At 37.5% G+C, this 144179-nt stretch overlaps 3 protein-coding genes across 4 annotated transcripts; 1 reads left to right on the plus strand and 2 right to left on the minus strand.

Moving 5' to 3' along the window:
* Positions 1-14737: 14737 nt before the first annotated feature.
* On the minus strand, positions 14738-39637 carry SELENOT (selenoprotein T). Its single transcript, XM_061193550.1, has 6 exons — positions 39405-39637; positions 20912-21022; positions 20207-20333; positions 18298-18385; positions 16043-16196; positions 14738-15486 (listed from the first exon to the last, which is right to left on the minus strand). Exons 1-5 carry the CDS (start codon positions 39539-39541, stop codon positions 16072-16074), a joined length of 588 nt encoding a protein of 195 aa, XP_061049533.1. The 5' UTR covers positions 39542-39637; the 3' UTR covers positions 14738-15486; positions 16043-16071.
* Positions 39638-40488: 851 nt separating this feature from the next.
* Positions 40489-80885, minus strand: EIF2A (eukaryotic translation initiation factor 2A). 2 transcript variants are annotated; one of them, XM_061194559.1, is made up of 14 exons: positions 80767-80881; positions 71399-71468; positions 66455-66529; positions 63487-63605; positions 62251-62350; positions 61809-61891; positions 58661-58734; positions 58373-58517; positions 58054-58170; positions 54521-55092; positions 50183-50296; positions 45014-45142; positions 44141-44206; positions 43135-43518 (listed from the first exon to the last, which is right to left on the minus strand). In XM_061194559.1, the coding sequence occupies exons 1-14, from the start codon at positions 80816-80818 to the stop codon at positions 43453-43455; spliced, it is 1782 nt and encodes a 593-aa protein (XP_061050542.1). In that variant the 5' UTR covers positions 80819-80881; the 3' UTR covers positions 43135-43452. The 2 variants fall into 2 exon arrangements, with proteins under 2 accessions (XP_061050543.1, XP_061050542.1); XM_061194560.1 differs by lacking the exons at positions 43135-43518; positions 44141-44206; positions 45014-45142 and adding an exon at positions 40489-40678 and having other exon boundaries at positions 80767-80885.
* A 236-nt stretch (positions 80886-81121) lies between these two features.
* Positions 81122-83276, plus strand: SERP1 (stress associated endoplasmic reticulum protein 1). The gene is made up of 3 exons (XM_061194561.1): positions 81122-81590; positions 81881-81956; positions 83126-83276. The coding sequence occupies exons 1-3, from the start codon at positions 81507-81509 to the stop codon at positions 83164-83166; spliced, it is 201 nt and encodes a 66-aa protein (XP_061050544.1). The 5' UTR covers positions 81122-81506; the 3' UTR covers positions 83167-83276.
* Positions 83277-144179: the final 60903 nt, after the last annotated feature.

A 144179-nucleotide genomic window follows, 5' to 3' on the forward strand; every position in this document is an offset into this window, starting at 1 on the left:
ACTTTTATTTTTCTTTTGTTCATGCATATTTTACATTTTATGTGTACCATTTTGAACAGATAAAATGATCATCTTTGAGAAGATACATATATGCACTTCAATGTAACTGATGAGTAAAGAAATGAAAACTTTCTGCTTCAGGTAAAGGTGGCAGCAAAGCATGTCAGCAAAGCCTTGGGGAACTGAGATGTAAGAGCACATCCAGCGTATGGGCCTCCGCGCAGTTCTAATAGTGTGTGAGCAATATACACCAAAGTGCGTTTCATTGGTAGCTTTTCCTGCTAATAAAAGTCACACCAGGGAATTCCCTGGCGGTCCAGTGGTTGCAACTCCGCGCTTTCACTGCCGAGAGGTCCGATAATAAATAAAATTAATTTAAAAAAACAGATTATAGTTAGGTCACATAATTAGACTAAAAATTAACAGGAACTGGAGGCTGATATCAGAGTGAATGGTTTAATTATTGCTATGACAAGCTATATTGATAAGTACTGACAACAGCAAAAGTAACTTTGTACTATACATATTTGTCTCTCTTTCACAGAGAATGGAAAGTGCAGTGCACATACAAAACACATCCACGTAATTTCCATAAGCACACTTTTTTTTGCAGCGTTTATTAGTTATCAGTCCTAATACAGATGAAGTTGTGAAGTATGAATCAACTTCTGCTTCATTAAACTACGAAGACAAGGTTTAAAATAAATTACCTTCTAGTGAATGGTCCTTGGCCCTCCAGAAGGAAACGAAGCAATCCATCTAGAGCAGTGATCTTCACTTTTCCATTCTCAAGCCCTTAAAAAAATTTTTTAATGCATGTTCTCCCTTGTACATTTTTCAGCTGACATCTATGATTCATCACAAGTTTAAGCAGTTGCAAAGAATCTAATTTCCAATGTATTATAAATCTTGACATTTTGAAATAAAACATTACTTTCTGAAATGAATCCAATGGAATCTAAATACCATAGCAATATGATACCCATCATTATCCATTAAAAATATATGAATTTATTTTATTTATTTATTTATTTATTTTTGGCTGCATTGGGTCTTTGTTGCTGCGCGCAGGCTTTCTCTAGTTGCGGCAAGTGGAGGCTACTCTTCGTTGCGGTGCGTGGGCTTCTCATTGTGGTGGCCTCTGTTGTTGCAGAGCACAGGCTCTAGGCGCGCGGGTTTCAGCAGTTGTGGCTCGCGGGCTCTAGAGCACAGGCTCAGTAGTGTTGCTCCGCGGCACGTGGAATCTTCCTAGACCAGGGCTCAAACCCGTGTCCCCTGCATTGGCAGGCAGATTCTTAACCACTGCGCCACCAGAAGTCCCTGAACTAACTCTTAACATCATTCTTTTTTTTTTCTTTTTGAACTTACACTTTCACCCTACTTCCTTCAAAGAAGTTTATTGGACTGTGATATATTTTTATGCCTGAAGACCTACTACTGATCATCTGCTCATACTTCTTGACTGCAAAAGTACATATTTATTTTAAAAAATTTTAAACTTCACTTCCTATGATCTTAAGGCTGTAAGTGTTCAAAAAAATTATTTTGATTGAGTTAACATTACAATTACTAGTAGCACATAATTGATCAAAACAACATGACAAATTTTAATAAATTGAAAGTAAAATGTTAGTGGAAATTTATGACTCACTCTTTTAAAATTTGATTTAAAGCAAAGAATTGCAAACCCCTTGACAGTGATCTTCAAACTGGCGGCTGTCAATTAATACACAGGCCCCAACCACTAGGACCTAAGGTGACAGAAAATTCTTCCTCCCAACAGTGTTTGTGCGTGTATGTGTAATAGTATCTGTTTCGTGACCAAGAACCATCTCCATTTTGCACCTCATATGGTGGGGAAACCGGACAAAGTATATTTGGGGTGTCAATTCTGCCCTGGATATTCAGCTAAAGCTGATCCCCTGGAGAACCCTTCACCCCTGGGTGTCCTCATATCCCCAGTTTAAAGATCACTATTCTCGTCACTTCAGTATATATTTAAAAATTTTCACGTAAGTGAAAAAACCACAACATACATATATATATACATACATATAAAATATACATATATACTTTATATTTATATATACACATAAAATATACACATATATTTTATATTTATATATACACATATATTTTATATTTATATACACACACACACACACACACACACACACACCCCCCTCAGATGGCTGGTTCCACCATCTGATTCTAAATTTAAGTTGGTCTAGGATGGAGATGGGCTTCAGTAGTTTTTTAAAGCTCCCCAGCTGATTCTAAAGTGCAGCTGAGGTTGATAATGACTGGATTAGGGCTAAAAGAAGGGAGAAAAAAAAATTCCCGAAAGCATCATAATCAGCACAGACTCCTGCCTACACTCAGCAGGGCCTGCTTTTTTTTGTTGTTTTTTCCTTTTGTACTGGAAGGAAAAACTATCACCTCCACCATGGAAGAACTCTGGGAATTCGGGGACAGGGAAGGGGTTCTTCCCTGTAAAGCATACTGTCTCATGCAGAGATCAAACTGACAGTATTTAGACTCAAAGGAAACATGCTTTTTTTTTTTTAAAACCAAATTGTTACAAGAAATTCAATGCATCCATTTTAAGTGTAGTGTCCTTATCTTCTGTATTGGAGGGCTTCCTCTTCCTCTGTAAGCAATGTGTCTTGTTTTCCTCCTGCTGCTTTATAAGGTTTTTCTCTTTATTATTGGTTTTCAGCAGATAGAAAAACAACAGAAAAAAAAAAATCAATAAACCAAAAGCTGTTTCCTTGAAAATATCAACAAAATTGACAAGCCTTTAGTTAGAATGGCCAAGGGAAAAAAGAGAAAAGTCTCAGATTACCTAAAACAGGAACAAAAGAGGAGACACGAAACTTACAGATATGAAAAGGATTATAAAGGAATACTATGGACTATGCTAACAAAATAGATAACTTAAATGAAATGCACACATTCCCAGGAATACACGAAATACTGAAACTGATATAAGAAGAAATGGAAAATATGACTTGGCCTATAAGAGATCAAATTAGTAATTTCTAAATTTCCACAAAGCCGAGGCCCAGATGGCTTCACTAGTGAATTTTACCAAACATCCAGAAAAGAATTGATAGAAATTCTTCACAAATTGTTCTGAAAAACAGAAGAGGAGTGGACACTTCCCAACACATTCTATGAGGCCAGTATTACCCTGATACCAAATCAAAGATAGCACAAGAAACTAAAGATCTATATTGCTTATGAATATTGATGCAAAAATTCTCAATATAATACTAGCAAACCAAACCTAGTAACATATAAAAAAGATTATACACCACACCATGGCCAAATGAAATTTATCCTAGGAATATGAGGTTGGTTTGACATCTGGAAATCAATTAATATAACAGACAATAGTGTAGAATAAGGGGGGAGGGAGACACATGATGGTTTAAATAAATGCAGAAAAAGCAGGGAACTTCCTCACTCTGATAAAGGACATCTATGAAAACTTCACAGCTTTAAGTAACATCATACTTAATGGTGAAAGACTGGATGCTTTCCACCAAAATCAAGAACATGCAAGGATGTCTGCTCTGGCCACTCCTGCTTAGCACTGTACGAGAGGTTCTCATCAGGACAAGAGAAAGAAATAAAAGGCATCCAGATCTGAAAGAAAAGAAGTAAAACCATCTCTATTTGCAGATGGAATGATCTTACACACAGAAAACCCTAAGCAATCGACACACACACGCAAATATTAGAACCAATAAACGAGTTCAGCAAAGTTACAGAATACAGGATTAATGTACAAAAATAAATTGTATTTCTACACACTAGCAATGAACATTCTAAGAATGAAATTAAGAAAACAATTCCATTTATGATACCATCAATAAAATATCTGGGTACAATTTTAACAAAAGAATTCAAGACGTGTACACTGAAAACTACAAAAACATTGTTGAAAAAAATTAAGACCTAAATAAATGGAATGACACCCATGTTCTCAGATCAGAAGACTTGATATTGTTGAGATGACAATACTCTTCAAACTGATTTAACATAATCTACAGATTAACATAATCTCTATCAAAATCCTGGCTAGTTTTTTTGCAGAAACTGACAAGTTGATCCTAAAGCTCATATGGAAATGCAAGGGACCCAGAATAGCCCAGATGATCTTGAAAAGGAAGAACAAAGTTGGAAGACTCATCAAACCCTATTTCAAAACATACTATAAAGCTACAGTAATCAAGATAGTGCCCTAATGGTATAAGGCTAGACAATGGAATAGAATTGAGAATGGTCAATGGATTTTGACAAGGTGACAACACAATTCAATGAGGAAACAAGTCTTTTCAACAAATGTAGTCCATATGCAAAAAATGAACTTGGAACCCTCCTTAAACCATATACAAAAATTAATGCAAAATGGATCAAAGACCCAACTGTAAGAACTAAAACTATAAAACTCTTACAAAAAAAAATAGGCAAAAATCTTGATGACCTTGAATTAGGCAATGGTTTTTCAGATATGATGCCCAAAGCAAAAGTAACAACAAAAAAAGATAAACTGAACTTCACCAATATTAAAAATTTTTGTGCTTCGAAGGACACGGTTAAGTAAAAAAGACAACCCACAAAAAAAAGAAAACCTGCAAATCATGTATCTGATAGAAGTGTAGAATGCAGAATATATAAAGAACTCTTATAACTTAGTAAGTAACAACCCAATTAAAAATGGGCAAAAGATCTGAATAGACATTTCTTCAAGTAAGATATACAATGGCCAATAAGCACATGAAAATATGCTCAACATCATTAGTTATCAAAATTTCAGATAAAACCACAATGAAATACCACTTCACAGACACTAGGATGGCTATAATCAAAAAGTCAGATAAAATAACAAGTGTTGGTGAAGATGTAGATAAATTGGAACACTGCTGGTGAGAATGTAAACTGGCGTAGCCACTTTGGATTTTTCTCTTTCTTCAGTTTACTTTCTTTTGCTATGTCTTCAAGTTCATTGATCTTTTTCATCAGTGTCTAATCTTCTTTTAAGCCCCTCCAGGGAATTATTCATATAAGATATTGTATGGTTTCATTGCTAGAAGTTCCATTTGGTTCCGTTTTTATATCTCCAATTTCTCTTATCATTGTATTCATGTTTCTCTTTAAATATCTGAGCCTATGTATAAACACTATTTTAAAATCTTTGTCTGCTAATCCTATTGTTAGTCATTTCTGGGTGTTTTCTATTTATTGGTTTTTCTGCTATGGTTCACATTTTCCTGCTTCTTTCTATGTATAGTAAATTTTTAATGGATTGACATTGCAAATTCTGCACTGGGGAGTGTTGAATTTTGTTGATTCCTTCAAAAGGTGTAAGACGGTTCAGTGAGGCAGTTTGGTTACTTTTGGATCATGTTGAACCTTTCAAGGCTTGTTATTAAATTCATGAGTGTGAGTTTAAGATACTCTTTACTCTGGGCAGTTTAGCCCTACTGCCAAGATGTGACCCTTCTGAGGTCTCTACTGAATGCCCTAAATGTTAACTCTCCATTCTGGCAGCTCAGAACATGAATGTTTCCCAGCCCTTTTGAGCTCAGGTAATTGTTCAGCTTGCCAACTCCCCATTCTTTGCCCAGCCTTATGAGGTTTCAGCAATACACTCAAGGAAACTCCTACGGAGACTTTTGTGGCCATTTCTTTGCATAGCTCCTTCTTCTATGGCCGTCTGTCCTACAAATTCTAGCCCCCTCCATGAACTCCAATCTGCCTCAACTTAGTAACATAACTGTGCTTTGATGGGGATCCCCCTTCTCTGCATCTTAGCCTGGAAAGTGCCTTTGTTATGAACTTAACTGTCTTCCCCCAAAATTCATATGTTTAAGCCCTAACCCTCAGTGTGACTATACATCAGAGATAGGGCCTTCAGGGAGGTAAAGTTAAACAAATTCATAAATGTAGAGCCCCAATCCTATAGGCTTGGTGTCCTTATAAGAGACAACAGATTTCTCTCTCCACATAGGCAGAGAAGAAAGGTCACATGAGGACATAGTGAGAAGACAGCTACCTATAAGCCTCACCAGAAACCAACCCTGATAGCACCTTGATTATTTCTTTCTAGTCTCCAGAACTGTGAGAACATAAATTCCTGTTGCTCAAGCCACCCAGTCTGTGGGATTTTGTTATGGCAGCCCGAGCTAAGATAGCCTCCCAAGAGAAAGCCTGAAAGAGGTGGTTGTATATGGTTCATTGCTATTTTCCTTTCTCTTGGGGATCAGAGTCCTGCACTGCCTGGTGTCCAACTTCTGAAAGTAGTTGTTTCACAAATTTCATCTACTTCTAGTTATCTATTCAGGAAGGTTAGTTAGGTCTCAGTTACTCCATCATGGCCAGAAGCACGAATGCCCTTGCAACATGTTTTTTTATCTTTTAACTAAATGATTTTCAGAAATTTCAAGATGGAGAGGTACAACCCCATCATGAGTGACCCTTGAGAAATCTTCAGTCACTGTCCACTATTCTCCAGAGAAAAACAAGTGTATTATGCCATCTTGACTGCTGAGGGAGTGAGGATCCTATATATATCTGGCAGCTCAGTATAGGCCAATCAAGATTTCAGATTTCAGCAAGACAAGACTTTTAGGTCCTACTCATATTTGTAGTGACATGGAGTTCTCATTCAGTCCAAGAAAATGATCAGTTTAATATCCATCATACAACTTTCCTTAGAGTAAGAAAAATTAATCCCCTACAGAAATATCTAGCTGTGTCCTTCCTGAAATCAATACTCACAGGACATACAGAGTACTGCCCCTGGAGACTGAAGCCAAGATTATGTCCTGGACTGGATCACAAAGGGCAAAGATGGATTCACAAAAAAATATAATAATCACAGTAATCCACTAGACACTTTAATTACAGTGAATTTCATCCTCTCAGGGCAAAAAGGGAGGCTCCTTAGTCAATAAGCAGAAAATAGATACAAAGAGAAGTTTAAATGATACCCAAGGGTTAAAAGTTAAATTGTAAACATGAGACTTTAGATTTAAGGAGGATAATTCTAAGGGAATGTAAATTTTATCATGAACCCAAACCTTAAAGTAAAAGAAAACTCCCGAATATAAAGGGACTAGGACCACAGAAGCCGACACTGATTTTTAATTGAATAAATCAGTGTGTGTGTGTGTGTGCACGCACGTGTGTGTTATCTCCAAGGTCAAAAATGTCTGAAGAGATGCTATGAGGATGCCAGAATAATATTTTTGTTGGAGCCTCTGCCTCCCCTCCATTGCAGCCCCCCATGTCCTCTCCACAGCCAAATCCCCTCAAAGCCCACATCTGATCCTACTACTCACCTGCACAAAAACCTTCCTTGGCTATCATCCATAGAATGCAGCCCAATTCCTCAGCTATCAGTGCCCTCAATCATCTTTCCCCAACCTACCTTTCCAGCCTGTTTCCCACCACATCACCCACCCCTCTTTCACCCGCCCCCTCCCAGACACTTCTCCTCTATGGTCCTTCCCTTACAGGAATTATCACAAAGACCCTGGGTCCCTGTGTTCTTTTCCATCTCTAAAATGCTGTTTGTTCCTCTGTGCCTTCCCAACCCCCCTCCCCCATTTATCAAAAATTCTACATTCAAGGGCTTAGAGCCAATGCCCCACCCTCTGCTTCTGTAGCCTGCTTTGTTAGGCTTCTTTTATGAGGTCTTATTATGTTGTGCTGTGTTTAACTAAACTATAAGCTCCCTGAATGCAGCAATTGTATTAGACGTCTTCACAATTGTTATCCTCCACATTACCTGGCACAAAGAAACCCCTCAAAACATGCAGGGCTTTCCTGGTGGCGCAGTGGTTAAGAATCGCCCGCCAATGCAGGGGACATGGGTTCGAGCCCTGGTCCGGGAAGATCCCACATGCCGCAGAGCAACTAAGCCCGTGCGCCACAACTACTGAGCCCACAAGCCACAACTACTGGAGCCCACGTGCCACAACTACTAAAGCCCGCGCACCTAGAGCCTGTGCTCTGCCACAAGAGAAGCCACTGCAATGAGAAGCCGCAAGGAAGAGTAGCCCCCGCTCGCCACAACTAGAGAAAGCCCGCACACAGCAATGAAGACCCAACAGTCATAAATAAATAAATAAATAAATTAATTAATTAATTAATTAATTAAAAAAACATGCTTGTAAGAAGCTAAATGGAAACATTATTCTGAAGTTGGAATATTCCAAGAACACGACTGACTTTCAAGTTGTGGATCTGCTTGTCCCTCGGTGCAGACTCCAAAGCTATTTTTCCCCCCTCAGTCAGCCTAAGGAAAGGTGGAAGCCTGGAGAATTTAAACACACGTTATTTTAATTGTTGAAGCCATTGCTGGACTCTACCAGTCTGGAATGTTAATCATCTTTTACCATCCAACTCATTAATACAAACGTCTCAAGGGAAAAAATTATTCCTACGCCAGTGCCACTTTTTTTTTTTAAGTTATTTATTTCAAAGTTGCTTCTGATCATGTAGCTTCACTTTCCCACACAAGTTCCAAGAAAATAGGAATTTCCCTAGGAAACACTGTGAAGCCTCTTCTGTATCCTTCTGTGCTCTGCTTTGACCCACTACAAACCTCAAGCCCTCAAAGTTCTTCTCTCCTTTCCCTAATCAAAAACAGAAAGGATTTAATAAGAGCCATTTCTCTTTGTTGGCCTGTTATATTTGACAGTCTTTCCCACAAAAATATTTGTCACCTTCAATTTAGCTTTTTATTTCATTATTGGAATGAAAGGCTTCCTCTGTTGAAGTAATTTGAAATTTAAATATGGAAAAACTACTCAGGGGGGCAAAGGAGACCCTTTGAAACTACATCAGGCCTCCTTAATAGCAAATCCTTTCAGGCCTGGTTAGAAAAGAGCCGCCCTCTCCTACCCCCGGAGGCTGATCACTTTTTCCGCCCCCCTTCCCCGCCAGGTCCCAGCTAAAGGCTATGGTTCCCAGGCTCCATTCCAGGACCCTCTCTGCATGAGCATGTGTTGGTCCACTGGTCTCTGTCTCTCAGTCTTTTTCTTCTCCTTTCCCACCACCCTCCTCCAACTCTCCTAACCCAGGGTTCTCAACTGCTGCCCTACTGACATTTTGGACCAGATTATCCTTTGTTGTAGCAAGCTGTCTTGGACACTGTGGGATGCTTCACAACATCTCTGGCTCTACCAGCTATATGCCAGGAGCAACACACCCCACCCTCCCAGGAGTGACAGTCAAAAATGTCTCATCACCAGGTAGAGAATGGACTTAAGGACACAGGGAGGGAGAAGGGTAAACTGGGAAGAAGTGAGAGAGTAACACTGACACATATACACTACCAATCATAAAATAGATAGCTAGTGGGAAGCAGCTGCATAGCACAGGGAGATCAGCTCAGTGCTTTGCGACCACCTAGAGGGGTGGGATAGGGAGGGTGGGAGGGAGACACAAGAGGGAGGAGATATGGGGATATACGTATGCATATAGCTGATTCACTTTGTTATACAGCAGAAACTAACACAACATTGTAAAGCAATTATACTACAATAACGATGTTTTTAAAAAAATAAAATAAAGCAAATAAAACAGAGGCTTAAAAAAAAAAGTCTCATCACCAGTGTCCACTAGAGAGTAAAACCCCCAGCTGCGAACCACTGCCTTAACCAAATCCATTCATTCATCCATCCATCCACTCATTCATAGGCAACATTTATAAAACCACCATTGTAGCCTTCCTCAAGACTTCCAGAGGCTTATGTTATCAGCATGTCTGTCATTACTTTACTCTGGACAGTATTTAGTTTTTTGGTATTGTAACTCTCTTTAACATTTTAAAACTCACAGTCATGCTTCTCACATTATCTTCCCACATGCATCTTCTGGATACAAATTTCCTGGAACACATCCTCTTCGGTTATTGTAATAATTCTTAAGTGCAAAGCTTTAGTGCAGATTATATATAAACTTTATGTACATTTAAAGGAAATGACTGTAATGTAGATCACTCCACGTTTCCTAAGATGGTGTGTACAAACAAGCATACTCACACACCCACACCAAGAATAATAAGCAATGGAGCAGGGGTTACACACAGTCTCAGGAGGAACGGTTTCCTGGAATATGAATTTTGCTTGAAGATTTAGGGAGTTATTAAGTACAATAAAACAAAATTTTTATGTTAAAAGCAACATGAACAATTTGGAGCGAATTTCTTGCATGAATTTTAAAATAAGTATTTGGCAAAATTGTATCTTGCAAAGGGTCACATCAAGCCGTAGTCCCAGGCAGACCTGTGCTTCAGCACAAACGTTAAGAAGCCCTACTTTAGTGGAACTTGCCTTCTCTTCTTCTGGGGTACCCTGCACTCTGTCACCTTTTATTTTCAGTTTAGTTGAAGCGAAAAATTCCACACCATAGCTAAAGTAAAAGTAAATAAACAGTTGTGAAGTGAAACTGAGATTAAATTTTTAAGTTTGCTTTGTTACTGGTCTCTTCTCTTCCCACCAGGAGTAATTTCTGACGAAGATCTCTTTGCTTTTCTCCTCCTTCCCCAAGCCCCACCAACAGTATACAGTTTTGTTTTCCTTTCATTTTAGCATTGCCACAAGCTACAGAAATCAGGGCAAGATACTTAACTCCTAGTCTTTTCTTTAGAATTCTGAAGTAAATCTCAAAAATCTTTTGCAACACCAAATTTCCATAGTTCTGTATAATATAGAATTTTACTAGCAGAATCACACTGATAACTTACCTATTGTTTAAATACATTATATATTTTAATACCTTAAAAATAGTGTCTCATCACAAGAGCCTATGGACTATTAAAAGATGAAATGCAGCAGCATTTTCTAATACATTAAAAAAAAATATTTAGGAGGAAATGTCATCAGTACACTTCCCTGCAAACAGACCTGCTCTTAGCAACTCAAGAATAAACAAGAACGGTAATTGTTTTTTCCTCTAGTAAGAGTTGCTAGTACACAGAGTAAATGAGTATAGCCAGTGGCCCCAGGGAGTACTGGTAGCAACCTGCCTGCCAGGTTCTAACACTTTACTAACCAAGCCAAGCGACCCAGTGCTGGCTCCATCCACTCCAGAAAATTTCCAAATAGCTAAGCACTTGGTCTCAGCAGCTTATAACCACAAAGCCATAAACTTGTCTTAAACAGTTATGATCCTGAATAGGAAGGAGGTTGGGTGGAGGGAGTAAAGTCAATAATTAGAGAAAAGGAAGAACTAACATGACAAAATTATTTGTGGATATCAAGTGAGAAACAGAATCCAAAGATACGAATGTAACCCAAGTTACACCAAAGTGCTTTCTAGGACTTTATCAATGTTCTCATTCCTCTCCCATCCTCCCCAGCCCCCCACAATCCTCTCCCCAATTGTGGTGGAGGCTCATGGAGAAATGAGGCCAACTTTACCTTGGATTTTTCAGTTAAGTGAAAGTAAATCCTTTACTTTTGGGGGGCTTAATTAAGTTCAGATTGGATTTCCCCAGTGATATAAAGAATTCTATTATGGTTACTAAAATAAAACTAAAAGTATGCATTTTCCCTACTGAGAACAGTAAGAATTTAAATAATTTGTCTGACATGAAAATCAAGATCAGTTGTCATTATAAAGATTAATGCAGGCATGTTGCCCACTTTGAGAAAACCTGGCAATTCAAATCAGTTATTTTATACTCAAAGATTTAACATTTCCTTTTAAAATACCCACCCCAAAAGTTTTAACATACTAACCCAACAAAGGATAACAAATACGTTGCACTGATAAAACAGATTAATTGGGACAATTAAGTCCTCAATTTGTTTTCTTGGAAACAATCTCCCTCTCATCTCATTCTGTTTCTTCTTTTGGGTTCTCATTTCACTGAATTTCTTGTTGTTATTAAGTCATTCCATAAATGTGAAGCAAATATGCAAAATTTTCTTCTGTTCCATGAGCTGCATTTCCTTCCAGATTGTCCTGAGTCTTTTGTACTCTGACCTATGATGGTACAGGGCTCCTCAGTGTGGACCTCAAACTGACAGCATCAGCATTATCTGGAAGCTGGGCTAAAGTGCAAATTATATGGATCCCTCTCAGACCAAATGAATCAGAACCTCCAGGGATGGGATCCAGTAATTTATCCTAATGATTCTTAGGCACACTAAAGTTTTAAAACAACTACTGTTACACGTTTGCCTAGATATCATGTTTCTTTTCATTTTGCTCATGCTTAACAAAGGCAAGAGAAGACATTCTACAAGCCTTGACAAAGAATGGGTGACTTAACACTCTTCCCACTGTACATGAGACCAATTTCTATTTTTCTTCAAGATACAGTTCAGATCTGGGTCTGCTTCTATTTGCTTTTTTAAGCCTAGGGAAAAGGAGCCTGGAACTGTGAAGGAAAAGGCTCAGCTGGATTTAACAAAAATATCTGAACTTTTGCTTTCTCTTCTGAGATTGTTTAACTGTCTGTATCAGTCAAGAGAAGTCCTCATTTCATTTCTCTCCAGATTTTGGGATGCTAGTATGACTTTCTCAGCGATTCTGGAGGCTGGGGGTAAAGAAGGTCAATAATGTAAACTGCTCCTCTTTGCTCCACCCCAGCACAGAACATACCACAGAACTGTTGAAATTTCAGGTAACACTGAAGCACACGAAACTGGACCATAAGGCTCAAGAAGTAGTTTAAGGTCCCAGAGTGGTAACACTGGGAGGGCCAGACTGGGAGGGGGAGAGGGGGGTGTAGCACTGGTTAAGAAACCATTAGAAAACATTACTTGATGACAACAATTTTTACAACATAAAATTTCCTAAATACAGTTATCATATAAAGTGCTCTAGCAGAGATTCAGTTCTAGAAAGGAGGGGTTCCTTTCATATCAGCTTAATAAAAGTTTATTTTCACAATGCTTTAAAGATAAGCCCCCAGACTTTACAATTCCTCATGTTTCTCTCAAAAAAGATTTTTTTAAGTCTTAGTATGAAATATTAAATCATGCTTTAAAATTCTGTAGGCTATTTCTTTTTAATCTAAATTAGTTAAAATCATGACAACAAAATGCCAACCTATCAAGGTCCCCAGCTAATAACATTTAAAATAAGAATCATCATTAGGATCCTGTTATGTTTTGATAGTGGTAAAGGTTGATCAACTGCTGCCACTGATCTTAGTGCCATAAGTTAATAATGAATTTATATTCTGAAAGCATATGTGTCTTGCACATTTTGATGCTGAGGTATAAAGCCATGTTTTGCCAATATTTTTTTATTAATCTAACATGTAATCTCTTCCACAATAGCAACTATGGTTAAAAACCCCAATAACATTAGCCAACCTGCTGTCATGTTCTATGGTCTTCTAATTAACAGAGTACATAAACATTTATAAACTACACATCCACACTAATTTGTAAGCAACTATGTAATAAATTTTGAAATGTTAGGAATATAATAAAGCCACATTCTAAATAGCTTTCTAACTTTCCCTTTTTTCATGTTTTTCTTTTTTACATTCCCACTTCCCACTAATTTTTTCACTAGACTCTATTAAAGCTTAGATTTAAATATGGCCAAACATAAAATAATATTGAAATGGGTGTGAACAAAATAGTTGAGTTTTATCAATGACCAAGCCACTTAAAGCTATTCTCCAAAGGACAAGTTATTCACCCAAGGCAAACATGGAAAAAGTTAGAATTAAATCTTAAATTCTTCATGGTTGGCCTGTCAGATACATGGGAATATCCAAGACAAGTCTGGAAGGTCTAAATGTCGAAAGGTGTAACTGTCACTGGTGGAATGTCTGTCACTGAAGAAAGACCCTACACACTCAGCAGTGTGTTCAACTTGCAGAAGGAAGTTTGGGCTGGTACAAATCAAGTTAACAAAGTTTTAAGCCCTAGTCAAAGATAACAAAATGTTATTACACCTGAATAACAATCTCTAAGTAACCTCTAGCTTAAATTGTATTGACTCTTGCCACTGTACGATCTTAGGTCAACAGTTCTGCAGCCTTAATCAAAAGGATAAGGCGTTTAATCAATTTTCTGCAGTGAATTATTAGGCTAACTTCTTTTCAGCTAGAGACTACAGTATGCTCCACCTTGAGGCTGTCACAATCACGATAATTACCGGACATGCATTTCAACAAATATTCACTGACAAATGAAGTATAAGATTGTGCTAAGTGTTTGGTGGACTCAATATTGAATTATCTCATTACTTTTCCATAAATCCCTTTACTTCCACTAACAAATCCAGACCTACCATTTTTATTCCTACAGTGAAGATGAAGTACGTTATGACTGTTGCTATATGACTATTTTTCTACATTATGGTCCTATTTCTGCTAAATTACTCTTATAGTCTTTATCAATTTAAGCTTTTTAAAAAAAACTACCTTTTAGAACTCTGGAAAGATATTAAATTCACTGAATAAAAAACTTTTCAATTTTGTTCCTCAAATATAATAAAATTCTGATATGATGTTAGACAAGTTAAATTATTAGACAAGTGATCTAATAATCTAACATTAATATTAATGTTTTAAAGAGGTTCAACTAACCTTTCTTTAGTGAGGCAAGTTTCAATTATCCTAAAAATGGTAAATGACCTATTACTTGTGTGTGAATATGAAGTGTGTCCCGTAGCAAATTTTCTGTGAGTCAAAAACAAAACTTTGCAGACAACTGTTAAATATAATGTCAATAGGTACGCTGGGCAATAAACTCAAACTTTTTATTTAACTTACTTCTGCTTAGTTTTTTATTGAGTTAAGTATAAAGGCCCAGTTAATCAACTCATTAAATTGGTCAAGGCAGGACACTTGAACTACATTAACAGGATTTAAAAAGTGGTTGGTCTTTTAGTAGTTCTCTGGTAATCACACACGCACACACACACATACACAAATTGGTAGAGTACTCTGGATATAGGATTTCCCCCCATAATCTTATATAATGTGCTGTTCACAATCTGCAGTATTTTGAAAACTCTATAAATTGGACATGACCAAATTAGAGATGTCTGATAAACTCTTATAAAGTATTTGGGAACTTCAGCTCTAGTCCCAAAAGGATCAATTTTAAACTATAAAAAAGGAAAATTCATATAAAATCACAACAGACTTAACAGACATCTTTGAAAAAAAAATCAAATTGCAACTCAATTTTCTACTTTTTCAAATATGACCGAGAAGAAAGAAGTGCAAGTAGTAATGTCTGCATTTTTTTTTAAAAACTATTAACCAAGTGGACTTGGGGAAGAAAAAAAAACCTATACAGTATTATTGCACTCCACGAATGTGCAGAATTCCAAAATGTGCCAGCACTGAAAAACTGCCTTGCATTGAGGTTTTCCAAGAGGTACAACGAGCCTGCCAAGAAAGCATCTGGTCTGTACTAACAGCTTGCTGTCTTCAGTACAGGCCTTCATAATGTCAGTCACGCTGCTCTTGCAAAAATCCCTTAATGTCTGAAAGACACACAGAAGAAAGAATATTTTGTTTCAAAATTCACTCTTGTAAAATCCACTCATTGATCAGAAAAGAACTGAGAACATCTCTGCTAAAAAAAATTAACTAACTTTCACCTCTCTGTGTTCACCACATTTGCTTATAAATTTTCTATCTTGAGCATGTGAAAAGAATTTGCATAGTTTTAGGAACTAGTTATTTGAAGGTAAGGAGAGGGTATATATGTACAGTATATGCATAGTATATGAATTCTGGCCATTAGAAGTTCACAGTCAAAAAAATGATGTTACAGGCCCAATGATTAAGCCTTAAACATAAAATTAATAGTACAACCTTACTTTATTTTAGCAGATCCAAATTCTCTTGGTCATTTACAAATTTTAATGAAGAAGACAACCATCTGTTAAATCTTAAGTTGCAAACTCAATTGACAATATATGCAATATCTATTATTATATATATCTATATCTATTATGCTAATATATGAAATATCTTGCTGATTCATGACAATTAACTGATACCTATACATAGTTACTGTATTTTTAAACTACTTACAAAAGAGTTTTCAGTGCTGATAGGTGGGGCTATGATCGATGGTGTGGGATTGAATCCATATGCACATTGAGCTTCATTTCATTGTCAAGAATTTGAACAAGCTGTTGCATGGATGGAAGGTGACCAGATTCCAGCTTAGACCACACAGGTACATCTATAAAAATAAATGGTACCACCCCTTCCAAATTAAAGATGATTCTATAATAGACATTCATTCTATAAATATGTATTGTCTATGCACACAGCTGGAGATAGAATTCAGCTTCTTGCTTTCATGGAGTTTACATTCTAGTAGGGGAAATATAAGAAGAACTATATAAATAGCTACAAAATCACATTTGTATACTAAAAATTAAAACTAGAAGATGCTATGAGAGGGACATAGGAGAGGCTGGGAAGGAGCCTTTGTACTTACTATTATTAAGAGAGAGATTATTAAAATTGGGAGATATTATTAAATGTGAAAGCTGAAATATAGAAGAGTGGTACAAGGGAGGCTGGAAAGGTTGGCAGGGATTAGATCAGGGATCAAGAAACTATAAAGTAAGCATTTTCAGCTCAAGAAGATGTATAGTCTGTCCCAGCTATTTAACATTCACTGTAGCCTGAAAGCAGTAACAGGCAATAGATAAATGAATGGGCATGGCTGTGTTCCAATAAAACTTTATTCACCAATCAGGTAGCAGAGGACATGGTCCACAGGGCTATGGTTTGCCCATGCCTAGGCTACATCATTCAGGGCCTTTTGTCCATGTTAAATGTTCTGGTCTTCATCTTGAGAACAAAATAAAGCCATTTAATAAATTTGAGGGAGTGAAGCAACAAGATGAAATGTGCATTAAAAAAATTTTCTTTTAAATGACTCAAGTGTTGGAGCAGGTGTCGGCAAATTTTTCTGTAAGAAGCCAGATAGTATATATTTTAGGCTTTATATACCAAGAGGCAAAATCAAGGATACCATATAGGTACTTATAAAACCAGGGAGATATATTTCCACAAATTTTTCAATGATGAAACTCAAAACTCTAGGTATGAATACTGAAGTCTGAATGTCATGCAATTTCCACATCACAAAGTATTTTTGATTTTTTTAACCATTAAAAAATATAAGCGGGAATTCCCTGGCGGTCCAGTGGTTAGGACTTGGTGCTTTCACTGCTGGAGCCCAGGTTCAATCCCTGGTCTGGGAACTAAGATCCAGAAAGCTGCGTGGCTTGGCCAAAAAAAAAAAAAAAAAAAGGTAGGAGCCACCCAGCAACATGGATGTACCTAGAGATTATCGTACTAAGTGAAGTAAGCCAGACAGAGAAAGACAAATATCATATGATATCGCTTATATGTGGAATCTTTAAAAAAAAAAAAAAAGACACAAATGAACTTATTTCCAAAACAGAAAGAGACTCACAGACACAGAAAACAAACTTATGGTTACCAAAGGGGGAAGGGGGGTGGGAAGAAGAATAAATTAGGAGGCTGGGATTAACATATACATACTGCTTTCTATAAAATAAATAACCAACAAGGACCTACTATACAGCACAGGGAACTATACTCAATATTATGTAATAACCTATAAGGGAAAAGAACCTGAAAAGAATCTGAATCACTGTGCTGTATACCTGAAACCTACATGATATTATAAATAAACTATACTTGAATAAAAAAAATTTTAATATAAAGAAATTTTAAAATTGTAAAGCCATTGTTAGCTCATAGGCCATATTTGCCAACCTCTGGTTTGGAGAATATGTTAGAGGGTAGCAAGATAACTGTGGCTTGGATTAGGGTGGTTAGCAATGAAGATGAATAGAAGCAAATTTTTGAAAACTGTAAATAGTAGAATTGAGAAAAATTGGTAATCCATTAGATATGGAGAGTAAGGGAGAAACCTAGGATGTTATCCTAGGTTTCTGACATAGGCAACTGGGTAGAATGATAATGGTGCCCTTAAATAAGTGAGAACTGTCAGGGAAGGAGCAAACTGGAGTATAAAAGAATTGCAGGAAGCTGAAGTAATCAACAGTTTGGGAGTAAGTAATGTTCAGGATTCCTGGCTATAACACCTAGAAGAGAGGTCTAGAGCTCTCCAGAGCTATACATTTAAGGGTCATCATATCGATGTTATTCTAAAGCCATGGGAGTAGGTGAGGACCATGTAAAAAGATAATTTAGCATGTTATGAAAAATGGAAAAGCCTGATGCTTATTATAAATCATTTAACATTTATCACAGAATGCAAACTATTCAGAACCTACCATTCAAAGTTATCTCAAATGCACCTGTTGACATACACTGGTTCTCAATCATGTTGCTCAAGAAAAAGACCATCATACATGCATAAACCTAAAAGAAAATACAATTAAGTACAATAGGTAAAGTCATTTTCAAATCAAAACAACATGACAAATTAAGTAAGCTTTTAGTCTCATTTTTATTTGGTAATTGCTCTTTTTAAATCTACTTTAAGTTTCTATACAAATTATTACTGCTACTCCATAAATTCAGATAGTGTACACAGAAAACTGCAACATTAATTCAAAGCTCTACACATTCTGAAGAAATTACATATGTTATTCCTAATGTAAAGATAAAATTTCTAGAAATCTCATAATAGCCTTAATAAGTTAAACAAAAGAATACCAGCATAAGAAGGGTTCATTTTAGAATTTTTATAATATAATGTATGGACTCACAAGAGACTAGTGATGCAATGATCAGCAACTCCATGTATTCAACCCAACCTGTCCGTGTTCCAAACAAATCATTTTAAGTCTAACTAAAAAAAAGTAGGTTAGAAAGCACTAGCATATTAAGTTACATTCATTCACCTTTTGAAGGCAAATCTATACTGTCCCAAAAGATCAGAGGCTCCTATTGAACAGAAAAGTTTCAATTTAACAAAATCACCTGACTAAAAGCAGGATGTAGTGAGAATGTCAATTCACAGCCAGCTGTTTCAGAAAAATAAACCAAAATGCCTATAGCAGATGAGAAGGAGATTTCCCCTAACCCCACTTGAGCTAGGTGGGCTTTGATTTCATAGAAGTTATCCTAGCATTTGGGCACAAAGTCTACTTTCATGAGAACAATACACAAGTAAGTGTCACGAAAGCTACAGCCTTCAAGTATCCTCTTCATTGTCAGTAGATTGACAATGTTATAAGTCTAAAGAAGTAAAATGCACTAAAGACAATTTAGAATCAACAGAATTAACAAATATAGCACAAAACATTATCAGTAAGTACTTAATTTCTAATTCTTAGTCCTATGTAAATCAATATTTTGTTAATAACAGAGTAGAGACACATCTCAGTTAGAGGTAGCACCTGCGGATGTTTATGTTAAGAAGCCTTGCCTGTGACTGGAAATAAGTGATTCCCTAAGAAAAAGAAGTACAGCTATGTTAGGAGTTGGCTAAAGGTAGTCTCGGCCTAGAACTAAAGGATAAGACCAGACAGAGGACTCCAAAAGAGAATACTAATTAGAAGGAAACCTAAGCAATCTCATTCAAGAGAGAAATTATTCCCATTTCTCACAGTAGAAAGGTAGACCCTCCAGAAAATATTTTCAGTAAAACAGATGAGAGATCTGGAAAGAGTGTATGCTGCAGCAAGACCCTACAAAGAATAAAAGAAATAGCACAAGATTCTTATGTACATTTATATTGATTGTTTCAGGTAATCTGCTTTAGATTACCCATGAACAGAAAAGTCAAAGAACAAATAATAGAAACAGAGAATTCTGATAAGAATAAATTGGTGGAAATCCCATTTTTAACATGAATAAACCTATTACCCATATTAGTTGGTATAAAAGGCCTACATTATGTATGTATTATGTTTTACTGTATGGTTTGGCCCAACTTATATAATCAAAATCAGGTATTAAATTATTTTGTGCCCAGATTCTACTAAAGTAACACCTCTCTATCCTTCGAATAATAAAAAGGTAAGACCTAATCATTCTTAATGTATAAATATGGAGACTAAGGCTAAAGGACGTTAAGTGCTTTGCCCAGAAATAAAAAGTAGTTTAAATTGAAATAGCACATGTAAATAGCAAAAAGTACTTAAAAAAAAAAAAGAAAAAGAAAAAGAAAAATCTATTAAAATGTCTCACTGACAACTAAGAACCTACAGCTACCAAAGCTATTACATTACATACCTTGTTTTCTTGGCCCCACTGCCAGATGCTAGGCGCTTGCATGCCAAAGAAAGCAAAAGGATCCTTGCCAACAATTATTAAGCCTATTAACACTAGCTTGAAGACTGACAGGAAAGATGCTATGTGTCTATTAAAAGAAAAGAAGGAAATTCATCAGAAACTGCAATTTCTCATCTACTTCAAAATTTCTTTAACTCCAGTCTATGTGTATAGACATTTTCTAAACACCAAATCTAAAAATTGCCAATTATACTAGGAAAAAACTAGTAACTAAATTTTATTGTGCAGTTTTAAAACAAAAATGTTTAACATCTTTTGAATCAATCAAAAATTAATTTATAAAACTATAGAGCATTGGCCTTTAAAAATACTATTTTAACAGTACAGAATTTTGTACCACTGACTTTCTATAAAAATGTAGGAGTTCTTGATCTATGGCCACAATAAAAATTACATAAGAAAACACATCTTTAGAAGGGTTGCCATCTCTGAAATGATCTTCCTCTATTCCTTGTTACAGAAAAATTCTTCCATATTTGGATCAAATAAACTTGCTATTTATAAAACTGTTCTCTGTAAATTATAACCAACTAAGAAATTATAATAACCAAGGAAAGTTAACTGAACCAATTCACAAAAGTTTATTTACAAATGTGAAAGAATTCACTTAAAAAATTCCTTTATAAACTACAGAAATTTACTTACCTATATATTGGTTGAGGGAGGTAATTCTCTCCTTCAATGCGGATGTCTGGGTACCGCTGGCTAATAACCCGCATGTACTCCTCAAACACCCGCCTATAACCTCAGGAAACACTGCAGAAAAATGAAAGTGCTTCCATTAAGTGGTTTAGAACATGACTAGATTTATTTTGTAGTTATACAAAGCCTAAAAATTATTACCAAGATTAAAAATGTTTCTCAAGAACAGTCACAAACTAATAATGATTGATGCTGGCTGGATACATGAACTTTTTTCATAAATTTCACATATTTAAGTGATCTTCCCTTCAAGTAAATCCTTCTATTAGAACATTAAACTTTATAGACTTGGGTTACTGTTGGAAAGAAGCAAATACCTGTTCAGAGAATTCACCATATTCTGAGCTCTCAAATCATTTTGCCTTTTTTTCTGTTTTTGTTGTTGGTATCAACAACTGTATAAACACTGAAATGAAAACATCTCTTATTTATCTGAAATACGGACTTTCAAAATTTGGGCACAGGAAGCTTAAAAAAATACCAAGGCATGAGACATGACACCCTGTTTCTTATTCCCACTCTACCCTTAACTAGGCAAACATGCCTGCTCAATCACAATAAAAGAAACTTTAAAAATTCTTAGATCCTTTCTGACTCTAAGATTTGATTCTATTTTGCAACAGAAAACAAAGATTGGGAAGATACTTTTCAGCAATATGACAGTAATCCATGTCATTACTCCAGAAATTAAGTCAACAGCATCCCATCACCTTCATTAAAATCTCCAAATAACTAGGCTGTGGATATATAATATTTATTGCCCCAGCAAGAAAAGGGAGATACTCCACCAGAATGAATATACAGGGGTAAAAAAGTACACTGAAAACCTTAATAAGACATTGATGAAAGAAACTGAAGACACAAATAAATGAAAACATATCTCATGTTCGTGGATTAGAAGAATTTATATTTTTAAAATGTCCATGCTACCCAAAGCAATTTACAGATTCAATGCGATCCATATCAAAATTGCAATGACATTATTCACAGAAATAGAACAAACAATCCTAAAACGTGTATAAAACCAGAAAAGATGCCAAACAGCCAAAGCAATCTTGAGAAAGAAGAACAAAGCTGGAGGCACCATGCTTCCTTATTTCAAACTATATTACAAAGCTACAGTAATCAAAACAGTATGTATGGTAGTTGCATAAAGACAGACACACAGATCAATTAGACAGAAACCAGAATTAAACCCACACATACATGATCAATTAATTTTTAACAAAGAAGCCAAGAATATACAATGGGAAAAGGATAGTGTCTTTAATAAATGGTGTTGGGAAAACTGGACATGCGAAGAATGAAACTGGACCACTATCTTACACCATACACAAAAATCAACCCAAAACAGATTGAAGAGTTGAACAGAAGACCTGAAACCATAAAACTCCTAGAAGAAAACATAGGGAGTAAGCTCCTTGGGTCCTGACAATGATTTTTTTTTGGACTTGACACCAAAAGCAAAGGCATCAAAAGCAAAAATAAACAAGTGGGACTATGACAAACTAAAAAGCTTCTGCACATCAAAGGAAACCATCAACAAAATGAAAGGAAGGGCAACCTACACAATGAGAGAAAATACTTGCAAATATAACCTCTGATAAGGGGTTAGTATATAAAATATGTAAGAAACTCATACAACTCAATAGCCAAAAAATTAATAATCTAATTAAAAAATGAGAAAAGGGGGGAATTCCCTGGCGGTGCAGTGGTTAGGACTCGGTGCTCTCAACTGCAGGGGCCTGGGTTCAATCCCCAGTTGGGGAACTAAGATCCTGCAAGCTGGGTGCATCCAAAAAAAAAGGCAAGGGAAGTTGAACAGACATTTCCACAAAGATGACATACAAATGGCCAACAGGTAGATGAAAAGGTGCTCAACATCCCTAATCAACAAGGAAATGCGAATCAAAACCACAATGAGTTATCATCTCATACCTGTTAAGATGTCTATCATCAAAAACACAATATAAAGCAATGAAGGTACCACTTGGTAGGAGGGAGCAGAATCAGTAATTGATAGTAGGGTGAAACCCGAGATGCCAACTTTGTCAATCGTACAATCATCAAGGAAAAAAATACCACAATCATCAAGGAAAAAAATATTGACCACCACCACGACCAACTCAAGGGATCAGCAACAAGTTTATATCTGATAGGGAGAACCAGTCCAAATATTAGTAGATCTCAATGTAAGAAAACTCACTTTTCAAAAAAAAAAAAGAGAGAAATTCACCACTCCTTCTTTACAAGTAATACTTCTTTTACATTTAGAATGAAAATTTCACAAAAGATTAAGTCCCTAAAAAGTATGAAATTTTTGCAAAGGGAGACAAGTCTCTATTAACTAAATACTTAAAAGAACTTAATCTCCAGACACCTTATCTTTCCTAAACATTCACCTTATCCAATATTTTTTTTTTTTTAATTTATTTTATTTTATTTATTTATTTTTGGCTGCTTTGGGTCTTCGTTGCTGCACGCGGGCTTTCTCTAGTTGCGGCGAGCGGGGGCTACTCTTCGTTGCGGTGCACGGGCTTCTCATTGCGGTGGCCTCTCTTGTTGTGGAGCACGGGCTCTAGGCACGTGGGCTCAGTAGTTGTGGCACACAGGCTCAGCAGTCGTGGCACACAGGCTTAGTTGCTCCACGGCATGTGGGATCTTCCTGGACCAGGGCTCAAACCCGTGTCCCCTGCACTGGCAGGCGGATTATTAACCACTGCGCCACCAGGGAAGTCCTATCCAATATTTTATTATTACTGTTGTCAGATTCACAACTGCTTTCAATATAAGAAAATTTTAATGTTCTTTTGTTTTGAAGATACTACCAAAAAAAATGTAAAGCACTTATATGCCTAACTACCTTGAAACCAAGAAATGCCACCTGATTTCAATGCCTAAGTTTGCATCGGTGTTTACAATGGAGTTGATGATCTAAAATGATAGTATCTAACTTTTAATGCATTATTTGAGAGCTGGAGACTTACTTGAGTTGAAATTTCCTTGAGTTGAAATTTCCTTTTTTATAGATGAAGGGGAAAAAATTGAAACCCAGAGAGATCAAGTGACTACACATATGGTCCCTGCCCTTAGTCAGGGCTGAGACCAGAACACAGACTTTGTGATTTGAGATCCTAGGCCCTTTCCATTAAACCTCAAGAAAAGTTAGATGATGTAAGAGCTAACCTTCCCTGTGTCCACAAAGCCACAATCAAGTACCCATAAAGGAGCAGGTATCTCTTGAGGTTCTTCCATGATGAAGATACAGATTCTCCCTCTGGGTGAACTGAGCCTGTGGGCCCCAACAGTCCTCATATTTGCTCTGGGAGTTCCAACCCTTCGTAAAGGAAAGTATGTCTATATGCAGGCAACACTATAGGTCAGAGTCCTCCTAGTCACCCAGTTTTCTGGCTATTATGCTCAAAAGCCCAACTCTATCCTCGGTTCTTCAGGTCTCAACTCTTCAGTTAAGTCACAAATCTTTGTATCAAACTTCAAATAGAATCAACCCATAATCTTGAAATATAAAAAGGACTTTAAACCTGTAACTTTCTTCAAATTTCCAGTTATAAAATGATAAAGTTGTGGGGATGTATAATGTACAGCATGGTGACTGTAATTAATAATACTGTATTTCATATTTGAAAGTAGCTAGGAGAGCAGATCTTGAAAGTTCTCATCACAAGAAAAAAAATAATGTAACTACGTATGGTGACAGACGTTAACTGGACTTACCGTGGTGATCGTTCTGCAATATATACAAATATCAAGTCACTACACTGTACACCTGAAACTAATGTGTTATACCTCAAAACAAAAAAACTGTACATTTCTTATTTCTGAAAAATGAAGTAGTTTACAAGACTGACACAACCTATTTTTAGGCAAGTTTACTTATGCATTAGTAAACTTTCCTCCCTGTATTTGCTCTGAGACTTGTGAAGAAAAAACAAGTAACTTTTTCCCTATGTAATAATTTTCCCCAAACGTTCAAATTGTTTTGAAATAGCCATCTCTACTGCTGACAGATGTTTTCCAAAATAAAACATACCTACTGTTTATCAAGGTGGGCAAAATGTTAAATTAAAGGCACAAATGGTAAGGAGCCAGTAATCATTCCATCTCTACCACCACACCCAGCTCTTTCAACTTTTCACTCTTTCTGGGTCAGTGAGTAAAACTATATAACTCATAGTATACCTTCAATGAATAAATACGTGAACATGCTAAAAATATGTTGTAGCTGCTGCCTATTTCTTCTGCCCCTGGACCAAAGGCCCTTAAGAAGTAAATTAAACTGTGAAAAGAAATCTTAATTTAAGTCCTAATCACTTTGCAAATCTCCTTCTTGCAATACAAAAATATCTTACTATCTTACTATGGAGTCAACTTTTGCAGTTGTTCAATTTAAAATATTTTACACAATACTTTTCTAAGATTAATTTTCTAAAAGAAAGAACTTGCATACAAATTAGATCACCTTTCTGTAATGAACAGAAAGGAAATTTAGGCAACTTGTCCATGCTATTTCAAATAGATTCTGTGCTTTTTTAAGTCCATCAAGTTTCAGTCTAATTCATGGTGCCAACCATCCCACTTTTCCTTTTCTATACTAACATCTGCCCCTAATTGTAGTCAAATGCCTACTTATATCAACTTGAGTCTGTCACAAACCCCAACCTCTCCTATCTCCTTATTAAAGGAAAATGGGGCAAAATCTCAGATATTTACTGTTATGAATTAAATACTTGTGATTTCTATTTTTCGCATCTCTTGAACTCACCTTCCCCTTTTATTTACAATAACCTCCCCTCCAATTATCTTCCCACCCACACATAGGATTGGATCCTGTTTATACAATAAGACCCAACCCCTTGCCAATATCTAATGTTCCAGAAATGCAAACCTGTCACGGAAGGCTTGAGTTTCCTCCCTAAAAATGAAGAACTGGGATTTAAAAAAGTAACTATCTCCAGACAGGTGAACATTTAATCAGAGCTGTTGTAGGTAGAGGAGAGTGGTAATCTTTCAAAAGTACTGAGGAGGACTTCCCTGGTGGCACAGTGGTTGAGAACCCGCCTGCCAATGCAGGGGACACAGGTTCGATCCCTGGCCCGGGAAGATCCTACATGCCGCAGAGCAACTAAGCCCATGTACCACAACTACTGAGCCCACGAGTTGCAACTACTGAGCCCACGTGCTCTACAGCCCATGTGCCACAACAAGAGAAGCCACTGCAATGAGAAGCCCACAAACCTCAATGAAGAATAGCCCCCGCGTGCCGCAACTAGAGAGAGCCCGTGTGCAGCAATGAAGACCCAGTGCAGCCATAAATAAATAAATAAATAAAATTTTTAAATAGTAGGGGGAAAAAAAAGACTGAGGAGAGGAGATAAATCAATCTTTAAAGAGAAAAAGAAAAATGAAATATATTTTACTGAGAGGAATACAGATGTGAGCCACAGCAAGAGTGTATGAAGTCCTCTCAGACCTTTCAGTTTTCTATTTCAGGCCATCTTCAGGCACTGCTGCATTCCTGCCTTTGGATTCTATACTATTCTTTTAGTAGTTTTAAACAGATTTCCAAATGTGTTGTATAAAGCAGTTCAAAACTGGTTTCTCTACTTGCATTCTAAGAATTTCAACTAATATTTCTCCCATGCTGTATGCAGAAAATCAGGAAGGTATTTTTACCATGCTTTCTAACTGTCAACAGCATTGACCAGTCCAACAGTTCACTGATCACTGAACACTGGGTTTTTAGATGTAATCTTTATTTCTCCTTGCTCTGTTTAGTAGAAGCAGTAATAGACATTTGTCTGGTGCATTACCTGCTCTGTTTTAAGCAATGAAATCTGAACAAGGGGCTCTATAAACCATACAAGAAACAAGATATTCAGGGGTGAAGACTAACCTGATAAATGCTTTTTTAAAAAATTACAAACAAGAGTGCTCACACAATGTTCACATCAGCACTATTTACAACAGCCAAGGCATGGAAGCAACCTAAATGTTCATCAACAGATGAATGGATAAAGAAGATGTGGTACAGATATACAGTGGAATATTACTCAGCCATAGAGAAGAATGAAATAATGCCATTTGCAGCAACATGGATGGACCTAGAGATTATCATACTAAGTGAATAAGCCAACGACAAATAGCATATATCACTTATATGTGGAATCTAAAAAAGATACAAATGAACTTATGTACAAAACAGAAATAGACCCACAGACATAGAAAACAAACTTATGGTTACCGCAGGGGTGGGGGGAGGGATAAATTAGGAATTTGGGATTAACAAATACCCACTACTATATATAAAATAGGTAAAAGACAAGGACCTATTGTATAGCACAGGGAACTATATTCAGTATCTTGTAATAACCTATAATGGAAAAGAATCTAAAAAACTAATTGAATCACTTTGCTGTACACCTGAAACACTGTAAATCAACTATACTACACTTCAATTAAAAAAAAAGCACTCATGCACTTTGAATGAAGATCAAAATGTAGATCAGAACTTGCTCAGCGTTTTGTTTTGTTTTAATTGGGGTATAGTTGCTTTACAATGTTATGTTAGTTTCTGCTGTACAAGGAAGTGAATCAGCTATACGTATACATATATCCCCTCCCTCTTGGACCTCCCTCCCGCCCCCCATCCTACCCGCCATTCTACCCATCTAGGTCATCACAGAGCACCAAGCTGAGCTCCCTGCGCTCATATAGCAGGTTCCCACTAGCTATGTTTTACACATGATAGTGTATATATGTCAATCCCAATCTCCCACTTCATTCTCCCCCTCCCCCTTGTCCACACGTTTGTTCTCTACATCTGTCTCTATTCCTGCCCTGCAAATAGGTTCATCTGTACTACTTTTTAAAGTTCCATATATACGCATTAGCATACGGTATTTGTTTTTCTCTTTCTGACTTACTTCACTCTGTATCACAGACCCTAGCGTTTTTAAAAGTTGAAAAACAGCACTAGACAGGTATGAGCTTATCAGGTTTAAGAACTGTATTACATGAAATCAAGTGATTTCCCTTCCAGCTGCCTCACTCTAGGAGCACCGCAGTGGCCACCATAGTAAAAACGCATACAAATACAAAATATGCCTAACATGGCTTCTAAGATTCCAGGCTTCCTGGGACTTCCCTGGCGGTCCAGTGGTTAAGACTCTGCATTACCACTGCAGGGAGCTCGGTTCGATCCCTGGTCAGGGAACTAAGATCCCACATACCATGTGGTACAGCCAAAATTTAAAAAAAAAAAAAAAAAAAAAAAAAATTTCAGGCTTCCTTAGAGTTTTTTCCAAAGATTTGATAAACCTAAAATTCAATTAATGATGTTTTTATTCTCTTCCTTCTTTGTGTCTTATTCTTGAGGTCACTAGTTTCTAGTTTTCCTATACCTTTGGCATAACATTTCAGGAAATCTTTTGCTGCAGACTATTCCACAAAGAATTTATAAATTGTGTAAATTCCTCAGCTCTTTGTGGGGAAGGAATTTTATCTCTTTACTCTGGAAAGCACGTCTCATCAACAGATTTATAAGGTATGGCAGCCACTCAGTAAAAGTGACTTGATAAAAGCATTCAATAAATGGTGACCTACCTGCATTTTGCAGGAATTTTTGTCTCATCTTAAAATATTTCATATATGACTTGATGCTTCTGTTAGAGGAAACACTGACTGAAACCGCCCGCCCTGGCCAGGCAAAGACAGTAACAATGTGCATGAGTTATTTTACGACAAGAGATCCTGGTAAGGAACACGGAACTAACAAGCCACCACCAAAGGGAAGAATTCGGGAAAGGTCAAAAAGAGAGAGGAGATGCCACATGTCCACATGTCCTACCAACCTCCCAGAATGCTCCTCGCTGGAATCCATCTTGGCTGAGCAGTTGCGCGCGCCACCAGGAAGGACCCTGAGTCTGAATGATTGGCCAGAGACAAGCCGGAAACTAACCCCATCACCATAAAACCCAAGACTGCGAGCCACGTGGCAGAGCAGTCCTCCTGGATTCCCTTACCCTCCTGTTCTACGCCCAGGCGCCCCTTCCCAATAAAGTCTCTTGCTTTGTCAGCACGTGTGTCTCCTCGGACAATTCATTTCCAAGTGTTAGACAAGAGCCCACTTTCGGGAAGGGGTCCCCCTTCCTATAACACTTTTATTCTTTTCAATACATTTTTAAAAATTAAGATATAATTCACACACCATAAAATTCATCCTCGGTGCATTTTTATAAGTTGTTAGAGAGACTGATAAAAAAAAATACATTGTGTTCTATGCTAATTCAATGGCAAAACTAGATATGTCTCTTGCCTGCTTTACTGCTTTCCTGTTTGTCTTATACTTTTACCTGTTGGTTGTAAACTGACTTCAGACATTAGAATAAACTCGATTAAAAAACCCAGGGATCTAAGAAAGAAAACCACCAACAGGATAAGCAGTAAGAGTGTGCTGGCGAATAAGAGCAGCAGGAAGATGACTGACAATAACACAACGAATTCTGGAAGTTTAGCCCCAACAGCAGAGATGGAGGCCAGGTCAAGAAGGTTACTGAGTGAAGAGTACGTCCAAAACTGAAGTTTTACATGTATCACATTCTATGCCTAAAAGCTACCAAACTGAAGCAGAGGTCAACCAAGTAGAAATCCACCTGAAAGGAACAGTATCAGAAAACATCGATCTATACTCCAGTTAGGAATTTTTAAAGGGAAGTGAGGGGGGAGAAGATAGGTTATGTCAGAACCAAACACAGTGGACTACCACGAGATTGTACTCACTTTTTCAATAAATATTGCCTGATGACAGGTACTGTTTTAGGCTCTAAAGATATACGGCAGCAAGCAAAACAGACAAAAATCTATGCCTTTCTGATGCTGGCAACATTCTAATGAAGAAGAGAGAGTAAGCTGTAACAGTCTAATGGAGAAGATACAGTTCACCAACTGATAGTATCTGAAGCTGTTTCCCTTGTCTTGAGAAACAGGAACGAAAAAACAAAACACCCGAGGCACTATGAAAAAAACGTCACAAATTGAAACAGCAAAAACAGCGAACAAAAAATTCAAAATAAGAGCCGACATCCAACAATATTCTGCAAGAAGCAGAAGAAAATGATGATAACAGAGATAAGGAAGGACTGTAAGAAACCTCAAAAACAAAAGCAGAATTTAAAAAAATATTTTAAGGCCCTGATGAAGAAAACTGATGGGTGGAAAACTGAATCAGTGTTAGAAGATGAATAATAAAAAGTACAGAAGATCTGAATAGTATCATCAATAAATGGAATTCACAGATACATCAGTTTTTTTCCTCTAGAAAACACCTTAAGAGACCACAGAATATTTACAACAATTGACCATCTAGTTAGGTCACAAAGAAATCCTAATAAGTAGGTGGATGAAGAATGTCACCAGCTATCTCAGTAAACAAAGGATGTTGCAACCATCAAGCCATCAGCCACTGCAGACACCCCCAGCTGTGCACCCTGAGGAGATTCAGGATGGAAAAAAAAACAGGATACTGGACCTAGACAGTTAAGGTACATATCAAAGGAATTTCAGTAAGCCCAGACTCTTGCATCTTTCCATACACAGAAAAGCACTAAATTCATTACCTTGAGATGTCTGGTTTTCTTTAATTAACAGTAATCTTTTGATGTTCTGATAACCTGGAGTTTTTTTTTTTAAAACTCCTATATATTCTGGCTCCTCCCTTACTTCTTCAGAACAGTCCCTCAGAGTTGAGAGGCTGTCTCCTGGGCCTAAGTCCTCAGTATGTCCGCAGAATAAAACATAACAGCAAATGTCACATTCTCTAATTACAGTGCAATACACTAAAGAATTTTTAAAACCCAACCTACTTTAAGATCTTCTGGTAGGAGTATTAACTAGTTTAATTATGTCAAAATTTTAAATTTGATACACATTAACGTAATCATAATATTTTACTTCTATGGATTTAGTTTATGGAAATAATTGGACAAGCACACATGATATCTGAGGATAGTCATCTTAACAAAGTAATTTTATGAAAAATTAGGACCAACATAAATGTTAAAAAAACAGATTCAGTGGCTTAAATTAAAGAATACCCATCTTATGGAGTATTATGCCTGTTGATACAGAACAGTATCTGCTGATATGGAAAGATAAGTGATGAGGGGAAGGCAAATTTCAAAAAAAGCATACAACTATAAACTCACTAATATAAAATTATTTAATATAGCATGTTTCTGCGTGAAGAGTCGGCTTGAAGGAGGTTCTTCAAAATGTAATTAAAGAGTTACAAGCATATTTCACTTTCTTCCATATACTTTTTTAAAAGTTATTTTTACAGTTAACATGTTATTTTCACAGTGAAACCGCGAAGTATCCTGTGGGGCTCCAGGGCATGGAAGCCTTTTTGTCCCCCATTTCTTATAGGCAAGACTCCAGCCTCCATTAACAGCTGCTAATCAAGGGAGGAGCAGCCAAGAAACCACAGGAGGGAAGATTAAAGGGACCAGAGAAGCTCATCAAGATTAAGAGACCCTGCACACACCCTAATCTTGTCAGCAACCCCATCCTTGAACTTCTGCTGTAAGACTTCTCCTCAAATCCTCCTGGGTTGGGACACATAGCTTTTCAAAGGCAGGAGCCCGCTGTGTTCCCCTTTGCCTGGCAAAGCAATAAAGCTATCCTTTTCTACTTCACCCAAAACTGTTTCCGAGATTCGATTCCGCACCAGTGTACAGAGAAGCTGAGCTTTAGGCATCAACAGCCAGAGAGCTATTTTCATTTTTTTAAGCTGAAAGTCAGTAAGTAAAGCTTTCAAAGGTTTATTTACTGCAGGTCTTATTACAACATTAAAGACAATACAAATAATAAATTACGATAATGAGCACTTGATAAATGGTAGTAGCAGGTACACTGTGCTAGGTGTTTTTAACTGATTAGCTGACTCCAGCTCTCCTCATTTCCTGTCTCCTCCTCCCCCTCTATGCTGAGTCAGGCTTCATTTGCATGTGTTCTTCCTTTAGCTAGTAAAGCTCATTCTCTGTATCTCCTGGTGGAGTTCCCCATACCCTTCAAGATTTCATTTCCTCCTCTGTAAAGCCTTCCAACTCTCCCTGAATAGGTAATCCTTCTTCTCTCTGGGTTTTTAAGACTTCTTTTAGAACACTCAGAACAGAATCGTTTACTATTATATTGTTTACATGTCTGTCTCTCCCACCAGACAACTGGTTTTCAAATGTTACTGTAAAAAAACAAATTTGTATCTTCCTAAAAATTGGACAAAACAGGAAAACAAGTGGCATGAAAAAGGGGACATTAAAAACAAGGGCTTGATAACACAACACTGTAAATCAACTATACTCCAATAAAAATTAAAAAAAAACAAAACAAGGGCTTGATTATGAGCAGTTCTTGCTAAAATCTGTGGCCAAGATTTCTTCCTTATCAATCCCAAGCTACACCCCAATCAAGATAAAGTATGTGAAAACATGATTTTCCTTTTTGGAAAGCAGGGACAGTGACAAAAATCAAATGAACCGGAGGATTCCAACTACACTCTTAAGTGACAAAGATGGAGATGAAACATACATGCATGCTTTTACTTTTTTCCTTCAAGCTTCTTTCCAGTACCTAATAATAGAATATTAGAGGTAACTGGAATGCAACCAACACCCTTATTTTACAGATGAACAAGTTGAGAGCTAGAGGTTAAATATTTCCCCAAAGTCATTCAGAAGATAAAAGGCAGATCGAGTTAAGAACATTGGCCTCCAAACTGCTGGTCCAGTAAATGCTCACCTTCCCAGTACCTATTACCATTCAAAATTTATGAGGTTATTTATGAGATTTCCAAATGATATATTAAATTTGATCTCTACCACTTACCTTAATGGCAAACTGTAAGAAAACAATGTTCCCATTTTCTGTAAGAGGAGATAAAACCTTAAAACCATTCATATTTTACTTACATCTAAAAGCTTTGAACTAAGGTACTTCATTCATTATTAAGAAGAAACTACTATTATGTGCACAGTATTCAGTTAGCTCCTGAGCTATTTATTGCTTAAAATGGCAAAAAAAAAAAAAAAAAAAAAAAAAAGGTGACTAAATTCTATGTAACTTTAAAAATCTAACATAGTGGCAGGTGCAGCAGCCACCATTTTATTTGTTCTCTAGAGCACTCTATACTACTCTACTGTCTGAATCAACTTATCTTATTACTCCTTTATTTCACTGTTTCCAAGTAGTACATTCTTCCTACTTAGCATCTTTTTAAAAACCAAGATTTATCTTATAACCATTAGTGTGTCACAGTTTAAATGGCCACAGTTTTTTCCTTCTGAGTGGCAAACAGAATAATGGTGTATCTTACAACCTATCATATCTTAGGTTTGGAGAAATATAATAACCGTTATTTAAGTTTTTAGTTTCAGTTACTGTGACTATTTTGGGGAGATGAAAATTTCTTCGTAGGATTTTCCCCTGGCTACTGTGTTTTTAGTTTTAAAAACTCAGCAACAAAGCAAAACAAACTTATGGTTACCGAACAGGTTGGGGGTGGGGGGAATAAACTAAGAGTTTAGGATTAACATATACACACTACTATATATAAAATAGGTAAACAACAGGGACCTACTATATAGCACAGGGAACTACACTTAACATCTTGTAATAACCTATAATGGAAACGAATCTGAAAAAAGTATATATATACTATATATATTTATATATATCTATAAGTAAAAATATATACTATATATATTTATATATATATCTATAACAATCGCTTTGCTGTACACTTGAAATTAACACAACATTGTAACCTATACAATTTTTTAAAAAAATTCAGGATTCATCCCCTTCAGTCCCCCCCGCAAAAAAAACCATAAAAATTGTCTTGTTTATCACTACAGTGAATGGCACAGCATCGCTCCGGAACTCAGGAGTCACCTGTGGCACCTCTCATTGCACGCCACCTCTCCGGCCCCTCAAATAATGTAATCACCAAGAACTGCTAAATTTATCTGCAAACAAATCTCTTAAACCTGTCCCTTTACTCCTACCACCACCCTTCTACTTCAAGCTCCATTGTCTCTTGCCTGGGCAACTCCAAGAGTCCCCTAAAATGGTCTCCCCACATCTATTTTTTTGTTCCCTGTAATGTCTTTTCCACAATGATACTTACTGACTTTTCCTTAACATAGCCATCCAGATCTTCCAGGGCCTGTGCTACCTTCTCTTTGGTCTTTAAGGTCAGCAGCCTTGGCCTCAAGAAATTATGTTCTCTTCTTGGATTGGAAGAATCAATACTGTGAAAATGACTATACCATCCAAAGCAATCTACAGATTCAATGCAATCCCTATCAAATTACCAATGGCATTTTTTACAGAACTAGAACAAAAAGTCTTAAAATTTGTACGGAGACATAAAAGACCCCAAACAGCCAAAGCAGTCATGAGGGAAAAAAACGGAGCTGGAGGAATCAGGCTCCCTGACTTCAGACTATACCACAAAGCTACAGTAATCACGACAGTATGGTACTGGCACAAAAACAGAAACATAGATCAATGGAACAGGACAGAAAGCCCAGAGATAAACCCACATGGTCAACTAATCTCTGACAAAGGAGGTAAGGATATACAGTGGAGAAAAGACAGTCTCTTCAATAAGTGGTGCTGGGAAAACTGGACAGCTACATGTAAAAGAATGAAGTTAGAACACTTCCTAACACCACACACAAAAATAAACTCAAAATGGATTAGAGACCTAAATGTAAGACTGGACACTATAAACCTCTTAGAAGAAAACATAGGAAGAACACTCTTCAACATAAATCACAGCAAGATCTTTTTTGTTCCACATCCTAGAGTAATGGAAATAAAAACAAATGGGACCTAATGAGACTTAAAAGCTTTTGCAAAGCAAAGGAAACTAAAAACAAGACGAACGGACAACCCTCAGAATGGGAGAAAATATTTGCAAATGAATCGATGGACAAAGGATTAATCTCCAAAATATATAAACAGCTTATGCAGTTCAATATTAAAAAAACAAAAAACCCAATCCAAAAATGGGCAGAAGACCTAAATAGACATTTCTCCAAAGAAGACATACAGATGGCCAAGAAGCACATGAAAAGCTGCTCAACGTCACTAATTATTAGGGAAATGCAAATCAAAACTACAATGAGGTATCACCTCACAAGGATCACAAATAATAAATGCTGCTGAAGAGGGTGTGGAGAAAAGGGAACCCTCTTACACTGTTGGTGGGAATGTAAATTGGTGCAGCCACTATGGAGAACAGTATGGAGGTTCCTTAAAAAACTAAAAATAGAATTACCATATGATCCAGCAATCCCTCTACTGGGCATATACCCAGAGAAAACCATAATTCAAAAAGGCACATGCACCCCAATGTTCATTGCAGCACTATTTACAGTAGCCAGGTCGTGGAAGCAACCTAAATGCCCATCGACAGACGAATGGATAAAGAAGATGTGGTACATATATACAATGGAATATTACTCAGCCATAAAAAGGAACAAAATTGGGTCATTTGTAGAGACATGGATGGATCTAGAGACTGTCATACAGAGTGAAGTCAGTCAGAAAGAGAAAAACAAATATCGTATATTAATGCATATATGTGGAACCCAGAAAAATGGTACAGATGAACCGGTTTGCAGGGCAGAAATAGAAACACAGATGTAGAGAACAAACGTATGGACACCAAGGGGGGAAAGTGGCCAGGGGGTGGGGGTGGTGGTGTGATGAATCGGGAGATTGGGATTGACATGCATACACTGATATGTATAAAATGGATAACTAATAAGAACCTGCTGTATAAAAAAATGAGTAAAATTCAGAAAAAAAAAAGCACAATTGATATAATGGCAAAAAAAAATTATGTTCTCTCCTACTATAAGGTCACTGAACGTGCTATTTCCATTGCTCAACAGTGCTCTCTAAATACATTTTATCCTTCAAGTCTCAGTTCAAAGTTCATTTTCTCATGGAAACCTTCCCTGATCCTGTGACTAGGTCTCTTTCATATCATATTACTTTCCTACGGCAATTAACACAACTGTAATTTTATGTGTTGTCCATGGATTAATGATTGCCTTCTATTCTTGCCTTTAACATCTATGAGAGCACTGAACTGAATTCCCAGCACCAAGCAAAGCACCTTCATAGAGACGGTGCACAAATATTTGTTAAATATACAAATGTTGTCTAAGTAACTAACATGATCTCTATAACTCCCAATTTCTCAGATTTCTTCAATTCAGCATTTTACTAATCTTGACCAGTATCAACACCCAAATCAGACTTAGGTCTTTATTTTCTTGCCTCCATACCGTGAAAGCAAAGGCTAAGTTGGTATAAATTTCAATTAAAATCTGTTCTTCTAGTAGTTGCTTCATTTACCTCTTAAAACTCCATTTAGAAATTGGTTGTCCTAAAATTACAGCAGTGGATTCTTAAATTAACAAAAACTGGAAAATTCTGCTGTATTCTGCTTACGTTCTAATATCTTAACTTTAACCTACTATTCTTAGTAAATCAACTATCAAATGTTCAAATAAGTGTTAACCATAAAGAGCTGTAGATAGTAATCTCTTTAAACTGTAACAACTGATGAAATGCTGTAAATGTGATGACACGTTAATTCATACATATGAGAGGAAAAGAGCATGCATACAAACATGCCAAACAATACCTGTCAGAATACATTTACACAAAAAAATCACAAGAAAGGAAAATGTGACGAGGGAACTTTATTTTAAGCTCTGATTAGAGAACTTCTTTTTTTATGTTTAATACTTAAACGTCCAAATAAGCAGTACAAATTTTTTCCCCAAATATGCAATCAGTGTCATCAAACTTATCTAATTCAATTGCTCAATCAACGGATGTAATAAACCAAACACTCAGGTACATAAAGTAAGTCTGTGCTTCTCTGTAGGCTTCCAGAAGAGCCACATTTGTCTTGTTCACCAGGGGATCTTTAGTCCTTGGCACAAGCAGGTACTGAATGAGGATTTACTGAGAAAATACATCGCCACAAAATAGGAAAGTTTGTTTTAAGCTATTTTGCATGCTTGATCTCTCTCCCTTCAATTCCATTTATGTGTTGTGTTGTTATTTTTTTCTATTAGCAATTACAAAAGTGCCACAATTAACAGACGATATATTGAGCTAAAGTTAAAGAAAGAGTACTCATAATAAATATAAAATAATAAGGGACAAAAGCAATGGAAAGGAAGGTAAAAATAGTTTTCTCCTTTGTTAACATTGGTAATTAATGAAAAGTTGCATTTTATAGCACTCCGATTTCAAATGGAATTAAAAGAATTTTCACATATTTACCCTCAATTGTCTTCGCTTCCTCTCCTTTCCCAAACAAACTTGCAAATAAATGCCCAAGAGACTCTACCAAAATCAGAAACCAAATATTCACTTTCCTATATACACATTAATCTCTGGGGGGAAAAGTAACAAACAAGCTAAATTTACCTGTAATTGGTATGGCATAGGGCATATTAATAGTTATTTCCCATCTACAGATTAAAAAAAAAACGGAAGGATTTTTGTATGTAACATGCTCAGGATGACTGCAAAAGAAAATACTTAACAGACTTTTGTAATTCTCTACTTAAAAAAAAAAAAGGAAAGGAAACAAAAATTAAGTATCAAAAGTTTAACTGAAGTACTTAAGACTTTTTTAAAAGTTTAATTTGAAGGACTAAATGCCCTTCCCCTTACATTTGTTTACACATTTTCAAAACTTTATAAGGTACATTTGTTAAATTATTGTGACAAGTATTACAATACAAGCAACTGTAAAAGAAGAGTATTTTGGAAAAGCCCAAGTGAAACCAACACATACAAAATAGAAAAATTACATAACTTGGAAAATGCAGTCTTTTTTTTAACTACTTAAATCCAAGAGTATCACACTTAATCCTTACCAATATTTATAAGTTAGTAAGATGACTGCCACTTTCTAATGGAAAAAAATAAATATGGAGAAAAAAGTCAGAATAATCAAGCCATAACTCCCACTTACAGTACCATATATGAAAGATGATATGATGATATATGCCAGGCACATAGTAAACACTACAGAGAGCTTTTTTTTAATCAGAAGTTGCAAGGTTTTTAGTTTTCACTCTAAAATAAAGACTTACCATCTTACTTTCTGACTCTCTTTAAACAGCACTTAAATTGATTTAATATTAAAGATTTGCTTAATCTTTAAAGATTAAGCAAAAAAACTAGTTGGATAAGTAGAAAATCTAAACTTTAGTACACTTATATTAACACATGAAGTTTGAAAAAGCTGATTTTAAATGCATTATGGCCAAAACCAATGTTCCAAAGTATCAGGACTCTGAAGACTTAACTAATCCGACCATCCTATTCTGAAAAAACGTCACCTTTTGAGATACGGGATTCTAATTTCCACAACTTTACAATTTTGGTTTTTGTTTGTTTGTTTTTAATCTGAGCCTTTCAAACCTTCCCCAACACCACTTACCTTATCATACGCATTACTGCTCTGCTTCTAATACTTAACTAGGTAACAACAAAATCACTTACAGAACATTGTCGAAAAATGCCGGGTTTGGGGGGAAAAGGGGTTGTTTTTTTCTATTTCTCTGAACGCCCAAGAGATTTAAAAGGCAGAAAGAGATGCCAGGGCAGGGAACTCACGGCAGTTAAGGGGAATGAGGGAGAAGATGCAGTTGTCTGGGAGCGAAAGGTTGTCAGAAGAGCAACGTGCTCCTTTACAAAAACACTTTGGAAATTGCAAACGGAGAATCAGCCTCCCCATCCAAGCTTATCAGCTGTCAGAATCCCTACGCTCTCACCCAACAGTCACCCCGGCGGATCCTGGAGAAAAAGGCGTCTGTCCCTCGCGGGTCTCCTTCAACGACCCGAGGTGACCTTCGCCTAGCGGGACAGCGAGGCCGCCTGGCGTACCCCGCGAAAGTCGAGAGGAAGTTAACCGGGAAACAAACGCTGGCGCTCCTCCGCCGACCCTGCGCCGACTCATGCCCACCTCCGCAGGCAGCCGGGTGGCCATGGCGTGACGCCGCCGACCTGTCCTCCGTACTGACAAGTGTCCCCGCGTCTTCGCCTTTCAGTATTTAACCTTCTCGTCCCCTCCTTCCCCATTCCCTCCATTCTAGGAACCAAAAAAGAAGTGAGCGGTTGTGTCTGAAGGCAAAGAAGGCGGCCTGGCGATCCCCGGGAAGAGCCCCGGAGAAGGCAGGCAGCGGAAGGCTGCTGGCACCGTTCTTCCGGGTCAGGGAAGGTTCAGCTCTCTAGGCCGCGAAGCCGCGGCCTCGCGTAATGAGAGGCGCCGAGCGAAGGCGCGGCGGGGCGGCCGGGCGCCGGCGCACATACTCACCAAATCTGGAACTTGAGCAGCGGCCCCGTGGCGTACTGCATCTTTAACCTCTTGCCAGGCACGCCACCCAGGTTGGCCGAGGCATCGCTCCGGACCACCGCCGACGCCGCCACCAGGAGAAGTAGCAGAAGCCGCATCTTAAACGAGCCAACCACTTCAGCCGCCCTCAGACTCAGACTGCAGCCGGCCCAAAGCAGAGCCGGAGCCGCGAGCTGCTCCCCACCGCGCAGGCGCAATCCGCCAGCGTCTTGAGGGAAGCTGGAATGCGCCTGCGTATCCCGGCGCCTGCGCACCCTCTGGGAGGGGGGAGCTGACCTGTTTCACGGTCCTGACCCACCATCTTGGATGTGCGCGGAGACTCTTGGAATGGAGTGAGATAGGTAGAGAACAAACAGCAGCTGATGGGATACTAGAGGAGCCTGCTAATTAGAGCTTCTGGCACACCTGGGTTCTACATACAATTTTATGTAGTTCAGACTTTTATCTCCCCGAGACACTTAGGAACACCTGTTTAACAGCCTTGATTCAGGTGTGGGAGATACAAGAGAAAGCCCCCGCCTTCCAAACAGGAATACTTCACTCTTTCTGGGTGCATGCTATGGCCTTTTCTTTGAACTTGGAATATTGCGCTCTCCTAAAGGAGCCTTTTTTAAAAAGACCTTTGGAAAACTTCAACATATACAAGAACAGTAATTACCTAACTCATTAACGACCTTTAACAATTACTGGTATTTTGGCAATCTTAATTGTCTATAGTACAGCTCTAACCACCCCCAAGGAAGCAAATGCCAGACATATCACTTCATCTATGGATTTTTAAGCCTGTATCTCTAAAAAATAACTTTTCTTTGGGGAGAAGAAAACTGACCACAATACCATTATCCCACCTTGAAAAATAAATTATTGCTTAATACCAAAATATCCAGTGTTCAAATTTCTCCTGTCTTAATGAATATTTATTTATTTTTATTGTTAATTTGTTCAAATTGTTACCGAACCAAACTTGGGTCTGCTCACCTGTGGGCAGTAAACCAATCTACTGACACTGGGCTGTAGTGAAGGAAAATGCAGCATTTACTGTAAAGGCGCCAATACAAGGAGGATGGGTGCCTTGTGCTCTAAAACCCTGAAACCCCTGGTGGTTTTGCCTATAAAAGTCTTTATAGGCAAAATTTGGGGTGAGGGATGCAGGGTGTGCGGCTTTCTTCTGATTGGTTGGTGGTGAGGTGCTCAGCTTGAAGTTACCATCCTCCACCAGGGTAGGGGCCTTATTCCTGCAAAAGAACTCAAAGATATTGTTATGTATATTCCCCAGGGCTGCACTATTGTTTCTTGACTGCTCCTCCCTTGTTTCTGCATTCCCTCCCTTCCCTGATTAGCAACTGTTTGAATCTGCCCTTTGGAACTCAGGGAAGGTCAAGGAGGCTGAATGAAGCCTATTTCCCACAAACAAGAAACCAGAGACACAGAAAGGATTTGTACCCAGGAGAGCCCGACAGGGTCCTGTTCCATTTCAAAATCTGGACCAAAATAAAAAGTAATCCATTGCCATTGGTTGATATGTCTTTTAGATCCCATCAAACAAAGCCTTTAAGGTCAAGATTACACCAGGAATTGAAAAAGTTTCATTTATTATTCATTGCGGCAAAGGGAACACACACCACAGGGAATCAAGGGGAGTCTCAGTAAGAGGGTGTTAGGAAGATTATTATAGCATCTGGGCTTTGGATGATTTGGGAAGAGTATTGGGAGTGCCAATGGAAAATTTGATCTTTTTTTTTTTTAATTTATTTTATTTTTGCCTGTGTTGGGTCTTCGTTTCTGTGCGAGGGCTTTCTCTAGTTGCGGCGAGCGGGGGCCACTCATCGCGGTGCGGGGGCCTCTTACTGTCGCGGCCTCTCTTGTTGCGGAGCACAGGCTCCAGACGCGCAGGCTCAGTAGTTGTGGCTCACGGGCCTAGTTGCTCCGCGGCACGTGGGATCTTCCCAGACCAGGGCTCGAACCCGTGTCCCCTGCATTGGCAGGCAGATTCTCAACCACTGCGCCACCAGGGAAGCCCAGTGATTTTTATATTGATATGTGCTCAGAAATAAAACATTTCTTTGGAAAAAATTAAATGGATTAAATGATTATACAAATAAAGACAATTCTAAAAAACGAGTCCAAGCAATCCAATTTTGGTCAGAACAGTCACCTTGGAGCAATTAAAAAGCATCTGACTAAAACAAAAGGTTCAATGATACTACCTCTAAAATAAACATTTTATTTTATTTTTCTTAATTTTTTTTGGCCACGCGGCATATGCGATCTTAGTTCCCAGACCAGGGATCCAATCCATGCCCCTGCAGTAGAAGTGTGGAGTCCGAACCACTAGACCGCCAGGGAATTCCCTTAAGTTAACATTTTAAAAATGATTAATATATTTGCTGTAAACTGTGTAAACTGGTAATTCATTTTAAAAATTTAAAATTAAAAAAAATTGTTAGGCTGCCAGGCCAAAAAACATTATACTGTCTCAGGATGAATTATTTAACATTTTATTAGAAAAACAATTTTTAAATATATTATAAAAGCAATATATTACTTTAAAAAAGCGTAAGTTTCTATTATCAGAAATAAATTAATGTTGAAAGCAATTATATGGACATGAGTGTGTGTATGTCCACACTCACTTCACACACAAAACATTTAAAATACCACTCAAATTTTAATGCATTAGGTCTTTACCAAATCTTATTTGCAGCTTTGGGGCATCAGTAAACTCAGTTATCTGTTTGTGTATATCTCTCAAAGTATCCCTAGATTCTTTTCTTTTACTTAGTTTAAATACTAGCTCTAGATAATGAAAACCTGTATCAATGCAAATGAAATAAAAATAACTTCAAATGTAAATCAGATGAAAAAAAGTAACAGTAATAGATTCTAAAACCAAATAGAAATTAGTTTTGATAGCTGAGCATCTTGGATTATCAGTACATCTTTTATTCTTCATATGAGTGAATCAAAACAATCAAGATGACTATAGCAAAATGATCACAGTTCATGTTTAGAAAATATTTACCTCATCATTAAATGATCAGGTTTATTATTTGAAATATCAAAAAATATCAAAAAAGTCTATTTTTAGTCTATATTTACTTTTTAGAACTAGTCAGAAAAACTTTACTTCAAATACTACAAATAATATAAACAATTTAATATATTTATCTTATTTTTTTTTAATTAATTAATTAATTTATTTATTTTTGGCTGCATTGGGTCTTCATTGCTGTGCGTGGGCTTTCTCTAGTTGCAGCGAGCAGGGGCTACTCTTTGTTGCGGTGCGCTTCTCTTGATGAGGAACACGGGCTCTAGGCGCGTGGGTTTCAGGAGTTGTGGCGCTCGGGCTTAGTTGCTCTAGAGTGCAGGCTCAGTAGTTGTGGCGCACGGGCTTAGTTGCTCCGCAGCATGTGGTATCTTCTGGACCAGGGATCAAACCCGTGTCCCCTGCATTGGCAGGCGGATTCTTAACCACTGCGTCACCAGGGAAGTCCCAACAATTTAATATATTCAGTACAACCTGATTTTAAGGCGTTTCTTTAACGTTTGATAATATAGGGTTTAGGATCAAGATAGCCACATTATATATTCAAAGGAAATATTTCCCAAACTTGCCTTGTAAATTAATAAAGGATCCGTTAATTGAGGAACTTATAACAAAGTCAACAATGATCAAATTTAAAACGTCTTTATTCATTTATATGGTAAATACTGTCCCCTACTAAAAAACAATGACATTGGTCTTTCAATCTGTCAAGCTTAGCTTAAAAAAAAAATCATATGTCTCTTTTCTATATCATGTGTTGACATGATATAAGATGCACGAGGTAAAAATCAATTTAACAGACATTATTAAATAATTCCACACATATGCAGAATCTTGGATAAATGGTTAAAATTATAAGTGAACATTAAATGTGGGCACATGAATATTCCATGTACACCAATGGGTTTAACAGAAAATATGTTTGCACTGATTTCTGGTAACCAACTTGCTTTCTTTGAATCTTTAAATACCCAGTTCCAAATCTTCCAGCTCCTGGAGAAGGGCTTTCTCTTTCTGAATTTTCGCCAACTAGAAAAGTTTAAAACAATAAAGTTATTAAATAGGAAATAAAATAATTATTGGATCTATAGCCATATAGCAAAAAGAGAAAAAATTTAGAGAAAGAATATTTCTGAGACTTTACCAGATCTACTGGCAAACATAGATTTAAAAATACAGATTAGAAACAAGTTCTAATTTGTTATTTGGTATGAATTAAGGGGGCAAAAAACAGAAGCTGTCTTACTGCATGCATCTTTAGGTCTAATAAATCTTCCATTCTACACTTGGGCTTCAAAGAGTTGAGGAAAGGAGGAGGGAAAGGGGCAAACGGGACAGTGCGACCTGAGACACAGGAAAGAAGAGAATCTTCTATTTGTCTAACATAATATAAACTGCCTTTATTTTCAGCAGCAATGGCATTAGTATGCCTCAGAGGAAATAGTGACTTCCTCATTCACCACGATCCACATCATGTCTTCCCCTATCCTTGCCTATTTAAGACTAAAAATGTTAAAAAAAAAACTGGCATATGGTTTTCAAAAGAAGTTTTAAAATCTATATGCTCTTTTACCTGATTAAATAATTGCTTATAATAAAAAGGGGAAGGGTGGTAGTGACTGTGAGCCCCTATGAAAAATGCAGAAAAGACCTGATTTTTTTCTAGCTGTTTTCCAGTTGCTGCTTGTTCTTTCAGTTGTTCGATTGCTTTCAGTTTCTGCAAACATCAAATATATTAAAAGGAAGTCAAAAGGAAGAATAAGTAATTTTAGAATGCAAATTTTCTTATTAACAATTCAATCATATAAATGTGAAACCTGAATAAGGAAAATCAATTATCTTACATTTGTATCAGGAACAGACTCCTAAAATGCTAAGGTAAACTACTTTTTAAAATTAAATGTAAAATTGGGTATGTTAAGAACATGGAATTTAGCAAAGTATTTTTCAAGATTTTAATTAGTATTATCATATATGTACATCTATGTGTATACATGTACATGCATATGTATTTAAATATATCACCATTTTCACCATTTATTTCAGAACCTTATTGTACCTGGACGATGTCTTTGGCTTTAAGAGAAACTCCATAATGTAGCCTGGGAAGGGCTCTAGAAACCTGGATTTTACCTCCAAGGCCACCATCACAAACTGGTTGCAATTTGATGTTAATAAACTTACTTTCGTTTCTCTTTCTTCATCTTTAAAAATGGGATAAATATCTGCTCTTACCTGTCTCACAAGTGTCTAATGAACAAGTGAGTATAAAAGTGTTCAAATGTACATTATTTCTTATTACTCCAAAAATCAATAATAAAGACTAATATCCTTTAGACAACTGTGAACAGAACTAAAATAGGTGCCATTCCTAAGTTACAGTATTTCATGGTGAAAGAGCAACAATGAGGACTGCTACAAACCTCTCGGATGCCTGTCTTTAGGCATCTAAGCATTACTTTCTTTGTATAATTCTCACGTATTCTTTCAGTAAACACATGTGCTTTTCACTTAAGCCTCCCACCTTCTTTAGGTTCTTGATTTTTTTGTCTATCTCAGGGTCTCCAGAAGTTGACTGAGAGATAGTATTTCGTGGTGTGCTCTGTGGGGCAGGGGTAGGTGCCATATCTGGACTCTTATCACTTCTTGCTTCCTATAGGAAATATTTTCAAAAATTCAATTTTCTAAAATGAAATCATTACAGTATTTCAACAAACATAGCCTTGGTACATAAAATTCAGAAACCAATATATGATTTTATCTTTTGCACATTTTATATAAAGAAAGGATCTGAATTGCTGGTCTCATGAAGTATGCTATATTGTCCCATAACAGATAATTACAATGAAGCGTTAAAAAAAGTCACAGTATAATGAGCTACCCAAAAGGTTTTCACTATATAATTGTCATAGGGAACACTTTGCTAGATCTAGAATTTAAAGTTAGGGACTTCCCTGGCAGTCCCATGGTTAAGACTCTGCGCTTCCAATGCAGGGGGTACGGGTTTGATCCCTGGTCAGGGAACTAAGATCCCACATGCTGTGACGTGTGGGCCGCCCACCCACCCCCCAAAATTAAGGTAACATAATTATAAAATAAAAAATAATAGTATATTAGTAATATGATAAAATATTATGTTAGTAATATAAAATATATAATTAGTAATATAATAACAAATGGAAATAAATGAAATGACCTTAGCAGAGTAAACTAGGAGGTTTCTGTATCAGCAAATAAGCATTCCAAATGTGTGGATATTTTGGGAAGTGCCACTATGCGGATGGTTAGAAATGTGAGAGGGCTTTTCTAATTAAGGTGTTTGAAGTTTCACTCTTGGGATATCCTCAAAAACTATTACACGTATATCAAGTACATGTAATAGATGATGCTACAGGGTAAGTTCCATAGAGATTTATTTATAATCAGATCAATTCAGCTCTGCAAGAAAGTGCCATGGAAAACTTTGTTCCCTGAAAGGGACAGTATATTGCTCCCAGTGTGATCAGATCTCTGATGACCTTTCTAGCTTCGTCCCTTCTCACCGAGTAACCACTGATTCTGAACCATTTTTATTTCCCCTAAGGTGCCATATATTCTTATTTCCTGGCCTTCAGGTGTACTGTTCCTTGTGCCTAGAACACCTTCAGGTCACCTCGCTAACCCTACTTATCCTTTAGGCCTCTGGAAAATTCCCCCACCCCGCAAGAGACCAGATTAGTTGCACAACACATGGTATGTTTCCTTACTGTAACACTGTAACTGCATTGTACTATCCCCCATGAGACTGTACCTGAGGTTTCTTTGTTCACTTGTGCCCTCAGCATAATGTGAGCTTGACTGTACATGCTAAATAAATGAAAGAGCAAAAGACCGACTCTCCTTTGTAATTATGACAAGACATAGTTTTGACAAGAGGAGGAAAAAGTTATGAAAGTCTTTCTTTATTGGACCAAAGGTAGGGTTTCTACTTCTTCCTTATAGAGTTCCCAGTGGAATACACAGACCCTGCAAGACTCTAAAACCTCTTAAGAGTTCTGGATGGAATACTCTGAACTACCAAAGCATCCCAGGGGAACATGGGACAGACTATCACTCCTAGATCTCCAAATCTAAAAATGTCTGCCTGAGAGTTTTTAGAGAGTGCAGAATTAGAGTATTTTTTTCTCTTTAGAGTCATGTTGGTTGTATTTTGTACATTACAATCAACAAACATTAATTCCTAACTTTCTATGTGAGAACATTACTGAGCACTTTAACAGAGTATTCAGAAAGAAATTATTTAGTTTCCACTCTTAAGGAGCCTATAAGTTCTGATAATACACAGTTTGGTATTTTTCATAATATAAAATTAAAGGAGAAGAGTGGATAAAAGGAGAAGAGACACACTTTGCGTATCAAAATTCACTTTTGACATCAGATAAAAAATTTTTTAATTTAGTTGTTTGTAATCAGCTGAGAATATTAATTTTCTAGGAAGATAAATGTCATAAATATGAAAAACTATTAAAGTGAAGTGAGGGACTTCCCTGGTGGCGCAGTGGTTAAGAATCTGCCTGCCAATGCAGGGGACACAGATTCCATCCCTGGTCTGGGAAAATCCCACGTGCCGTGGAACAAGCCCATGCGCCACAACTACTGAAGCCCGCGCGCCTAGATCCCGTGCTCCGCGACAAGAGAAGCCACGGCAATGAGAAGCCTGTGCACCGACGAAGAGTAGCCCCTGCTCGCCACAACTAGAGAAAGCCCGTGCACAGCAACAAAGACTCAACGCAGCCAAAAAAATAAAAATAAATTTAAAATAAATAAATAAGTAAAGTTAAGTGAAATGACGATTTTCCTCCACATTTTAAAAAACCAAGAATAAGTTAAAATGTTTGTGTTAATATACTTGAATTCTGGTCATTCTCTAAAAAAGGTTACGTACATGGTAAGATTAAACTCTTTGTTTCAACTATTTTTGGTAAAGCTGATAAGCTTACAAAGTCATCACCAGTTTATAAAAGTACTTGGTTAGATTATGTACATCTGACTCCTTTATCTTTGGTTCCTTAATTCACAGTCAGGGATGAGATCCTGTCATAGATCATTTACCTTTGTTCTATCACACAGTCATAACTTTTACTCACTCCAGCCAGTTGTCTGAAAACTACATACTGAAAGGATTATCTTGCAAGTAGAAAACTCTTTGTCATCACTGAGAAAACACGCAGAATAACTCCGAAATGATGGATTAGTAGTATCATCTTTAGTAAATAACATGTGTGGGTGATTATATGGTTGTACGAGGTGGGGTGTGTGTGTGGGGTTGTTTTTGTAATTATTATGCTTTACATTAATAGAACTGATTGTTTTTTCAAAAGAACCACAGAGTTATCTTTAAGAAAGTCACATTGAGACTTCTCTGGTGATCCAGTAGTTAGGATTCCATGCTTCCATGGCAGAGAGCGTGGGTTCCCTGGTTGGGGAACTAAGATCCCACATGCCGTGTGGTGTAGGCAAAAAGAAAAAGAAGTCAGACTATTTTAATATTAATTTTTCTAAATGAGACATACTGATTCTATGACCCTCCTCCCCAAATTTTATGTGCTCAAATACCAGAAAAACACACAAAAATAAACAACTAATGGGACTTCCCTGGTGGTCCAGTGGGTAAGACTCCGTGCTCCCAATTCATGGGGCCTGGGTTCGATCCCTGGTCGGGAACTAGATCTCACATGCATGCCGCAACTAAGAGGTCTGCATGCCACAACTAAGAGTCCGCGTGCCTCAACTAAGACCCAGCACAGCCAAAATAAATAGTAAATAAATATTTTTTAAAAATAAACAACTAATATTTTATTACAAAGGGACCTTAGCTCAGTACCAGCAATGGTCATATTAAAAATATCTTCTGATAAAGAGGAAGAAACATCACTTATAAAAGTAGGATTCTACGTTGAGGGGGTTTCTGAAGGCCCTTAAATCTCAGTTAGAAGGAATCTTATAGTCATTATAAAAAACAGTATGGCGGTTCCTCAAGAAATTAAAAATATGTGATCCAGCAATCTCACTTCTGGGTATATATCCAAAGGAAACAAAAATCATTATCCCAAAGAGATAGCTGTACTCCCATGTTCATTGCAACATTATTTATAATAGCCAAGGTATGGAAACAATCTATGTGTCCTTCAACGAAAGAACGGATATAGAAAATGTGATATATAAACATACATACATATTTACACAGAGTAGAACATTATCCAGTCATAAAAAAAGGAAATCCTACCATCTGCAACAACACGCATGAACCTGGAGGGCATTACGCTAAGTGAAATAAGCCAGAAAGAGAAAGAGAAATACTGCATGGTACCACTTACATGTGGAATTTAAAAAAAAAGAAAAGTCAAACTCATAGAAACAGAGAGTAGAATGGTGGTTGCCAGGAGCTGGGGGGTGGCGGGAGAAACGGCGAGAGGTTGGTAAAAGGGTACAAACCGTCAGTTATAAGATGAATAAGGTCTGAGGATCTCATGTATAACATGGTGACTGTAGTTGATAATACTATATTGTACTGAATACAGTAATTGAAATTTGCTAAGAAAGTAGAATTTAAGTGCTCCATCCTCCAGAAGTAAATATGTGATGAATGTGTTAATTAACTTGATTATAGGAATCCTTTCACAATGTATACCTATATCATATCATCACGTTGAACACTTTAACATTTTTATTTGTCAATTATACCTGTAATTATTAGCTGGAAAACCAACAACAACAAAAAAGGAATCTTAGCTACCAGTTTGTAATATTCGGGGCCAGCAGAGGTCTCTACCCACTCTGATGAAAGGCCAAGTCCTCCTTTTTACACAAGTCTAATACATGGACTAGATCATTTTACTTGGAATGACCTAAGTCTGAGTTATTTAAAGACATTTCTGGAGATGAAATATATTAACTACAAAAGAGCACATCGATTTTTTTAGGCCCAGATTTTAGCAGAATATGGCTGCATAATGAAATTCTATACCTTAAAATAGTAACTGCCTACCAAAACACACAAGTAACCTAGAACTGTCAAAATTCAAGCATTAATAGGGAAGATGGAATTGTCTCAGTCTCAAAAATGTGGTTACCACGACTTTACTAACCACAAATTTCCAGCCCAGCAGATCTCAATATCACCGTAAGCCACACACCATGACAATTTACTTGTCAATTATTATGCTGGTGTGGTTTTTCAACTACCAAATCATATAAAAAATTATTTTAGAACAATTCCATTGTTTGGGTACTCTAGTGTTTAGATTCCCAGCTGAACAATTTCCTATAGTAATATACTGAGTGACAAAATGGCCTTAGAGTCATGTAATTTCTGGTCTCTCTTAAACATATGCTTTCAAGAAAGCAAACTATACCACTTCACACAGGCTCCTCCAAAAGGGTCTGTGGCAAGTAACACACTACATAATCCCATGAGGGTTTCAGGTTTTAAGGTCAGTTCCAGTTTCCTAGGTCCCACATTACATATAAAGGACTACTAAGAAATTCATAGGCAAACACAAAAGAGACATTCTGGCTACTTAAGTCTAACTCCAACTACATTTTATAACCTGTCAAGTTTTTAGGACTACAATTCTTTAAACTTTAAGGCATAGAGCTAATTTAACTGGTTTTATTTGTTTGTTTTGTTTGAAAAGATAAGTGCCCCAAGTACCTGCTTTGCAGCTTTCTTAGCCTCATGCTTCCTTTGATTTTTAAGAGCTGTTTTTGATAACGGCTTCTCATTTCCTGGTTGTGGTTTCATATTCTGAGGTGGTTCCTCCTCATGCTATAGAAAATGTAAAATAAATGACTTTGAAATGGAGTCCATGTATTTACAAACATATACAACAAACTATACAATTTGGCTAGTATAAGACAAACTTACTTTACCAAATTTATCATAAGTTCACTGGCAAAGAATATTTCAAAACTCTTGTTGTAGGCACACTTCAACGGTCAAGATGGATTTAATGAGGATCTTCCTACTAGTTGATATATGATATCTTTCAGTTATATAAGAGCCAGCAAAATTCACTTTATTTTTGTTTAAACAATGGAATTTTTCTTAGTACTACCACTGACACATGATTTTTATGAAATTAGATACTAACAATAGCTTCTTCTGGGGTCCTTTTGGATTTGACTACCGCCAACAGAAACAGTTGCCTCATTTGTTTTCTTTGCACAAAGAGTCACTTGCTAGATCTTGCAAAATCAGAGATTAGAAGATTAAAAATAAAAGCAAATGGAAAAACTAAAACAGACAATAAAAAAATAAATCAAATAAGAAGGGGGTAACTACATAGTTATAAATACAGAATTAACATAATGAAGAGGTTTTAAAACACTAAATGACTTAGACTATACTGTGAAAACAGGCAATCATTTTCATCATCAGATATTTATATAACTGTCAACCACATTCAACAACAACAGAATTACATACAGGATCAAGAAGGATCTAATGTAAAACACAGTGACTATACTTGATAGCACTGTATTGTATAATTGTATAACTGAAATTTCCTGAGGGTAGAATTCAAATGTTCTCACCAAAAAAAAAAAAAAAAAAAAAAGATAAATATGTGAGGTGATGGATATGTTAATTAACCAGATGAGGGGAAACCTTTCACAATGTGTATTAAATCACCATGATGTACACTTTTGAAGTTTCTTGAGTACTAGATCTCAGAGCTGTAATGTACTTATAAGTGCTATAATCAAATGGGCAGAGCTCAAACATTTAAGATAAAGAGGAATAAGTAAAAAACCATAAATTGATTTTTATCTTAGCAGCTGCATTAACTATTGCAGGCATCGAAGTTCTGTGTGTGAACTACCCTACTTGAAGCAACTGAATATATGAGAACCCACATTTGTAGAACAGACAAATTTGCATGGCAAGCCTCTTGCACTTTTTTGATCCCCACTGCACATGATGTTAGTTAAGATATACTAATCCTTGAACATTTGTTTTATATTCTTTCAATAGTGAGTTCTTCTATAGTATCTTGCTTTGGCTGAAAAAGTTTCTACTCATGAGAATTTTTTAAAAAAAAGAGAAAGCAATCAAGAATGATGCAAGGGCTTCCCTGGTGGCGCAGTGGTTGAGAATCTGCCTGCCAATGCAGGGGACATGGGTTCGAGCCCTGGTCTGGGAGGATCCCACATGCCGCGGAGCAACTAGGCCCGTGAGCCACAACTACTGAGCCTGCGCGACTGGAGCCTGTGCTCCGCAACAGGAGAGGCCGCAATAGTGAGAGGCCCGCACACTGTGATGAAGAGTGGCCCCCACTTGCCACAACTAGAGAAAGCCCTCGCACAGAAACGTAGACCCAACACAGCCAAAAATAAATAAATAAATAAATAAATAAAAATTTAAAATAATACAGACATACACTTTATTTAAAAAAAAAAACTCAAACTGAACTTCATATTTAAAAAAAAAAAAAGAATGATGCAAGACGAAAGGATGAGTTACAAGTCTCTTCCACATTATGAGCATCATGCAGCCACCGAAAGACTTTCATTTTATTTATTTATTTATTTATTTTAATTTATTTTATTTATTTTTAGCTGTGTTGGGTCTTTGTTGCTGCACATGGGCTTCTCACTGCGGTGGCTTCTCTTGTTGTGGAGCATGGGCTCTAGGTGCGCGGGTTTCAGTAGTTGTGCTGTGTGGGCTTAGTTGCTCTGCAACATGTGGGATCTTCCCGGACCAGGGATCGAAACCATGTCCCCTGCACCGGCAGGCGGATTCTTAACCACTGCACCACCAGGGAAGTCCCCTGACAGACTTTCATTTTAGATGAAAAAAATCCACACAGCTACTATGGATCATGAGCTTTTCTGGCTTTAGTACTATGTGTCTACTGTACACAATTTCATCCTCATTAATAAAGTTTGTTTCTTCAATTACATCAATTATAAGATTGTTTTGATGAACACATTATAAAAGTGAAGGGTTTTTTTGAAAGCCAAGAAATATTTAAGTATAATTTATATATGAATTTTTACTTATAAAAAAAGTAATTTTTTCCTTCAGGGGGAGGAATCCAAACACCTTTTTTCCCCTCTGCTATGTAACCTTCTTCCTTTGTGAAGTTATTGACCAGACTATCTTTGTTTCTAGTAATTTCTTGACAATGTTTTCTTTGCCATTTAGCTATTTTCTGGAATTAGATACAAACAAAAATTTCTCATTCACAGGCATATAGTTCCTTCAAATAAAATGATGTGATAGGATCACATAATCACCAGGTTATATACAAAAGCAAGAATTTAGTAGAAATCTTAAATGTCAAAAAAGTTTGGTTTTGGGACTTCCCTGGTGGTCCAGTGGTTAAGAATCCACCTTCCAATGCAGGGGACGCACGTTCGATCCCTCGTCGCGGAACAAAGATCCCATATGCCGAGGGACAACTAAGCCTGCGTGCCGCCAACTACTGAGCCCAAGCGCCACAACTAGAGAGAAGCCTGCATGCCACAATGAAAGACCCCACATGCTGCAACAAATTTCCTGCGTGCCTCTACTAAGACCCGGCACAGCCAAAAAAAAAAAAAAAGAGTAAAAAAAAAAGTTTGGTTTTAAGAAGTTCTTACCTAGTTTTTTTTCACTATTTTCAAAATATATTCTTTCTATATTAATTTTTCTCCCTCCACCAACCAAAACAAATGAGTTTTATGAGTCAGAGAATAAAAATATACACTAATTCAGAATTTCTTCCTCTTGTGCTATCTTACACAGATTTAGAAAGCAGGATGCGTTAAGGTCACTTCTTTTTTTTAATCTCAGGTAAGGAAAATTTCAATAAAGAGACAGAACAAATCCTAAGACTATTATATCCTTTTAAAAAAAATCTAAATACAAAAATAATAAACAGGGCTTAATTTGTTATATGTTTTTAAATATTTTTACTAAATAACTTAATGCAACAAAAATGTTTCAACAACATTTCATTGAAGTCAAAATGCTACATTTTGTGGAGGAAGAAGGCTTGTTCTTTTGTTTTTGTTTTTCAGAGGGTTAGGAGCACAATGGAGGCACAAAAATATTTATCCTTTGAAAAAGTATCTACTTCCCTGAGTGCCTTAATAATTAAGTGACTATATATTCCCATTTACTTGGAACAGTCCCAGTTTACACCTATTGTATGGTCATCATTCTATTAATATGAATAATATTGTTCATTCTTATAGAGCAACTTTATTCCTTAACGTCATCACAGAAACTCAGGATATTAATAAATGCTTTCCCCTGAGCTCTGAAATGCTAACATTTTAAAGCAGATCAGAATCTGACCAATACTCCAGTCATAACTTAACAACAGAGGTCAGGAACTGATGGCCTAAGGACAAGTGTGTTTTGTTTGAACAGCAGTGTTTTAAAAATTGAGAAATTTCATACAAGCATCCAGACTTGTCTTGAAAAATCAAACTTTTGGCAAACTGGGCCTAAAATCTCCTGTGGAAACAATGGGCTACTGCTGTGTAGTTGCTATGGCCTTGAAAGAGGGCATGCTCTCTCCCTTTCACCATTCTCTCCCACTCACCATTCTCTTCCACTCACCATTGCCTTACACTACCAGCCTAGCCTGACAGGCAATTGAATTTGAGCCCACAATCTATACCCAGTAAGTCACACCCAGTTATCTTTCCCAGAGATTTTACATTAATTTCTTTGTCAACTTAACAATAATTCACCGGGACTTCCGTGTCAGTCCAGTGGTTAGGACTCCTCGCTTCCACTACAGGGGGTCCAGGTTCAATCCCTGGTCAGGGAACTAATCCCGTAAGCCGCATCGCACGGCCAAAAAAACAAACAAACAAACAAAAAACCCCAAAACAACCATTCACCATCTTCAGCAGCAGGTCCTCCACAATTTCTACCCTAGAGTTTATATGTTCTAATCAGATACTAAGTAACACAAGAACATGCATAAGAAAAAGACCTAGGGAACGCTACACACTGAAAAACCTTTTCCTACCAAAGTAGTAAAACTTTACTTACCAGTTTGGAATTGGTGACTGGTTTATTTCTTAAAGCTGGGGGTCTATAAGCTGTTGCAACTTTAGGTTCTTCACTAGGTACATCACTTGGAACTGCTTGGTAAGTTATTGCTTTTTCTGGAAATATTCCATCTAAGAATGGCTGCCAAGAAACCTGCCATAATTCTGCATTTGATGGTACTTCATACTTGTGCAAGACAGCGCCGGTATAATGCCAAATCTTGTACCCATTATTAACACGTAACCTGGGAGCACACGTGGCTGTTAAAATATGCTCACCATCTGGGCACCAAGCAAAATATGTAGAATCAGAGGCCACCGGTTTAGAAATAAGTTTGTAGTTTTTAACATCCCACACTTCCATTTGCCCCCTCAGATTTCCAAATCCAGCTAGTACTAATATATGTCCATGAGGGCTGTAGTAGGCTGCATTACGAGGGCCAGTTCCAAAGTCAAACACAGGATCACACTTCAAGTTGAAAATTGTTGCTTTGGCAGGCATGAAACCATAAACAGCACAAAACTCAGTAGAACTAGAATTCCAAACTACATCATAAATGGGGCCATTTTTTGCTAGAAAAAGAATATAAAATCCAAGTTAGTGATAAAGAAATACATACAGGATTATAATATTTAATAGCACAAATTACAATCATATAACACTCATAAACACATCAAACACTAAAAAAAAAAAAATCCAAAAATTTCATGGTATGTTAAAATTAAAATATTTTTACATGACATACTATGGGGATTAATGTATGATTATAAATTTATTTAAGAACCCCTAATGAATCTTAATTTTATTTTTTTTATAATTGTTTTGCAATTTTGTATATTATTATTTGTCTTTAGTACTTTTATTTAAATTTTTTTTTTTTGGCCACGCCACGTAGCATATGGGATCTTAGTTCCCTGACCAGGGATCAAACCCGTGCCCCCTGCAGTGGAAGCGCGGAGTCTTAACCACGGGACCACCAGGGAAGTCCCTTAATTTCTTGTAAACATTCTGGCAATGTGGGCTCATAGAAGCATAGGTTATTATTACTATTAATAAACTAGTTTTTCTTGGAAGAGGTAATATATGCATACAGTAATAAAGATACAAACTATATAAAAAGACATGCCACAAAAATAAGTCCCTCTACGCAAAGGCAGCCCTCTGTTATACTTCTTGCATATCCTTTCAGAATATTTTTGTTGAAATTAAGCATCTCTCTCTTAAGCACTTACACACACACAAAAAGTTCTAAACCTTTTTGTTTCATTTAATACTCTTGGAAATTTTTCCATGTAAGCACATTGAGCTCTGCCTCATTCAGCTGCACTGTATTCCATTACAAATCTTGCTGTTTATACTCCACTGTAAATGTACACAAATATATCTGTAGGAGAGAAACTGCCTGGTCAAAGGGCACATACATTTACTTCATAATGTACCACCGAAATGCCCTTCAAAGAACTTGTACCAATTTACACTACCAGTAGTTTTTTTTTTTTTAATTTATTAAATTTATTTATTTTTGGCTGCGTTGGATCTTTGTTGCTGTGCACGGGCTTTCTCTAGTTGCGGCGAGCGGGGGCCACTCTTTGTTGCGATGGCTTTTCTTGTTGCGGAGCACGGGCTGTAGAGCACAGGCTCAGTAGTTGTGACGCACGGGCTTAGCTGTTCCACGGCATGTGGGATCTTCCCGGACCAGGGCTCCAACCCGTGTCCCCCGCATTGACAGGCAGATTCCCAACCACTGCGCCACCAGGGAAGCCCTACCAGTAGTTTTTGATAGCAAAGATTTTCCCCTCACTCTCACTGATACTGTTTCAAATTTTTATCTTTGCCAACCTACTAAGTGAAAAATTGTATCTTGTTTTCCTTTATTATAAATGAAGCACCTTTTAGTATACTTATACATAATTTTATTTCTTTTTTGTGGACTATTTTTTACTGTCCTATACCTATTTTTCTCTCCTGTTATTGGTCTTTTATTGTTACACTTGAGATATTAACAAAATTCACCTTTTCTCATATTTATCCCTTGTCTAAAAATTTTTTCCCTAATTTTTTGTTTGTTTTGCTTAATTTATGGACTCTTTTCTTCCCCCAGTGTAGAAATCTGTAATTTCATATACTCAAATTTATCACTTTCCCCATACGACTTCTACCTTGTTTAAAGTCTTTTTCTACTTTAAGATTAGAAAAATATACGTATAGCTGATTCACTCTGCTGTAGCTGTACAGCAGAAACTAACAACATTGTAAAGCAATTATACTCCAATAAAAATTTTTTTAAAAAATTAGAAAAAAATTCTCCCACATTTTCTTCTAGTTCTGTAGTTTTAGATACAATTTTTTGGCCCAATTGGAACTTATTTTGGTAAAGAATTAGCAATAGTAACTTTTTGTTCCAAATAGCTAGCCAACTGTCACCAAACCATATATTAAATGATCAATATTTTCCTGCATTGATTCAAATGCTGACTTTATTATATGTCAATGGCTTTGGAAGTATGGATCTATTTATGGATCCTACTGTGTTCCACTGATTTATCTGCTTATCCATAAGCCAGAACCATATTGTCTTAATTACAATTGCTTTACATTTTAATATCTAATAGTATCAGAATCCCTCCTTTGCTACTCTTTTTTTTTGCAAAGTTTTCAAAACATTCTTGCATGTTTATTTTTCAATATCAACTTTAGAACTAGCTTATCTAGTTGTAAAAAAGAAAATCTACTGGCATTTTAGTTTAATTTTTAGATCAATTTGGAGAGAAATGACATCTTTGTAAAGTTATTAAAGGTTATAGTTTGCCCCTCAGAAGTTTTAAAGTTTTCTTCCCATCAGCCCTATATATTTCTTTTTTGTTGCTGTATATGGAATCTTTCCTCCCATTATGCTTTTTAAGAGGCTGTTGTTTATGCTGTGACTTCATCTGATGAGCAGAGATGATTCGATTTTCACCTTTCAAAACTGTATACTTATTCTTTTGATCAGGTACACTGACTAGGTCTTTCAGAATGTTAAATAATAAATGGAAGGGGGGCGGGTCATCCTTGTTCTGTTCCTGATTTGAATGGGAATACACAGTTTTTAAAAGAAAGGTTACCTTACCCTTACATGTTCAATTCAAAATAAAAAAGATTAGGGAGTTGCCAGAATTTTAAAACTATTTTTTCACAGTTAATTCATCAAAACAAAATATGAAGTGGTTAAAACTCTTCAGTTCTGAAGATGGTGCTAAACACACTACACCAACTTGCTGTCATAATTAATTAAATAAGTCCCCAAAGAGCTATTATAATGGAATTATCTCACTCAGCAAGTTCCCTACTAAACTGCTGGCATAACTAAATTAACTAATTGGATTCTGTCAAAATAAGGTATGTTTGGGGATGATAAGAGGAATTTTATCTTAAAGGTTATTAAAATATGTGAGTTCTATCACTTGATCAAGAACTTAGATGATATCATCTTTATGGCACTGTATTTTTTACTATCATTGATTCTATTAAAGGAAGACTGCTGGAACACTCACGTAATTGCACCACAGCACTTTCTCCATTTGTGGCAATGTAATGCAGCGTCTGTTCCCCATAGTAGGAAGCTCCTGTCTTGTCAACATCAGTACTAGCTATTACCAGCACAGCAGTAGCTGTAAGGGTAGAAACTTTAATTAGATTTAAAACACAAATTAAACTAATGGTGATTAGAAAAATATTAAAAAGTGTAACAAAGCACATGTAAATTTTCATTGAATAAGCACTGATACTCTTTTCTTTTTATATATACTTAGGAATATAAGTCTAAATTAATGCTTGATAAACAAAATGGGAGATAAAATATATTTATCATACCTTTTTTATTCCATAGCATTGTAACCTTATCAGCCTTAAAGAAACTTTTATTGGCTAAAGCTGCATGAGGTCCATCAAAGTTGGGGTACTGATATAATCTAACAAATGAAGGTGCACCCTTACTTCCTGGAACATAGACAGCCACCTAAGATACACAGACATAAATAATGACTTAAATTTTTTGAAGCATATAAACTAAGATGGACATGTTTTTAAAGTCACTAAAAACTAGGAAAAGGTTTAATCTCATAATATTCCACATGAACAAATAAAAACATTAGCAGTTACCTTGTACGGCTGGAGTCCAGGTGATAACACAAAATCATTAATTTTTTTCAAATGCAATTTATTTGCAAATGTATCTAAAAAAAAAGTAAATGGTATTAGATTAATGAGAGAAACTAATAGACATATCTCAAATTCTGAATGCATTATAAAAGGTTAACGTAACTATACACAAAACGGCTCACTGTAGTCTCATGTAGGTGAGGCAGAGCAACATAGTGGAAAAAGCATGGGTGAGTGAGACAGACCTGTGCTTGAATTCCTACTCAGTCACTACTGTGTGACCTTGGGCAAGTAATGGGATTACATACCTAATTCCTAGTGTACAGTGCCAGGCACATAGTAGGTATTAAGTAAATATCAGTTCTCTTCTCTTAAACCTCTGAACTAAAGTAGTCTTAGAGCCCATTCGATGGGACAGATGACCCTAGCCTGCTACTGTAGAACGTGGAAATGAAAATTCTGTAACTAATGTGATAAACAGATCCACAACAATGATAATCAACAATAGTAACTATAACAATGGCCGGTATTTGTTGAGTGCTTACTCTGTGCTAGGCAGTAAGAAACCATGTTATGAACACTACGCTCTCCTAGTTAACGGGATCAAGAGCTATTACTCTTTCTTTGTTCAAATATAGAGATCAACAGCTATTCAAAAGTAGCATACCAAACTGCTAAACTGGCAGCCCCCTTCTTTTGGTATGCTCATAAAGCATGCAAGTATGGTATGCAAGTAAGATAAGCAAACAAGCTAACCCCAAATTAGTGGGGAAAGGATTAAGTCTCAAAAGCAGGAAATTGAAGGGTAATGCTAAATGACTGTGTAGATGGTGTCAAAATCAGCCTGCATGTCATCTTCTGTACACGTGAACATTTACCAATTCCCATTCTACTTTCTCGACTTATGATGGGGTTATGTCCTGATAAACCCATGGTAAGTTGAAAATATCATAAGTTGAAAATGCATTTAATAAACCTTATGTACTGAACATCATAGCTTAACTTAGACTACCTTAAATATTAAGTGCTCAGAACACTTAATATTAGTCTACAGTTGAGTAAAATCATTAAACACAAAGCCTATTTTATAATAAAGTGTTGAATATCTCATGTAATCTATTGAATACTCAACTGACAGTGAAAAACATAATGGTTGTACAGGTCCAAAAGAGTTATAAGTGTATCAGTTGTTGACCCTTGTGACCATGTGGCTGACTGGGAGCTGTGGCTCACTGCTGCTGCCCAGCATCACGAGAGGGTACCATTCCACATGGCACTAGCCCAGGAAGAGACTGAAATTCAAAGTACAATTTCTACTGAATACATACCACTTTCACACCATCATGAAGTTGAAAAATCTTAACTCAAACTATTGTAAGTCGGTGACTGTACTAAAAAGTGTTCAGTCACCAATGGAATATTCTAAGGACAAAAGGAACTGCAAAACTTTCTTCTTTAAATTATTTTTCAGTAATCATGTTATAGGTGTTACTGTTGGTATTGCTATTCTAAGAATGCTATGTGGTCAATGAAGAATAAAGCAAATGAATAATTATGTGGATGTGATATTCTCAAACTATCACCCCTGTTATCCCAGAGAACCACATTCTTGGGTGTTGGCAAAAGGCAATACAGATATAAGATAAAAAAAAAAAAAAAAAAAAAAAAAAAAAGGCCTAGGAACAATGATCAATCAACACAGTAGCAATGAGAATCCTCTACACCCAGACTGTGGTCTCTAAATACCATTTCCCACTAAAAGGGAGCAGAGTATATTGGAAAATTGGCTGATTCTAGGTGTAGCAAGAAATATACAAGATAATCCTAGAAAGATCTGTCCTACCATATAGCAAAAAAGTCATTAAAGACTAATTGACCAATGATGGGACAATTTGAGAATCAATAAGAATAGTAATTAAAATGGATTGAAACAGATCATGTTTAAATCCATAGTTCATTAGGTTGGGGGTGGGGACTAATTGGTTGCAATGGAGATTGCTAAAGAAAGAACTCATTTTATTAAAAGTGACAAAGGAGAAGAACATTTATTTTGCCTTTCCGATATAAATGGTCCACTAGGTAACCAAATAGTAGAAAGGGGAATTTCTCCTTATAGAGGTAGTACAGCTAATAAATGACAGGGGAAGGAGGGAAACTATAGTATCACCAATTTTTAACCACGCATGAAATAATGGATCGAGGCATTGAACATTAACGCCAATTAACCATACAAAATGAAAGACAATGAGACATTATGTGCTTCTTGATAAAAGAACTGAACACTGCCTTATGATGTAGTCTTGCCCTCAGCTCCCCAAAAAAGAACTTGAAGCTGACCAACTCTAGATCCAAATAGTTATTTACAGGAAACAGATGAACATGTTAAATTACAGAATGGGATACAAGAGCAAAACTCAAATATGGGAATATATATAAGACAAGTAACTTTGTTTCTTAAATAATAAATTGCAAGGGGGAAAAAAGAGTGGAGAGGGAACTTATAGCTTAAAGAAACTTAAAAGATATATAAATCAATTGCAATGTGAAGGACCTTATTTGGATCCTGAGTTTTAAAAATATTATCACATTTTCAATTATTAGAAATTTGAACACTGACCAGATATTCTATAATCTGTGATAATGGTATTATGACTAAGTTTTAAAAAAATATTAAGAGCCCTAATCTTCAGAGATACATACTGAAATAGTTATAGGTAAAATTACATGATGTCTACAATTTGCTTTAGCAGAGTAAAAGAGATGGTAGGTGGACAGATGCATGGATGAAGGTTTGGCAATGGGCTGATGGTTATGGGACTAGGTGTCTACTTTTGTATTTGAAATTCTACACAACAAAATACTTTAAAAATTTGTATCACAGAATTTCAATAGCAACTAAACTCAGAAAGAGGTACTCAAATGTCTTAATAGTAATTATTAGATAGTAAAAATTTATTATAAAAGAATATGTTTGTGTTATAAAATTTTACTAGCAATTATACTTGGAGTTATTCAAATGAATTACTATAACAGAAATTGTTAATATATTAACAGTATTTAGGAGAACCCTATGATATCATATATAAGGCAATAAAAACTGTACATATTTATAGCAAATAATAAAATTATTTCATAAATCTTTCCATACTAAAATTGTTGTTTTCAAAGAAGTGAACTTCATTGTTAACATTTTGGGCACAAAGAGTTTCATCTTCTGACCAGGATGGACACCTACATTGAAAAGAAAGAATATTAAAAAAATTTAAATAGAATGTAACATCATATGTTAACATGTTAAAGTTTATGATATTATTTACTATTTAAGGAAAAATACTTATAAATATGATGTCAAGTCAGTTACTAATAGTTTTAGTCAGCATATATAATAGAAAAATATTATTCCTTTTGATTCAAATACTAAATAAAAGATCAAGTTTTTACTCTATTACATTCTCACATACAAAATCCTTAAAGATCTAGATTTTGATCTGACAAGTTATTTTCTAAATCAATACCAGAGAAACAAATAATATACAACAAAGATATTTAAAATATTTAAAAATAATTAGTATTTTAAAGCATTTATTTACCAATTTTGCATTTTTTTCTGGATGAAAGACTTCAAACACGTCCCAGTTTTCACATCATAAAGTTGTAGGTTAGGTATCCCAGCTGTATCATCTTTAGAAGCTGCCATAAAAACAAAATTGTTTGCAGTAATTGTCTCCTAACACTAGTAAAAAGATTTCATTCTTAGAAAAAATTTGAACAAGATTATAAAGATCTGGTAAGAGTTGCTTTAAATCAACTTTCCCCTCTAGCTTTAATTATAGATTTAATCATCCATTCCTAAAGCCATGACAATATGACGGCTGTTTGAGCAGAATTTTGTATTTCTGAAATGAGTTAATTACTGCAGTTTTTAAGAATACTTAAGAGATTTCTTATTTATTAAGTGTGACATAGTTTGCTGTTAAACAGATTAAACTGTCTTATCACGAAAGCTGTGTCTATAAGTCACACACATGAAAAAAAGTTATATAAAACCACTCATAGTCCTCAACTGATTCTCAATTTTCCTTTTACTTACTTGGAAAAATAATATTCATTAGAGTCCATGCCTCTTGGAAGAACGAACTCAGGAAGTTTATAACCCAACAGTGAACTACTATCATATATTTATTCAACAATATCCACATTATTACAAAATGCTTCTTAAAATAAGCCCTATACCGAGACCCAATATTTTATCACTGATCTATGAAGCACAGCTATATATTGGGTTGGCTAAAAAGTTCGTTTGGATTTTTCTGTAAGATGTTATGGAAAAACCCAAACGAACCTGTTGGCCAAGCCAATAAAATGTTCATATAACGTATACTAGATCTTTAAATGCGTTAGAAAATGACACACCATTTCCTACTCTTTGTCATACCATACACATTTCTTAGATGTTGTGTCTACTGTACTTCCTCTTTCATTTATAATTATATAAAACGTTTTTTATTTTAAAGGTCATTATTCTTCATAATTTTTGCAATCTTCTCTATCCATTGGTTATTTACTTTATAAATTTTCCCTTGAGCTTTTTTCTTTTCCTCTATCTCATGATGGATCTTCTCACTAACTTACTATACCTTGAAATTACTTAAAGTACATTCTATTTGGGGAATACAAGATTCATTGTCGATTAAAAATATTCTCAAACACTATTTACTATCATAAATATTAATTACTTTCCTATAAAGTTATAAACCTTCTCCTTTTTTTTCCCACTGAGTTGAGTTGGTCCTGTCAGAATATTTTTACAACTGGAAAATACTTACTAGTGTAAGGCTGCCATGTTGCCAGGACAGTGTTTTTTGGCGAGAACTCAAGGCAAACTGCCTTTGGAAGGTCGAAGGAGTGCAGTAGTCCCTTGTTAGTGACATTGATAACATTTATTCTGGTTTCAAAAGAAATTACTTCAGCAATGAAATACTGTTTCACAATAGCCAGCAGTATCCAAAACATTCATACTTCTTTTTAAATACAGATCACTCTAAAGTGTTCATTCCTCATAAAAATCAATTTTCAGTCAGTTCTGGAAAATATCCAATAAACACTTTAACGTAAAAAAGTGTACATTTTACCAAAAGGTCCCTATTTAAGGCTGGTGTTGGGAAATAATATAGAATTTGCAGGAAGGTACAATAGATACCACCTTCAACCAAAAAGGAAAAAACAGGCCTTTAAGTGAACACAGAGCAAATCTACAGATAAGCTGAGGAATCTCAAATCCAAGAGAAAACGAAAAGTATATATTTTTTAATTTGAGTAAATGGAAACTGCAGCAGCTAGGGAAATCAGCAAGGATACTTTTGATGCCTATAAAAATCTCAGAAGCAGTCTCCAAAAGATATTACTGTAAGAATTATCGTGGTACAATGACAAAAATGACAATAATTGTAAAAAAAAAAAGCAGTTTCCACTTTTGGGGACACTTTCTATGAACCATGTTCTGGTTTAACCACTTTATGTACATTTTCTCATTTAATCCTCACAACAATCTCATAAAACAGGTATTATCATCTCCATTTTACAAATGGTAAAACTGAAGGTTAGAAAAATGAAATGATTTGATGATTTGCCCAAGAGCATACTACTAATAAATGCCAGAGCAATGCTTTGAAACCTGTTTGGCCTGACTTGCTCTTACGTAGTCCTTGGGGTGAAAGAAAGAAAGAAAAAAAAAAGATACTCCATCTCACTGCAGAAATTCCTTAAAGTTACTTTGTTCAACTCAAGTTTGAGGACACTGGGTTAGGATAAGCGGCAACTGGTAAGAATAAACAATTACCGTATATTGTTTAAACACACAGAAACATACACACAAACACACACACTTATGGCTATAGATTCTTTACAACTTACTGTAAATTACATATTTTAGAATTACATGAAGCTTTCTTTTTTGTTGTTGTTAATAAACTTTAAAGTTATTCTTAGTTTAATGAAGGGTGTTTATTTTAATTTAAATAAGCACACATTTAAGGAAAAATCAATTATAGCTTCTGACTTAGTTAACCGTGAACCCAGCAAAGACCACAATCAATACACTATATCTGTTTCTCTTGCCCCAGGAACAATATATATTGTTGTGGCTGCAGCAACTTAAGGAAATAAATGCTAGAACCAGGTATAAAAAAATCTATTAAAAAGATGGACACAACATGTGGGGACATATTAAGAGGATTGAGTGGAATCCAACAGAAAACAAAGTGGAGATATGACATATAAAATAATTAATAATAATTGCCAAAGTGAAAATAGACTTACTCAATAAACTGTAAGCTAGTAGAGTAAGGGATACCTCAAAAAGATAATAGGCAATGAAAAGATGTATGGTATGTCCCATCAGACAGTAAATTTCTATCAACTCATTACCCAAATAGTGTAAACTAAAATATGGATTTAGGGACTTCCCTGGCGCAGTGGTTAAGACTGCACTCCCAATGCAGGGGGCCTGGGTTCGATCCCTGGTCGGGGAACTAGATACCACATGCATGCCGCAACTAAGAGTTCCCGTGACACAACTAAGGAGCCCACCTGCCACAACTAAGACTCAGCGCAACCAAATAAAAATAAATAAATATATATATAGATAAATATTATAAAAATAATAAAATATGGATTGAAAAAAAAAAACCCCAAATACCCACAATAGGTTACACCTAAAGAAATAAGAGAAGTTGAGAGTACGTCCTTTCTTTGAGGCTGAGAGTAAGACTGTCTGTTAACATTGTGAATAAGACCCAATATAATTATATTCTTAATCATTTGAGAGTATTAGTTTGTTGGTTGGATTCAATAACTTAAAAAAAAATAAAATACTGATGAACATTTTTAATTATAAAAGCTAATTCTGCCAGCTACTTATAGTCATAGAAGTGAATCAACTAATTCAACGCAATCATCTTAGCATTTTTAAAAATCATGTGTTAATCCAATCTGACCTGATAGCTGAAAGGCCTCAGAATATAGTACCACTGTGTAAGAAACATTTAAAATATACTTTTCAAAAGGATGTAATCATTTTTCCCCCTTTAAAAAACCTAAGATATTATATCTGGCTAAAAACAACAAAAATAACTTTAAACCAAGCAACAAATATTCAGGCATTTTCCTGGTTCTGTGAACTGAAATACAGTGACTATGGAAAATTGAAAAGAATTGGTTTTCTAAGTGAAATTACGAACACTGAACCAAAATACTTTTTCTTTTTGCAAGACCAATTTTGTAATCTGATTATTTTATGTAATACAGACTATACCAAACATACTTTTGAATAACTTATACTTAGATGACATGCTGTTATACACAATAAAACTAACAGTAATAAATATAGACAGTTGTTAATAAGTTAATAGCAAAGATATAAGGTACCTATCATAAACAAGCAAAGACAGTTTTTCTCTAAGTGTTAGTGCAGAACTTAAGAAACCGTAACCAATCACTTAGAGCACTATTTTAAACAACCTCTCAGCTTCTTCTGCATTAAATTAATTGCCTTTTTTCATATGTTAATTTTTAATTCTAAGTAACTAGAGAACTCAAAGAAGTCCTGGCACATAAATAGAAACTAACAACTTTGGAGATGTTCTATGGATGTTATATTGGAGATAATACCTAACAGCACCAAGACATTAAAAGATGGACTTCATAAATGACATCCAAATACATGTTATTCACATAAAACAATTATGTTTTATATTCACAACACACACATAAAATGTTATATAAATGAACACTAACTTTTCTCCGTTGCCCCAGGCAAACAAGGTCCCATCCTTACTAAAGGTACAGGTTTTGCAATTTTTCCCAGATTCTCTGAAAATAACAAGGAAAAAAGATTAAATTAATAAGCATTAATATTTTTAAAAATCTGATTAAAAATCCACAATCTTACCACAAATTTAATGACTAAGAACTTACATAAATTTTAGAAAATAATTCCAAAATGCTTTAGCCTACCAAAAATACTTTCTCGCTTAAAATGCAGTGCCAACTACCACTGTAAAGCTGGAAATTGATTTTATACCAACAGACCAATGTTAAGTAAGAAATAGAGCTCTTTGGGGTAAATAACTCGTTGGTGTGAAAACCCAAAAATGTAGGTGTATGTGGGAGCTACCAGCTGTCAGCCCTTATCTTGAGAGAGCTGAAGGATTTCAACATGGAGGTTTTGTGAAGAATTTCCCAAACTACTTGCATAACAAAACAATGGTGGATAAAATATCCTCCAGTGGCCAAGAAGTGACCCTGGATTTGAAGGACAAAGACCTTCCATCAATTTCTCATGTGCAGAGACAGAAAGTATAACAACGATAAGAGGCTTTTCACATTAAAAAAATATGGATGCAGGATTCTGTACAAAAACTAACCTGTGGAACTTGAACTTCTTGGCAACCTTCTATCAAACGATCAAAACTTTAAGTATTGTATCTCTCAACTGGAGATGGCTACTGTGAGTACATCTCCCAGTGATAATGAAGACCCAAACAGAAATGTGTGCATGTGTGTACAGATGTCCATATGTGTAGTCACAACATTAGATCAGAACTTTGTGGCTAACAAGTACTTGAAATGTCAAATAACGACACACAGAGAACTGACCAGTACACCCCTTCTAAACTGGACAATGTCTTTGTTTCTGTTGTTGTTGTTTTAAATAAATTTATTTATTTTATTTATTTTTTATTTTTGGCTGCGTTGGGTCTTCGTTGATGTGTGCGGGCTTTCTCTAGTTGCCGCGAGCAGGGGCTACTCTTGGTTGCGGTACGCGGACTTCTCATGGCGGTGGCTTCTCTTACTGCGGAGCATGGGCTCTAGGCACACGGGCTTCAGTAGTTGTGGCTTGTGGGCTCTAGAGTGCAGGCTCAGTAGTTGTGGCACATGGGCTTAGTTGCTCCGCGGCATGTGGGATCTTCCTGGACCAGGGCTCGAACCCGTGTCCCCTGCATTGGCAGGCGGATTCTTAACCACTGCACCACCAGGGAAGCCCTGAACACTATCTTTGCATTAATTCATCGGAAGATGACATTTGTGTTTCTGCAATCATACAATAATGGTAGCTTATCCTCAGTGTGTAGTTACTAAAACATTTTTTTTTCTCACTCCCTTACATAAATAGCTATGACCAAGATGTCCTCCATTCTATACTTGTGCAACTCATTTCTGAACCTTAAGGCAGAATTTTACAATTATTCTTTTTAAATCCTACCCAACTTTTGGTCTATTATTCCAGCCTACTGATATCTACTTATATCTTCATTTTCCCTTTTAAAAGCATTAGTCATTCCTCACAGATTTAAGTAAAATATAAATTATAAAACATCATTCTAAGCTATCATCTAAATTAATTATGAGAATATTGCATGACCTTTGAACAAGCTCCTGTGGTTCACCAATAGTCCTTCCCTCAAACTAAATCAACTCATTAGTCAGCTGACTTCACAGCTCTTAACCAATGACAACTCTGTCACTAACATCATTCAACCAAAAGACTTTCTCATTTCTCAGATACTTTGCTAAAATCATGTTTATAGATCTATTCTGATGTGTCTGGAAATTCTACTCAGAAAGGAAATGAGATAAACTTGAAACAATTTATTCTTAGCAAGCTCATTTTGACTCCAATAATTACCTCCTTACTGTAATGATTATAAATTGTCTTTTTAATAACTCATTCTAGAATTATGTTTAAGAATGAAGGCAAGCTTCCTAGACTATAGTATCCAGACTTCAATTCTTTTCTTAATTTTGGCAATTGGAAAATTTTGTCTATTTCCTTCTGGAACAATCTTTTAAATGAAAAATTTCAAATATACACAAAAATAGAGAAAAAGTATGATAACCCCCCTACACACCTATCACCAAGCTTAACTAATTATTAACTCATGGTCAATTTTCTTTAATCTACTCCCTACTTTCATATTTAATGCCAGAATATTTTAAAGCAAAACCAGATGTCATATCATTTTACTCTATACTTCAGTATGCGTCTCTAACTGACGCGGGCATTTTTAAAAAACAGAACCACCACCATGCCACTTCAACTCATGAAATTAACAATAATTCCTTACTATCATTTAATACCTAGTATTTGGATATCTGGTTTTTTAAAAGCTCCCCAAGTCATTCTAATGTGCAGCCAAATTTAAGGACCATTCATCTAAAAGCTTGATTAGAAGCAGGTTTTTAAAAATCTTCATAGAAGGTAAGTACCGCATAGTTCCTATTGCAACTTACCAGGAGACACATAATGTCTCCTTGTTCTACTCTTAGTGATGCTGAGATTGTACTGGACTCATTATGCGCCTCCTCAGACTCACCTAATCCTTCCTGCTCCCAGGCACCAGCTAGTCAACGAAGAGACCTGGCCACCTCATCTCCTAACACCACTGGTTGTCTCAGACTCTCCAAGAATGAAGGCCACATTTCAGCATGGCTTCCATTATGCCTATTGCAGTACTGGCACTCAGATTTAACCCGAACAGATCAAAAGAAGATTCTGGCTGCAGACCAATTTCATACCCATCCTCTTCAAAATAGATTGTTCTAAGGCACAGTGGTTCTATACAACCTCTCTGGAGAAATTCTGCATGACCAAGCAACTTGGATGGATTTTGTGAATCTGTGGTCAGTTCAGTGCACCTCACTCTATATTTGCTTTCACTTCTTCCTTGTCTCATTTCCCTTTCCCCCTCAATCCTGCTGCCTTGGGATTACACACCCCAATGAAGTGCAGCACAAAAGCTTTAACACAGACTCTTATTTTCTAAAGTGGTGCTTTTCAAATATTAATGTGCATACAAATCACTGAGGAGCTGGTTAAAATACAGATTTTGATTCAGTAAGCTGAGTAGGGCCTGAGATGTTCTGATGTCTGATTTCTGCACTGGCTCAAGGTGATGCCAGTATGGCTGATCTTGGGCCCATATTTCCTGTAACAAGGTTCTAGAGAACTGAGTCTAATAAAAAAAATGGTCAATAGCGTCAGATGATGTCAGCCTGATTATAAAGTTCCCTATCAACAGTTCATCTAACAGCATCTTTTAATGATCATTTGCATAGATCAGTCGTTCTCAAAGTGTGGTCCCTAGACTTGCAGTGTCAGCATTACCTAGGAACTCGTTAAAAATTCTAATTCTTGGGGCCCTGCCCCAGATCTAATAAATCAGAAAATCTGAAGAGGGAACAGTACCCTATGTTTTACCAAGCTCTTCAGATGATTGTGATGCGTGCAAAAGTTTGAGAACCACTGATACATGACTTCTTTAGGATAATGAAATGGTGATTATCTAATCCCATCATTCTTTTAAAATTTATTACTGTTCTATAAAGAAGTTTTCCTCATCAACAATTTGGTTACTGAAAAATAGTTTGTATAGGAAAGGCAACATAAATGCTTGATTTTTTCTTTCTTTATCAATTTTCAAAGTAATGAACAAGGATCCCATTGATTTCTAATGCTGACCAATAAGATTTGGAGGGAGGAGGATTTTTTTAGAGACGACTTATATACTTAACATGTCTGAATTCTTAGAGTCATTATTCTTCTTAACACTCAAATTGTCCCATCTAAGGTTGGTATAAACCCCTTCAGGTTGACTCCTGTGACAGTTTAGCAAAACCCCATCAGCCTTTTATAACTTCCTCGCTTTCTGGCAAAAGATATGTATGGCTCAACTCATATATTTTTTGTCCTATACCTGGAGTTGACCACTCCTCCAAGGAACTGGTTCCTTTTAGTGAAGAATGGCATTTAGAGATCATAATCTGTGAGGTGTTTACTGCTACCAGGTTATCACTGGCTCTAAACCTTTAGAGTGGACAGAACTAGGAAATACAAATGTTTTTATGAAAAGAAATCATGAATTCATATTGATACATGCAAGTCTATCTCCCCACTTCACTCTTATGCTGAAACTCTGGTTCCTAATGACATTAACATAATTATTTGTTTTACCCTACAATAGATTTAAAAGGACAATATCAATTTTCTATTAATAATAAAACTATTGAATGCATTTAAGAATATTGCACATCATCATAAGGTTATGTCACCAACTTAATATAAAGTTAGGTTCACTTGTTCCCGTTTTCCATTTAAATTTTTTTTTAAATTTAAAACAATTACTTGGTCCAAAGTCAAAACTATATATACCAAAGTTCATTTACAGACATGTCCCCTGGATCTTGCAATTCTCTCTCCTCCTATAGATAATCACCTTTGTTAGTTTTTGGTTTACCTTTCCATTATTTCTTTTTGGGAAAAATGTCTATTTATCTAGCTATATATTTATATGTATACATTTTTTGTATATTTCTTCATTTCTTATACCTTTCTCATTCTATAATTTATCGAAGATTATAGGCAGTGGTTTGGCTATCAGATTTGCAGGTTTTTCCTCAGTCCCTAAGATAAAATTCTTCTAAGCTAGAGGCATGAACTGAATTACACTATTGTCTACACCTTTTCTTTTAAACATGCTTAAGCTATTATTTTCAAATCTAAAGATCATTTTTCTTGATAGAGAATATGCATTCTTTCCATCTTCTGTTAATATTACATAATATGTCCCAAGAAACAAGCTTATCTGTTCTTTTTCTTTTTTGTTCAGAATATAACAACAAAAATACTTTAGAATGCATTGCATAGTTCTCTATAACATTACTCGACAAAATAAACCATACCTTGGAAACACTGTGCTTTCTGTAAAATGTGGTGGTCCATTCACCATGTATAGTCCTTCTGACCCTCGGACTAAAGAAAAAAAAGGGAAAGAACCACCATTACTTTGTTAATAAATACTCAGTTATCACAAATGTTTTAAAAAAAAAAGCTTTCAGTCAAAATACTAATCAAATCATTAAACATTTCATAGAACTATCAAACATCAGCATTAAAAGGGCACATTTTTCTTCCTCTTTTGCATAAAATCATATAACTGCTGAGAAATAAACAGGTAATGCAACGGACTGAATGTGTCTCCACAAAAATCCTCATGTTGAAACCCTAATCCCAATGTGATGGTATTGGAAGGTGGAGCCTTTTGGGGGGGTTATTAGATCACAAAGGTGGAGTCATCATGAACGGGATTAGTACCTTTACAAGAAAAACACAGAGGATACAATAAGTTGGCAGTCAACAAACAAGAGGGTCCTCACCAGACCCTGACCATGCTGGCACCCTGGTCTCAGACTTCCAGCCTCTAGAACTGTAAGAAATAAATTTCTGTTGTTTATAAGCTACCCAGTATGTGGTACTTTGTTATAGCAGCCTGAACTAAGACAGGTAATATCCCTCTTATTTCTTTTCCTACAGAGCATATTCATTTAGTCTCTAAGGAGACTATTTCAATAAATCCACTTTTATCTATCTTACAAGAAATCTATGCATTTGCATTGAGATACAGCATTCATACTTATATTTCTTCACTCAAATGGAAAAAAGTGATCTTAGTATTATGTTTTCACATTATTTTCTAATCTCATTTTCAAAATGTATGGATGTTGGAAACAGAATTAGAAGCTGAGTCTAAGTTAAATCTTCTTTGTATCAGCTTACTCTCTCAAGTAATTTTTATAATTAAAAACTCAAAATTGTAACTGTCACCAGTGAAAGGCAGTTGTACTATAGTAGAAAGGACATGAACTCAAAGGTAGACCTCAGTTCCTATCTGACTGTGGAACCTTAGATACATCGCCACCTCTGAATCTGTGCCCCAATCAGCAAAATATAAACTTTAAAATACTGTGTGCTTTATGTAAAATAATAACATAAAAATATAGTATAAATTCATTCAAAGTTCTTAAAAAATATGACATTATTAATATATTTACAGTTTTTCAAGCTAAGAGAACAAGCAGGATGAGATACATTCATTTACTAAGCTCCCAATGATAGCAATATTCTAAAAAATTAAGTGGGATCAAAGTTCAAGATTAAATAAGCAAAAACATCTACAGAACTAGATTATACTTTTTTAAAATGGCTGAATTAGAAGCTTCTAAAGCTGAACCAAATAAAATGATTCATTCATTCAGCAAATGCTTACTGGAGAAAAAAAAAAAACTACCACCAAAACCTTATGTTGAGTACTGCAGATACAATAGGGAGGAAAATCAGCCTTGTCCCTGACCTCACTAATCAGATAATTAGTCAAATATATGGAAATCTATAACTGCATTTAGTGCTACAAAGGAAAGATATAAGAGGCTACTAGAGTGAATAATATGGAGTTTTAATCTAAAAATGGAAGGTTAGGGAAAGCATCCTTGAGTAAGTGATTTGTGTGCTGAGATCTGAAAGATGAATAGCAGTTAACAAGCAAGGAGAACAGTAACAGGTGCAGAAACTCCGTGACAAGAGAGATGACAGTGTCACAGGAATGGAAAGGAGGCCTGCATGGCTGGAAGGAGGTGGATCTGGAGAAGAAAACAGGGCTCAGACCAAGCAGGATCCTGTGGCTTAAGTTAGGCAACGTTGGACTGCAGCCTAAGAATGTTGGGAAACTTCAAAAAAGTTTTAGGCAGATTTTTAAAACCAGACTTGCAATTTGAAAAGCTCAACTTGGTACAGTGTAGAGAGTGAACCAGAAGGCAGTAAGATGTGAAGAAACTACTCAAGATGGTCTGCAGTAGTCCCACAGGAGAGATAATAGAAACTTCGGGAATTCCCTGGTGGTCCAGTGGTTAGGACTCCAAGCTTCCACTGCCAGGGGCCCGGGATCCATCCCTGGTGGTGGGAACTAAGATCCTGCAAGCCGAGCAGCACGGCCACAAAAAAACAAAACAATACAAAACTTGGACTAGGGTAGGGCAGTGGAAATGGAAAGTGGAGAATAAGTGTTCAAGAGAGAAAACTGACAGGACTTGGTGATGAGTAACTATTTTATCAGCTAGAACTCCTGCTAGCAGCAACAGTATAAGAGCTGAAGAAAAGAAAAAGTTTTACTGAAGCCCATGGCTACAATTTCACTTGCTTCCTTTTCTGCCAGCTAGTCACAAATCTCCCACTCTTCAGCAGAAAAGTTGGTAGCTAGGGGCCACTCTTGGCTCCAACTCTGATCCCTATTTCCCTTCCCTTCTCAAGGGACAGTTCTCATAACATCAATTTTCTACCTGTAAATTAACTAGCTCAATTTTCAGATACTGAAAGTAATATAATCTACCTTCCCAAAGTAAATAATTTAAAGTTAGAATGAGGGAATTCCCTGGTGGTCCAGTGGGTAAGACTCCACACTCCCAATGCAAGCGGCCCGGGTTCAATCCCTGGTCAGGGAACTAGATCCTGCATGCATGCCGCAACTGAGTCCGCACACCACAACTAAGATCCCGCGTGCCGCAACTAAGACCTGGCGCAGCCAAAATGAATGAATGAATGAATGAATGAATCAATAAATAAATGTCTTGTTTTTAAGTTAGAATGAAAGTAAAAGAACCACTGACAAACAAGATAAAAATCTATGTACTCATGGAGCTTCCATTCTAGTGGAAATGATGAAAAATAAGGGAGTAAACATGTAATTGAATAATGAGTTTCTGGTCAGATATCCACAAGTATACAACTGGATACCATGTTTCCTCATATACTAAACTGAGTCACCAAACTGCTGTGGGTAGTTTGCCCTTGAATAGAATGGAGTCTAGCAAAGTGTTCTACATATATCAAAATCTAAACTCCTCACACTACTGCCTACAAGGCTCTATACCTGGCCCCTGCACAGCTCCATGTGCTAGGCAGTAGGGATCTTAAAAAATGAGTCCATCACTACACTCAAAATGATGATTTCAAAAGGAGCTCAGTCTACTGCTACACCTTGAATGAAACACTGACGATATCTATTCTAAAAATCTCTAATACATTTAGTAAACATTTTGTGCCAGGAAATGTTTTCCTAGAAGACTTGAAAACTATGAAGTTTAATTCTTTAGCATCAGAAATTCTCAACTGCTTCTTGGCGTTCTGGCTAAAATCAAGTATTGCATCAAAATTCTCTTACTACACAGGCAAAGCTGTGCTGTTTCTTGTCACCAAATCAATCGTCTGCTGCAATATAATGTATGATACATTATGATTTAGAAGAAAACAAGCCATTCTTTTCTTAATACTACAGTTAAGGTTTTAATAAACATCTATTTGAGGGATTAATAAAAAATGAATTTCCCAAACTAGGGGGTTTGCAGTTGTCAGATTACACGTTATCGTTAGGTTGCATAAAATTCTGTCAGCCTAATGAGGCCCCTCCCACAAGCTGCAGTGACAATTTAACTCACTAATCGCTCTTTCAAAATTCTCATACTTACCTAGGAAAACAAAACGGTACATTATCAGTGTATACCCAATGAAGCCGAAATACTTTTAAAATGTGCCATATGATAATGCAATCAAACCATGCTCTACTGCCTTAACACATGCCTGAAGTGACTGGCAAAAAAGAAAAAAGCTTTCCCTAGCTCATCTCAGCTTCTTGTGTTCTCATGACACTTGTACCTAGTGACCTTGGTCCTCTGTATTTGTTGACTTTGCTGTTATTACCGACCACAATGTTTACTTGGTGAAAATTCAAAGTTTTCGTACGTTATATTAAAGTGGCAGCTGTACCTCAGAACCCATGAAGGTAGCCTTCTGGCCACAGCAGTGGGAACTTTCAGGGTATTCAGGGCAACCAGTACGGGTACAAGTTTTTCCTTTTCCAAAATTTCTATTTCATACTTACATCCCAAACTAAGACATGTAGAAGATCCCAAAAGAGTTGCTAAGACTGAATGTTTACGTACCCCTACCCCAAATTCGTATGTTGAAACTTAATCCCTAATGGTATTTGGAATGGCTTTGGTGAGGTAATTAGGTGATGAAGGAAGAACCCTTATGAATGGGATTAGTGCCCTCATGAAAGAGGCCCCAAAGAGGTCCCTTGTCTCTTCCACCATGTGAGGACACAGTGCAGAATGGCTGTCTATGAGCCAGGAAGCAGGTGATCACCAGACACTGAATCTGCCAGTGCCCTGATCTTGGATTTGCCAGCCTCTGGAACTGTAAGAAATAAATTTCTGTTGTTTACCACCCAGTCTATGATATTTTTATTACAGGAGCCAGAATGGACTAAGACAGGAGTGGGGGAGCAAAACTCCCACTTAACTTAATAATGCAGATTATGAACCCAAAATCTCAGAAGGCAACACCGACAGAAAAGTCAGTGTGAAAAGTGCCATGTCTTTCTTGCTCAAGTAGCATTCAGTCTCATGTGGCTTTCAATTACTGGTTTTAGTATGTTTCTGGAGAAGCAAAATCTTGAGTCAAATTAATCAACTGCTTTTCAACATGCATATGTTCGCATTCTAAATAAAGAACACTTTGAAAACAAAAATTAAAAGGTTACATAGTCTATGATTCCATTTATATAACACTTTTTTTTTTAAGGAAAATACATTTGTATTTTGCATAGAGATGGAGAAAAAAAGGCAAACTGTTGTTGTTTGAAATTTAGAAGTACATTTCAATTGTCCCTTGAATAATAATCAAGATAATTTCACTAGGTAGTCTCAATAATTTTGTATTATATTAAGGTTGCTATTCAATATTTATCACAAATCATTATGTTCGGCCATGTTATAAAAACTTACTAAAAAAAATGGTTGGCTTTTCACCAGGATATATAACACTCATGAAATGACAAAATTATCATGATACAGGACAGATCAGTGGTTGCCAACGGTTAGAGTTGGAAGGAGGGTCCAACGATAAACGGGTAAACATCTTTGTGGTGATAGAGCAGTTCTATATTCTGATAATGGTGGCTACATGAATCTACACGTGATAAAATATAGACATGCACAAACTAGTAAAATCCAAATAAGGAGAGCAGTTTAGTAAATACGACTGTACCAGTGTCAATTTCCTCGTTTGGATAATACACCATAAGATATTATCATTGGGGAAAGCTAGGTGAAGGATATGCAGGAACTTTCTTTATTCTCTCTGCAACTTCTTTCAAGTTTTAATTTATATCAAAATAAAAAGGCTTTTTAAAAGCCCATCCCTTTTTGGTAATACCTTGTTCACAATACGGCAAGAAATAAAACCAATCAAAAGTCTGTCAACATTTCTCAAGAACTGATTTGCCGGGGAATACAGGACAGAGGTGCTAAATTAAAATTAAAAATCAAATAGACCAAGATTTTTGTACTAAGATAAAAACGTATTCTGCAAGACAAAAGTACATATCAAAGCTACTTCATACACTGATGATACTGTTGGTTCCCATTAAATTAGACAACTTTTGTACATGATGCTTTACAATAGATATGTCTGTTATATGTGAACTAATTATCAATTAAATTCATCATAAAAGTCATATTGAGTCATTATAGTTTTGTTCATACATGTAAGCCACTATTTAAAACAAATATTTTCTTTCACACTTCCCTACATAGAAGCATAACTATGAGAAAGTGCTGTAAGACATTTTGGAACCACTAAGATACTATACTGGATTTATTAGTTTGAGCAACTTCTTATACAAACTTGAATACATGGATATACAAAGTTTATCAGAAGAAACACAAAATCAGGTTCATTACAGAACATAAACTGCATTATAAGTTAATAAAAGCAAAAATAAATATGGACTCAAACTCTTTTCAATAACTGAAGCAATTTTTTTCTACATATGAATTTCTAATGAGGAATTCATTTTAATTAGAAGCGACTAAATGTAAAACAGTGAGTAAAATGTGGGGATAGCTTAACACAGTGTATTGACACTTGATATGATTCCTTATTTTTAGTGATTTTCCCCTTTAATCAAAAAGGATCAGCAATATGTTCTACTGGAAAGAAAAATCTAGAATGCTAAGTTCTTTTCATTAAAGCAACAAATAAATGCCAGAGTTTCACACAGAATAACTGTTTAAAAACAACAATTACATTAAATACTGTACCTACATAGTATCTTTTTAAAACTTACTAGCCATTCTAGATACTCACATACCATTTATTGCTCTAGGCCTGAGTTAATATGAGAAAACTACTGGACTTCAACAAACAAGGGTCCTATGCCAGGGATATGGTGATCATCATAGTATAATACTTTTTCCAATGCTTACATCCACTGAAGTATATATCAATTTAAGAAAATGACTCAGTCTTGATTATCTCAATGGCTTCAACTAGGCAAGCTTATTGGACAATATGGGCTTCATGTAAGGGCTATTGTTGTTTTACATGCCTAGCATCCAGGCCCCCCTTTTAGGAGAACTTAGTTTTCCTTTGGGAGATATCCAGGGGTGAGAATATAATTTGGTCCTGGTGATTTGATTAAAAATTGACTGATTCAAAGATGAGCATGAGCGAGCCAAGCCAAAGGCAGCCAGCCTTGAGACTGGCACAGATGTGCACTTTCCTCTGGGGCTGTTGAGCTGGTTGAATGTAAACCTGGAGCTACCGATTAGAACATCAGCCTGAGAATAAGTTTAATCGGAAAGAAAGCAAGAGCTTAAGGAGGAAGAAAAACAGATTTTTGGAGTCATGTGAATACCTGGATGTAACAGTAGAAGCTTTAAGGTTACATGAGCTTTTTTTTTTTTTTTTTTAAATCCCCTTTTCGGGGCTTCCCTGGTGGTGCAGTGGTTAAGAATCCGCCTGCCAATGCAGGGAATACGGATTCAAAGCCCTGGTCCGGGAAGATCCCACATGCCACGGAGCAACTAAGCCCGTGCGCCACAACTACTCAGCCCGCGCTCTAAAGCCTACAAACCACAACTACTGAGCCTGCATGCAACAACTACTGAAGCCCACGCGCCTAGAGCTCGGGCTCCGCAACAGAAGCCACTGCAATGAGAAGCCCGCGCACCACAACGATGAGTAAGCCCCGCTCGCACAACTAGAGAAAGCCCACGCGCAGCAACGAAGACCCAACGCAGCCAAAAATAAATAAATAAATATTTTAAAAATCCCCTTTTCCTCTGCTTTAGCTTTTTGTCATTTCCAATTGAAAGTCATAACTAATAAAATTTACTGCATAATCTTTAAATTATTCACAACTCCGAAGTCCCATAAGTCTATATTTAAAAAAAGATTTTGGAAGTAAAAGAATCTATTATTGACTGAAATACCTATACTAAGAATGTTTAAAAGATTAATCAGTGTGTTCTAGTGAAAGAAAAATGGGCCATGGAGTTGAATGATTGAATGTAATCCTAACTCTGCCAATTTGCAATGTGAATTTCTCTGAGCTGCTATAAATATGAGAATATTCGGAGCAGACAGACTAGATAACCCTTAAGCTCTTACGAAGTCCTTGATCTTAAGCACTGTAAGAAAACTGTCACTCTTGGTTAATCTGACTCCAGATAAAGTGGTTATCATTCATTAAGTTATTCTTCCATTAAACACTTAGTGTCTATTGTTTAGCAGGCATTGTACTTGGCACAGGGATGAATAAGGCTCTGCCCCTGCCATTAAGGAATTCACAGTCTAGCAGGGGAGAAAAGCATCTAAACAGCTAGATAATCATCCTATGTGATAAGTGGAAAAAAAAAACCCAAAAAACTTCAAGTATATATGAGGTACCAAAACAGGCTGGGGAAAGACTATCTGGGAAGAGTAAGGAAAGACTTCACAAAGTCATGATGTCTAAAATGAAATTTAAAAGATAAAAAGACGTCAGCCAAATCAAGAGGAAGAGGGTAGTGTTAGACTGAGGAAATACGTTGTTGAAGGGTTTTATGAGCAGTTCAGTATTGATGGAGAACAAAATAGGACAGGATGGCAAGGAGTAAAATGAATGACAAGAGCTATTCAAGGATTATAAAGGGTTCCATATGCTATGCTAAACAGGATGGAATTTACCCTGCAAGCAGTCACTGTAAAGATTTTAAAAGGGAAAAAAAAATGATCAAATTTTAAAATGTACCAATTTTTAAATTAAAGTTCAAAAAAAGCATTTAGTATTCCAAAATTATAAGTAACATATAAGCTACCTTTATGAAGCTACAGAAATAAATTCATTTAGTTACTTTTTAAGCAGTATCTGCCTGGCATGTTATCTAACAAATTAGTCAGTTTTTGATAAATGTCTGGTGAATGAACTGTGGTAGCCAGATTGAATATGAATGGGCAGAGTGCTTAATAACAAAGATCTCAAAATGCAGAATGGTGAAAAGTGCAAAAGCTTTTTAAGGTTCCTTCCAAGTCTCAGGGGGAAATAACCCCTTTCCTCAAAAGTAGACAACGTTTCTCTCAATGGCTTCTTTTTCCTTAATATGTTATTAAGTTATTGGTAACTTATAGCCTTCTTTTCCCTCCCAACTCCCCTCTCCTTACTTGATGCTCATATATGAGACTCCAGCCATTACTGTAATCCAGAGTCACCGCTGACATTGTCTAAGACTAAGTTTATTATCTTCTCCAACATTATAAACTCTGCCTCAGCTTCGAAACCTCAGGAATCCTGTAATGTTCTAACGTTGCTACTTTATCTTTATAATGTTCATTATATGCTACCACCCCAGACCACATTCTCATCCCCTTAAAACCTACACTACCGCAGCTCCACTCGCCCTACTGATTTCATTAAAGCAAGGAGTGCAGGATTTGGTATCACTTAAATTCAGGTGTATTTAATGTGCGTGGTTATTCTAGTAGACCGAGTCATACGTTTACGTTTTTTTCTTATTACAGAGCTAAATGACTTCACCCTGTCAACAGGGCCTGTCACCAAGTAAGCGTTAGTGTTAACACCAGTATTGCAGACCCCGAGTAACAAATCCCACTAGCACTCTTCGTTCTTATGCCCCTTCCTCTATTCCTGTAGAACTTGAAGTGTCAGGAAAGAATGATGGATGGGCAAAAGGGAGGGGGGAATGCTGGAGCTCCGAGGCTAGAGCCTAACTTCTGACTGCCACGCTACACCAAGAAATCCAAAAGGCCCTCCGGCTCTCCTGCAATCCACAAGAATAGGCGGATCAGACTCCAAGGCTTCCCGGGTGGTGCCCAAGGTTAGAGACACAAAAAATATTGCTCTAAAGAAATAATCTCTTTCTCGTTCAGAGCTCACCTGTAAGGAGCGGCGTGGACGGCGCCATCTTGTCCCGGAAAGAGAAACTCATATGCTTGGGTCAGAGTTCACGAGAGCCGAACCCGGCCCCAACACGTCTCCTCCGGCGTGAGACGGCAAACTGGTGTTTCCGGGGCCGCCAGCCTCGGGGCCAATTCACTTCCGGTCGGAGAGAGACGCGAAAAAGGAGCCCGAACGCGCACGCGCAGCTCTGGGGCAACACTTCACGGAGCGTGGAGGGGCGGGGCTAAGGCTGGAGTGCCGGCCTTCGCCCTCCCTCCCCCTCTCCCTCAGCAGGCGGAGCGTGCACTTCCGCGGGGCGGAGCCGGCCCAATGCTGACGTTGGCAGCCGAACCCGAAGTAGTTCGAGGCGACGGGTTGCACCGTCCCGTTGTTGCGTTGTGTAGCGTTGCGTTCCCTTCCTCTCTCAATCTACGCTCCCGGCGGAGGCCACAGCGGCGACGCGAGAATATCCCGGCGGCCTGCTCTCCTCCCGCGCGCCCGTCTCGCTCGGCCGGACGGTCCGGCGTCGTCAGTCAGCCGGCGGCCCGCGCCCAGCTAAGGGCTCAGCCCCCGCGCCCGCCGCGCCCAGGCCCAGCGGCCGGAGCTAGCGCCCCACCTGAGAGCCTCCTCGCTCCGGCGGCGCGGGCACCGGGAGCGGAGCGTCGGTCGCAGCGGCCCGAGGAGAAGCGAGCGAGCGAGGCCCAGGGGTGGCCGGGGCAGGTGGTTGCGCCGCGAAGATGGTCGCCAAGCAGCGGATCCGTATGGCCAACGAGAAGCACAGCAAGAACATCACCCAGCGCGGCAACGTCGCCAAGACCTCGGTAAGGGTAGAGCGGGCGCCCCTCTCGGTTCCGCAGCCGGGTATGAGGCCCGGGCCCCGGGGCCGCGCCGACCTCTCTTCCCCAGACTCGGGCGACTCAAGGGCCCGAGGCCGCGAGCCGGACGCTAAGTTGGGAGCTCAGGGAGGTGGGTGCCGGAGCCGGGCGGCTCGGGAACGCAGGGGAAACCAGTGAGGTGCAGGGACCCGGCGACCTGGCCCGGGGTGCAGGGTGAGAGCTCGGGATCAGAGTGGTTTTTTTGCATTGGAGACCGTGGATTTTCCTTTTTGCAGAGAAATGCTCCCGAAGAGAAGGCGTCTGTAGGACCCTGGTTATTGGCTCTCTTCATTTTTGTTGTTTGTGGTTCTGGTAAGTGTTTTGGGGGCGACCATCGGGTAGGGTGTTGGATGACGGGTTGGGGATGACGTGGTGATCCATCAGTGGTGAATTCTGCCCGCATAGTTCTCAATCCACCTGCCGGGAGCTCCGCATAATTCTGTTTTATGTGAACCCAGTTACTTGTCCCATATATGCACAGAGGGTGGTGCTCTAGAAACTTCTCCCCGCTTGATTTGAGCTCACAGGAGAGCAGAAAAGGAGGTCAGGTCCTTACTAATGATCGAGTTGACAAATATTAGACCAAAACAAACAACAAAAACACCTCCCAGAATGAGAATTTAGACTATTTTGCAACCTTTGCGAAAGAGAAGCTTATGAACATCATGTACATGCGGATATTCGAACTTAATTTAACATACTAATGTCTTTATGTCAAAATTGGATGTATTTTATAAAGTAAAGCTAGTGCAAAGAATTGACTCATTGTAGAGGAACTTGTACCTGATTGGCAATTTAACGTGCGAGACAAATGTTTTTAGTTTAATAAAAGAAATGTTTGACATATGGTAGGGAAAAATAGTTACCAGGGCAGACTGCTGTTAGAGTAGTAGACTCTTGCCCATGGAGATGGATTACAGAATTTCTTTTCTTCATCTTAATATGCAAGCTGTTAATATGGAAATACATGTTTCTGTTTTACACATTCTGACATTTTAAAGTTACTGAGGTTTCTCTTGAACATTTCACTTTGCCTGTCTCCTAAACATTCCAATTGGAAGCTTTCCTGATAAATGGCCAAGAGCCAAGCAATTTATGTAACCTAAAGATTATTGAATTTCAGCCTTGTGAGAATGAGGAAATGTGCATATGTTACAGGCCAAGTACACCTAATGTTTAGGGTTAAACCAAAATAATTGTATGCTAGAAAAACCTTTTTGCTTTGGTGCTTTAATTTCTTTCTAAAAATCAGTGCTTATTTGGTAACTCTCTAGACATTTTGGCATAAAATTCAAGGAAGCTGAGGCATAAAAAAAATTGTATTATTAAGGTAAGCCTGTGTTCATATTACTATGAAGTTACCTAGTATTTGCAAGTAATTGTAAGGGTATTCTTGGATTCTTGAACTACCTTAATATTTGTCAGTTGCCAGGCCTGTTTTATTCCAAGCATGTTTTAATACTTGCTCTTTCTCTTTACAGCAATTTTCCAGATTATTCAGAGTATCAGGATGGGCATGTGAAGTGACTGACCTTAAGATGTTTCCATTCTCCTGTGAATTTTAACTTGAACTCATTCCTGATGTTTGATACCCTGGTTAAAAACAATTCAGTAAAGCATCCTGCCTCAGAATGACTTTTCATATCATCCTTCATGTGTCATTCCAAGGTTTCTTCACAAGTCATTCCAAGTTTTCTAGTCCATACCACAGTGCCTTGCAAAAGCACCACATGAATAAAGCAATAAAATTTGTTAAGCTACAGTAGTGGACCCTACTTATTCAGTCAGTAAAGAGTAAGTTTTTTTTTTTAATGTGGTTATTAGAACAGTATACAATATAGGTAATTAGATTGAATCTGTGTAGACAGGGTCTAGATTTTGTTAGCCCTAATGTGTAAATGCAATTAGCTTAATTTAAAATTTGGAATCCTACGGTTTTTATATAGCTAGACACTTTATTACTATTTCTTGAATTGAAAGCACACTCCCATAGAGGATCATGGAACCGTCCTGTAATAAGGTGCTTATAAATGGAACAACTACACAGCCTAGTTTTCCCGAAATCTTTAGCACCTAAAAATTTTAAAAAGCTTCTAAATGCCTAATATAAAGGGAGATGCTTATAGCCACAACGTCTATTTTGACAATATTATTTCTATTACACTACCTTGGATTTTGCATGAGTGAATATACTAACGTAAGAGGCCATAAGAAAACAACTTGGTTGAGCATTTTATAACTTAGTCACTTCGGTTTCACTAAAAGCAGCCATGGTGGAGTAAAGTCAGGGAAGGTTTTTTATATCACCATTGATTTCACCAGAATTACTTTAATATATCAAAGGGGTCTATTATGCTCACAACATTTTAGGGAAAAATAGTACTAAAAATGGATGCCTCATCAGGGCATACTGTTGAGTCCAGTGTGCCGTAAGACAGCATGTTAATAGCACTTTTAATACCAAAAAGGCACATCAACTGCAAATTAGTTTGGAAATGCTTTTTCTTGATTTATGATTAAAATTCTGTTAGGGTACTAGATACATCAGACTAAAGTGTCATGTGAAATTAAATGGATTTACTGATAAGGATCAGTCTTTAGTCTTCCCTTTGTTGTATGATTTTATAGGTTATGATTGATCAGACTTTCTTTTTACTAATGGTAAGGGTGAGTGATAAGGCAGGTTTTGAGTTTTCTGGTACTGTTGAAAATTTCAAGTATTGGCTATTTAAATTCTTAGCCATAATGATGAAAAAAGCCTGAGAGGTGTCTATGTGTTAATGAGTTGGAAAGAAAGCTGCTTGTTTGCTGTGTTAATTGCCTCAGGATACCTCTTGAAAATAAGCTGTTTTAAGAGGAACAGAAGGGAAATCTACTACCTAGTCTATATACAGTGTGAACCTCAGAGCTTCTGGTACCCCTAAGTATGGGGAGAATGAAGGAGAGGAGTGGTTAAGGACGTTTAGGAACTTGACTAGAATAGGAAAGGGATCTGCTGACCTTGGGCCAGCAGGTTTTTACCTGCATTGTTACCTGCCTTTCTCACCCAGGAAATCAACCCCTGTACTTGTTTCCCTCTTGGAAACAAGTGTCTTGGTTAACTAATTCTATTTTGTTGTAACTTAAAAAATGAAAGTTATTGTTCTAAATTCATAGCAGGTGCCTTATTTGCTTTGAGTCAAACTATTGCATATCAGAATTTCCCTTGGTTTCCTATAGATAACTGGCTTTAAGACATTGAGGGTTTTTTTTTTTTTAATGTACAGTGTCTGTTAATTTGACTGTTAAATTGCCATAGTGAGCAATCATTTTACATATGTAAAGTTGCATTCCCTTTGTATATCATGTGTCATTACCAATTGGGTGCATTTTTAAGGATGGATTATGCATGTTTGGGTCAATGAAAGCTATGTCATTTCATTTACCCTTTAAAAATAAAGATCCCTGAATATTTGACGCCTTCTAAAAGGAAATGATTTTATAGAGTTCTTATCTGAGTATACTTTTTATAGTTAATAGAAAATGATTTTAAGGAACGCCTGGTATGTTGTACTTGAGTTAAAAGAAATAGTACCCAGAGGCACAAATTTAAGGTTTTAACTGGGAATAGGTAGCAAGAAAAATATATAAAAGCACAATGAATTAAATACTTTCCCAACTGGGGTTTACCCTCATCTCATTATTTGAGTCTGGTTCAAGGAAAAAGCACAATTTTTTTTTTTTTTGATTTCCCTTTCCCAGTTGAATTTTATATGTCATCTAATGTTGAGCACAATGTGAGAATAAATACTTTATCGGGGTTGTCTACATTATCCAATTACTCTTTGTAATTTAGCTATAACGTTTCAAGGAGTTGTCAGTGATTTCATTGTATCTGTTGGGTTGTATATAATGTTGCTTAAAATGATTGGGCTTCCAAAATAAGTGAAGATTTTCATTGTAACAGAATGCATTGTAATAGGCTTTGATTTACATTAAAGAAATGTATATACTCAACTGCAAGGCCATGGCTATTGTCACTGAGGTTCCTGGAGTTTTGTTGGCACAAAGGACTACCATGTAGTGCTGGATTATATTCTTGGGAGGTTCAGCAACAAAATTTTATTATGCTTTTAGCATCTGTAAAATTTAGGACATCATCAGATTTTCCACTTAGAAATTGTTCTGAAGTTTGATTTACATTTACCTATGTATTAGTTTTTTTAACTTGTCATTTTAGATGCAAACCACAACTTTAAGAGGTAGGAGTTGGGTTCAATAGCAGATTCTACGACACTCCCTCAGAGAATCCTTTCCTGTCTAAACACAGTCCCACTCTAGCTGCTTGTACCACTTTATCTTCAAGTTAGAACAGAAATGTCCAAATCTGGAAAGAGTGCTAATGAGCAATAAAATGCTAGAAATCAAGCTGAAGGGAAAAATTCAACTGTCTGGACTTAAATAATTCAAAGTAAATTCATATCAAAGAATCAAAGATAGAAATGACATAGAGGGCTTCCCTGGTGGCACAGTGGTTAAGAATACGCCTGCCAATGCAGGGGACACGGGTTCGAGCCCTGGCCGGGGAAGATCCCACATGCCGCGGAGCAGCTAAGCCCGTGCACCACAACTACTGAGCCTGTGAGCCACAACTACTGAGCCCACGTGCCACAACTACTGAAGCCCACGCGCCTAGAGCCCATGCTTTGCAACAATAGAAGCCACTGCAATGAGAAGCCCACACACTGCACCGAAGAGTGGCCCCCACTCGCTGCAACTAGAGACAGCCATGCACAGCAATGAAGAACCAAAAGCAGCCAAAAATAAATTTATTTTTTAAAAAAATGACGGGAAATTTAGTACAACTGACTCCATTTACAGATAAGTAAAAAATTCATTTATTCAGTGAATATTGAATAACTTATGTGCCAGATCTGGAGATAGATATGTGAATACAGAATCTCAGCACTCAGGTATCTTTCAGTCCAGTAGTGAGGAAAAAGACAATACAATGAAAACGACCATAATTGTGATAAGTCTTTCAAAGGAAAAGTAAAACCAGATAGATGGTGGATTTGCCCTCACAGAACTAGTTGAGGTAGAGTAGAAACTAGAGCCGAGATTTCCTGACTCACTCAACCATCTAGAAACCATAAGAGTGACTGCAAAATACCCACACAGGACACTTCTGTTTTCATGAGCTCTTTGCTTCTGCTTTTAGGAAGCTAAAATTTTTTTTCATGTTGCCAATTTAAAGAAGAAAGAAAAAAAGTTTGTCCTTTTATGGATGCAACTTTTTTTTGAAAATGAATTTGTGACAAATTTACTATTGGTGTTTCCTGTACAGCAGAAAATTAACAGATCAAATCAGTAATGTTATTCACTTTCACATATTCAAGAGTACATTTTTAAAAGTAGTTTTGCTAAAATTTTTTTTGTTTAATTTCTTTTTTATCTGTGATGTTGAAAAATAATTTTTGATAGCCCAGTAGTCAAAAATATACAGATATGTGCTCTCCACAGATAAAAGTTTCAGTGAATAATGCATGTGTGACTTCTTTTCCACTGTACAAAATTAAAACCATGATTTCAATATCATTAAATGGGTTAGTAACAGGTTTTTCTTCTTTTCTCACTGTTACGAGAAAGCCAAACAGGAGAATGAGAATAATTGAGTTTGGAGCTAAAAGGAACTTTTCAAATGATCTTGATTTACACTTGAGGAAATTACGGCCTAGAGAAGTTATCTTTCCCATCATCAATGAACCGGTAGCAGAGCAAAGATTAGAAAACCGGATTTGGGATGACCAAATTGGCTCTTTAGCATGTTGAGTGCCAAGGAATTATAATTCTTCAGGAATGTTTCCTCTTACCTTAGAAGACTATATATTCATCTCATGAACCCCCTTGAGTGTTTGATAAAGGTAAAATCTGAGGATTAACTAAACTTCAATGGGTTCCTACTGCCATTGGGATGCATTAACTCTTTAGCTTTGATTTTTAGGACACTTCACAACATGGCCCAACCTAGCCTTGTCCCAACATCTTCCTGTCATAAACTCGCTCTAGCCCAAAGACTGTCCTTTCATTTTTCAGATGCCTTGTGTTTTTTTTTTTTAATGCTTACTTCCTTTATTTGTATAATTCACAATAAGGTTCTTGTACCTCAGTTTTTTCAGATTCAGCATTCCAGACATGGTAACTAATTCTTTTCATTTATGTGGAAAAAGAACAAACACAGAATTGACCTTAAATAGAGATATAAAATGGCGATTTGCGTACACACTCTGACTTGAGGGAGGTTATAAAAGCGAAAACAACTAAAACGTATTCTTTAACTCTTGGTTTTTGGCTCAAAATTTACCATTTTGAGTACTGTCTTCTCCCTGGGGTTCTGTTAAGATCACAAGTACGTGAAAGGCTCATATTATCCAGGTTCAATGTACATGAGCTCTATTGCATTACGTTTATTTTGACTAGTGGAATTGGTTAGCATTAAAATCTTTTTTTTTTTTCCTCTATAAGGAAGAATGAACTTCAAGAGAAAACTGATCCCCATATACAGGCAAACCTCAGAGATAATGCGGGTTCAGTTCCAGACCACCACAATAAAGTGAATATCGCAATAAAGCAAGTCACAGGAATTGTCCGATTTCCCAGTGCATATAAAAGTTATGTTTACACTACACTGTAGTCTATTAAGTGTGCAATAGCATTAGGTCTTTAAAAAATGAATATACCTTAATTAAAAAATACTTTATTGGGACTTCCCTGGTGGTCCAATGGCTAAGACTGAGCTCCCAATGCAGGTGGCCTGGGTGCAATCCCTGGTCAGGGAACTAGATCCCACATGCCTCAACTAAGAGTTCGCATGCCACAACTAAAGATCCCACGTGCCGCAACTAACACCCGGTGCAGCAAAATAAATAAGTAAATAAATACTTTTTAAAATGATAACAATCATCTAACAATGCAGGGTTGCCACAAAAACTCAATCTGTCTAAAAAAAAAAAAAAAAAAAAAGCGGACTTCCCTAGTGGTGCAGTGGTTAAGAATCCGCCTGCCAATGCAGGGGACACGAGTTTGAGCCCTGGTCTGGGAAGATTCCACATGCCGTGGAGCAACTAAGCCTGTGCACCACAACTACTGAGCCTGCGCTCTAGAGCCCACGAGCCACAACTACTGAGCCGGTGCACCACAACTACTGAGCCTGCGCTCTAGAGCCCACGAGCCACAACTACTGAGCCCGTGTGCCACTACAGAAGCCCACGCGCCTAGAGCCTGTGCTCCGCAACAAGAGAAGCCACCGCAATGAGAAGCCTGTGCACCACAACGAAGAGTAACCCCCGCTCGCCTCAACTAGAGAAAGCCCACGCGCAGCAACGAAGACCCAAAGCAGCCAAAAATAAATAAATAAATAAATTTATTTAAACAAAAAAGAAAGCAATATCTGCTTAGGCATATCTTACTTTATTGTGCTTCACAGATACTGCATTTTTTACAAATTAAAGGTTGCAGCAACCCAGTGTCAACTATAAGCACCATTTTTCCAACAGCATTTGTTCACTTTACTAAGTGTTTTTTTCTAGTTTCATTAAGATATAATTGACATATAGCACTGTGTAAGTTTAAGATGTAGAGCATAGTGATTTAACTTACATGCATCATGAAATGATGACCACAATAAGTTTAGTGATCATCCATCATCTCATACAGATACAAAATTAAAGAAATAGAAAAAAAAAATTTCCCTTGTGATGAGAACTCTTAGGATTTCCTCTCTTAACTTTCATATATAACATACAGCAGTGTTCATTATATTTATCAGGTTGTACATGACATCTAATACTTATTTTTCTTATAACTGGAAGTTGTACCTTTTGATTGCGTTCATCCAATTCCCCCTCCCCCCAGCTCCACCACTGCCTCAAATCTGATCTCTTTTTCTCTGAGTTAGTTAGTTGATTTGTTTTTGAAGTATAGTTGACCTACAACACTATGTCAGTTCCTGGTACCCAACATAGTGATTCAATATTTCTATACACTTCAAAATGATCATCATGATAAGTCTAGTTATGATCTGTCACCATACAAAGACATTACATAACCATTGACTATTTTCCCCACATTTCACCTCTGTGACTCACTTATATTGGAGCTGGAATTTTGTACCACCTCACCTCTCACCTACTTCTCTCCTCCCCCTAGTCCCTTCCCCTCTGGCAACCACCTATTTGTTCTCTAGATAACCTGCACTTTAAGTGTTTTTGCTCATTTTTCCTACGTTACAATACTACACAGCCTTCAAAGTCTAGCTTAAATTTTACCTCCTCTGTGAAGTTTTCCCTTGCTATGGGAGTCAGAAACACTCTCTTTGGAACTGATGACTCTGGACCAGTTAGTGTTTATTATGTTCCCATGATTCTTAGTTTTGTTTCTTAGTTTCTCAGCTAGTGTATGCAGTCCTTAAGAACAAATGCCAGGGGCTTTCCTGGTGGTGCAGTGGTTAAGAATCCGCCCGCCAATGCAGGGGACACGGGTTCGAGCCCTGGCCTGGGAAGATCCCACATGCTGCAGATCAACCAAGCCCGTGCGCCACAACTACTGAGCCTGTGCTCTAGAGCCCGTGAGCCACAACTACTGAGCCCACGTGCCACAACTACTGAAGCCTGCGTGCCTAGAGCCCGTGCTCCGCAACAAGAGAAGCCATGACAATGAGAAGCCTGCACACCGCAACGAAGAGTAGCCCCTGCTCGCCACAACTAGAGAAAAGCCCGCGCACAGCAACAAAGACCTAACGCAGCCAAAAATAAATAAATAAATTTATTTAAAAAAAAAAAGAACAAATGCCATATCTTTCTTTTTCATTCTTTTTCATTTACTCTCACCACCACAAAGGCTAGTGTGAAACTTTACACACATAGGGGGAGCGCAACATTTTATTTATTTATTTATTTTAAAATATTTATTTATCTTTGGCTGCATTCTTAGTTGCGGCCCGAGGGATTTTTGATGCGGCGCAGGAGCTTCTCTCTAGCTGTGGCGCATGGGCTTCAGAGCAGGCGGGCTCAGTAGTTGTGTCACTCGGGCTTAGTTGCCCGGCAGCATGTGGGATCTTAGTTCCCAGACCAGGGATCGAACCCACTTCCCCCGCATTGGAAGGTGGATCCTTAAACACTGGACCACCGGGGAAGTCCTGAGCCCAACATTTTAGTTGAGTGATAAAGTGAAGGAGAGCAATAAGAACGCTATTATATCAGAATCATCTTTAAAGTAAGAACGTGTCTTGTAAGATCATCTAACCCCAGAATAACATGCATCCCAGATACTTCCAATCCTGGCAACCTCTGCTTAATGGCTGGGCTCAGCATTAGAATTCAGACTACCTTAGAAACAAACTCTCCCAAGAGAAGCTTGATATTTGGAAATATATCAATAGCCGTATTTGTCCTTTAGTCACATTTGAGAACCATTCATAATAATTGTAATTGAGAAAACCAAAAAATGCTTCACAAAGAAAGCTGATAACCTCACTATAGCAGTTTGTCCAGTTATAAGGAAAGAGCCAAACCACTACACTTGCTGTTTAGGACAGGTGCCTATGGGCTGTCAGCTGCCCTCTGTCCCCAGCCCCATTCTAGGGCACAGGAAGGGGCACGAATGCCACACTGGGACGCCCTTGTCCAAAACCAGACTGGGAACCCAGAATGGCTCTGTACGCCCCCAAACCAGATCCAGTCCCTGGGAGAATAGCTGCTTCTCTTCACAGAGGAATTCCCTACAGCAAGGCCGTACCACATTGTTAAGCATTTAGGGTGTGGTGTGGTTACCAAATCAGATCTCATACTTTGGGCAGAGGAGACTCACAGGGCCCCTCTGGGTAAATGCCAGCCGTGCTCCCACTCAGGGCTCCTGAAGAGCACTTAGTTCCTGTCACCCAGGAGTGCTGGGGAACCAGGGTGAAGCACGAAGGTGCTGCAAGTTTGTTTTCTGTTTGACACACTGGGCATCAGTTAATAAACAATTGTAGATTCTAAGGTGGAAAGGCATCCAGGACTGAGACAGACTATAATTTCTGACAAAGCCTGAATCATAAAGATAAATAAACACTGGAAGTACCCAAGCATGTTTCTGCCTAGCTCCAGTCTTGGTTACCCATGCATGGCCCACCTATTAATTACAAATGGATTACACAAAGAAGGAAGGTGCCAGAGAGAGTGAAAACGTGAAATCTTAAAGTCATTTCTGCTTGCTTGAGAACAACATCAGGATTTTTTCAAGGTGAGATCCCTTTCTTTTGCTAAACATTACGTTTAAATCCATCTGCACTGCGAAGGACAGACAGGGAAAGTGGACCAGTGGAGTTTAATATCCAGCCTGTGTCAATGGTCTAATCTCCCACTACTCAAGAGTGTAGCCAGGGGACCCACAGTAACCTGGAAACCTGTTAGGAATGCAGAATCTCGGGCCTCACCCAAGGCCCACTGAAACATAATTTGCATTTTCACAGGACCACCAGCTGATTTGTATGCAAATTAAACTTTGAGAAGTTTTGAAGAGGGCTCTGAGTTCTCGATCTATGGCCTTAAATCCCCCTAAGTTTCTTGGCCTAAGGAAAAGGAAACACTTACCCTCTTGTCACACGCAACTGTTATGAAACCTAATGATGGTAAAAGTACTTTGAAAAGTTAAAAATACTCTATGCAAATAACATTCCCCTACTTCGTGAACCGCAAAGCAAAGAGATCTCTGATAGGGTAAGGGGCCTGGCTCATCGAAAACAAAAAGAAGGCAGCCTCCATATTTAACGTGGCAGGAAGTCACCAGCTTTCTTTTTCTCAAAATTTGTAGGGCTGTAAAGAACGTGGATGTTTATACATTGTTTCCTTGTACAGATGTACATAGAATTTCTCTAGTCTAGAAGTGGAACTTCTGGGTATGAGGTATGTACATCTTCAAATGTATTAAGTATGGTGAAATCATTATCCAAAATAGGTTCTAAAACATTAAATTTACACCAGCAATGTGTAAGAGTTCCTATATCCTCAAGTGCTCCCTAAAATGTCATTTTATCTGACATTAACTTTTGCCCTTCTAATAAGAAAATAGTCTCAGTGTTGTTGTAATATGCATTTCTCTGCTTCCTGGCAAGGTTGAGCAACTTTTCAAATGCTGGCTCTGAAGCCTGGGTTTGTATCTATTTTTTATCACTTTGTATCTGTGTGACCTTGGGCAATCTATTTAAAGTCTCAGTTTCGCAACTCTTAAATGAAATTAAATGAGCTAATGCATGTTGCATGATCAGGCCACTCAAGATGGATATTCTCTTGCTCTCTGTACATCCCCTACCCAACCAGTGCCTGCTTCACCTCTGCCCTACCCATATGACTGACCTTCCTAGTACTCGCCCCTGGCCCCAGCTAGTGATAGCTTATCAGAGTCCTAACCACTGGACCTCCAGGGAATTCCCAGTGGTAGCTGATCAAAGGTGTGATAAGGGCGTGCTCCTCTACCCGTTTCCTTGGTAACTAATGAGGCTACCTGATGTCAATTCCTCTATAACTGGTAATTTTGCTCCCATCCCCAACCCAGCGGACTGCCACCATGTCCTGCTCACTGTCTGCCACACATGGTGGGATGTCGTTCCAGGACCTTGCTTCAGACGTGTAAGCTCCCCCTTATCCATTAAACCATTGATGTCTCTGTTGCTGACTCCAGGCTCTAGGCCTGAGGGGTACAGCCCAACACATGTAAAGCACGTAGAAAAGAGACTGGCATAACAAGATGCCCAAGATTCACCTGAGATATTTCCTGCCCTAGATATGGAATTGGCCATTTTCTCAAAGAGTTCTCTGTACCAGGATACGGTATTTAGAGATCACAACCTAAAGTCTATGGATGCTCATTGCCCCTGTGTTTTCATTGCTTCTAAGACTTTTAGTGAACAAAGATAGAAAATACGTACTTTAAAGAGAAAATACAACATGAATTTATATCGATAATTCCAACTCAAATTTAAGATTACAGGCTTTCACATATTTCTTAAATTTTATATTTGTATACGTTTTTTCTTAAATTGAAAACCTTGGCTCCTGAGAACATTAATGTAATTATTTAGTTACTTTATCCTACTAAATCTACACTAGCTTCAAAATACAGTAAGAATTTTATTAACACTGTGATCACTGAAAACAGTGTTTTAAAAAATTTCTTTGCAAAAAAAAATTTTTAAAAGAAAAAATTAAAACAAAACAAAACAAAACAAACAAACAAAAAAGAATAAAAAATTTCTTTGCAGTTCTTTTTGTCCTTGGGCAATATTTCATGACGGAGATAGAGTCAATTTGGTTTTCAACAAGGACACCAAGGCAATTCAATAGGACAACAATAGTCTTTTCAGCAAATGGTGCTGGGACAACAATAGCCACAAACAAAGGGATAAAATTGGACCCTTGCCTTATATCATATATAAAAATAAACTCAAAGTTGATAAAGACCTAAATGCAAGAGCCAAAACTATAAAACCCTTAGAAGAAAACATGGGCATAAGTCTTCATGACCTTAGATTTGGCAATGAATTCTTAGATATGACACTAAAAGCACAAGCAACAAAAGAACTAGATTAATTGGACTTCATCTAAATTTAAAACTTTTGTGCTTCAAAAGGCACTATCAAGAAAGTTAAAAACACAATTCATAGACTGGGAGAAAATATTTGCAAATCATGTATCTGATAAAGGACTTGTATCTAGAATTATATCAAGATCTCTTACAAATCAATAATAAGAAATAAATATTTTTTTAAATGGGCAAAAGGAGATCTCATATTAAATGTTCTTTGACTGATGGTTACCAGAGTCAGGGGGTGGTGGGTGGGGTGCGTGAAATGGGTGAACAGAGTCAAAAGGTACAAACTTCCAGTTATAAAATAAATTAGTCATGGGGATGTAATGCAGAGCATGGCCACTATAATTAATAATACTGTATTACGTATTTGAAAGTTGCTAGGAAAGTAAATCTTAAAAGTTCCCATCGCAAAGAAAAAAAATCTGTAACTATGTATGGGGATGGATGTTAACTAGAATTACTGCGGTGATCATTTTGCAGCATATATACAAATATTGAATCATTATGTTGCACACCTGAACTAATATAATGTTGTATGTCAATTATACCTCAATTTTTAAAATGTTCTTACTAAAATAAAATAAAATAAAATAAAAATAAGCACAGGATCTGCATAGATATTTCACCAAAGTAGATACACACTCAGCCAATAAGCACATGAAAATCATTCACCATCAGGGAAATTCAAATTTAAACCACAGTGAGATACCGCTTCATACCCACTAGGATGGCTGGAATTGAAAAGACAGTAATAACAAATGTTGACAAGGATTTAGAGAAATTGGAACCCTCATACACTGGTGGGGATGTAAAGCCGCTTTGGAAAACAATCTGGCAGTCCTCAAAAAAGTTAAACAAAGACTTACAATTTGACCAAGCAATTCTACTCCTAGGTATATATCCAAGAGAAATGGAAACGTATGTCCACTCAAAAACTTGTACACAAGTGTTTATAGCAGCATTATCCACAATAGTCAAAGGTAGAAACAACCCAAATCTCCATCAGTTCATGAGTGGATTCACAAAATATGGTATATCCATATAATGGAATATTGTTCAGCTGTAAGAAGGAATGAAGTGTTTATAAATACCACAACATGGATGAAGCCAGTCCCTGGGAGAATAGGAATCAAATGATTCCATTTATATGCAATGTCCACAATAGGCAAATATAATATATAGAAACAGAAAGTATATTAGTGATTGCTTTAGGCTATAAAGTGAGGGGGGATAATTGAGTGGTAATTGCCAAAGGGTACAAGATTTCTTTTTGAGGTGATAAAAATGTTGTGATTGTGGTGATGGTTGTACAGCTCTGAATATCCTAAAAACCACTTAATTTTTCACTTTAATAAAATGGGTGAATTGTATGGTATGTGAATTATATCTCAATAAAACTGTAAGGGAAAAAAAAAGAAAGAAAGAAAAGCCTGAAAATCAAAATCAAATGGAACAAATGAACCTAACTGTGTAACAAATTAGTGGCATAATCACACAGAAGAATTTCAGGTGATTAATTGATTGATGATTGATTATTTATTTTTTTGGCCACACCGTGGGCATGAGGGATCTTGGTTCCCGACCAGGGGTCAAACCCGTGTCCCCTGCATTGGGTTAGGGTTAGGGTTAACCACTGGACTGCCAGGGAAGTCCCTCAGGTGGTTTATACATATATGTTTATTTCTGAACTTTCAGTTCTATTCCATTGATCTATATGACTAGCTTTACACCAGTCCCAGAATATCTTGATTACTCTTGTTATGTAGTAAGTTTTGAAATCAGGAGGTGTGAGTCATTTAACCTTGTTCTTTTTCAAGATTATTTTAGCTATTCTGTGTTCCTTGAGTTTTTATATGAATTTTAGAATCTGGTTGTTAATTTCTACAAAGAAGTCAGCTGGCATTCTAGTAGGGAGAGTGTTGAATCTGTAGCTTGGGAAGCATTGCCATTTTAACAATATTAAGTCTTCCAATCCATGAACATGAGATATCTTTTCATTTATTAGGTTTTCTTTCAACAATGTTTTGTAGTTTTCAAAGTATATGTTTTGCACTTATGTTAAATTTATTCCTAAGCACTTTATTCTTTTTGATTCCATTATAAATGAAATTGTTTTCTTTTGTCTTTTTTTTTTTTTTTTTTTTGGCCACACCCCAGGGCTTGCGGCATCTTAGTTCCCCGACCAGGGATTGAACCTGCACCCTTGGCAGTGAAAGTGCAGAGTCCTAACCACTGGACTGCCAGGGAATTCCCGAAATTGTTTTCTTAATTTCATTTTTTGTTTGCTCAGGGCTACTATATAGAAAAATGATTTGTTTCTGTATATTGCCTTGTGTCCTGCAAACTTACTAAGCTCATTTATTAGTTCTAACAGTTTTTTTTTTTGGATTCGTTAGGATTTTCCACGTACAAGATTGTTTTCTGCAAATAAAAATAATCTTAGTTCTTTCCTTTCCAATCTGAATGTCTTTTCTTTTTCTTGTCTAATTACTCTGGTTAGAACCTCCAGTACAGTATTGACTAGAAGTGGCAACAGTGGACATCATTGTCTTGTTCCTGATCTTAGGAGAAAGGCATTCAGCCTTTTACCATTAAGTATGATGTTAGCTGTGGGTTTTTGTAATGCATTTGTTGAGGATTTCTGCATCTAAATTCATAAGAGATCTGGGTGGAGTTTTCATTTCTTGAGATGTATTTGTCTGGTTTTGGTATAACCAGGATAGGATAATACTAGCTTCATAGAATGAAATGGGAAGAGTTCCTTCCTCTTCTATTTCCTAGAAGAGTTTATGAAGAACTGGTGTTAATTCTTTAAATGTTTGGTAGAATTCACCAGTGAATGGTAATCCTTTTGCAATTTATACATATATGAAATCATTACATTGTACACCTTAAACTTACACAATGTTATATGTCAATTACATCTCAATAAAGCTACAGGGAAGGGACTTCCCTGGTGGTGCAGTGGTTAAGAATCCACCTGCCAATGCAGGGGACATGGGTTCGAGCCCTGGTCTGGGAAGATCCCACATGCCACGGAGTAACTAAGCCTGTGCGCCACAACTACTGAGCCAGCATTTCACAGCTACTGAAGCCCGAGCGCCTAGAGCCTGTGCTCCGCAACAAGAGAAGCCACCACAATGAGAAGCCTGCGCACCACAACAAAGAGTAGCCCCCACTCGCCGCAATGAGAGAAAGCCCACATGCAAGGACCCAACGCAGCCATAAATAAATAAATAAATTAATTAATTAATTTAAAAAAAAGCTGTGGGGAAAAAAGAATTCACCAGTGAGGCCATCTGGGTCTGGATTTTTCTTTATTGACAGTTTTTTTAAATTACAAATTCTATCTATTTACTTGTTAGCTTTTCTGTTTTCTTGACTCAGTTTATGTCTTTTAAGAAATTTGTCCATTTTATCTGTTACCTAGTTTATTGGCATACAATTGTTCATAATATTCTTTCACAATCCTTTTTATTTCTGTAAGATGAGTGGTAATGTCCCTCTTACATTTGAGCCTTCTCTCTTTTTCTTGATCAATCTAGCTAAAGGTTGGTCAACTTTATTGTTCTTTTCAAAGAAGCAACTTTAAAAAAAAAATTTATTTATTTATTTATTTATTTATTTTTGGCTGTGTTGGGTCTTCATTGCTTCTCTTGCTGCAGAGCATGGGCTCTAGGTACGTGGGCTTCAGTAGTTGTGGCACACAGACTCAGTAGTTGTGGCTTGCGGCCTCTAGAGTGCAGGCTCAGTAGTTGTGACACATGGGCTTATTTGCTCTGCGGCATGTGGGATCTTCCTGGACCAGGGATCAAACCCATGTCCCCTGTATTGGCAGGCGGATTCTTAACCACTTCGCCACCAGGGAGGTCCCCAACTTTCAAGTTTATTTATTTTTGCTATTGTTTTTCTATTTTCTACTCCTTTAATTTCTGCTGTATAGCCACTGGTATTCTTGGCTTGCTTGTCTGAGCATGGAACATTTGCTTTATGAATGAGCTGGAGCGAGGGGAATCAGACCTTAGTATTCTCAGTGTGCCAAACCCAAGGTAGAGCCTCTGTCCCATGAGTGGGAGGTGGGTGGAAGATGGGAGCCTTATGTCTTGGCAGCATCCATCTGGAGTGAAGGTTCCATCATCCTGAGTTGGGAGAAGGGAGGGAGTGGGTTCACAGGCCACAGATTCTCATTGCTCTTACCAAATTTTAGTAAGTTTTCCTGAATAAATGTTTTTGCACTTGCTACATGGCCTAAAGACCATCTCTAGAGAATTGAATATTTTAAAGTGATTTTCACCAGTTTTACTGTGGAGTGGACCATGAAGATCCTCACGTTACCATGCCAGAAATAGACCCCTGGGGGTTGCTTTCTAATTTTTTAGTTTGATTTTATAACTATGTGGCACATTTACATGATTCTAAAGTCAAATCTATTAAACAATGTATATTCAGAGAAATCCAGTGTCTATTCCTATCCTTTCTACTCTGTTACCTCTTCCTACTGATAAGGTTAAAACATTTAAAAATATTAGATATAATTAATACACGATAACATTCACCCTTTAAAGTGTACAATTCAGTGGTTTTTAGTATATTTACAAAGTTGACAACTATCATCACTATCTAATTTCAGAATATTTTATCTTCCCCAAAAGAAATCCCATACCAGTTAGCAGTCACTCCCCATTTTCCCTTCCCCCTAACTCTGGCAAACACTAATCTACTTTCTTTCTCTCTGGATTTGCCTATTCTGGACTTTTCATATCAATGGAATAATATAATATATGGCCTTTTGTGACTGACTACTTTCACTTGCACAACGTATTCAGGGTTCATTTATTTTGTAGTATGAATCAATGTCTTTTTTTTTTTTTATTCAAACAGAAAGTCACAAAAATTATAATCATCCTCAGCAGTTCACTCAACATGTCCTCTTTTTTAACGACTAAATAATATTCCATTGTTTGGATAAAACACAATTTGTTTACTCATTCATCAGTTGATGGGTTTTTTTCCATTTTTTGGCTATTATGAACAGTGCTGCTATGAACATTCATGTTGAAGTTTCTGTGTGGACGTACGTGTTTTCTTTTCTTTTGGGTATATGTCTAGGAGTGGAATTGCTCGGTTATAGATAACCTTTTTGAAAAAGTTTTTGTTTTGTTCTTCCATAGACAGATAGAGGTAGAGATATAAATATTATACAGATATCATCACTTTCTTATGGTAGCACTGCACACATATTTTTTCCTTCTCTTTGCTTTTTTCACTTAAAATATATCCTGCAAAACAAAATAAAATTTCATATGCTAGGCATCAGTCCATTGCAGTATATAGATATTCCTTGCTTCTTTTTACAGTTGCATAATCAGGATGTGCCATGATTATTCAACCAGTAACCTATTCATGGACATTTGGGTTGTTTTACAGTCTCTTGCTGTTTCAAAGTGAACTGGAATAAATTGCCTTATGTATATATCTTTAATTAAAAAAAAATTTTTTTTGGCCACACTATGCAGCTTGTGGAATCTTAGTTCCCCCACCAGAGATCAAACCCATGCCCCAGCAGTGAAAGCACTGAGTCCTAACCACTGGACCGCCAGAGAATTCCCTATTGTTTTGTATTTTTGCACATCGTTTCATATTTTTGAACATGTATTTTTGAGATAAATTCTTGGAACTGAGATTTCGGGGTTAAAGGATAAATGCAGTCTTCTCAAATTCCTTTCCACTGAGGTTCTCTACATTATATTCCTAGCCAGTATCCCTATGTGGTTACTTTTTATAATGTACTATATATGATTAAAAAAAAATAATGTGTATTTTTTAGTTTGTGGCGCCAGTTCTGTGTTTGTTACCTTGATCAAATTGTTAATTATGTTGTTTAAATCTAGATTATTATTAATTTTTAAACTTCTTAATAGAAGTTTATGGGTTTGTAAGTTTCTAAGTTTCTTCTAATATTTCTGCATGTTTTTGCTTTAAATATTTTGGGACTATGTTTAGGTGTATTCAAATTATACCTTTTTATTTTTCTTACTTTTTTATGCTTTTTTTTTTATTGGAGTGTAGTTGCTTTACAATATTGTGTTAGTTTCTGCTGTATAGCAAAGTATATAAGTTATACATATACATATTCAAATTATACCCTTTCTGATAGCTTTTTTCCACTATGTAGTATCTATTCTAATCTCTGATAAAGCTTTCTGACTTTATTATATTTCATGTGGAATATATATTCATATATATATGTATTCACCTTTCTTTTGGGTGCTGTTTGTGTGGTGTCTTTTTTTAAAAAATTATTTACTTATTTATTTATTTTTGTCTGCGTTGGGTCTCTTGCTGTGCGCAGGCTTTCTCTAGTTGTGGCGAGCAGGGCTACTCTTCGTTGCTGTATGCTGGCTTCTCATTGTGGTGGCTTCTCTTGTTGCGGAGCACGGGCTCTAGGTGTGCGGGCTTCAGCAGTTGTGACATGTGGGCTCTAGAGCGCGGGCTCAGTAGTTGTGGCGCATGGGCTTACTTGCTCTGAGGCATGTGGGATCTTCCTAGACCAGGGCTTGAACCCGTGTCCCCTGCATTGGCAGGTGGATTCTTAACCACTGCGCCACCATGGAAGTCCTGGTATCTTTTTCTATCTCTTTATGTTCAATCTTTCTATGTTATGTTTCAAGTATCTATTTTAAATACCATATACTTGAAATTTGAATATGTTTTTATGTAGTTAAAAAACTATGTTTAGTTCATTTATATATAGTATTATTAGTGATGTTTTGGAATTTATTTCTACTATCATATTTATCGTTTTCTGTTTACCATGTATTTTAACTTTTATCTTTTTTAAATTATTTTATTTTGCTTATATTTAACTCCTATTCCTGCCTTCTACTGGACTGCTGGGTTATGAAATTTCTGAGCTTTTTTATGGAAAAAATCTATCTCAGCAGCATGATATTTTCTTTAGTATAATTTTTACCTTTTTTTTTCTTCAGAAATTGGAGACCATCTTTCCATTTAGTTTTTTCCTTTCCTCCCAGGTTAGGGATAACTTGAGAGGGGCTTATTTTGAAGAAGTTAGTATAAAATTATTTTTATTTCTAAATCATAATTTAAGTACATGTAAAGCACACAAAACTGTAGCTTACAACGTATGAAGCTTTTGGAAAAAATTTTATCTTAATCTTTTGTACTGTAAAAGTATTTTCTAAATACCATCAAAAGAGAGACTCTTTTGAATATCCCTATTATCAGGAAATACACACTAAAATATTTAGGGGTGAAGACTCCTTATGTATGTAACTTTTCTGCAAATGGTTCAGGAAAATAATTATAGATAGAAAGAGTTATTAGAAAGAAAGAGAGAGAGAATGATAAAAGTGAATGATATAAAATGTTCATACTAGGTAAATCAGGGTAAAGGGTATATGATTGTTTTGGTACTATTTTTATATTTGCAACATTTTATAACTTTGAAATTATTTTAAAGAAAAAATATTTAAAACTCTATATTTAGAGAACTCTAAATATAAAGAAAAAAATTTAAAGCTCTATATTTAGCAAAATATCTAAAAGAAAGTTTCTTTTTGTGTGAAAATTTCCATTCATATTAAGTAAAAAAAGTGCATACATTAATATTTTTGGTGATGATTCGGTGCCACCCAGTGTTCAATTTCTGCAACTGCTAATCTTACAAATTTAAACCCAACTGTATTTGGAAATGACCTTTTGTTGATTTCTTGATGCTGGCAACATAAGACTATAAAAATAATGTATGTGATCAAAATTAGTAAAAAAATAAAATCTATTAAATATGAAAAAAAGAGCCATGCATTGTGATATCAAATGCAGATTTCTGCCTCCCTTGAACTTTAAAAAATATATTTATTTATTTATTTGGCTGTGCCGTGTCTTAGTTGAGTTATGTGGGATCTAGTTCTCAGACCAGGGATTGAACCCGGGCCCCCTACATTGGGAGCTCGGCGTCTTAGACACTGGACCACCAGGGAAGTCCCTGCCTTCCTTGAATTTCATCAAAACTGTGAGAGGACATCAAAGTAGCTGGAGCATACAAGAAGCCTCTGATCAGTTCACAGACTAGTCAAAACTAGGGATTTACACATAATCCATAATAATTACAAGGCATAAAATTTATTATTCAGAACATCCATACACTGGAGTGAATTGGTCACAGCAGAAAACTAGTAGCTTTTTTTTCTTTTTGTCTAAACAGCAGATGTAGTTTTTCGTTTGTTTTTTTTTTAAAGCAAATTCCACTATAACAAAAGAACAAAGTGGATTTAACATTTGACTTAAGATAATTCAGTATCATACATTTAAAAAAATTTTTTTTTAATTTTATTTTATAAGTTTATTTATTTATTTATTTTTGACTGCGTTGGGTCTTCGTTGCTGTGCGCAGGCTTTCTCCAGTTGTGTTGAGTGGGGGCTACTCTTCGCTGCGGTGCACGGGCTTCTTATTGCAGTGGCTTCTCTTGTTGCGGAGCACGGGCTCTAGGCACGTGGGCTTCAGTAGTTGTGGCACGCGGGCTCAGTAGTTGTGGCTCATGGGCTTGGTTGCTCCGCAGCATGTGGGATCTTCCCAGACCAGGGCTCGAACCCATGTCCCCTACAATGGCAGGCGGATTCCTAACCATTGCGCCACCAGGGAAGTCCCTTAGTATCATACATTTTTAAAGAAATATAATACTTTGGGGACTTCCCTGGTGGTCCAGTGGTTAAGATTCCGTGCTCCCAATGCAGGGGGCCCAGGTTCAGTCCCTGGTCAGGGAACTAGATCTTGCATGCCGCAACTAAAGAACCCACATGCGACAATGACGATCCTGCGTGCAGCAACTAAGATCCAGTGTAGCCAAATAAATAAATATTATTTAAAAAGAGAAATATAATACTTTAAAACAGATATCAAAAATCTATCTGCTTTAACACACTTCACTCATGCTAATGATGTTTTAGTCTTCTTCACGGATTGCGGCTAAGATCCAAATTGTGCAAGAATCCTCAGAAAAATCAGGATGTTAAATGTTGAGTTCAATTTAGATATCCTCAGTGTCTCCATCATCATCTCCAAAATTTAACTGGATTTTGGCATCATCTCTGGGAACAAATGTAATCTGCCTTTGACTGTAGCTTGTCTTGGAAGCTCAACATATGCCTGCAGATGCCTTTATGTATGAAATGTAATGAAAACTATGTAGCTTTGCTGTCCAGTAGTCTTGCAAGCCCAACAATATAGTGTCTTAAGTTCTTATTGAAACCTTTTTTTCCTCAATTTCTTCTGAGCATCAAAACACATTGCTTCTAATTGTCCATTTCCCCACATTTACTTACCTGGGCTACAGGCCCATTCTTGAACACTAGTTCTTTGTTTCAGATTCATTCTCATTCTTACCTCTGTACCTATTTTTACCTTTATTCTTGGGCATGGCTGCCATGGGGATCTGGGTTTCTGTCTCCTTCCCTGGTGCATGGGACACAGCAGTCCTGGGAGACTGGGTGCCGTGTGTGGGAGAGCATCCAATTGAGGCTTCTTTATCACCCCCCCCACCATCTTTTTTTCATAGTTATACATTCTATACCTATTCTCTCAATGAACACTTTTAAAACTTAACTAGGTATGTTTGATGAAGTCTAAAATTAACGTTTATTTCTACCTTCTTGAACAAAGACTTTAACATGCTTTGATTTCAATCATCTCTTCTTCCATAATGTACGTTAATGTTGTCTAGTATTTTTCTTTGCCCAAATTAGCTATTATTGTTGTTTTTTATGAGCCTGTGTTGTTTTTACATTGCTCCATGTTTACCAATTTATTTGCTCACCATTTCTTCTTGCATCTCATTCCTTCTGGGTTCCATTTCCTTCTTCCAGCAGTATATCCCTTAGTACTTCTTTCAGCAACTAACAGTAAGTGATAATTGCTCTCAGTCTTTTTGTTTGTTTGTATGAAAATGTTTTTATTCTGTCTTCTGTCTTGAATGGCTTGCATATTGATTTCCAGATTGACAGTTATTTCCCCTCAGCAATCAGATGTTATTCTATTACCTCCTGGTTTCTCTATTATTGCTGTTATAAAGTCAGCTGTCAATTTACTGTCCTTTCTTTGTGCATTATATGTATTTTCTCTCAGGGTTCTTAAGTCTTAGATTTTCTCTTTGTTTTTTGGTTTCACTGAGGTGTTTGGGACAGTGGGTCTATCATTACTTTTCCTGATTTCCAGATCATAGTGATCCTTGAATCTGGGGATTTATGTCTTTCACTAAGACTGAAAATTTTTAAGCCAGTTATCTCTTCAAATTTCTCTCTCTTCACTCTTTCCTCCCAAAATTCCTATTCTAAGTATGGCTAACCTTCTCATACTGCCTTCTATGTCTCCTAATCTCTTGGCCATAACCCTTTTTTATCTCTCTGTAGTATTTTGGATCATTTTCTCATATCTACTAGCCTGATAATTATCTTTAGTTTTGTTCAATGGGTTTTGACTCATCCATTGTGTGTGTGTGTGCTTGTTTTAATTTCAAATAACTCCTTTTTACTTCTAAAGTTTCTATTTAATTCTTTTTCAAATTTTCTCCTCAAATTTGCCTTTAAAAATAGGGTCTTGTGGTTTTCTTTGGTTGGTTTTGATTATTTTAAAAATATTTAAAATAATTTTAATAATTATTTTATTCCTTCAGTTTACCACTTTTTTTTTTTTTTTAGCTGCGCCATGAAGCATTTGGGATCTTTAGTTCCCCGACCAGGGATTGAACCCACACCCTCTGTGGTGGAAGTGTGGAGTCCTAACACTGGACTGCCAGGGAAGTCCCAGTTTATCTTTTTAATTACCTCAAATTCTGGTACCTCTGTTCACTGAATCACTTATGGTGGAATATTTCCTCATGCTTTAACAATTTTTTAGAGTTAACTCACTTTAGTGGGGGTTGTGTTTTCTGTGAAAATAGTTAGTGGCCTGAGTTGTGGAAACATTCTTCCACAGAAGAGCATTGGATTTTTCACAGAGCTGGAAGATATCACTAATCTCACAGTATTTTATATTAATTTATCAGCTGGGGGGGTGGGGATGGAGTTCCTGAATCATGAAATTCTTATACCAAAACTGAGTGAGGTATTAGGCCCAGGGTTTAAACCTTCTAAACAAACAAACAAAAACAAAAACAAAAAACAAAACCTGTTTTTAACCAGAGTCTAGAACAGAGACAGACAAGCTTCCTTGACATCTCCCTGACTTGGTGGACGCATTTCATTCTGATCTACCCTGTCAGTGAGGTCATAGACCTTCAAAGGGCTCAATTTATTCACTTCCACCTCCCCTAACCCTTGTGGAACCAAGGTTTGTCTCTAGTCCCTTTGTCACTTCTAGGACAGCCACAGGATTATCTCTTGTACTTACCACCTTGGTTTTCCATTCCTTCTTTACTCTGGCACTTGGGGATTCTCCTTTATAATCTGTGAGTTTAGCCACTCACTTAAGGAGATAATTGTTATACTTTATTTAGCAATTCTTTGAATGGAAGGCTAGATTTTTCTAGTACTCTTATTGGAATTGGGAGGTTTGATCTTGTTAAAGGATGATTTTCAAAAAAGACTAAAATCATAATTCTCAGTTAGATATATGAACATGTATTAAATATTTATTTAATTCATTATTAATGAAGGAACCTGTAAGAGGTTAACCAGTTCAAACAGGAAGTCAAGAAACAAACTTATATGAAATAAAGGAATGTTGAAATTAATTTACAAATGAATAGGGAAATTGGCTTTTCCATGGGGAGGAGAAAAGTCAATTAAACATCCATCAGACAATATATTTGCATGTTTATAGACAAGACTTTCCTTGCATTGCTATCATTTATCCATAATTTACAGAGTTGTAAAATACCTAAAAAGCAATGAAAGGCTAGAATCAGGTAACCTGAAAAGGTGGGCTCTAAATAGTGCCAGTTTTGGGCTTCCCTGGTGGCACAGTGGTTGGGAGTCCACCTGCCAATGCAAGGGACACGGGTTTGAGCCCTGGTCCGGGAAGATCCCACATGCCGCAGAGCAACTACGCCCGTGCGCCACAACTACTGAGCCTGCGTTCTAGAGCCCGCGAGCCACAACTACTGAGCCCACCTGCTGCAACTACTGAGGCCCACACACCTAGAGCCTGTGCTCCACAGCAAGAGAAGACACCGCAGTGAGAGGCCTGCGACCACAACGAAGAGTAGCCCCTGCCCCGTGCGCAGCAATGAGGACCCAATGCAGCCTAAATAAATAAATAAATAGTGCCTAATTTGGGGGTGTGAGTAGGGGATAAAGAAAGAAAAGGAATTACTTTAGTATCGTCTCCCCCATTTCCTCCTTAAATTTTGAGAAACTATAAGGGACCATAAATGAATGTTCGATCCTAGTCCCCCTTGGGACCTTAGTCTAATCAGATTCTTTACTGGTGGAGGAGTGGGTGATGGGAGGAAGGGGGCCGTTGCTGATTTGTGGAATATGCACAGGGTATAGATGCTTTAGATTCCAGGGATAGAAAATCCATTCTCCTTCCTCCTAGTACTCCAAACCATTACCTGTGAAGCATATTTTGAAAACCACTGCAGGAGTTTGAAAGGTGAAGTTGCATTCAGGATTTGCCTTTAGATTTCAGGGTTGCACCTTATCACTTTTGTTTCTAGGAAGGAAGACTGAGCAGATTTTGTTCATATATTATCATAGGTCTGAAAGCACTTTGGGGATAGCCCCGCATGCCTAGCCTGGGGCACTCTAAGGGAGTTAGACAAAAAGTCTTTCTCGGGTGGGATAAAAGGTAGGAAAGATGACCTCTTCCTCCAGCCATGGGTAAGCAGCTGGCTCTGCTTGTCACTCATTTTATGTCTTTCTCTGTGAGGCAACAACAGTGTCCTACACAGAGGCACTTGACTGAGGCAGTTGCTGTTTCATGTAGAAGAGATTAAGGGGATGGAGTAAAATGTGGAAGCATTCTATTTTGTCCCATGTGGAGAGGAATGAGAAATTTACAAGGAAGAAAAGATTGATAAGTTTGCTCTGAACACTTGTGTTAAGTAGAATTCGGAGGCGTGAAATTACTAGGTTGAAGGATTTAGGCATATTTTAATCAGTTTTACGTAGCTCCTATATATTCATTTAATAAAGTTTGTCTAGTAACATGGAAATCTTTAATAATAAGTGAGAAGGGCAGGATATAAAATAATAGGTGTACTGATATATGCAGGCGAAAATGGGAAAGGAATATGGGTAATATTAATTTGGTGTTTTTGTTTTTAACCGTTGTAGGGTCATATGTGTGTTTTTAAAATTGTTTATATTTTTATCATTGTGTCCAAAATACTTGGATACTTTTAAAAAGCAAAAGTATGGGAACTCCCTGGCAGTCCAGTGATTAGGACTCTGCTTCCACTGCAGGGGGCAAGGGTTTGATCCTTGGTCAGGGGAACTAAGATCCTGCAAGCCCAGGGGCACGGCAAAAAAAAAAAAAAAAAGCAAAAGTAAAGCAAGAGGAAAAAACAATGCAATTGCTTATTGTTATTATGACTTAATTGCAAACGTTCACATTTTACCCTTATGTGTAACCTTGAAGTGGAACAAATAATACATATCAGATTACTTAAGGGATATTGGGAAATACCTATGGCTAGATAACTTATGGAATTTAAAATTTGTGTTTGCTCTCCCTGCATTTGAGGTCCTTAGGGCTTTGAGGCTTCAGGGATTCTTGCAGGATTAAACGCAGAAGCAACCAGAAGTCAAATGTTTTCCCTGCCGGCCTTAAAAGCCAAAGAGATAAAGCCGGGTGTCGTGGAGTGTGAGAGAGCGGAGAGGCACAGCGGGTCCCCTGGGGCTGGAAGTGACTTGGGTAGGTGCTGGAAGGGACCTGAGGAGGAGATTCCCTGACCCCTTGCAGGGTGTGGAGGCTGAGAGCTCCACAGGCTCATGGCAAGCGAGGACCCCGAGGGAGTCAGCGGAGTCTGATGGACCAGAAGCGAGACCCATTTTCCTGTTCCATGCATGCCTCCCTGGAGCTGCATAGCTTGGGAGCGCAAAAGAGCACGTCACGACCGAAATGGGTCTCCCTCCACTCTAGGACGGGCTGTCCAAATTAAGGTGATAGAAAATAAAATAAGCTCCAGTCTGTGCCCTGAGATTCATACTGCTAAGCAAATAACCCCGGCAAAGAAGAGAAATGTGAGTTAAAATCGGAGTCTACATCCAGTGTTTGGGAGCTAAAGCCAGGTGTTTGAAATATTAATCATCTGTAAAGCCCTTGCCTACACAAAGTACTTGGGCACAGCGGCAGCTCTCAAACTCAAGCGCACCCCAGAATCATCCAAAGCCTCCCTGAACATGGCTTCCTGGGCCCCTGTCCCATTGCTTCTGATCTGATTCCAGTAGGTCTGGGTTGAGGCCTGAGAATTTGCATTTCTAACAAATTCCCAAGTGAGGCTGCTGCTGGTTCTCAGACAATACTTTGGTAATTGGCAGTATAATGTGTTTTTCAGATACTTTGTTATCAAGTTTCTTTTTTTTTTTTATAAATTATTTTATTTTTGGCTGCATTGGGTCTTCGTTGCTGCGCGTGGGCTTTCTCTAGTTGTGGCGAGCGGTGGCTGCTCTTCGTTGCGGTGCGCGGGCTTCTCATAGCAGTGGCTTCTCTTGTTGCGGAGCACGGGCTCTAGGCGCGTAGGCTTCAGTAGTTGTGGCGCACGGGCTTCAGTAGTTGTGGCATGCGGGCTCTAGAGCGCAGGCTCAGTAGTTATGGCGCACAGGCTTAGCTGCTCTGCGGCATGTGGGATCTTCCCGGACCAGGGCTCGAACCCGTGTCCCCTGCATTGGCAGGCGGATTCTTAACTACTGAGCCACCAGGGAAGCCCTATCAAGTGTCTTGATGCCCACTCCCCCCCCATCTAATGTGGTGTGATGTCAGTTTCACCAACATTACCATCCCCTTGACTTTGGCTTCGTTTATTTTCAGATTTAGGAATGGAGCCTTTGGAATTTGTTAGACTCATTTCAAAGGCCCCTTAGGCAGAAGTTGTCCCAGTGCTTTCACTTACTTTATAGAAGACTGTAATTTTTAAGGAGATTTCCATAATAGAAGTAAAAGGATCGTTTGTGTAACCTCTATCAGTTTAGAAAGTTTTCACATATATTATCTGATCAGGGTACTTCTCTTAATGTAAATATTCAAAAATATGTCTTTGGATCTTTTAGCAGCAGTCCCGTGAGGTAAACAGGAATATTTTTTTCTGTTTTCTGTTAGTCACAGAACTGGGATTAACTCCACACTGCCTCCTAGCAGGTATGTGTAGGTGTAACACCTATGATGTTACAAAAGGGTGTGATTAGGGAATAATGAAGGGAAAACCCCTAAACAGCAAAGGAATGTTAATCATCTGACTCTGTAATGAGAACTCATACACAAAGGCTTGTCCCTTCCCAAACGCCTTCCCAATAAGCCTTCAATTGGAAAGAGATGGAGCCCTCCACCACAGAGGAAAAGCTTCTGACACCTAAAGGACCATATTCCAAAACTGAGTGGGACCCACCACTATTTCTGTAATTCAGGGCATTCCCTGAGGCCACAGGGCACCCTATTTCCTGCCCCAGGTCTCTCATATCTTAACTTTTGCCTCCTCACCGGCTTGAGTGGTAGAAACAGAAGCCTACACTCCAGTCCTGGAGTGGACAAAAACATGCAATGTTTGGCCTTCTCTACAAGTGGAGGGAAAGAACATATGTGGGGAAAGGGGGGCCAGCAAGCGTGAAAAAGTTGAGATTTGATTGACAGGAAACTGCATGTCTCAGCCTCAGGAGAAGACAATTCTACAATTTCATGCACTGTCTGAGCTCTGAAATATGAAGAGAAATGACTTGAAAGGAAGGAAAAACAAAACTGGTGCCTAGAGAGCAGCTGTGCTCGGGGCATAGAGATATTTCAACTCCCAGGGTCTCTTCTTCCTTCTCTTCTCCTCCCCTCCTTTCCCTTCCCTTCCCCCTTCTCCCTATCACCTCTATTTTATCTACTTGAAATCAGTTATAATTGACAATTGAAGTCAGCCTTGAAGGGGGAAGAGTTAAAAATACACAGAGGAGAAAAGCATTATGACCCAGTTTGATTTAGTGATGGGAAAGTTCTCAGGCTAACTAGACTGGTGGGATTGTGCTTTCAATTTTATTTATCTAATTCTTTACAGCTTTTTAAAATTGTGGTTTAGGGGCTTCCCTGGTGGCTCAGTGGTTGAGAATCTGCCTGCCAATGCAAGGGACACGGGTTCGAGCCCTGGTCCAGGAAGATCCCACATGCCGGGGAGCAACTAAGCCCCTGTGCCACAACTACTGAGCCTGTGTTCTAGAGCCCGTGCTCTGCCACAAAAGAAGCCACTGCAAGGAGAAGCCTGCGCACCACAACGAAGAGTAGCCCCTGCTCGCCGCAACTAGAGAAAGCCTGCGTGCAGCAACAAAGACCCAACACAGCCAAAAATAAAAATAAATAGAATAAATACATTTATATAAAAAAATTGTGATTTAACTTACATAAAGTGAACAAATATTTGTTGTACAGCTGAATGAGATTTCACATATATATCCATCCACACACACTCTTGTACCCATCTTTCAGATCAAGATATGGAGCATTTCTTTTTTTTTTTTTAAATTTAATTTAATTTATTTTTTATACAGCATGTTCCTATTAGTTATCTATTTTATACGTATTGTATATATATGTGTATATCTGTCAATCCCAATCTCCCAGTTCATCCCACCACCCCGTGCCTCGCCACTTTCCCCCCTTGGTGTCCATAGGTTTGTTCTCAACATCTATGTCTCTATTTCTGCCCTGCAAACTGGTTCATTTGTACCATCTTTCTAGGTTCCACGTACATGTGTTAATATACGATATTTGTTTTTCTCTTTCTGACTTACTTCACTCTGTATAAGATATAGAGCATTTCTAATATCTCAAAAGTCTGCCTCATGCCTGCTCCCAGGAAATACCCCAAAGGCAACCACTGCTGACTTCTATTGCCACTGAATGGAATCATACAATATGTACTGTTTTTTTGTCTGGTTTCTTCTTCTTTCTTTTTTCTTGGCCGTGCCATGCAGCATGCAGGATCTTCCCTGACCAAAGGTCAAACCATGCCCCTGCACTGGGAGCATGGAGTCTTAACCACTGGACCACCAGGGAAGTCCTGCCTAGCTAAGGAGGTAAAATACCTGTACTTGGAAAACTATGACACTGATGAAAAAAATTGAAGGAATAGATGGAAAGATATACCATGTTGTTGAATTAATTTTGTTAAAATGACCATACTACCCAAGGCAATCTACAGATTCAATATAATTCCTATCAAAATACCAATGGCATTTTTCACAGAACTAGAACAAATAATCTTAAAATTTGGAAACACAAAACACATGGAAACACAAAAGACCTCAAATAGCCAAAACAATCTTGAGAAAGAAGAACAGAGCTAGAAGAATCATGCTGCCTGGCTTTAGACTCTACTATAAAGTTATAGTCATCAAAACAGTATGGCACAAAAACAGACATAGAGATGAACAGTATAGAATAGAGAGCCCAGATATAAACCCATACACTTATGGCCAATTAATCTGTGACAAAGCAGGCAAGAATAACAATGGAGAAAGACAGTCTCTTCAATAAGTGGTGCTGGGAAAACTGGACAGCTACATGTAAAAGAATGTATTCTCTACCACCGTATACAAAAATAAACTCAGAATGGATTAAAGACCTAAATGTAAGAGCAGAAACCATGAAGCTCCTAGAGGAAAACATAGGCAGAACACTATCTGACATAAATCGTAGCAATATTTTTTTGATCTGCTTCCTAAAACAAAGGAAATAAAAGCAAAAATAAACAAATGGGACCTAATTAAACTTCAAAGCTTTTGCACAGCAAAGGAAATCATTAACAAGACGAAAAGACAACTATGGACTGGGAGAAAAATATTTGCAAATGATATGACCGATAAGGGGTTAATATCCAACAGCTCAAACAACTCAACATCAAAGAAACAAACAACCCAATTAAAAAATGGGCAGACGTTTTGAATAGGCATTTTTCCAAAGAGGAAATGCAGGTGGCCAACAGGCACATGAGAAGATGTTAAACATCGATAACTGTCAGGGAAAGGCAAATCAAAACCACAATGAGATATCACCTCACACCAGTTAGAATGTCTCTCATCAAGAAGAACACAAATAACAAGTGTTGGCAAGAATGTGGAGAAAAGGGAACCCTCCTACACTGTTGGTGGGAATGTAAATTGGTGCAGCCATTGTGGAAAACAGTATGGAGGTTTCTCAAAAAACTAAAAGTAGAACTACGATGTGATCCAGCAATTCCACTCCTGGGTATATACCCAAAAAAAGTAGAAACACTAATTCAGAAAGATGTATGAACCCCAATGTTCATAGCAGCATTATTTACAACTGCCAAGACATGGAAACAACCTAAGTGTCCATCAACAGATGAATGGATAAAGAAGCTGTGGTATGTATATCCAATGGAATACTACTCAGCCATAAAAAGGAACAAAATTTTGCCACTTGCAGCAACATGGATGGACTAGGAGGGCATTACGCTAAGTAAAATAAGTCAGACAGAGAAAGACAAATACTGTATGATATCACTTACATGTGGAGTCTAAAAAATACAACAAACTGGTGAATATAACAAAAAAGAAGCAGATTCACAGATACAGAGAATAGCCAAAACAAACTAGTGGTTGCCAGTAGGGAGAGGGAAGGGGGGAGGGGCAATAAAGGGGGTATGAGATTAAGAGGTACAAACTATTTGGTATAAAATAAGCTACAAGGATCTATTGTACAATACGGGGAATATAGCAATATTATAATAACTATAAATGAATATAACCTTTAAAAATTGTGAATGACTATATTGTACACCTGTAACATATAATATTACTGTACATCAACTATACTTCAGTTAAGGAAAAGAAATTTTAAAAATTTTATTGCAGTAAAATTGTTATGTAACATCACATACATTTCAGGTGTACAACATTATGATTCGACATCTTGTGTTTAATACAAAGTGATCATCACCAAAAGTCTGGTTACCATCCGTCACTATACACTTGATCGCTTTCACCCTATGTCTGGCTTATTTCACTCAACTTTATGTCTGTTAAATTCACCTACATTGTTGCATATAGCAAGAGTTTATTCTTTTAAATTGTTATGTATTATTCTACTGTGTGAGTACAGTACAATTTCTATTTATCCATTGTACTGTCAGTAGACACTTGGGTTATTTCCAGTTTTTTGCTATTACGAATAAAGTTGCTATGAACATTCTTTTTAAAAAACAGTTTTACTGAGATATAATTCACATATCTTATACTTTACCAATTTAAAGTGTACAATTGTTTTTAGTATGTTCATACAGTTGTGCATATAGCACCACAATAAATTTAGAACATTTTCATTATCCCAAAAACAAACCTTGACCTCTCAGCCATTACCCCAGTCATTCCATTCTCCTAGCCCTAGGAAACCACTAATCTAATTTCTGTCTCTATAGCTTTGCCTATTTCAAACATTTCATCTAAATGAAATCACACAATATGTGGTCCTTTGTGACTAGTTTCTTTCAGGTTTTCAAGATTCATCTGTGTTGTAGCGTATATCAATAGTTCATTTCTTTTTATTGCCAAAAAATATTCGACTGTATCGATATAACACATTTTATTTATCCATTCATCAGTTGATGGACATTGGGTTGTTTTAATCTTTTGGCATTGTGAATAACACTGCTATGAACATTTGTGTACAAGTTTTGTATGAACAGTGGACATAAGTTTTCATTTCTCTTGGGCATATACCTAGGAGTGGAATTAACTGAATCATATGGTAACTCTACATTTAACTGTTTGAAGAATTGCCAGACTGTTTTCCAAAGCAACTGCACCATTTTACATGTCCACCAGCAGTGTATGAGGGTTCTAATTTCTCCACATCTTCACCAACCCTTGTTATTATTTGCCTTTTTGATTCTAACCAACCTGGTGGGTGTGAAATGGTATCTCATTCTGGTTTTAACTGACATTTCCCTGATGGCTAAAAATGTTGAGCAGTTTTTCATGTACTGGTTGGTCATTTATATATCTTCTTTGGAGAAATGTGTATTCAGATCCTTTGCCTATTTTAAAAACGTGAGTTGTCTTTTTATTATTGAGTTGTAATAGTTCCTTAATATTCTACGTATAGGTCCCTTGTCAGACATATGGTTTGTCAAAAATTTTCCAGAACCACTGTTTATCTTGGTGGTTTTTCATTTTTATGGATGTAGAGCTGCCAGTTGCTTTTATAGGATTTGGGCCATTGGTGTCATGTTAAGAAAGGCCTTTCTCATCTAGAGGTATACAAATATTCTATATTTTTCCTGGTATTCCTCTCTGTGTGTTTTTAAACATGTTTTCTTTAATGTAACCGAAACTGATTTTCATGCATGGAGTGAAGTGGAGATTTAATTTTATTTTTCTTTAATATGGTGCTAAAATAAAGTACATTTAGACAAGGGAAAGACTATACAAGCCTGTGACTCTTCATCCACTTTGACAGGGGCCGTGTTCATCTCCACTCTGTTATTACTTATAAGATTACTTGGAAGGGTTTTTTCTTTCCTGATTAAGGTGGTAATACTTGTTCATTGTGGGAAATTTGGAACCATAGTCATATCTAAAACCTAAAGTTAAAAGGGGGTATAATATTTGCCTTTACTTTAGCCTAGTCTCAGGCCTGTCTCCACTCCTGTGTGTTACACACACACACACACACACACACTGTGGTAAATTTTCTTGACCACAACTTCACCTCTTCTTCCTTGTTCTCAGGTGAGTTGGTAACCACAGGGGTTCCTCTTGACCTCAGCTTCAACTCCTGAGAATGTGAATAATCTTAGTTTAAAGAATCACGGAGTTAAACGAGCCCTGGATGAATGGTTTTCCCTCATCCTTTTACCTTGCACAGGATTGCGCCAACAACATTCCAGAAAAACTATTCCGGAGAATTCTACCATCTCCTTCCAGAACCCTCAACGTGTTAATTCTGCAGACAGAAATTTCTTGTATTTAGCCCAAATCCTTCTGATGAAATTCAAGCCCATCTCTCCTTGTCCCCTTCTCAGATCTAACAGGCAGCAGCTGCTTACCATGTCTCACAGGATAATCTTGCTCACACGTCCAGACATTAGATGTATTCATGGGGACAGTGGCAGTGTCTCCCTTGATCTGCAGGACAGCAGTGGTGTCCCTGGATTGACAAGGAGATTTTTCTTCTTAAACTCCTCTCTTTCTGTTGAAAGAGAGCTGTTTAGTTCAGCATTTACGAAAGCAGATGCTGAGGCAGACTACCTAGTTTTTATTTTGGGTGATCTTGTAACCGAGCAAAACCCTACGGGGCCTTCCTTCCCAGGGCAGACCCCTTCCCCATATCCTCTGCTTTAGCTCCTCTCTAAAGTACCTAGATAATATATCTGATGCACATTTCCTGAGTTGTTTTCCAGATGTGAAAACCTCCACTGAATGGAAGATGTTAACTACTTGATGACCATGAGCACATTGCCCCCAGGCCTATTGGAGCCTAAGGATGGATAATGTTAACCCTTGTGACACCACCCTGTTACCTCACCATCAACCAATCAGAGAATTGTACACGAGCTGATCACATACCCTGAGACCCCCCACCCCTCCTTCACCTGGTCTTTAAAAATGCTTTGCTGAAACCCCTCGGGGATTTGGGGGTTTTAGAGCATGAGCCACCGGTTCTCCTTGCATTGGCTCCTTTACAATAAACGCTGCACATTTCCTTCACTACAACCCAGTGTTAGTAGATTGACTTTCTGTGTGTAGGCGAGCAGACCCAAGTTTGGTTTGGTAACAACCTCAGGCAGGTCAACTACTCTTTCTGGGCTTCGTTTTTTTCTCAGCAAAATTAAAACAGTATTATTTCATTAATAGCCACTGTCCAACTTGTTTCAGGCGCCAAGTATAAAGAAAAAAATGTAGGGTTCTTATGTGAGTGACACTTTAGCCTTTTGGATTGTTTCTATAATTTTTGCATTTCTTTTTTATTTTTAATTGTGGTAAAATACACATAATAACATAATTTACCATTTAGCCATTCAACATAAATTTACCATCTTTACCATTTTTAAGTGTACAGTTCAGTAAGTATATTCACATTGTTGTGAAAATTTTTCATCTTGCAAAACTGAAAATCTATCCTATTAAATAATAACTCCTCATTTCTCTCTCCCCCCAGGTCCTGGCAACCACCATTCTACTTTCGGTTTCTATAAATTTGACAAATTTAGATACCTCATATAAGTGGAATCATTATAGCATTTGTCTTTTTGTGACTGGTTTATTTCACTTAACATAATGTCCTCAATGTTCATCCATGTTGTAGCATGTGCCAGAATTTCCTTCCTTTTTATGGATGAATAATATTCCACTGTGTATATATACCACATTTTTTTTATCCATTCATCCATTGATAGACACCTGGGTTGTTTCCACCTTTTGACTTTTTGGATTATTTTTGCTATATTAAATATTTTTGTGACTTGAAGACAACATATATTTTGAAGGAGAAGTAAATAGAAAAGGGATTATGGGCCACTTCAGGTATTTGTGTATTTATTCTAAGCAGCTATACGGTCTTAGAAGAAAGTCTTTCCTAGTACATTGTGTCAGATTTTGTAACCCTCTGATCACTTGCATTAGCCTCCTTGTATGGCCCCCAGTTCTTCTGTGCCTACTATCTAACTCAATATGAATTACTTGGCTAGTTCACTTGAGAACAGAGTAGGGTGTTATGGGGTAGCATCAAATATAGCCACTTACCAGAGATACAATTTCTTTCTAGTTGAGATTTTATGGAACACTACATGTTTGCAAAGTATTGTGTGATCAATTTAATCAGGCAAGCATTTTAATAGTCCTCTGGGATTTATGTTTTAATCAGTGAAATCTCCAGATCTAATAGGAGATAAGGAAAGAGGGTTATTCCTGGCCTGGGAGCAGTGAGAGGGGAAGAGAGAAAAGGGGTGGGAGAGGCTTTTCACTTCTTTTAGTGAAACTGACATGCTACAAAGCAAAATTTTCTCTAAGACTACAAAAAATGAAAAAGCAGCATTTGGACATGTGACTTTGAGTTTCTAATCTACTCCTCAGCAATGTCTAAAGTTCGGTAAACCATACCTTACTGCTTTAAAGCACTTCTAGTGGTCATGCTTCATCATTGCCAAGAGGAGTAAATAAAGATCAGATGCATCAAAAGAATGGGAGCCAAGGCCTAGGCACCCCTGGTCAAATAGCCAAGAAAACTAGCTCCAAATTACCAGGAGGGAATTCAACCCCAGAAGGTAACAAATGCAGCTGGCCTTAGCAGTTAGCTGCAGACCTTGTCAATATCTTGATTGTCAGTAACCTAGATTTTAAAGGCACCCGTCCCCAAGGAATAACTAAACAGAATTCACAGTAGCTCCCAGTGTCTCACTGCACCCGAGTGAAGGGTGATATTTTGCAACTCAGCCACCTTGTCATCTCTGGCCGTTTCATCTTTTCTCTGGCACGTTTTCCCTTCTTGTTCCTAACTGATTATTTGCTGTAGCAGGTGCCCTATACTCATGTGTTAGAATCTTGCCATCCAAGCTTGTCCTCTAGCTGTGCTTTGAGTACCTTATCTAGGACTTTGCTTTCCTGTTCATTTGGCTTCTCTTCTTTGTGTAGCCTGATCCTTACTACGACCTGTTCTTCAATCACTCGCTCATTCCAATTTAAGTACAGTGTTACAAGCCTTCGGAGTGGACCTGCACAAGGCTATAAATAGACTTGGTGCCTCCATTGGCTCTTTCCATAACAGCTAAAGAGTCAGGAACCCAAACTTCAGATCACTGCTACTAAAGAGCAGGTGTTCTCAAACTGTAGCCCACGTGAAATCACCTGAAGGGCATGTTGAAACGAAGTATTGCAGGCATGACTCCCAGAGTTTCTGATTAAGTAGGTCTGAGTTGGGCTTAGAATTTGCATTTCTAACAAACTCCCAGGTGATGCCATTGCTGCTGGTCTAGGGACTACACTTTGAGAATTAAAGCTCAGTGGTAATACTATTAATGTCAGAACCACATCTCGTAATTATTGGCCATGTATTATATCCAGCAAGACACTATTCTCAGTGCTTTACCCCTTACGTCTTTAAAGCAGCTTTTGTTTTTCCTATTTTCAAATGAGGAAACTGAGTCCCAGAGAAATTAACTATCTTTCCCCAAGTCACACTGAGAGTAAGTGCTGGTGCTGGTATGAACCTTGATAGTTTCAGAGCCCATGGATTTAAATTAACCTCTATAATGTCAAGTAACATATTTAACGGCTTGAAATGAGTCTATTGGCACACATTTTACAATCACTTATGGATGCACCTATAAAAGCTCAGAGATGCTTAAGAAAAACAATCCTTGTTGTTAACATTGAGCCAGTTGTTGCATTTCTCCCCAGTTCTATTCATTTTTACTTACTGTCCCCATTGTGGACCAGAATGATGAAGAATGAGTAATGTCAAAAATTTTTAGCTGAAAAGTATAAAGAAGATTTACCTCTCAAAATGAAGAGTATTCTTGCATATTATTTCTCTTCTAGCTCCCTTCCTTTTGAATCCCCGCATCAATCTCCAGCCATTGTAGTATTTTTTCACTCACTTTGATCACCTGTGAAGATGTGGCTTATTACTGTTCTTCTCCCCAAAGAAGGGCCCTTTGTCTCTCTCTCTCTGCTCCACTGATGCTTTAATCTGGGCTTTCCCAAGAGCTGAAACTGAAAAACATTATTGATTTGAGAGTTTGCTGCTAGAATGACTGTAAATTGTGACAAATTCGCTCCTCTTGGGTCTCCACACCCGTGACCATGATAATTTAGAGCAAAAGAAAGGTCTTGAACCAGTACGACTGTATTTCATCAAGTCCAAGATGCCCCTAATTGTAGGAAGAACCATTACATTATGTATCACTAAGAACGAAAAAGAATGCTGCCAATTAAACTATGACACAGTGTCTCAGCTGAAGTCCTTATGCAATAATTGGTCACACTAATCTCTCATGTCTTTGGCAGTTCTTTCATCTCCTCTGAAGGTTTTGGCAAGGTCTCCAGATGCATGCAGGTGCCTTTCTTGGCGTGTGATATGGCAGGCAGTGCTTCCCAAACTTGACTGGGCACATGAATCACCTGGGGGTCTTGTTAAAATGTAGAACCTGATTCAGTAGGTCTGCGATGGAGCTAACATTCTACATTTCTAATAAGCTTCCAGGTGCTGCTGACATTGCTGGTTGCACACCACTTCTTGAGTAGCAAGGTGACAGGCAATCTTTTACATATATCTCCTTAACAAAATGTAATTCCTCTTCATCTACTCTTGGCAGCAACATGGATGGACCTAGAGATTATCATACTAAGTGAAGTAAGTCAGACAAAGACAAATATCATATCACTTTTATGTGGAATCTAAAACAATGATACAAATGAACTTATTTACAAAACAGAAATAGACTCACAGACATAGAAAACAAACTTATGGTTATCAGAGGGGAAGGGGGGAGAGATAGCAGAGTGCTTGCTGCTTTGCAAAAAAATTAATTGCAATCATTCTTTCAACAACATATATTTGCTTTACAAATATCAAACTTAAGTACCACACCTTTGCTACTAGGGCTTTCTTTGTATACAATGACTTTTTGTTTCAATATTGAATCATACTGTAAACACTTTGAAGACATTTTAAAGGGCAGTAAAGCTTAACACATCCAATAGGACAATGTACACAACTCAGCAGAAGATCATATGGACAGCCATAACCAAGTACACGGATGCACAGGCAATGACAACCATGTCACAGCTGCCTCCTGGGTGACAGTGAACACAGGACACCAAGTTGAATGACTCATCTGGATTTCTCTGCAATATTAAAATATGAAAAAAAAATATACAAAAAGCGTAATTATGGTATATTAAAAGAACAAGAGCAATAGGAGGGCCAGTAAAGACATTGGAAGTTAAACTACATCAAGTGCTTTTCACTTATTGGTTTGTTCATGATCTATTTATTGCGGATTTACTGTAGGTAAGGCCCTGTGCCCTGAGGAAATAGCAGTGAACAGGCAGACCCACAGTTCTTGTCCTCATGTAGCTTACAATTCATCAGAGAGACCGACACTGAAGAAACACAGTCAATGCTTATTATTTGTGGATTCTGTACTTGCAGGGAGGAACTGAAATGAGTACTTTGTTCCAGTTCCATTAAGGGTTTGTGTTCTGCTTTCCAACCACCAGGTGGAGACCACACAAAACTAATTAAAGTGTTCCCTAAGTCTGCTTTATACTGAATTTACGCAATTCCTTAAGCTCAATCAGGGGCACGGAGAATTTTTTTCTCTTGTGGGTGAACCACTGACCTTCTAGGGCATAAAACCATAGATCAAAGACCACATGCAAATTCAAAACAAACACAATTTTCACAAGAGAACCTACTGTGTTCAGATCAATGACTTTTAAAATTAATATTGGGAGACCTGTATATTTTATTTTATTTTATTCTGGCTGCACCGCTCAGCATGTGGAATCTTAGTTCCCTGACCAGGGATTGAACCTATGTCCCCTGCAGCAGAAGCGTGGAGTCTTAACCACTGGACTGCCAGGGAAGTTCCAAAGCCTGTATATTTTAAATAAGTTTAACAAAAGTAAATATATTTTCCTGTCACCTTATGGCCAGTTAGAGGGTGAGTGAGATGAACTAGAGAAAAACAGCAGCCAAAAAAAGAATAAAAAAAAAAAAGAGGAAGAAAGAAAAAGCAGACACAGACAGGCCTACACAGAGTGAAACACCAGTGGTTGAAAGTTGGGCTGGAGTGTGAGAGAGAAACAAAGACGGAGCCCAGTCTGATTGTCTGTCCTGGGGCAAGCGCCCGTTTTATCCTCCTTCTTGTTCCTGGGCCCCGAGGCTAGCAATCCCACAGAGCTCTTTCCAAGGCTGATTAGCCTCCAAGCATCCCCCTTTCTGAACTAGGAACTGGGTCTGCTTTTATTTGCAAAATTCCAAGGTTAATATTAAAACGAAGATTTCTTTTTCCATCCAACTTGAAAATTTTTTCCACCCCATGTAAAGCAATCACTTGTGTTTTTAAAGTTTCTTTTTTGTAATTTTACAAGTGCTGTCTTTGGGGGCGAGATAGTTACTATTCAGAAGCAGTCAGCTAGCCTTATGTCTTTTTTTTTTAAGTTAGGGGTTTCTCATTCCATAATATTTGGAAGTTATAATCATTCTAGTGGCCATATAATTGTTCTGAACCTTGTTGCCAATCAAACCTCTGTCTATGTGTGTGTGAGAGCCATCGTGGGGCACAGGCCTGCTGCCTAATTGAGCCTTGTGAAGATGTTCTATGGTAGGAACAGAGACAAAATTGCCCTCTGGGGAACAGCAGACCCTGTTTCCTGCCTCTTTGGGGATCCAAAAATTTCAGTCACTACAGCTCACCACAAAGAGGGGGAAATAGCCCTGCGTCTGTAGCTCACTTCTCCTTATTTACCAGGAACTGGACGCAATGAAATTAGCAGCAGAACTTCTCCCTGAGGGTCTTGTTGTGCCGACTGTCTGGCATAGCTGTCGTTGTAACTAGAAAGTCACGGGGATATTGGAACCAGTTTCCTTGTTCAAGAAAAGCCTGTCTCATAGGTACTGTGAATCACCACCGTTTCGAGGCTCCTGTGAAATTACATCACTGGAAAGTTGGTAGCCTTTTGACAAAAATGTGACAGTATTCATATTTCTTTCTTCTTTTTTTTTGGGGGGGGGGGTGGCCGCACCGCGTGGCTTGCAGGATCTTAGTTCCCCAACCAAGGATCGAACCCAGGCTACGTCAGTGAAAGCGCTGGGTCCTAACCACTGAACCACCAGGGAACTCCCCATATTTCTTCCTATACCACTTGGGGATTAAAAAAAGTGGAGCACAAAAGAAAGCTAATGTTGTCCTGCTATTTAACAAGTATCTACTCACTTTTTAAGAACTTTAATCCGCCTGCCAATGCATGGGACACGGGTTCGAGCCCTGGTCTGGGAAGATCCCACATGCCGCGGAGCAGCTAAGCCCGTGCACCGCAACTACTGAGCCTGCGCTCTAGAGCCCACGAGCCACAACTACTGAACCCCGCGCGCCTAGAGCCCGTGCTCCGCAACAACAGAAGCCACCGCAATGAGAAGCCCGCGCACCGCAACAAAGAGTAGCCCCCGCTCGCCGCAGCTAGAGAAAGCCCGTGTGCAGCAACGAAGACCCAAAGCAGCCAAAATAAAACAAACAAACAAAAAACCCAAAATTGCCTCACTGGAGCCAGCCTCGTGACCTTGGGCTGCTCAGTCCACCTCTCGGGGTGTCTGAGTCTTGAAGGTGGAGCATGCCCTCCTGAAGCCTGGGTTAAGATGATCCATTAGGGAGCTGGAAGAAATGTCAGAAGCTTTATTTACATTTTTCCATCTGAAATGTAGGAAAAAATATGAAGCTTTACTAATCTTTGATATATGGATCAAGAGAGCACAAGTATATAATTTATAAATATACAAAAGTGGGGAGTGCACGCTCAAAAATGTTTCACTCAATGGCATATGAACAAAGAAGTGTGGAGATTACTGACCTTCACCTTTCCAAGATGGGGCTACATTCAGTGCTTTTTCAAATTGCTGGTTGCAACCTGTGGTTGGACTGTACAATCCACTTAGGGAATTTCAAAAAAGTAAAATAAAATAAAGTATAAAATATCAGAGTGCATTGCTTGCAGTAAGAATTAAGTATTGTTCCGTGAAACTCTTCAGATGAACACAGGTGTGAGTCCTGGATTTGGATGTAAAATGTATGTCCTACTGTGTGGCTTGTGCTTAAAAGAAACTTGAAAGCAACTGGACTAGAATACTGACGTTTCATCCTCGGGCCAGCAGCAGTATCATATGAGAACTTATTAGCAAGGCAATTTCTTCAATCCCACCCCAGATATACTGTAGCAGAAAGTCAGGGTGGAGCCCGGCAATCGGGGTTTAACGAGTGTTCTAGGTGATTCTGCTGAACCCTAGAGTTTAGAGCCACTGGCCTAGAACATCTCTAGGACTCCTCTGGTTACAAAACTTTAAGACTCTGCTGGAGTTATTCATTTAACTAAGGCAATGTTTTCCAAACTTACCTGGTCATAATACTCACTTGGTGATTTCAAAGTACCTCAGAGTAAGCAGGTCTGGGGTGGCGCCTTGGAATCTTATTTTTAACAAACATCTTTGGTGATTCTTGTGATCAGACAAGTTTGGGAGCTACTTTACCAAGAGATATGGAGAAAGAGTCTGAAGGGGCTTCCCTGGTGGTGCAGTGGTTGGGAATCCACCTGCCAACGCAGGGGACACGGGTTCGAGCCCTGGTCCAGGAAGATCCCACATGCCGCAGAGCAACTAAGCCCGTGAGCCACAACTACTGAGCCTGCGCTCTAGAGCCTGCGAGCCACAACTACTGAGCCCACATGCCACAACTACTGAAGCCCGCGCGCCTAGAGCCCACGCTCCACAAGAGAAGCCACCACAATGAGAAGCCCGTGCACCGTAACGAAGAGTAGCCCCCGCTCGCCACAACTAGAGAAAGTCCACGCACAGCAACGAAGACCCAACGCAGCCAAAAATAAATAAATAAATAATAAAATAAATTAAAAAAAAAAAAAAGAGTCTGCAGAAGGTAACTATTTTACTGAGCAGAAACAGTGTTATAGAGAAACCAAGTCAAAGGCAAGGGAAATCAGCCCTTCAAACCGGAACCCAAAAGGCTAAAATTATTTAAACATTCATAAACTGAATGACCTTCCTTTCATTTTGCCTTAGCTGAGATTGTCTCTTCTGAAAACCTAGCTCTGGAGTCCTGCACGGCACTTCCACACTAGCACATAGTAGGTGCTCAAGAAGTGCTAATTGAATGAGCCTTGCATGCCTACAATAATTAGCCCTGGGGTGGGTGTGAAGGGCAGCTCCTGGATTCAGGGAGTTTGGAGCAGATGTTGGAGGAGATGTTCTCAAATTCCTTTACAGCTGGACCAGGCCAATTTCAAACACCTTGGTGGGGTAGAGACCCCACTTTCAAAAATTAACTATTGAATCTAAAAAAAAAGAAAATGGTCAGAAGAACCTAGGGGCAAGACGGGAATAAAGGTGCAGACCTACTAGAGAATGGACTTGAGGATACGGGGAGGGGGAAGGGTAAGCTGTGACAAAGTGAGAGAGTGGCATGGACATATATACACTACCAAATGTAAAATAGATAGCTAGTGGGAAGCAGCCACATAGCACAGGGAGATCAGCTCGGTGCTTTGTGATCACCTAGAGGGGTGGGATAGGGAGGGTGGGAGGGAGAGGCAAGAGGGAAGAGATATGGGGACATATGTATATGTATAACTGATTCACTTTGTTATAAAGCAGAAACTAACACACCATTGTAAAGCAATTATACTCCAATAAAGATGTCAAAAAAATAATTAACTATCAAAGTCGACTTAGTTTTGCTACTGCTAAAACTACATTCCCAGTTGATTGTAATTAAAAATAAAATCTTTATAAGTTAGAAAAATAATGTCTGCATATTATAAATATATTCAATAAAAATGTGTATAAAAATCTGAAAATCCTCTGACACCCTCCTCCCATTCTCAGCCCTAAACGCCCCCGTCATCATTGCTAACAATTTGGAGAATATTTTCTGACTTTTTGATACACATGCATGCTTTTTGATATACATACATGTAACCTTTAAACAACAAAATTATTACTGATGTTATTCTGTAATTTTTCAGTAGACAATAGATCATGGCTATTTTTCTGTGTCATTATATATCTAGCCAATTCTTTAGAACACAAGCAGGTTTTAAATGTTTAATCTTTATGAAACGTATTTGACCTCAGAACACTTAAAATTAGAATGTATTTTGACTGGGGGCTTCCCTGGTGGTCCAGTGGTAAAGAATCCGCCCCCCAATGCAGGGGACACGGGTTCGATCCCTGGTCAGGGAACTAAGATCCTACATGCCACGGGGCAACTAAGCCCGCACGCCACAACTACTGAGACCGCATGTCTCAACTAGAGAGCCCATGTGCCGCAAACTACAGAGCCCATGCACTCTGGAGCCCCATGTGCCACAACTACAGAGCCCACATGCCCCAACTAGAGAGAGAAAACCCACACTCCACAACTAGAGAGCGCCGCAACAAAAGATCCCGTGTACCTCAACTAAGACCTGATGCAGCCAAAAAATAAAAAAATTAAAAAAAAGAATGTATTTTGACTGAATATCCACAAGTACTCAAGGCAGACAATGTGTGCTTGGATTAAAGTAGACAGTAAAACAGTGTCTCCCGAACAGCTTATGCTGCAAGAAATGATATAAATTTAATTTATGGCGTTTAAAAATCTTTATAACAGGAAGAATAATGAGTGAAAAAATTAAATCATCATATTTTACAAAGAACAAATTATGTTGAGATTAAGTAAAATGTTTTCATTTTATATTTTGTGGTAAAATGTGACATAAAAGCAAACTCAAAATAAAAATAGCATTTTGGGGTTATTTTATCACATAGCTTAATAGCTGCAATACTCTTGTGGAGGTAAAAATCTTATATGTGGTAAAATATCAGATCTGTTGCTATATGTTGACTCATAGCACAATATTTTAAAAAATCCCATTTTTAATATAAGAACACTGTAACAAAAGAAAGTCGTACACAAACCATACAAACATTTTATGGTCTTCATGTATTCTTGACTTAGATCCTCTAAAAATAATTATATCCTGTTTGATAGCTCTCTGCTGATTTTTCTGGAAACTGACGAGTACGATCATTCATTTTTATGTTGACTTGTTCAATAATTCTGCTCTTTTAATTTGCACAAAGCTTTTGAACTACAGGACTGTTTTTCATTGGAAACTTTTTTCTTTCAGGCTTCAGTCTATGAGGAGCAAGTTTGTATATTATGTGTTTAATAATACCATAAACATCAACTAATAGCCTCAAATGTGTGTGTCAGTTATGAGATAAGACACTTGGCATGAAGAGCAGTCATCATCCAAAAGAGGATGTACGGTGAGGAGTGAGTTTCCCAGGCATAGACTTACACACTAGGTATTTTTCTCCTGCAATTTCCTCGCATTCTGAGGTAGGAAACAACCTTAGAATTTGATGAAGCTTTATGGTTTAAGACCCAATTGTTATATTTAGCAAGGGAGTAAATAAATGCTAAAAGGATGCTATAGATTTAACTTTGGGGTCATTTTTTTCTAATATCAGAATAAAACTCCTGAATTTGAATTCTTCAGCCCAAGACTCGGGCCTAAGGGTGGATATTCCTCTAGTGAGACATCTGCCATTAATTCAATTAATATTGAGGGTGAGGAGGAAAGGAAACACCCTTCCATCACTTTCATGGAGGCTTTATAACTTTCTTTTATAGTCTACAAAGCATTGTGTATAGATTATTTCATTTAACCCTTAGAAACACACTGTGAAACAGTGTATTATTGCCATTTTACAGATTAAGAAACTGAGGCTCAGAGTGGTAAAGCGACTTGTGCAAGGTCCCTAGAAATCAAATTTGTGTTTGGTGTCAAAGCTTATGTTTTATCCACCGTGGCAAGATTCCCAATGCTTCAGTCATGTACCCACCATTAACATTTTTGCCCCCTGTACCGCTGCTTTACTTCTTGATTAAGATTTATTTTTAAATTGACTCATTTTGGGGGGTTTGCTTTTTACATCAGCATATTACAAAAGGAAATTTTATAATGGTGATCTTCAAAGTGGGGAGTGAAGACTTTATGAAAGGAACCAGGCAAGGATTTTTAAAAAAATCTTGGCCGTGCCGTGTGGCTTGCGAGATCTTAGTTCCTCAACAGGGATGAACCCAAGCCACGGCAGTGAAAACACGACTCCTAACCACTGGACCGTCAGGGAACTCCCCCAAGGATAGTTTTAAGGCAATCGTTTTCAGATCCTCAACTTCAATGGGTCCTCTTTACTCTGCCTGAGAACTTGCACTTCCCTTCTCCCCTCCCCCATCCTGTTTTACTGGGTGGCCTTACCCTGGGGGATAAAAATCTGTGGGGTCCAAACAAACAGATATTTTGAAATATCCTTTTGATTTTGGCAAAATTTAAGAAAGACCTGATGGTGTTTTCAGCTTATTGATCAATAAGAGTAATATGTGAGGAAAGATCACTCTGGATTTTGGGATAGAACTCAAATGAATTCAAAGATTGATGTTGCTGTAACAAAACTCCCTTTCCCATTTATTTATGTCAACAAGGTTTTTCAGAGCTGACATCCATAAAAATGAAAAACAGAAATAGAGTTGAAGCTAAATCTGTTTCATTCAACCGGTATGTAATATTCATCAGTTAACTTAAAAAATTATTGGCCATATTCATCTTATTAAGATGTGTTTTTTCAATTCAGCTTCTCTTTTTAAGTTTGAAATTCATCATGAATTTAAACATATTTAGGTTTTTTGATCAATGTGTACTGATATAATTATAACTTAATTGAGGGAAAAAAAGTTTAACACCTAGAACTTTATGGTCATGGGTAATGAAGATCGCTGTAGTCTGTTCAGGCTGCTATAACAAAAATACCTTAGATTAGACGGCTTACAAACAACAGAAATTTATTTCCCACAGTTCTGGAGGCTGGGAAGTCCAAGATCAATGTGTTGGCAGATTCAGAGTCTGCTGAAGACCCGCTTCCTGGTTCATAGAGGGCCGTCTTCTTGCTGTGTCCTTACATGGTGGAAGGCGCGAGGGATCTCCCTGAAGTCTCTTTTATAAGAACATGAGGCTCCACTCTCATGACCTAATCACGTCCCAAAGGCTTCACCCCCTAATAGCATCACATTGGAAGTTAGGATTTCAACATAGAAATTTTGGGGTGATTAAAAACATTCAGTCTATAGCAAAAATGTATGTTGGTTCTTTTTTTTTAAACAGTATTATTATTATTTTTTAAAAATTAATTAATTAATTTGTTTATTTTTGGCTGTGTTGGGTCTTCGTTGCTGCGCGCAGGCTTTTCTCTAGTTGCGGTGAGCAGGGGCTACTCTTCATTGTGGTGCGCGGGCTTCTCATTGTGGTGGCTTCTCTTGTTGCAAAGCACGGGCTCTAGGCGCACGGGCTTCAGTAGCTGTGGCACGCGGGTTCAGTAGTTGTGGCACGCAGGCTCAGTAGTTGCGGCGCACGGGCTTAGTTGCTCCGCGGCATGTGGGATCTTCCCGGACTAGGGCTCGAACCCGTGTCCCCTGCATTGGCAGGTGGATTCTCAACCACTGCACCACCAGCGAAGCCCTGTATGTTGGTTCTTATAAACATATTTTTATTGCAGTAGGTAGAATAGGGTTATAAAGGCTTTTAGGCTTAAGAATGTATTATATGGGGTCAGGGTTTCTTAACCACAATACACTATGGGGCAATTAATTCTCTGTTGTTGTTTCGGGGAGTGCTTTCCTGTGTTCTTAAGAATAATTAGCAGCATTCCTGGCTTCTACCAACTAGATACCAGTAGCACACTCCCCCCCGGCCCCAAGTTATGACAACCAAAAATGATCTAGATATTGCCAAAAGTCTCTTGTGGCGCAAAATCACCTGCAGTTGAGAACCACTACATTAGGTTATAATTCTGTGGGGGAGTTAATAGAAAATGGAAATTCAAGGAGAAAAGGAATCGTGCAATTTCCGCTTGTTACAGAAGAGCCTGCTCAGTTTTAGTTGTAGTCACTAAGGGATTTTGATTCTACTGCTCTGTATCACCATACAAATGGAAACGAAATTGTCTTTGCTGTTATGGGTTGAATTGTGTCCCCCCCAAAAGATATATTGAAATTCTAGTTCCTGCCACCCCAAAATATGGCACTAATTGGAAATAGAGTCATTACAGAGATTATCAAGTTAAAAAGGGGGTTATTAGGATGCGTCCTAATCCAGTCTGGCTTGTGTCCTTATAAAAAGGGGGAATTTGGACACAGACACAGACATGCACAAAAGGAAGACAGTGTGGACATGGCCACGTGTTGATGGAGGCAGAGATTGCACTGATGCTGCTGCAAATCAGGGAATGTCAAGGATTGCTGGTCATCACAGGAAGCTAGGAAGAGGCAAGGAAGGATTCTATCCAGAGTCCCAGAGAGATACGGCCCTGCCAACACCTTGATTTTGGACTTTTAGCCCCGAAAACTATAAGGTAATAATTTTTTTTAAGTCATCCAGCTTGTTATGGCACCCCTCGTAAACTAGTATACTTGCCATAAATATAAAACCATAAAAACAAATACAGTAAAAACAAGACGATGCTCTTAAATGTTATTAAATTCCAGCTAAATGCTTAGGAATCTACTAAAGACAGGCTTGAGCCTTACCATCTTTTTATTAAAAGGAAGAATAGTCAATGTTACACCCATGTTCGCAGCAGCATTTTTGGCAATAAACAAAAGGTGGAAGCAACCCGAGTGTCCATCGATAAATGAATGAACAAACAAAATAGTGTATACACACAATGGAATATTATTCATACTTCAAAAGGAAGGAAATTCTGACACATGCTACAACACTGATGAACTTTGAGGGCATTATGCTAAGTGAAATAAGCCAGTCACAAAGAGACAAATACTGTAAATGATTTCAATTATATTATGCACTTAGAGTAGTCAAATTCATAGAGATAGACAGTAGAATGGTGGTTGCCAGGGGCTGGGGGGAAGGCAGAATGTGGAGTTACTGTTTCATGGGTATGGAGGTTTAGTCTTTCAATATGAAAAGAATTCTGTGGATGGATGGTGGTGGTGGTGGCGCAACAATGTGAATGTATTTAATGCAACTGAACCGTATACTTAAAAAACAGTTAAAATGGCCAATTTTATAACGTGTATTTTACCACACTTAAAAAGAAAAAAAGAATAGCTAATGTTAAAAGAGGTCGCAAAGGCACAATAACACAAAATCGAGGTGACCTAATCACACAAATTGGACATTAATTGAAGTTCGAATAACTTTCTATGTGAGTCAATATAATTTTTTTGCTGGATAAATGTCTGCACAAGGTCATCTCACAGGGTGGGAAACTCTATCCTACAACATGTTAACTTCCCTAAAAAGATTTAAGACATACAGAGCCAGAGCCAGGGCTTGAACTCAGCCCTTTGACTCAGTCCAGCACACTTTCCTTGTAACACAAAGGATGTTTATTTTGAAATAATAACACATGGTCCTTAGGTGTTGGACCAGGGGATAAACTGTGAGCCTGGTGCCCTCTGTTAGGTTGGTGGTTGGCAGGGAAGCATTCTGAGGTGAAGGAGAGAGGAAGAAGAAACTCTTGGATGGTTGAGTTTCCAGGGGGAGGTCAGGGAGCTTTGAAGCAAAAGTAAAGAGCTGAGGAGAGAGACAGTGACCAGAAAAAATAAATACGGTCTCGTTACAGTGCAACTGAGGGGGGAAAGTGAAGATCCATACCGGAAAATTGCATAATGTAGGCCTCTTGGAAAACTGCAGTTATTTGATAGTTGTCTATTTTATTCCTGTTTTGATTGATCATTCTGGGGAACTGTAGCATGGGTGATTCAGTGATAACTGGAGACAGAAGCTTAGAGGCGTTTAATCCAGAGTTAGAAGCAAGAAAGGTGAGAACAATTTTGTTAAGTGTGAATGGGAATAGTGGAATATTTTCAGACCAAATATTATTTGAAACACTGTTTTTATGGGTGGATGGGAAGACATTTTAAATGTGGGTTTAAAATTAGCTTGGAAATTGTCTTTAAGCAGGGATTGCATAAGTTATTTTAAAAGCTGGGGCTCATTAAAAATGCATTAAGGAACAATCAGATACTGTGTGTCTGCCAATGCGATGTAGTCTGAGGCACAGAGCACCTCGTAGGAAGCTTCTAGCCAGTAACGAGGACTTGAGTCTAAGGAGGCCTCTGGAGGTGCACTCCTATTTACAGGAAATGGGGGAGGGGGGAGAAAAGAAAAGGTTAAATGATAACGTTTGAGCTGAGATTTGCTGTAAAATACTTCAGTAAGGAAAAAAAAGTGAAAGGAATGTGCATTAGTTTCCTGTAGCTGCCATAACAAATTATCACACACTTGGTGGCTTTAAATAACAGAGATGCTTTCTCTGTAAGTTTGGAGGCCAAAAGTCCATAATCAAGGTGTTGGGAAAGCTGCACTCCCCCCAAAGGCTCCTGGGGAGGAGTCATTCCCTGCCCCTTCCAGCTTCCACTGACTCCAGCTTTTCCTTGGCTTGTGGCTGCATCACTCCAATCTCGGCCTCCACGGTCATATTGCCTCCCCTTCTTCTATGTCAAAACTCCCTATATCTCTTTCTTATAAGGATACATGCAGTTGCGTTTACAGCCCCCTGGATAATTCAGGATAAGTACCTCCTCTCAATATCCTTAACTTAATTACATCTTTTGCCATATAAGATAATATCCACTCTTTTGCCATGTAAGGCAATACTATCTTTTATGGCAAAAGATGTGATTAGGGCTTCCCTGGTGGCGCAGTGGTTAAGAATCTGCCTGCCAATGCAGGGAACATGGGTTCTAGCCCTGGTCTGGGAAGATCCCACATGCCGCGGAGCAACTAAGCCCGTGTGCCACAACTACTGAGCCTGCGTGCCACAACTACTGAACCCACATGCCACAACTACTGAAGCCCACGTGCCTAGAGCCTGTGCTCCACAACAAGAGAAGCCACTGCAATGAGAAGCCTGTGCAACACGACGAAGAGTAGTCCCCGCTCTCCACAACTAGAGAAAGTCTGCGTGCAGGAACAAAGACCCAATGCAGCCAAAAATAAATTAAATAAATAAATTTAAGATGCATGCCCTTTCTTCTCTAGCTCAACAGACCAAACACAAAGTAGTTCTCTGAAAGTAGAATCAGAGGACTTTAGAATTAATTAAAAAAAAAAAAAGATGTGATTAAGTTAAGGATATTAGAATGTGGGCATATCTTTTGCAGGGCCACCATTCAGCCCACAAAATCTTGATAATCACTAAATTTTATTTATTTATTTATCCAACGTTATTGAGGAAAAATTGATATAATTATACATATTTAAAGTGTAGAACATGATGATTTGATATACCTGTACATTGTGGAATGATTACAAGATCAAGAAAATGAACACATCCATTGCTTCACGTAGTTAACTCTTTTTTCTTTTTTTTTGTGGAGAGAATGCTAAAGATCTACTCTCATCAATTTTCAGTTTTAAGGTATATATAATACTGTATTGTTAACTATAGTCACCATGCTGTACATTAGATTCTCAGAACTTATTCATCTTGACAATTGAGAAATTTGAGTAATGGGCCTATACAGGTTTTAGTTTTGGATAAACTTGTAAATTTTCAAAATTAAAAAAAATTGGATTTCTACCAATGGCAATGATGGAGTAACTGAGACCGGATTATGAAACAACTGTTTCCAAACACTGGACAAAAAACAATGCAAAACTGTGATCCCTGACAGGAGGAAAACAAATGAGATGAGCCCTACAGTCACCCTAGATTTCTGCATAGAGGTAATTTCTAGGTCACTGCACAGGGAGGGAAAACTCAAATAGGGCACAGCAGTGTCACTGAATTGAGAAGACTGAGATGGGAGTTTGGGAAAGCCGAGGAGGTTGGAATTTACAGGGCAGAGTGCTGCAGAGGAAGGAGCTGAATGGAGACGTAGCTCCAGAAAATTGCATAGGGTTCCCAGTGAGTATATTGCTCAATACCCAATTGTACATGTATGTGTCGGGCAAAATTATATGGGACTAGGCAAAGAACCACCAGAGGGTTGAAAGATGGACATCTCAAAGCTTATTTGAATTCCGATCAGCCAGAGTGTGAAATCCTCAGTGAACACCCAGGCCTTCTGTAGAGTCCACACAGGAGTCACACCTTAAAAGCGGGGGCTAAACTAGCTCCAGAGGAAAAGCTACTCTTGGGCTGCGCTTTCAAAAGGTTAAAAATCAGCCTCAGAAAGATTAAGCTTATCCTCAGCTTGCATAACTAACTGTCAGAACAAAGTTTGACACTCTTTTAAGGAAGTCAACAAAATTCAGTAATCAAGAATGTAAAATTTACAATGTCTAGCATCTAGTCAAATATTATTAGATGTGAAAAAGGAGGAAAATGTGACCCTTAATTAGGAGAAAAATAAGTAAATAGAAACAAACCCAGGGCTTCCCTGGTGGCACAGTGGTTAAGAATCCGCCTGCCAATGCAGGGGACACGGGTTCCAGCCCTGGTCCAGGAAGATTCCACATGCCGCAGAGCAACTAAGCCCGTGCGCCGCAAATACTGAAGCCTGCGCGCCTAGAGCCCATGCTCCACAACAAGAGAAGCCACTGCAATGAGAAGCCCGCGCACGGCAACGAAGAGTAGCCCCGCTCGCACAACTAGAGAAAGCCCGCACGCAGCAACGAAGACCCAATGCAGCCAAAAATAAATAAATAAATAAATTTTTAAAAAAACAACGTGAATTAAAAAAAAAAAAAGAGAATCAAACCCAGAAAGGATGAACAATGGAAATAACAGGCAAGCACTTTAGCTATTACAAATATGCACAAGGATTGGCGAGAATGTTAATATAATGAAGAGGGAAATAGAAAATATAAAGGGCTTTTTTTTTTTAAAAAAAGGACGTCTACCAAAAAAGTCACAGCTAACAATATACTTAATCATGAAAGACTGAAAGTTTCTCCTCTATGATCAGAAATAAGAAAAAGATATCCTCTTCTCTTCAACATTTTACTAGATGTTCTGGTCAGTGCAATAAATGAAATAATATTAATTAATTAATTAATTATTTAATTAATGGCATTCAGACTGTAAAAGAAGAAGTAAAACTGTCTGTATTTGCAGATGACATAGGCCTGTATGTAGAAAATCCTAAGAAACCCAGCCACCTCCCAAACACATACACACACACTGCTAAAACTAATAAATGAGTTCAACAAGGTTACAAGGTATAAGATCAATAAACAAAAATTAATTATATTTCTATATAGTAGAGAGCAATCTGAAATTGATCTTGAAAAAAATTCCATTCACAAAAGCCTCAGAAAAAGTAATTAGGAATACATTTTTCAAGAGAAGCGTAAGAATTGTACACTGAGAAGTACAAAATATTGGTAAGATGAAGATTTAAATAAATGGAGAGGAATTCCATGTTCGTAGATGGTATTTCTCCCTAACTTGATCTACATGTTTAATAAATCCCATCAAAATCTCATCAGACTTTTTTTTTGGGTAGAAATTGACAAACTGATTCTGAAATTTAAATGGAAATGTGAAGAACTCAGAATAGCCAAAATGATTTAAAAAAAAAAAAGAAGAAATTTGAGAACTTAAATTATCCTATTTTAAAACTTGCAAACAACAAGGTCCTATTGTATAGCACAGAGAACTATATTTAATATCCTATGATAAACCATAATGGAAAAGAATATATATGTAAAAAGAATGTATACATATGCATAATTGAATCGTTTTGCTGTACAGTTCAATTAACACATTATAAACCGACAATACAAGGATGGCCTTAAAAAAAAAAAAACTTGCTATAAAGCTACAGAAATCGAGAGTACAGTACTTGCACAAAGATAGACATATAGATCGATGGAACAGAATTAAGGGTTATATTTACATTGTAAGGGTTTTACATCTATAGTCAACCAATTTTTGACTAAGATGCTGAGATTCTATAGGGAAAGGATAATGTTTTCAATCGGAATCCATATGCAAAAGGGTAAATTCAAGCTCTTACCTCTTACTATATACAAAAATTAAATCAAAATGGATCACTGACCTAAATATAAAAGCTAAATATATAAAAATTCTAGAAGAGAACAAAGGAGAAAATCTTCATGACTATGGGGTAGGCAAAGATTTCTTAGATTAGACTGAAAGAACATGAACCATAAAAGAAAATTTTGATAAACTGTACTTCATCAAATTAAAATGTTCTGCTCAAAATGAAAAGACAAGTCACAGGCTGGGAGAAAGTATTTGCAATACCTATATCTAACAAAAGATTGTATACAGAATATACAAAGATATCTTACAACTTAAATGATGAGAAATCAAACAAACTAGTAAAAATGGGCAAAAGATTTGCAGAGATACTTCACAAAAGATATATTCATGGCCAATAAACACATGAAAAGATGCTCAGCATCATTAGTTATAAGGGAAATGCAAATTAAAATCACAATGAAATACCACTACATACTTCTTTGAAGTCTAAAATTAAAGAGTGACAGTACTAAGTCCTCGCAAGGATGTGGAGAACTGGACTGCTCAGTGAGAAAGTAAAACATGTAAACACTTTGGAAAACATTTTGCCGTTTTAAAAATCAAGTGAACTATATATTCACCATATGAATCATTCCTGGGTATTTATCCAAGAGAAATGGAAACAATATATCCATACGAAGACTTGGACACAAATGTTCATGCGGCTTAATTCATAACAGCTCCAAATAGGAAGCAGCCCAATTTTTCATTATCACTGAATGGACGCACTGTGGTGTATGCACTCAGTGATGCGAAGGAATGAATTACTGATAGAGCAACACATATGAATTTCCAAAAATACTGCAATGAGCAAAAGAAGCCAGGTTCAAAAGATTAATTCTGCATAATTCCATTTATATGAAGTTTAACATAAGGGATATCTAAAATTTCAAAAAACCCAAAACAAAACAACAAAAACAACCTTCCTAAAACCCAGACAACAAGAAAGAGCCCCGGGGCAGGAGATGGGTAGGACTCAACTGCAAAAGGACAGGAAGGGATTTTTATGGTGAGAGAACCACTCTTCATCTTGACTGTGGTTGTGGTTACATGACGATGTATACTTGTCAAAACTCATCAAACTCTTTATTTAAAAGGGTGTATTTTATTGTACAGGTTACACTTCAGTATAGTTGGTTAAAAGGTGTTAAAGTTAGAACTATTTTAAATGCTTTGAGTAGTCTCCTGGGAGCACCGAGATTCCCGCTATTTGTGCTTTTTTATCCACTCAGTTTTTCACCTGGAGGCAGGTGGTTGTGTAGCTAAGTGGAGTAGAGGGGAAGGGGTTCAAATAAAAGAAATATAGCCTTTTGATATCTTATCATTAGCATATCAATATATTCGGAGCATAAAGGAAATCTGGGCTTTGGTGTTAGGGAACTGAGTTTCTGTTCTAATAACACATCTAATAGCTATAGTTAATAATACTGTACTGCATATTTGCAAGTTACTAAGAGAGTAGTAGATCTTAAAAGTCATCATCACAAGAATAAAAATTTTGTAACTATGTATGGTGATGGGTGTTAACTGGACTTATTATGGTGGTAATTTTGCAATATATACAAATACCGCATCAGTGAAATATAATGTTATATATCAATTACAGCTCAATTAAAAATAAATAAATAAAAAGAATCACATAAAAAGGTATTTTATGATGTTTGACTCCCACCATAAATAAATGAAGATGACTATTTACCATATCTGTGCTAGGTTTGATAGTTACTACTTATAAAATGCTTCTTTGTTGAAGAAGAGTATATTTAGTATGATCCCATTTATGTTTAAAAAACCCCACAAAATGTGTGTATGCATATGTATCTTAATTATATGCAGAGAAAACTGTTAGCAGTTTCATAAGTTAAAATTTATCTTATTGTTTAATTCTGCATGATTATGTGTAGCATGAATACGTACAAGCCAAATAAGAGGAAATCAGAGCAAAAGGCAGTCTTCTCCCATTATCAGCCTCTAATAAGTCCCAGGCAAGTATTTCAACAGACTTTTTAGAAGTTCACATAAGGGAAAATTCCTCAGAAGTCAAGAAATGTGGAGTAGCACAAGTGTATACTTACTTAGTTGTAAAACAAAAACAGAAACAAAACTCTACATTTTACCCTTTTTGAACCTTAGTTTCCTACTTTTTTTTTTTTTACAGTGAAATGACTTTATACCCACAGCTCAGACGTCCTCTTATCCACATGATGTGAAGGCAAAGGACTCAAGAAATGTTGGCCAATACCATTCCTTTTTTTTTAATTTGAATTTTTGAATTTTATTTTATTTATTTATATATATATATTTTATACAGCAGGTTGCCAATACCATTCTTATTCTGAAGAAATTTTCATGCAACTGGACAAAGATATACGGAGAAACAATTTTGATTATAGGAAAAAATTGAGTGCCATCTAATTGTCCATTAATAGGGGAATGCCATGGTATGGCTTATTATACAATACTACGCAATCACTTAAAAGAATAAAGATGATCTCTGTGCTGTTATGGAAGGATGTCCGTGATTACTGTAGATTTGTAGAAAGCAAGTTGAAGAAGAGTATATTTAGTATGATCCCATTTACGTTAAAAAACCCCACAAGGGCGGAGGCTAGCACACCATTGTGGGGCAATTGTACTCCAGTAAAGATGTTAAAAAAAAAACCAAAAAAACCCACAAAATGTGTGTACGCATATGTATCTTAATTATATGCAGAGAAAACTGTTAGCAAAGATTAACTCTGCAGAGTGGGGTTGAGGATGAGTAGGGAGAGGATATTTTGGCTTTTTTTTTTTTTAAATGTAAGTTTCTTCATTGGAATTTTTTTAATGAGTATGTGCTCCTTAAGAAAATTCACACTTCAAACAAATAAACAATAGTCAGCACCTCTCCGCTGCACTGAGGCTGAAGAAATCAGCTATCAGTAAGCCTATTGCAGAGTGGTTGGTATTCTATGGATGGTGACTTACCTTTCTTCATCCAAGGAGGATATATCGTCATATATTGTTCAATTTACCCATCCCACATGGCCATCTTTTTGAATCACAGATGCTGTGATCACAAAGCTGCCTCAATGAAATCAAATAGATGAATCAATGAATAGGAATAATTTGTGTAAATCTTCAACATAATTCGTTCTAGAAAAGTTTTTTCTTCCTGTGACCTCTAACTCACTTGAGTACAATGGGGAGAAAAACGTGGGATATGGTTTTGTTCCAGAGCCTGGAATCTAGTTCTACCACTAACCAGATCTGAGATCTTGGGCAGATTCCAACCTCTCTGGATTCTCTAAACCTGTTTCCCTATCTGTCAAATGAGAAAAATATTTGCTTTCCCAAAACTTACAAGGATAGTTGTGAGGATCTAACGAGATAAAGGGGGAAAAAGATTTTGGAGAAGGTGGTTTAACTTATCTAGGTGACCTCTATTATCATAGGTGCTATTCCCAGGTCCTAAAAATCACCCAATCTTTTCCTAGAGCTTTTGGTCAAGAAGGGATGAGGAAAGAGAGCATGGCCTAGAAGGAGGAAAAAAGGAAAACGAGAGTAAGCATTTACTGCATGCTCACTATGGGCCAGGTCCCAGTTAAGCGATGTACATATTTCATCTTGTTTTATCCTCACAACACACCTATGACTTGGTATCTCAGGCTACATTTACAGATCAGAAAACTCAAGAAGAAAGAATGTGTAACCTAAGTGCGAACCCTCATTCATTCATCCATTTAGTAATAGTATTAGGTACCAGGTGTACAACTGTGAATAAAAAAGCAGGAGTCCCTGCTCTCGCAGATCTTACCTTTGAGGGCAACCGGGTTTGAAGGTCCCCAGCTATCAAAGGCAAAGGAGGGATTCTCATTCAGTTACATACCAGTCAGCTTCTGGCTCTAAGCAAGGGCACCCTCCTGCCCCACGTTTTTTGGACTATTTACTTTATGTCCCATATGTTGGTCCCAGAACCCTGATGTCCTTTCTCCTCCTCCCCCTGAGACTCCTCACCCTGTGCCAACATTCTTGAATATCCAGCGGTAGAAGCCTCTATTAACCAGTTTTTTTCTCCCAAGGTGTGACCATCTGAGCGGAGGAAACGAAACCTCCAGGAAAACTGCATTCCCAGATGAGTCAGCTGTCATCACAGCCATTACCTAATGCTGAACTGGATGGGTTCAGGAAGCTGAAGGCAGGGAAAAAGCCAAGACTCACAGGTTTGGAACTCAAGGCCGCTGGAAGCCAGGGGCTGGCCGTGTTTCTGCAGCTGGTGCTGTTTTCACTTGTTCATTCTCTCTGGAGAGCAGGACAGGGTAGACTTCAAGAGTCCAATTTAAAACAAGGCTGATATTCCTGGGAAGATGTTCCTTCTCAATCTTTCCCAATGAGTGTTTACCAAGGACAGTCAACAGGGGGCAAGGTGGGGTGGGGAGAGGGGAGAGGAAGGTGGGCTGAAGAAAGGTGGATGGGAGGAGTGGTTACTAGGAGGTTCTTAAGCTCAGGTCTCAACACTGAAGCCTTTTCTTGTGTCCGGGGCAAGACCATAAAAATGATAAAGAAGCTGATCTTCGAGAAGTGTCAAGACAGGGTTAACAAAGGCGATAAATAGAACACTTGGGTACCAGTGTTGCTGATCTTCATTGCCTTGTTTAGAAGTAGTGCTGCATAAGCTAAGTGCTACCCATCCCATGCTGTGTTTCTTAGGAAACTTCCTGGCTTGTTGTCAGCTTGTAAGAGGAGTATCTCCAGTCTCCATTTGGTAGAGACTAAGCACACAGTAATCCACTGCTCGTTTGTGTAACTCTTTACCCCCTGGATCCTCAGGGCACCCTGACCTGCTTTTTCTGGCCTCTGATGCTGCTTCTGAACCAGCCCCGACTCTGCCCAGATATGGGCTTCCTTCCCGCATACCCTCAAGGTACTCTTGACTCAGAAGTTACTTCCAGACTCAGCTGTAAACAGACAAGTCTTCAGGTTGCCATTTCCCATCCTCAACTTTTTGGGGTTATTATTTCCTGGTTTTTCCCTACCAACACCTGAAATATACCATCCCAAATCAACTCACTTTATTTTCTCTTCCTTCTTCTCAGAATAAAATATCTGAGGAAGTCTTCCTCAATCACTCATTTATTTTTATTCCTTTCTAGACACTCAGCTTATTATTTTGAAAACTGAGAAATAAAAGGAAAGAATTAAGTCCCTGCATTCCTTATATGAACTGTACCTCAGGGTCACTGAATAACTGAAAAGGGCAATTTTCTCTTTAGAGAAGTGTTTTGCTAATGAGTGAGAAGGAATGAGAGAATTAATAGGCTAATGGGTCTAGGTAATGCTTATCAAGGCCGCCAAAATCACAAAATAGAGACAGCCAGACATTATGTGATGGAAGTATACACCACCACTGACGAATTAATCTTGACAAAATATGAACCCAAATCTGATTAAGCTCCTAGAGCTTACTAATTTACCGGAAATACGGGAGTAGATGTCTCTACAAGAATGCAATCAGGAAAACTGGAACTTGGGGAAAGTTATTGGACAAAAAACTCTGATTTTTAAAGAATTTCAAGAGTCTGTATGTTAAAAGAGACTTAAAAGGCATGCCAACCAATTGCAATGTATGGACATTATTTTGATTAGAATTCAAACAAATGCACTATGAAAAAATTTAAGACAAGTGGGGAAAACATAGACATTAACTCTATTTTTAATGATATTAATGAATTATTGTTAATTTTGTAGTGGGATAATAGTATTATGGTTATTTCTTTTTAAAAAGAAACCTTATATTTTAGAAATGTTATATTTTAGAAATATGTTAAGTGTTATGATATCTTGAATTTCTTTCAATATAATCCAGAGGATCATGGGGGAAATGGGTGCAAGTGTAAATAATACAAGATTAGATAACTGTTTAAGCTGGGTGATAGGTACGTAGGAATTCATTATACTTTTTACTTTTGTACATAATTGAAAATTTCCACAACAAAATGATAAAAAAATGTAAGATAAACCACTGGAAGAATGGACATAGAATGTATAACTCCCAACCATTAGAGGAGATAAAAAATGAATAAGAAAACAATCAATTAAAAGACAGGAAAAGGGAAAAAAGGGGGGGGGAATCTAAAAAGCATTTCAAGGAGAAAACACAAAACAAGATGGCAGAAATATATCCAAATGCGCCAATAATGATAATAGATGGAATCACATAATTAATCTATTAAAAGATGGATTAGGGACTTCCCGGGTGGTCCAGTGGTTAGGACTCCACGCTTCCACTGCAGGGGGCCCCGGTTTGATCCCTGGTCGGGGAACTAAGATCCTGCAAGCTGCGCAGAGCAGGCCCTGCCTCCCCTGCCAAAAAAAACCAAAAAACAAAGATAGATTGGGTTAAAAAAAATTCAGCCATATATATATATACAAGAGAAACCCCTAAAAAAATACAAAGGAGGAAAACGAAGAGGTAGAAAACTATCTACTAGACTAAACAAGTGATAAGAAACTGAAATTAGGTCAAACAGTTCAATAAGATAAGAATGAAACGTATTGAACGGAATGACTGTAGTAGAAAAGTGACCATTGGTGACCATGACAAGAATGGTTGGGGTCACAATGGGGACCCCAACCAGATTGCATGTGACATGTGGTGAGCAGAAGAGAAAGAAGTAGAAAGGCAGAAGGAACAGAAAAAGCAAGTGGAGGGGGCACATTCCCAGCCTGCGTGCGTACTGATGCGATGAAGCCAGAAGAGAGAGCCAAGTAGAAGGAATGGGAGAGAGTGGGAAAAACAATCGTGGGGAGGAGAGAAGGCTGAAGATGATAAGATCCAGAGTACCATGGGAGACTTTAGCAGCGACAAGAAGAAAACACCTTCTATTTGATTTTATTTCTAATTTATTAATTTGTCATTACACAAACAATACATGAATGCATACTCAAAAACATCAGACATTACAGGTAAAGCTAATGCACTCCACCAAACTACTGTGAACAGTTTGGTTAGTACCCTTCCAGAGCTTCTCTGTACATTTTTATAATACACAATTAGGTACTTAAGATGTACACTATACAGTATTTGTGTATGTGAATGGATGTGGTATGTTTTTTAACATCAATGGTATCTTGTGGATTTCATGTATTGTCCTTCCATTTTCCCCTAAACTTTAAAAAAATTTAACATTGTATCTTAGAGATCATCTCATGTCAGTGCATGTAGGACTCTCCTTTTTCATTGATGCCTAGTATTTTATAACATGTACCATGCTCCGTCCCCTTGATGCATATTTTGGTTTTTCCAATTTTATATTATTACAACCAAAGGTACAACAGTCATCATTATACAAGCCACCTTGTGAACAGAAATGTGTAAAGTGTGTTTCATTAAAAATTGGAATTATTGGGTCACAGGGCATGTGAATTTAGGATTGTAATGGATACCACTCAGCTGCCTTTAAAAGTGGCCATGCTAATTTATATGCTCACCAACAATGTAGGATTCCTGTTCCCCCACACTCTTGATTCATATTTATTTTAAATACTTGCCAATTGGATCTGAGATAGTCTCTTGTGTTTTAATGCGCATTTCCCTTATTTTGCTAAAGTTGGGCATCTCTTCATAACCTACTTGTAAAACTTTTTGCTCACGTGCGTTTTCACAAGGATATTTCTAAAAGGAGTATGTGACCAAAAAGCATAAGGCTCACTGCTAGTCTGGCTGGAATTTAATTTTTGTGAGTTAGAGATCTAAAATTGTTTTTCCCAAATGGTTATGTGGTCTTAATACTATTTGTTGAATAATCCATTCGTCCCTTATTGATTTGAAATGTCACTTTCATCATTTACTCAATATATATTTGTGTTTGTTTCTGGATTCTCAGCTTTATCAGATTTAATTTTGGCATCAGGTACCTGAGTTATTCTTAACTTGGTTCATTGAACGGTAGCTGATTTTATCAGCCAAGATAATGAATGTATTCCTTATGAGACAGTCGATGATGTAATTCATGACACACAAATTCTATTCAATTAAATCAGTTCTGTTATCTACAAACAGAGTATTAAGAAATGTGTAAACTTCTCTTTCAGATTAGTTCTTTTTTTTTAGGGGACACCTCACAGGCTAAATATAGAGATGGAATCCTTTTTACCAGCTCCCCTCTTTCTAGAAGTATTTGATGTTAAAGCTTTTTGGTGATTTAAAGTTTTTTCCTGGCAATGTCAAATGGTATCACGTGGCATGGCAATATTTACTGTTCATTTATAAGAACATTTCATTCAACAAATGATCTGAGGTCCACAAACTGTGACATATACTTTGAAAAAAACAATGTGACACTCTAGCTTTTACTTTCACATTGGACCATGAGCTCCTGGAGTGCACAAATCATGTCTCATTCATCTTTCTATCCCCAAACATCCAGTACAGGGTGCAGCACCTGAATTGAAATAGAATTGAATTGCATTTCAACAATTCTATAAAATAAAAAATAAATCTCAAGCTTCTCAAAAACAAAACCTTTACTTTAGGGGCATCACAAAATTATACATATTTATTATTTTCTGTCCATCTGCCATCTGATTAAATTATTTATATATATATATATATATATATATATATATATATATATATATATTTTTTTTTTTTTTTTTTTTTTTTTTTAAAAGGAGGAATGCTAGATTTAGACACTGACCTGATAATTCATGCCCAAGTGTGAGAAAAATGTTCCCTTGCTGTTCGTGGACTTCCTCAGGTATAATCTATGTATAGATATGTTGCTTGCCTGTTAAATGACAGTAAGAACTGTGATCTGGAAAACATTTTGGATTGCAGTGGGCAAGCATACTTTACAGTTGTTATACAGAAATATCTCAGGCATGCAAAAGAAGGAAATAAAGAAGGTAAACTCAACTTTTTTTATAGGAAAGTAGAAGTGTGACATTTGCCGTATTTTAAAATTCAGTTATTTTTATGATCTGAG

The sequence above is a fragment of the Eubalaena glacialis genome, chromosome 6 (assembly GCF_028564815.1).
Source record: "Eubalaena glacialis isolate mEubGla1 chromosome 6, mEubGla1.1.hap2.+ XY, whole genome shotgun sequence".
NCBI lineage: Eukaryota > Metazoa > Chordata > Mammalia > Artiodactyla > Balaenidae > Eubalaena > Eubalaena glacialis.

Bases quoted from the DNA above. Each gene is read 5' to 3' on its own strand.
- EIF2A (XM_061194559.1), bottom strand. From the start codon at position 80,818: ATGAGTTTCTCTTTCCGGGACAAGATGGCGCCGTCCACGCCGCTCCTT. The intron at 58,518-58,660 runs GTAACTGCTAAT...TGTGTATCTTAG, and splicing joins CTGGACTCCAGCCGTACAAG to GTGGCTGTCTATGTTCCAGG. The intron at 50,297-54,520 runs GTAAGTAAAGTT...CATTTTCTATAG, and splicing joins CAGTCACCAATTCCAAACTG to CATGAGGAGGAACCACCTCA.
- SERP1 (XM_061194561.1), top strand. From the start codon at position 81,507: ATGGTCGCCAAGCAGCGGATCCGTATGGCCAACGAGAAGCACAGCAAG. The intron at 81,591-81,880 runs GTAAGGGTAGAG...TCCTTTTTGCAG, and splicing joins GCAACGTCGCCAAGACCTCG to AGAAATGCTCCCGAAGAGAA. The intron at 81,957-83,125 runs GTAAGTGTTTTG...TTCTCTTTACAG, and splicing joins TTTTGTTGTTTGTGGTTCTG to CAATTTTCCAGATTATTCAG.